We start from the raw sequence: 128,802 nt of genomic DNA, 5'->3' as shown, positions 1-128,802 counted from the left end.
CTGAACTCCAGTCACACTCCAGTGAACCCTTACTTTATGATGATGGTGGCATGTGTCTTTACGCTGTCAATCCTAGTATAGGTCATCCCTCTGTCATGGGGAGCCCACTAGAGACAGCTACACAGATACGGTTTATATAGCCAACTGAAAGTCTTTATTCCAGCCAGCTGGGCCTACTGACAGTATTTGGGTCCTAGGTGTAACACAGAGTGTCCATGGCCTGGCATCTCTCACGGTAGCTGCAGGGGGTTGCTTCTCATCAGCAAACAATTTGACAGAAGCTGAGATAAGTTGTTAGCTGGAGGGCTTTCTGTACACGCAAGCAGTTTAACAGAAGCATCTTGACTTTCGGTTCCTAGAACACAGCTGGGTCATTTTTCCAGGGGATTCTCCATCTGAAGGAGATCAAATTCTAGTCTAACCTGAAATGGCTTCGGCAACAGCACAAGACGGAGGGACTTCTGCGCTGTCTTACCCCGTCGCACCTCAAAAATTCTTTATTAGGTTCCCAAAGAGCAGAGACTTTTGAAATATTAAATCAGCATTGCTCACCGGCTCCTAACCTCTGACAAACACTATGCTGTCACCCCTCATGCCCATCCTGACCCCTCCCTGGGCTGGTTTCCAACATATTACTAGAGACAAATGAACGGGGATGATTTGGAAATTTGGAATGATTTGTCTGCTGTTCCCAGAGGAGTGAATCACCTTCAAATCAGACAAAAGGGCCCTCGGAGGCTGCGGTAGCCCAAGAAGCATGGGCAAGGTTCCTACTGCTAACATCTGCTCGTTCTAAAGGTAGTGAGCGTGCAGCTCTTTCCCAATGAGAGGATAGGGCATGGGGCAGAGCGTGAAGGTGCTAACATGGGGTATAGGTTGATCTCACGGGGACATCTTAGCGAACCTCTTCTCTTCGCAGAAATCACAGTGTAGGGTGGGGACTCTAGCCACTTGGCTAGGTAGCCTCCCAGCTCCCAGGTAGTCCACTGACTGTTCTAGAAGGCCAACTGTAGAGAGGAAAAGCGGGGCATTGGAGCCTCCTTGAGGGGTGATGTGAGGCTTTGATTAGCTTGCTCCGAGTTTAGCTTTTCATCAGTGTCAGCCGAGACGGTGGGAAATCATTATCACTGGGCATCTTATCTGGCCATAATTTCTCTGGTATTTTCACTACCTTTCAGAAAGCAGTCAGAAATGGTCCAGAATGTGGAAGCAGGCCAAACAGGGCAAGGAGAGCAAACAGGTGAGACAGGCTCTTACACCCTGAGCACTTACTGACTTTAGCCTTTCTGTGTGACCACACAGGCTATACGGCATTAAAAGGATGTAATTAGCTGCTCCGGAGGTTTTTGCTACATTAATTTACTCTCTCTCTCTCTCTCTCTCTCTCTCTCTCTCTCTCTCTCTCTCTCTCTCTCTCTCTCTCTCTCTGTGTGTGTGTGTGTGTGTGTGTGTGTGTGTGTGTGTGCGCATGTGCCATTGTCCCATGTGCAGAGGTCAGAGGACAATTTGCAGGAGTTGGTCATCTCCTTCTACAATTTGGGTCCCAGGAATTGATTATTCAGTTGACCCGTCTTGCCAGATAATTTTTTATTTTGAGATAGGGTCTTGCTAAGTTGTCTGGCCTGGCCTAGAATTCACTCTGTAGTCCTGACTTTTTTTTTTTTTTAAAGACAGTCTCAATATGTCTGGCTAGATTTGTTTGTTTTTATAATTCAGTAACAAAAGAAATTAAAAGGAATCGAAGGCTATAAGCCAATGCCAGACAGACGTTGAGAAGCTGCTACATCAGACTTGCTGGAGTGAGCTCAGCTATGTGATCAACTAAGACTTTACCACTGGCTACCCAGGTCCCCCTACCAACCAGGCTGCTGTTATACACAATGCCAAAGCAGGAAGCAGCCTCAGGATCAGTCAGCTTAACGTCTTAGAATGGGGATGGGGTGGGGGGGTGGAGGGCTGAGGGTGGGGGCGGGAGGGGGTGGGGGGGCGGAAATGGCCCTCCAAGCCCAGCTTTTCTTTAGGTTCTGGTTTAAAGCCTTCACCGTCTGACCAGGACTGACAGACTCATCTTTCTTCAGGGCTGTGCTCACCACGAGCCTGGATTTATGTGCACTCTTCAACCCCATAGTTCTGCTTCTGGGAACCTGAGTAAACAGAGAGGTCCTTGGCAGTTAAAGTGCAGACGGTGCATCTTAGACTCTGCTGTGCCTGGGAACAGCCGCTTGTCAGCAAGTGTTTGAAAGGGCTGGAAGCAAATGGTAATTCTGAGAATATTAGGCAGCCTAACGATCATAATTTCAGACAGTATTTGGGTCAGGAAAAAAACCACCATAGTGCAGCATAGTTAAGAGAGGACAAAGATCGGAGCTGTGACTGGGGGCACCTGCTTGTAATTCCAGCTACTCAGAAGCCTACAAGATCTGGAAATAGACTCCCTCAATACTAGTCCCCAGGAGGCAGAAGTAGGTAGCTCTCTGAGTTTGAGGCCAGCTTAGTCTACACAGCAAGTTCCAGGATAGCCTGGACTAAATAGAGAGACCCTGTCTCAAAACAAAACAGAAACAAACAACAACAAATCAACTAAAATCTTTAGGAACTAGGGCCCTGGACTGGAGAGATGCGACACACCCCTCTTTTTTTTTTTTTTTTTTTTGCATCTCACCAATCTTGTATAAACAGTAACCTTGATGCATGCAGCCTTTTGTCTTGAGATTGTACATTTGTGTGTGTGTGTGTGTGTGTATGTATATGTATGTGTGTGTATGTGTGTGTATGTGTGTGCCTGTATGTGTGTGCGCATGCATGTGTGTATATGTGTGTGTGCATGCATGTGTGTGTGTATGTGTACGTGTGTATATGTGTGTGCGTGTATGTGTGTGTGCGTGCATGTGTGTGTGCATGTGTGTGTGTGTGTGTGTGTGTGTGTGTGTGTATTTATGTGTGACCACGGGTGTGCTCGAAGGTCAGAGGATACTTTGCAGGAGTCAGTTCTCTCCTTCCACCATGTGGGTCCCAGGGGTCAAACTCAGGTGTCAACACTCCTCTCTCTCTCTCCTTCACTCCATGCTTTGAGGACTTGCACATGTTGGTGCTCCTCAGTGTGAGTCAGCTCATTCCTTCTCAGGTCACAGGATCGTGGCATGGGTATGTTTTCTTTTTCACTTCTTGGTAGTGGCCATGCAGACGGTTCCCATCTTTCCTTTGTTGCAGCAACCTTCTTGGCACACAAAGCGGGATTCTCCAGCTGAGTTCCGACAAGTTGCATTGCCAGATAAGCTCTTGCAGCATCAGAGACACCAAACTCGCCTCCACAGTGGCTTCCACTCCAGCACATGACTATTAAATGCTGGTCCCTGCTTACTCTTGGCAGCAGTTCACCACTTAAAAAAATAATTTATTAAACTTTATCTTATGGCCATTGGTGTCAGATCCCTTGGAACTGTAGTTACAGACAGTTGTGAGCTGCCATGTGGGTGCTGGGAATTGAACCTGGGTCCTTTGGAAGAGCAGATAACCACTGAGCTATCTTTCCAGCCCCCAGTTCACAACTTTTATGGGTGAAATTATACATTTTTTCTTGTTTTTATTTTCAAGCAGCCTGAAGTGATTATAAGCAGGACCCAGGCCAGTCTCAGCTGAGTAGTGAAAGCGGGCCCTTCCCCTGCCAAATCATCCATCTGCCCCTTAAGCTCCCTCAGAGTGTTACCATGTCTGCTGTGTCCCCTTTGCCATTTAATAATAATGTCTGTGCCATTTTCTTGACCAATCTTACAAGAAGTTTATTTCATGGGTCTGTAACACACAGCACCAGCTTTTGGTTTCTATAGCTTTTTTTTGTACCCATTTCTGCTTTTTTATTATTATGCCCTTCCTTCTGCTTTCTCTGTTTAGCTGACATTTTCCTGCCGCTTAACTAAGTAACTTCCCCCATGATAATGCCATTAGCGTGACCTCCCTCCTAATGCCCGTTGACTCGTAGGCTACCTTGCCGGGCTAGCTCTCTCCCTCATCCCTGTCTACTGTCTCGGAGTCTGCAGGCTGCGTTACCATGCCACTTTGTTCACTTCTAAGTGCTTTGCAATCTCCATGCTGTTTTTCTTGTTAACCTGCATGTACTTCTTAGTTTCCAGATAGGTTATTTTTCTGTTTAAAAATGTATGGCAAAATATTTTATCATTTAGAAAGGTCATAAAGATAAATATAATAAACACCTGTGTATCCACTGCCCCAAGGATCACTTAGTTTTAGAAAGAAAACTCAAAAGCGTACCTACAACCTGAGTTTTTTTTTTTTTTCCAAATAGGTGCTTACAGTAAAAAAGAAAAAAGAAAAAAATATATAGCCTGACTTCCTGGCCCTTTCTTCGGAAGCAGGTGCAGTAACTGATTTCGGGTACAGTTTTCGCACGGGCGTCTCACCTGGCATGTTGTTGACTTCTTTTTTCACTGTGCTGTGGTGCGTTGAGCGTGGTCTGAAGATTCTCTGGAAGCTGCCAAAGCTTTGAGGCCCAGCACGCAGTCAGCTTCTGTACCTGTTCCAAGAACATCTGAAAAGAAGAGGTGCATCGAAGCTCTTGCTCCCCACTGCAGAGTTAAACTCACCATTTCCTCTCTGATTCCTTCCACAGTCTTCTGGCGAATGATCTACCGCTCAGTGCAACCCCTGACCCGAAGCTTTCTTCAGTCCAAGCCTTGGCCACCTACCTACCTACCTTACCTCCTCTGTCTTGCACAGCACTTTGATACGAGTGGAGCTCTCTGACATTTTAGACTCGGCTTTCCTGGGAGCGGTTGAGCTGCGAGGTTGGCACAGAGCCAATAGTCTAAGCTTGGTGTATCAGAGCAGTGAACACAGAGCCAAAAAGATACTTCAAGTCTTCCTTATTGGGGTGACAGATGTCCTGTGGTGAACCTGTACTCCCTGGTGGAATCCAGTTATTTCTCAATATTTGTTCTTATTGTAAGGTCTTGGATGTGGGCTCAAGAGGGACAGTGAGATGAACTGTTGAAAGTATAGAGTTTATTATAAGAGCTATTGATCCTATGGACAGACAGACAGACAGACACACCACAGAGGGGTCTCTGAAGAGAGAAATCAAGAGTGCACACACCAGAAGCAGGAGCGATACTTTTCTGAGGATGGGGACAGTCTCACGGCACACGCCTGCAGCTTCGCTTTCTGACTCCAAGACTAATACCCTCTTTGATTTAAATTCTCCTCCCTGGGAGCGAAATCCTGGCACCTGGAGGCCCGTTAGAGAGTCACAGACCAGGTCTCAGAAGCCGCCTGTCTCTGTGGGAGGGGAAGGAGTGCTGCAGACATTGTGGCTGGATTTCAGTTCGGCATTCTTAGGCCTACTAGACCAGTTCACCTCGCTGAGCCCTCTGACTGACATACCCTTTCATTCTCATTTGCTAGGACTTTCCCACGGCGTGCGTTGAATGTGAATATCTGCTATCCTTCTGGATCTGTCATCAACATGGAGCATCACTCCAAAGTGGGGCCCTGCACGCGCCCAAAGGCCACTCTGGATCCTGAGATGGAGCAGGGCTCAGATAACTATCCCCTACTGTAGTCTCTTCTTCTGCACTCCTGGGTTCCAAAGCTTCTGGCGCCACCCTCACCCTCCTCCCCAGCACTTCCTCAGCTCTACTAGGCAGAGTGGTACTCCTTTATAGAGAAAGTAGAAAACGCTGTGGCTCCAGGCTGGATTTTGTCCTTTACCTCCTATTTCAGGGATGGTTCTTCCCCACTCCATACGCCCATCACACATCTCTTATCTGTTCTTTTCTCTATCCTGTACTCCAGCTGGCTTCTGAGCTTTGAAGGCTTCCCTTTCTACACCATACTTCCTAAGAGGAGGCTCAGTTGCCCCCACTTCTCCAAGTCACCCCTTTTGGAGCCTGTTGTGGATTCCTGGCCGCTCTATGGAGGCTGCTGCTGTCTAAATTGTAAACCTATGGACCATCTTTCTGGAACTCCTCAGATTCCTGAGCACAGGCTGTTTCTCAAGAGGCTCCCTGGTTTTGGCTGCCCTGCACATTGCTCCCTTGTGAGCCTCCATTTCTTTCACTCTCCTTCCTTGGTCCTTGGACCCTGGGATTGTTGGTGGTCCAGGGTTTTATCCCTTGCTCCACAGCTTTTCCGTCTTACCCAAGAGGAAAACACGGCTTCATGACAACAGAGGTGAGGCTCCAAACAGGTGCTGCCAAGGCAAAATGCTGGCCTGTGGTGGCCAGATGTCTGGATATGCCACAGTCTTTGATTTTTGATTGCGTGTGTGTGTGGTGTGTGTGTGGTGTGGTGTGGTGTGTGTGTGTGTGTGTATATGTGTGTGTGTTGGTTGTGCATGTGTGGGTCAGAGGAGAACTTTTGGAAGTTTTTCTACCATGTGAATCTGGTTGGAAGATGAGTATTTTGGTGTCATACAAAGAAACACCAGCAAGTCGGGTTACCCGCAAGGCAGTCTTTTTTTTGTCAAAAGGCTGTGCCAGGCCTGATTAGCAGAGCACACAGGGCCAAAATGGCCTCTGTGGTATCCTCAATTCACAGGCTGCTTGGCTGTTCCTCATTGGCTGAGGTTCGACATCACAGTCTAGTCCTGATTGGCGAAGCTAGAAAGCAGCCTGAAAAGGGGCAGAGAATTGAGGGAAAATGTGGACTGTCTTCCACATCTAAGCATTTCAGGGTTCCAGGTAGCATATTACACCTGGTTCAACAAGCTTATCTAACAAACGACTAACAAAAGGGACTTTTCGGGAACCTGGAACATTAGGGGAAGTGGGCACACAGCTTTTACACCTGTTTGTGAGAAAAGAAATGACTGCATCTCTCACTTCAGGCTCGGGGGCAAGTGCCTTTACCTACTGGGCCATCCATCCCTCTGGCCCACACCTCTGGCTTTGAACACTGAGAAGAATGGTTTGAAACGTTTTTCAAGGCTGCAGGACAAAGCAATTATGCAAGCTTCTCATTGGTGCTATTTTTCTCCTCTTGTTCTATGCTTAGCTGACAGTTGAAGTTCTTGTCATTGATGGTTCACAGTTACCAAGGGTTGATTCATCCCACCCCCAGTGGTCCACAGTCCAAAACTATTCTTTACAGATGAGCTGAGGGTAGGGGTTGACTGAGTCCTTTGTCCTAGAGCTCTGAGATTTGATGCTGGCCTTTCACCTCTAGAGATCAAGCTGTAATGACCTCTGTACTGTTAAGTCTCCCTACTCAGTGGATGCCCTCTCTAGATGTTAAACTGTCCAAGACTCTAGGGGTGATGAGGCAGAGTGAGGATGTGCCTTCACAGAGATTAGGCTACGCAGTTTGTGCAGTTGTAAAACTAGTCACTTTTCCTGGGCGAGGCTCCATCTGCAGCTCTGAGAGTCGGGTTTGGAATGCATGTAAAGGAAATGCCTTCGGCAGTCAACTGAAGCGATTTCTTCGAAGTCGCCCCCTTTTGGTAATTGCATCATTGTCTTATAATTCTTTGGTAAGAGTGGCTAGACCTTAACCAGCACGTCTAAGTTGCTGTCCTAGCCCTGGCTGTACATTAGTTCTCTTAAACCTCGTGGTCATGTCAGTATTCAGTTTTAATTGTTCTTGTGTTTGTTAGCATCTTGTGGTCGACGTTAGATGTGGTTCCTTAGAAGCCGTCGTTGACTTTGTCCTTTTTTTTTTCTTTCTTTCTTTTTTGAGACAAGGTCTCTCATTGCCTGGCCAGGCTGAGTTATGCAGCCAACCCCAGAACCGACCTGTAATATATTAACCCCACTTAGTAGTTTCATGAATGGCCAACCGGTTGGCAGCAGAGCCAAGATTCTAGTTCATACTACAGGAAAAACAAAACCCACATTCTTCGTGTCCAGTCTAAAAATAAAGCCCACATTTGTTTTTCCCACGGGACACGCCGTTGGCCGTGAATTGCCCCGTTGCGGGCTCTCCGCCGAGCAGGCGGCTTAAGAGGTGGAAGTCGTTCCGGTAAGTACGAAAGCCGCGCGGGAAACCGCGAAGCTCAGAACTCAGCTTACAAGTGCCTTGGCGCCATAGCAACGGCGCGGGCGGGGAAACGGAAGTACCCCCTTGATGGGCGGGAGAACGCGTGCAAATCACCAACAGAAACTCCATTTTGGCGCTTTCTCCGCCCTGGAGGCGGGCCCCGAGAGCGGCTTCCGGCGTGACCTCGGCTGGCCGGCTTCCGGGCGTGCGGTACGTGTGTAGGTCTCGGGGTGCTGCGGGGACCAAAGCGGCCGTTGGTGGATTGCGAGAGGACGGCGTTTGGGTCGGTGCGGTGTACGCGAGCGGGCTTCGGCGCTGACGGGGATATTGAGGCCCGCAGAGGGCGCGGGTTGGGAGACCTAGCTAACAAGTTGTTCATTTCAATTTAGCTAAAAATTTTGTTGTCCTTTTGAGACTTGGTCTCGTTGTGTAGCCCAGGCTGACCTGGAACTCGTTGCGTAGCTCCGATCTCCATCTCGTAAGAGGTCTGGTGGAGAAAGTGCGCGTGGTCACTGTCACTGTTAGATGACAGCCGCTTGTACCGTGTTCGCCCCAAAACGACCACCCCTGCCTCGTGCCGCTCCCCAAGTGCCCCTCTTTATTTCGTTTGTGGAGCCCGCATTTGGAAGTCCGAGGTTAAAATGTGTTCAGAACCATCTGTCTGTCCGATTTTGGAAAGCCCTAGGGTTCTTGAGCTCCGAATTATGTTGCCCTTGGTACTGATAACCCCAGATAACACCACTACCTCAGCCAAGTCCTCAAACCATGCTTTTATTTATTTATTTATGAGTATGTTTTTCGAGACAAAGATTTTCTGTATAACCTGTTCAGGAATTCACTCTGTAGATTAGGCCAACCTCGAACTCAGAGTTCCGCTTGCCTCTTCCTCCTGAGGGCTAAGACTAGACGTGTGTAACCCCCCTCCCCAGTCCAGCAACCATGGTTTTATTGTTAGTGCCTTAAGAACAGAGACTGCTTTTGTAGTACCACCCACTTCATCACTGTCACCTGGGTGCCTTTGTCGCTTCAGTTCCCTCCTTTGTGAACTATTGTTTCTCATGAGGGTCTGGTGAGTTCCAAACCAGGCAGTGCAGTCAGAGCACCGCCCAGCAAAGGCCACCCATGCTGTGCCCAGGCTTTGCTTACTGTACAAACACTTGTTTTTAAAGTCCTTTGAGGAGGCAGCTAATATCCTCTCTCCACAGTCCCTCTTCGTGTATGGTTACCATCAGAACCGTAAGCATCTTTTCTACTCCCCCGTTCTGATCCCTTTTCCCAACATCTCACCATTGTGACCCTTTTCTGTACCGCACTTCTCTTGTTGCTACTTAAGTTGGCTTTGAGCATTTTTTATTATACAACACAGCTACACAATATGTATGAAGAACAAGAGTAAAACGAACACCTGACGTGTACCACCACCAAATTAAGACATATTATCCCATCCCCCACACCACCATCGAATCCTCTCTCCTCCTCAAGAGTTACCCACTGCTCTGAATTCTGTGTTTCCCTGCTGTTGGTAGGTCTCACTCTGCCTTTGTATGGTCCTGTGATGACCGTCATATACAGTTCTTTCATGTTTGGCATCCTGTGTGAATGTGTGACTTGCAAAGAGCATATGGTACGATTTTATGTGTGTGTGGGTGGCTTTTTGTTTAATTGTTTGTTTTGCTTTTGAGACAGTCTTTCTGTATCCCTGGCTGTCCTAGACCTGGCAATGTAGACTAGGCTGGCCTTGAACTCAGGGAGATCCGCTTGCCTTTGTCTCAGAGTGCAGGAATGAAAGGCGTTCACCACAGTGACCAGGTAGCATGCAGTGTGTTTGGAGTCGCGTGCTCATGTGAGCAGCTTCCCTTGTGAGTGGCCCTCACTGTCCTGGATTCTACTGTGTGATTAGAATCCCATTATATGGCTGTGCCGTGGCTGATAAGTGATGCCTCTGTAGACACATTTCCTGGGGCCAGTGTGGGCATAACGGGGATGTGCAAGCTTGCTAGAATCTGTGTTCCTCCAGAAGTGGATAAAGTCTCAGCCCAGGCATCTGCCACTTTGGCTCATCTGAAGATTCTTCTTTTCCCTCCTGTCCACTTCCTTCCCCTCCCTTCCGCTCCCCTCCCCTCCCTTCCGCTCCCCTCCCCTCCCCTCCCCTCCCTTTTCTTCCTCTTGTTTACTTCTCTCTCTTTAGATTTATTACATGCATGTATATGAGTGTTTGAGTGTGGGTGTGTGCATGATGCCCTCAGAGGCCAGAGGCCTTGGATCCCCTGAGCTGGACTTACAGGTGCCTGTTAGTGGCTTGTTGAGGATGCTGGGGACAGAATCTGGTCCTCAGTAAGAGCAGTGCATGCTCCTAACCCCTGAGCTGTCTCCTCTTTCTCTTTTCTTCTTGAAAGACAGTCTCTCCCTATACCTCACAGTGGCCTGAAACTGACTGTGTCTAGAGTCCAGTCTGAACTCAAATTCGTTCTTCCTAGTGCTGAAGCCTAGTGACTTCTCGGATTACTGGTGTGTGTCACTGTGACAGTGACAGTGTGGCTTTTATTCACTTGTCTGATCACATTTTGATTGATCAGTTTTTTAATGTGTTCTTGTTTATATGGCCTCTTACACTGTTTTTTTGCCCATTTGTCTCTATTTTTTCCTTCTTGATCTGTAGGGTGTGTTCCGAAGAAGACTCTTTTGTGGTTATGTGTATTTTAAACACCTTCCAGCATGTAGGCTCCTCCCCTTCCTTCCTCTCCTTTGGTATTTTTGGTGAGGTTCTTTAATGAAGTCAGCCAGTAGTGCATTCTTTTATGCTTTGTTCTTTGTGGCTTTCGTGTCTTCTAAGGACATCCTTTTCTACTCTTGGATTATATATTCTCCTATGGTGTCATTTTTAAGTTTCCCCTTCCTTAAAACCTAAAATCCCTTTAGGTTTGAGTTTGCATATAGTGTGAGGTAGGGGTTAAATTTAATTTTCCACATAGGGATGGATAATCAGTTGTCTTAGCACCTGGTGTGTGTGTGTGTGTGTGTGTGTGTGTGTGTGTGTGTGTGTGTGTGTTGGGGGGGACGGGGGTATACCACTACATGCTGGTGAAAGTCAGAGGACAGCTTTCAGGATCAGTTCTCTCCTTTTACCATATGGAGCTGAGGACCAAAGTCAGGTGGTCAGTTTTACCCAAGTCATCCTGTGAGCCCACCAGGCACATTTCACAGAAGGTTCGCATTGACTCAAGTCCCTATCTCCAGCATGTCACGTCTCCATGCCTAGGCATTCCATTTTCGGAGTTCTCTTCCTGTTCCGTTGGTCTTATTGTCAGTTTGTGTAGCATTGCCACAGTGAGTTCACCACCCTGCTTTTGGTATCTGGTAGGACAAGTCTTCCTACCTGTTGTTCAGAAATACTTTATCTTTTGCCTGTAGTGAGTTTTAGAATCAGCTTGCCAGTCATAGCTGGACAATTCACAAAGCCTCCTTGAAGTTGGATTGGATTTCTATTGGTCCAATAGCATTGAATTCAATTGCATTTTGAAGTGGCTGCTTTCATCTTTATGCTTGTTGCAGTTCTTTTTATGGGTCATTTTGTAGATAAAGGGCATTTCCTCCAGCCCAGGAGTAGCTCAGTGGGAGAGCACCTGTCTAGCATGGGTGCAGCTGTGGGTTGGACCCCTAGCATCACAACACACACACACACACACACGCGCACACACACGCACGCGCGCGCACACACACATGCGCACACACACATGCGCACACACGCACACGCGCACACACACCACACACACGCGCACACACACACGCACACACGCACGCGCAGTTCCATTCCCTCTTTGCTGGCTTTGTAGTATGAGCACATTTTATCAGCTGTGTTCTGTGTGAACTGACTTGACACTGCTTTTCCCTTTCCTTCTTTCTTGCCTCCTCCCTTCCAAGGGCTGGGATCATGAGGCCCCAGCATCACCAGACCTCACTTGAAGAGATCATTTATAACTGCATTTCTTAAATTCTGAGCAGATGGACTTGTCTTCGTCACCTCTTTGGCATTGGCTTCTAACTTCCTTGTCTCTAGTCAGTACATTCTGTAGTCTGGCTTGCTTGCGCTGCAGCCAGCATGGTGGGCACAGCCCCGCCCTTCAGCTTCTGCAGATCACCTCTCCCTGTGCGCCTGTGTGTTCACCTTGTGAACCAGAGACTGTGAGTCTCCAGCCCTTGGGTGGATTCGTGTGATAAGTTGACCTTGAGGTTTGCAAGGCCTAATTGTACAGACCTAAACATTTTAAGTAATTGTGTCTTCTTGTGTGACCTTTTGCTGCTTTGTAATGATCTTTAATTCTGCTAATAATTTTTTTAACCCTAAAGTATATTTTGACTCATTAATAAAACCAAACTAGCTCTCTGCAGGATGGATTGATTTCTAGCATTTGGAAGTAATGGTGATACATACTTTTAAAATCTAGCCTGACAATTTTTAATCTTTAAATTGGTTTTCCTCCTTCTCGTCTCCTCTCCTTTCTCTCCTCCTCCTCCCAGGGGTTGGACCAGGGCCTGGTGCATTTTAGGTGAGCTCTCTGTTGTCGAGCTGTTTTTCTTCATTGTTATTATTAATCTAATTGTGTGGCCAGAATCCATGTTGTTGGTCACGCAGAGGCAGAAATTGAATCCTTAAGCAATGATTATTCATTGAGCTGGCAATCTGGGAAGACAGAAAATGAAAGTTGGAGCCAGGCATGGTAGTTTATTTAATCTCAGCATGCTCAGCAGACAGAGGCAGGCAGAGACAGGAGGATTTCTATGAGTTTGAGGCTAGTCTACATAATGAGTTTAAGCTGTAGTAGTGAGGCTCTTTCTCAAAAACTAACAAACCAAAATCTGTTTTTCTCTTCTCATCTTCAGAAAGATAAAAAGCAGCAAACAGAGGCTGTCAGTCACTCCACGTGTTGTCTTGGCCTCTGGTCATGTGGGGCGCTTTTCTGGGTATTTGGCCGAGTTTTCCTTTTTATAATCTCTCCTTGTGCTTGGGGAGAGGAGGACCAGAGTGTGATGCTCAGCTCTGTGGCTGTGTGGCCTACACTGTCCAAACAGAGAAGGACTCCACGGACAAGAGAGGATGCAGAAGAAGGGCTGACTTAGGGCTTGGTGAAATGTTTATTCTGGTGAGGTGTTCTGCTAGCAGTCAGCCAGAGAAGCTGGCCATGAAGCAGTGTGCCTTTCCAGCTTGGAGGGCCAGCCCATGAAGCTGTGACAAAAGTGACAAGTATTTTTATGTTTTATTTTGTTTTCTCTTAAGTTCTTGGTAGTCCTATCGCACTTAAATTCCATTTTTTTTTCTACCTTAGTTGCTTTATAGATGAGCTTAATAGCTAAAAATGTTCCCTTACTCTGTTGGCTTAACATCTTGGCAATATGCTTATTGAAACACAGGACCACCTCAGGCAAATGGTAACCCCTTCAGAATGCTGAGCCACGCCACTAACAACAGGCAGGCAAAGGGGCTCGGTTGTAGTACAGTTTATATGCTTGTGGGGAGCAGGCCTGCCTGGTAAGTTGGGCTCTCAGGGCGCCCGACTTCAAACCCATGTGCTTACTGCTTATATGGCCCCGCCTGCCTGTCAGGAGCAGGTGTTTTGATCTGTCTTGTGTTGTGTGTTTATCAGCTCTAATTTTTGTGGTTTGTAGAAATATATGTTTTTATTACATTTATTTTCGTATATACATTTGTCTCTGTGGGTGTGTGGACTGACAATGCCATAGCATGCTTAGAAGTCAGAGGACAAGTTGCAGGAGTTGCTTCTCTACTTCCACCATGTAGCCCCTTGGACTTGAACTCAGGATGTGAGCCTTTGTGGCAAATGTCTTTACCTGCTAGGCCATCTTGCTGGGCCCAAAAAATACAATTCTGTGAGAGTGCAGAGGGCAGTAGAAATGGTCCACAGTCCTCCCATGACAGATGTTTTATTGGCAGCTGGGGAGAGGGAGACTATTCAGTGCCTCTCGGCGGTGCTCTCAGCAGCGGGCACCATACTTGTATAGGGAGAACTTAAATCCTTGACTAGTGACTCCAAGGCTGTTGAGCTGGTAAGTAGCCCAGCCAGGGGACAGGCGCAGACTTAGTCTGCAGTGACTGGCACAGGTTTGCTTTGTTCTGTGGCACTAGGCTGTTCCCTGTGTTAACTCACTGAGTTAGTTACAGGAGTTCTTGGGAGAACATTTCTGTCATTGTTCCCACTTTTCTGGCCAGAAACTGAACAGCATAGAGACTTTAGTTGCTTGGTTTACCACTTCATAAGTAGTTAGTCTATGAGGGCTGGGAGCCAGTCGGTCAGGTTCCAGAATCTCCCATGTTCACACTGCTCAAAACCAATGGAACAGACTGTTCTTTCATTTCCGGAGTCATCAACAGGAGCTGAACTTTGACAGTCACAAGCAGTGATTGCTTCTGAACAATAAGGGGTGCAAACCCTGTGCTGTTGCTCTTGTGTGTGTGGAGGTGACTGTGACACCTTCTCTTTCAGCTCCCTCCAAAATGCAGGGCAGCACGAGAAGAGCAGGGGTCATGACGGACGTCCATCGGCGCTTCCTCCAGCTGCTGATGACTCACGGTGTACTGGAAGAGTGGGAAGTTAGGCGCCTGCAGACCCACTGCTACAAGGTCCACGACCGTAAGTGTTGTTGTGTTCCTGTTCCCAGCAGCCCCTGGTGCAGTACTGACCAGAGGCTATTGATGAGGGGTAACAGCGTAAGAAAAGTCATCTGGTAGTACTGACCTGACCAGTCAAGACTCTGCTCTCATCCTTCTCCACCTCCCTGAAGTGAGTGGCTGTGATGGGCGGAAGCCTGGACTCTGAAGCTGTGCAGTCAGAGTTCCCATCCAGGCTCCAGCGTGTGCTGCAGCTCTGGTGTCCGTGTCCTCAAGGCGGGGAGAGTGACTGTAACTCACAGATCCTGAGAGTTGAGGAGTGACTCAAGCAGAATGCCTGGCATGGGAAGAGTGCTCAGGGGGCTGCTGTTAGAATGAGGGCAGCTTAGCACATGGCAGGGCACAGCTTAGACGCAGTCAGCCTAGGTCCAATGAGTGCCAGCCATGTGCCCTGTGCTACCCTTGTGCACGTTGGAGCATCTCCTCTGCAGGCCGCTGGGAGGGGTGAGATGGTCTGGGGATGACGCTTGGCACACACTGAGGCCTCCTGCCATTGGAGGGACAGTAGAGGTAATGAGGTCAGTAACGAAAGTTCCCTGGAATCCCAGAAAGCCAAATGTGCCGAGTGTCCATATGGGCAGAGTTAGTAAATGAAAAGGAAAGTTGACGCTGCTCTATGACATTACTGTGCGAAGTTCTGGGAAAGTTCAGCATTACTTTCCTTGCGTAGGAAAGTACTAGAGTGGACTGGAAGGCGGCTGTGTGCCCCAGACACAGGTGCTGGCTTTTGCATGGGAGGCTGTAGAAGAGGATGGTCAGTAGGAAACAGACGCTTTATCTTTTTTCTTCTTCTTTGTTTTGGTTTTCGAGACAGGGTTTCTCTGTGTAGCCTTGGCTGTCCTGGACTTGCTTTGTAGACCAGGCTGGCCTTGAATTCACAGCGATCCACCTGCCTCTCTCTGCCTCCCAAGTGCTGGGATTAAAGGCGTGTGCCACCACACCTGGCTTTTTTTTTGGGGGGGGGTTTGAGACAGGATTTCTCCGTGTAGCCCTGTCCTGGTCACTTTGTAGACCAGCTGGCCTCAAACTCAGAGATCACTCTGCCTCCTGAGTGCTAAGATTAAAGGCATGCACCACTACCCCCCAGCTGATTAGTGTGTTCTTGATGGTTTCTTCAAACTCAGGCAGTAAAAGAGTTTGCTTTTGTTCTACATTTTTGTTTCCCCCCCTGTATTTCTAATTTTCAACAGTAGCAGCAGCAGCAGCAGCAGCAGCAGCAGCAGCAGCAGCAGCAGCAAAATGGCCTTTAAAAAAGTGAACCAAGGCAGGAACGAGGAAAGGGGGTCAAGGACTTGCAGGAGTGAGCTGAGGAAAGTGTGCAGTTAGAGCTCTCTAGAGCTGAGGTGGGGCCCTAGAGTGCACGGAGAGAGGGAGGTAGAGCACAGAGACGGGATTCCTTCAAGACAAGCAGTGAGGAAAGAATGAAAAAAGACAGCATGAAGCTTGTTCTCCAAAGCCGTGGGACGTCCTGGGGGTGAACTGCTGTATGGGATCCAGCAGAGGCTGGAGGCCCACTCTGCAGCCCACTGAAGTGTCCTCTGTCTGGAGCTAGCCAGTTCTGGCTGGCCTTGACAGACCAGTTGTTTCCAGATGAAGGAGAGCCCTGCACGCTGCACACAGTGCGGACCTCCAGGGGGATTTGAAGCAGGAAAGAATGATTAATGTCTGCTTGGGAACTGTCCTCTAGGAAGTCTGTGAGCAGCTGTTGTCTGAACAGCAGAGGAAGGGAAACTGCAGGCCCCACAGGACTTCAGGTCCACTCCTCAGCATCCTCCAGAGATGGCCTGGCTCTGAGATCATCTCATATGCCTCTCTGTCTCTGTGTCTCTCTCTGTTCTCTGTCTCTGTCTCTCTCTGTTTCTCTCTGTCTCTGTGTCTCTCTCTGTTCTCTGTCTCGCTCTGTCTCTCTCTCTGTCTCTATGTGTGTCTGTGGGGAGTGCATGGCGGTGGGGAGAAAGGGAAAGAATGAATGCAGGTGCCCATGTGGAAGTCAGAGGACAACCCTGGATGTTGGTCCTCACCTTCCACCTTGTTTAGGACAGGGCCTCCTGCCCAAGGTTCCAGGGGTTCTTCTGACTCTGCCCTATCTCCCCATATTAGCCCCGGGACACAGATGTGATCCTAGTGTTACATGATTCCTGGGGATTTAAACCCAGTTCCCGTGCGTGCACAGCTAACACTTTCCCAGGTGAGGCACATCTCCCTAGCAAAAGGCCATCTCAGCTATGGGCAGTTGTCTCTGTCTCTTCCTGTTGGTTTCTTGTTCTGTGGTGCTGTGCTGGAGCCGCATGACACCTTAGTGCTCAGAATAAAGTGCTCTTGCCTTTATTTGACCTCTAAGTTGTTATGACCTAACATAGGAAATTTAGAAAATTAGGAAAGTAGAATGTGTCTAGGAATTGACTTATAGCAGTACCCTGTTGTCTGCCGGGATATGTTCTGAGACTCCCCAGTGCATTCCTGAAATTAGGGCTGGCACTAAACTGCTTTTTCTTATCCACACATGCCTGCAGTAGAGTCTCATGTATGAAGTAAACACAGCAGGAGACTACCACAGTGACTGAGTAGAAGAGTTACAACAGTGATAAAAGTCAAATGAATATGTGCTCTTGTCCTCATGCCACCGGACTGTACTGGCTTGACTGTAGATGACACCTAGCAAGCACCAGAAACTGGCTCCTTGGCTAGGGGAGGACTCTGCAACTGTGCACACCCTCTTCTTTCTTTTCTTTTCTTTTCTTTTCTTTTCTTTTCTTTTCTTTCTTTCTTTCTTTTTCTTCTTCCTTCCTTTCTTAGTTTCCCCCTTCCTCCTTTTCTCCCTCCTTTTCTTCCTCCCTCCCTGCTTTCTTCCTTTCTTTTGGTTGTTTGAGACTGGTTCTCACTATGTAGTCTTGGGACTCACTCTGTATACCAGGCTGGCCTTGAACTCACAGACATCCGACTACTTCTGACGCCAGAGCACTGGCATTAAAGGTATGTCCCATCCCATCACGCCTGGCCGTGTACACTATTTTTTGTGCCTGCATATACTGAGGTAAGCCGAGTATAGCCAGGCTGCCGGTCTCTGTCTGCTATTAAAGCAAGAAAAGGGCCACTTCTGAAGAATCCTTGTTACTAGAGTGATTTTTAAATAACTGATGATAGAGACAAATGATGTAAAATAAAAATGCTTGTAAGACCTAGTACTGTTTCTCTTATATTTTGTAGCAGTGCCAGGAAAGTCCCTTGTTCAATGGGAAAACATGTGAGAGAAGCGTGGTACAAAGCAGCAACTGCCCTGCAGTCCAGGCACATCAGCGGCACCGCCCGCCCTGGCCTCCCTTACTGCCCTTGGGGGATGCTTATTCCCCATTCTCCTTGCCAGGCAAGAGTGAACTGTTGGCCTGAAGTGTTGCAGAGCTTTCTGGCTCTTCAGAAAGAATCTGAAGACTTGTCTGAGTGGTTAGAGGATTTTGGATTCCATCCAGGGCTTATATTCAAGTGCGTGCACATTGTTCCAGCAACATTGCCTGAGACTGTCAGCTCAGTGCTGTGTAGGGACTGGTCACCTTGAGTTTCATGAGTCACATGAGTCTGTAGAAGCCCCTTGCTGCTACAGGCACAGGAAGTTTAGAAAACAGAGCTTAGGACCTAAGTGGAGGATTTCCACATTGGGTCTCGGTAGAGTAATGGGGACATTGCCTTCTCCAAACAGTCCAGAGACGACAGAATGTCAGCTTAGCCCAGGCTCCGGAGAGACTGACTGTGGGGTTCTGGCCCCACGCCAGACACATGTTGTCTGTCCATTTTCCAGAGAGTGGCTGGTGTTGAGCAGCTCACTTATGTTTGACATTGTCTTCATGAAAGTAGCATCCGATTCCACAACTTAAAGGCAGGCTCCCCACACACTGTGCCGATTTTAGGTGCTAGTTGCAAGTCCGAGGTCACCTGCACTTCTGACTATATATCAAGGGCTTTTGTGATCCCATCACCCTGTTAGTTAATTTGCTAGACTGACTCCACCCTCAAGAACGTACTTTATGTACATTTGCTGGTTGATTAAGAAGTGAGGTCTCTGGCCTCTTGACATTGTGGCATGATGACATCATCACCTGTGGCTGTTCTGACATGCAGGTGGCATGTTGGCTGCAGGCTGGACATGCCTGCCATCAATTGTAAAACTCAGACGTAGGCAGTTAGAGGCAGTGTGGGGGGTGGGCTGTGAGAGGTGAGATGGTGTGGTGCAGTGTACCACCCTCCCAGAACCTGCAGTTCCTGGGGTCCCCGTACTGTTGAGGGCTCTTAGGGCCTCATTGCATAGGCCTGATTGGTCAGAGGCTCTATGAGTGACTCAGTCTTTAGTCCTTCCTCTCCCTAGAGTTTGGGGGATTCTGATGCTGACACCGTCCTTCTGGTGACCAGCCCTTACTTTGAAACTACCTACAAGTTCCTCATTATAACAGAAGGCGACCCTATCACCTTTGTCGCCCTGGAAATTCCAGGGCTTTTACGACTTCTGTGCTAGGAATCGGGGGTGGGGGTGAGGCTGGGTGTTGTTTATGTATGATGGGCAGTGATGGGATGGTCCTGGAGTTGCCCCAGCACTCTTCCTGCTGCCTGACTATCCAGATGTAGAACTCTGAGCTCATTCTCTGGCACCATGGCTGCCTGCACACTCCATGCTTCTCACCATCATGATAATGGACCAAACCTCTGAAACTGTAAGCTAGCCCCAAATGAAATGTTTTCCTTTATAAGAGCTGCCGTGGTCATGGTGTCTGTTCACAGCAATAAAAACCCTAAGACAAATGCTAAACTAACCCAACAGCCTCAAATCAGCCCACTTGATCATCTTTTCTTATACATTGTTAGATTAGGCTCTGCAATATTAGCTTAGAATGTTCATGATAAATCACAGGTCTGTGATTTCTTTCTTTGCAATGCCTTTGACATGACAATAATGCAGGCCTCATAAAATAGGGGAGCAGGTAGGTCCTTTTTGTCACAGTTAATTCAGAGTCAGGGCAGAATTAGTATTACAGACATTTTGGACCTTTCTCAGACTTTAGAATACCTAACTTTACCCCTCTTTTTAAAGCATCTCTTTTAAATTATGATTGGATCTTTCAATGACAGCTTGTCCTGTAGGATAATGCAGTATACCTGTAACATGTTTTATATTATAATATATAAAAATAGTTTCATTTTATTAGAGACATATGATGGAGCAGTTTCAGTCTTACTTTGTATAGTTATATCCATAATTTCTAATAAATGCATAATAACAGAATCAGTCTTTTTTAGAACGTAAGGCTGTTGCCCATTGACATCCTGAATATGTGTTTGTAGTATGGTACACATATTTCAGTTTACCAACCTCTGTAAATGGAAACACATCCATTTGCCAAATTTCATTTCTTTGACTACCTTTACGGTTACTTCCTGCAGGTGATGGAGTTTGGTTTTATCAAGAACAAGTAGGGCATTTTCTTACCATTTCCTTGGCTTGTTGCCAAGTAATAGAAAATTTCTTCCTTAAATCTTTGCTATTAACATGGTGGTTTTTAAAATTTGTTTGTGTGTTTGTTTTGTTTTGTTAACTCTGAAGCCTCTAACACACTGACTATCCGCAGTTGATCAATTTCATCATTACCTTGTTCTAGAGGGCATGGTAGACCTGAATGAGTTCTTATATGTATTATATATAATGGATGATTTCTATTTCTTATCACTTGTTGTAATTGAATAAATAGTGAAGTCAAGTCAGAATCATGAAGTTTCTCTTTGCAAATCAACTCTTACAGCATATTGAGTCAGCTATTATATTAAGAGATTCTTGAAAAACCTGATAACACCATGAGAATTGCATCTAATCCTGATTTTTTTAACTGATTCATAAGGACTCTCAACTACCTTACTTATATTTTCTGACTTATAACCTGCCATTTTTGGTTTATTGGCATCAGTGTAAAATGTAGGAGCTCCAGAAATTGGAATACTTTTTACTATGTGAGGAAAAATTCAGTAAGTTCTTTTTAGGAATTGAAGTTGCTTGCCTTTTGGGTATCTGTTGTTAATTCCCCCTCCCCCAACAAATGACTGCAAGCTCTCTGCCAGTGATTGTTGTTTGTCCATAACGAGGCAATCTCAGCATTAGTAAAAGGTACCACAATCTCAGTTGGATCTATTCCAGCTAATCGGTGAAATGTCATGTTTCCTTTTATGATCAAATCAGAAATCTTTTCTACATGTTTTAAATTTTTATTTGTGTGGTGAAAATATTCATTGTAAGATATAGTCTTCCCTCCCAGCAATTTTTGAAAATCATTAAGAGTCTTCAACTGGTTTCTCCTGCTTTGTACTTCTTGTGGTCTAATTTTCTGTAGACCTATATTGTATCCTAGATAATTAATAGAATCTCCTCTTTGTATTTTTTCAGGAGCAATCTGTAATCCCTAACAAGGTAAATTTCTACTTATTTCATCAAAAGTTTTCTAATGTAGTCATATCGGAATTGGCTAATAATAAGATACCATCCATATAATAGTAAATTATGGAGTGAGGAAATTTCTTACTAATTACCTCCAGTGGCTGTTGCACAAAATATTGGCACAAAGTAAAAAGCAATCCTTTAAATCAATCACTATAATAGGCCGTTCCTTAGGTAACAAGGAAGGCAATGGGATTCTGGACTGTAAAGATCCTGTTGGCCGAATAACTTTATTCATTGTTCTGAGATCTATTAACATCCTCCATTTGCCAGATTTCTTTTTGATGACAAATACAGGAGAATTCCAAGGTCTGTTGGATTCCTCTATCTGTTAAGCCTCCACCTGTTCTTGGACTAGCTGTTCTAGTGCCTGTAATTTTTCTTTAATTATAGACCATTTTTGAACCCAATTAAGTTTGTCAGTCAACAGGTTTAGTGGTAAGGCTGGAGGTGTTTTATCAGCAGTGGTTCCCCAAAGTTAAGTTGAAGAATTGGCCCATGCTGTATCTTGTTTATGGACAGCCTGAATAGCCTGTCGCTGTCTTTGATAACCTTTTAAAATAATTTTAATTTAAAAAAAAAATTAGTATCACCTGTTTTCTGGCTTGTCTCTGAAATTGGAGGGATGTTAATCTGGGTTTTCCATTGTTGTAACAGATCTCTTCCCCATATCAGCTACGTATGGCCTTAGTTTTCCTATTTGACCTTCTGTCCCTGTACAGTTAAGCCAGCTGACACTTTGTTTTACTTAGACAATGTCCAGATTCCTAGCAGCTGTGTAGATACTCTGAAGTGGCCAGGGATCTTAGGATTGTTGTGTCCAGTAACTCCCTCAGTCTCAATGGCATCCAGCTGCAATTTTAATTTTGCTCTCTTATCATTTATAGTAGTTAGCCAAAAAAAATATTTGTGTATTTTGGTATCTTCAGCACCTCTTATTTTATTGCTAGGAGCATCTTTATTTCCATTAAATGGTTTTTCTAAGTTGTCAGTAGCCCTGTTTGTCCTATCAGACTCTGAATTTTCTGCTTGTCATTTAGAATAATCCCTTTTTGGTGGGCAAGAAATGAATGGCTCATGTTGTTTTTGTTGGGTCTTGAGTGAAGCCCTTTAGGCAGTTTTCTGAAATTAAGGGGTTGCCTTCAGTATCCTTGGATGACCTACATTCACGAGCCACATGACCATTCCTTCCACATCTTCTACATTTTATAGAAAACCTTTTCCTGAATTATTACCATTATAGAAGAATTTAGGAACGGTTTGCTCACCATCCTTTAAGGAATGATTTGAATGTTCACAGCCACAGCAGTGAGCATTTGTGTTTTGACGTCTCCTGTAGTTGTTTGTCCAACTATAACTGAATCATGAGCATTTATTTCCATGTCTGCAGTAGTTTTAATTCATTCATGAAGAGGTGCAGATCTTGCCCTCAAGGGTCTAGTAGCCTTTTTGCATTCAGCATTAGCATTTTCAAAAGCTAGAGATACAAGTAGAATTTCTCTAGCATTTGGATTTGGTATTGTTCTATTTAGAGCTTTAGTTAATCTCTGTAAAAAGTCAGTAAAAGACTCATTTGAACCTCAGGTTACTTCTTGTGACTGACTCTCTTAGGCCTGTTGTTCAGCCTTGTCGCAAGCACGCACAGCCGTTGCTGGCATTGTTCTAGGGCCACGTCGTCAAGGCTAGTCTGTGCTCTTAACTCAGGGTATGGGGCTTCACCTAGTCACTGGTCCTTGACAACATCAATGCCTCTAGTTCTATTGTGGTGCTCCATATGTGAGTCCTCATGCCAGCCATCGTAATTGGGGACCAGCTCTAGAATGGCTGCCATCAAATCTTCAAATCTTTTGGAGTTAGGCGACTCTGTGTGGCCCAGTTGCTAAGTATCTGTTTAACATATGGTGAGTGTAAGCCATAGCTGGTTATTGCCTCCTTAAACCTTTTTAAAATTTGTGTGTCTATAGGTTGGCAATTACATACCTGGTAACCTTGTGGATTTTCTTCATCTTCTGGTACTTTCCTTATCAAAGCTGGGAAAATCATTTTAGTTAGGTTTTTTTGTTTTTGTTTTTAACTATCCTCCCAGTGTTTACAACCACACCTGTCTTCCTCTGTATCTCCTGGTAAAAAGACCTTTCTCTCTTGCCTTCCCAGAGTTTGTTTTCTCCCTACTAGGAAGTTGTACTTCCTGTCTTTCTGCCCAGCTTGTTGGCCAATCAGCTCTTATTGACAATTGCTACGTCTACACAAGACATTCCTCCACACCTTCTCTCCAGGTTCTTCCTCTAGGGGCTGCTAGTGCCATTGACACTTTATAAATTGATTTTGCTGTTAAGTTTTATGTTGATATTTAGTCACGTTTAAAAATTAGTCTGAAGGTAAAGAAAGTATTTAAAATGTTAGACATAAAAAATTAAAGTTGGTCTTGTTGATGCACAATTTTACTCCTAGCACTCGGGATGCAGAGGCAAACAGATCTCTGAGTCAACAGTGTGAGTTCCAGGACAGCCAGAGCCAAACAGAGAAACTCTTATCTTGAACAAACAAATTGGTGGCTAGAGAGATAGCCTTTTTTTTTCTTCTTGTTTTTTCCAGATAGGGTCTTTTTATGTAGCCCAGGCTGTCCTGGAACTTACTGTGTAAACCAGGATAACCTTAAACAGAGATTTACCTGCCTCTGCCTCCCAAATGCTGGGATTAAAGGCGTGCGCCACCACTCCTAGCATATGGGGTGGCTACTCTTGCAAAGGATCCGGGAGCTCAGTTCCCAGCACCCACGTTGTGGCTATACATTACACATCAGTAACTTCGGTTCCAGGGCTTCCAGTGCCCTGGTCTTTTCTGACCTCTGGTTTATGTGGTGCACAGACTACATGCAGGTAAAACACCCACAGACACTAAATAAATAAATAAGTAAAAATATTAAGATCTGAAAACTTTCCATTAAGCCTAACAAACAACAAATACCTGAAATGTGCTGTGTAAACAGCTTGGTGAGCTCTGAACACAAGAGTCTTCCAGCGTTTGCAAACCTTTCCCTGCCTCACCCAGGTTTGACTGTAGCAAGCTGCTGACACACCTGCATCTCTTTCCTTGTTTTTGGAGTGAGTCACAGTGTTCCTGACATTCAGCTGTGTTCAATTCTGTCATATTGTGTAAGCACCTCTTAGAGAAGACTTAGTAGTAATTAGAAGTTGGCTCCAAATAAAATGTTTCTGTATTTTTAATGAATTCATTGTACACCTGTTTTCCTTGGCTATGATGGACAGTTACTGAGCTCATCTGAGTATGGGCGTGCTTTGCTTGGAAGGAGTTCTGAGATGGGGAGAGCTCTGTGGGTGAGTCATGGTCACTGTCATTGGAGCTCATCAGAAGAAACTGTGGAGGGAGAGGGGGTCTGCTTAAGAGTAAAGAGATCACCCTGTAGGTGAGACAGCATCTGGCTCCACTGAGGCAACATGTGGGAGCCAGTTCACTACCTGAGTGCAAGCTGCAGGGGTTCAAACGAAGGTCAGCTAGTAGTCTGTGCAGAGTGGGAAGCTGGAGTCATTGTGACAGTGCATGCCTGTACCCACATCAGACCTGCAGAGCAGCTCACTGTGAACCTGTGGGGTACATGTACTGCTCCAAAGAGGAAGGGGGGGCGTGAGAGAAGAAGTGCGGAGGCCTTAGATGTGTCACCGTGGGCTGCTGGCCTGGGAAAGCTGGAAGCAGGCAGATGGATCCACAGAGATGCAGCAGGGAAGTTTTCAGTTGTTGACCGCGTCTTGACCACTCTGAGCCTGCTGGCTCTGGATTGGTGGTTTGTTTCCTAGGCTGGTTATAAGAGCCACGACTTGACTTATGTCAAGGTAACTTGGAGCTTGAGAAGCTGGCTAGGTCTGTGGTGGTTGCCTGGGCTGCTAGCTCACAGGTAAGCCTTTGTACATGGTTGGCCACTGCCTGTCTGCCCAGCTTTTGGGGAAGAGTGTTCACCTTATTGCCTCAGTCAGAAACTATAGCTCTTTATCACATGGCCAGGAAACAGGGTGGTGCCTTTTAAGTCTCCTCACAGGAGGGTTCTGGCCCACACTGGAGTTTGAAAACTGGTAGAGCCCTGTGGTGTGTAGTACGCTATACCAGTCTAAGTCAGCTAGTTAGCATGCCAAAAGGAAAAGACCAGCTTCTTGTATATTTTTTGCTTTTAATAAAATCCTGGCCGAGTGCGCAGTTGCTGTAGCCTGCCCTTTAGGTGGGGTGCTGGCAGCTGGCAGCGTCACCCAGCATTGCTCTCATGAACCTGAAAAGACACTTCCACATCAGAGATACAGTATGATAGCGTGCTGTGCTTTCAGCTGGGCTCTCCTGCTGCTCCTGGAAGCAGGTGGGAGACCTGTGGCCCAGAGCTGTCACAATTGCTGCTCTGTAAAGGGTAGATGGACACCTGCTCTCAGCAAAACTAGTTGCAGTGGAATCTGTACTAACAAGGTCAACAGTAAAATTCTGCTGAAGTACTCTGTGTATGTGACAATTCATGTTAACATTCAGAACTCAAGCATGAAGAAAAATGGCAGTGTGGAGCAGTGTGCACAGTAGGCCTCTGGCCAGAGGGATGCCCTTGCACGGATATATGGTGCACGCGGGTGGCAGTGCTCATAGGCATTCAGCACTAGGTGCTATGCGGTGAGAGTGCCATCCTGTCTTGTTTCAGTGCAGCTGAGCAGGCTTGCTCACTACAATGTCTGCGTTTGTTAACCAGTGGTCTCAGCATGCTTGGAAATGCGCCTCTGAACAAGGCATCTAAATCCCGTGCAGAAACTGACACGAGGACCATAAGTCTATTGAGGCTAGCCAAAGAGAGACCCAAACCAAAATGCCCGCATCTGTTTGTTACTCTGCTGCTTAGTTTTATTCATGTTGATAAAAACTGGAGTCATTTGGGAAGAAGGAACATCACTTGCGAAAATGATGTAAGTCATGGGAACATGCCAGTAAACGGCACTCCTCCGTGGCCTCCCTACAGTGCCTGCTCTGACTTCCCTCAGTGATGGACTGTGATGTGGAAGTGTGAGCCGAAATAAACCCTCCCTCCTCCACCGAGGTCGCTTTGGTCATGGTCTTTTATCACAGCAATAGAAACCCCAAGTAAGACAGTAAGCCCATCTCCTTATCCCAGTCTAGAGTCAATGTACCAAGTGCCAGGCTGACTACTTTTCTCTTTCTTGACTTGATTCCTGAAGATAGAGGAGTCACTAGTCCATTGTAAGCCCAGGGATTTAAAAAACAAAACCTTGTTGCACAGGAGGAGGTGGAAGCCAGTGCAGGAGGCCCATCATTGATGCGCAACCAAAAAGATGGTCCCTGTGTGGTTTTGACTCACTCTGAGGCATCAGTCACTGCATGTTCACCCTGGGTAGTGGTTCCTGAGGGTCTGCTGAGGAAAATGAGCAGTGCTGTGGTGAGCTGCTGTGCTGGGGCTGAGAGCTTCAAATGTGTTCTATGCTTCATGAAGGATGCTTCTCCTCTCACGCTGCCCCTCCCAGCACGGCACACAGCTGCGCTCTGATGGCTCTCATTTTGGAACCCGCATGTCCAAAGGTCAAGATGGTCTTTTCTGTAGTACTGATGAGTGATATACTCTGAAGGGGGAACCCTCCAGGGCTCCCATGCGCCACTGTGTCCTTGTCAGCTTTTCCTTTATTCTCAGTGGGTCTCAGTGGGTCTCAACCTCTTTGGGGGATCAAATGACCCTTTCACAGGGATTGAATATCAGATATTTACATTATAAGTAACAGCAAAATTACAGTTATGAAGTAGCAACAAAATAATTTTAAGGTTGGGGGTCAGCACCACATGAGGAACTGTATTAAAGGTCAGAGTGTGAGGAAGCTTGACAACCGCTGTGTTGAAGGGTTACAGCGTTAGGAAGCTTCTCCAGCTGGAGTCTGGGCTTGGAGACCGCTCTGCCCTGCACCTGGATCTGCGGCGAGGCCTGGCTTGCTGGTAACTCAGCCTTCTTGCTGTCACAGAGCAAGTTGGCTCACAATGGCTTGGGCCCTGGGGGCTGATTTTCACTCTTATTTTCTTTGCCTAAGAATAGCATTTTCTATCTATGGTGCCTCATTTAGAACAAAAGAACATGTTGGCCAGAGGTTAGGCAGCAGACTTCCTGACCGCCTGCTACATGAACTGTAAGCCTCACAGCCTGTAGAAGCAGGCTCTGATTTAGCAGGAAGTTCTTCAGTAAAGGCAGACTAGATTTAATTATTAAAAAGGGAGAAGATACATCCAAGCTAGAGAAAAGTGGTCTCTGTGGTCAGAACTCTCGAGTCAGGGAGGCCTGTTTTATTTAGTGTGACACCACCCTGTACAGTGGGGCCCTGCCTGTTCCATTAGATATGGCTGTGCCGGGGCCCCAGGTTCTAATTGCTTCAGTCAGGCATGTCCTTATGGAGGAGCAGCAGAGCCACCCCTCCCCAGTCATTATGGCTCTTTGCCTTTCTGCAGCCCATCCTAGGGTGGGACCACACAAGACAATGGCTTGCACGCCCATATCAGCCACTTGGCTTCCAGCATGTCATCTGTCTTCAGCAGCCCTTTAGTGGCTTCATCCGGGTTACTATGGTTTCCGTGCTCCCCTCCCCTGGCAGAGCCCTTTTTTGTGTGTCTGAAGTGCTGGGTTGGTGCTGGAGTCTGGTGGGGGAAGGCCTGCAGGTTTTCTCTACTGAGGGTGTATGGCTTAGTGCCCAGGCTGAGGAGCTGGTGTTTTGCAGGCCAGCTCCATATCCAAGTTAGGGAAACTCTGAGCAAGTTGTTTACTCTCCTTAAGCAAACAGTGCATAAAGAGGACATTAATAGTGCACCTGGCCGGGTGGCTGTAATGATGAATGCACACAGCAGTGCCCAGTGCCCAGTGCCAGTGCCCAGTGCCAGTAGGCTGTAGGTGCGTTATAGTTACATGATCCCAGCCTAGAAGAAAAGCAGGTGCCTGCATGACAAGCAGGGACGTAGAGCCTGCTCTCCTTGTATGGAGCCAGGCATTCCACGCTGCCAGCTGCAGGCTGCTGTCATTGTGGAAGCAGCTTCTGACTGGCTTGAATGACCCTTGGTGTTTGAAGCATGTGCTATTTTCTCAGTAGGGTCAAGATTCAGAAGAGAGGTTCAGTGTGTGTAATGGTACCTAACTCTTAAATCCTTCACAGTAGGATTTCATGACTGGAAATAGCTGCCTTAGAGTTACATGGTACAGTCTGTATAATTCCTGTGGGCTCAGAATATGGGGACAGATGTTTATCCCCAAGGCTTTGCAGGTTTGCAAACTGTAGCTTCTGGAGCAATAGAGCCAGAGCCGTGACCACTCACTGTTTAAAGACTGCCGCCTTGTGTACCCTTGCTGCTGAGTGGCAGCGCCCTCAGTCTTGGGAGTACAAAAGAGACTTCAGTGCTGGCCAGCTTAGAATGATGTGTGCTGCTTGGCATCTGGAGCTAGGCTTGGGACTAGGCACAAAGCATGTGCCAGAGTGGTCTTCCTTTTCCTAGGTGGCTGCTGGGCTGGCAGCATTACCAGCTGGCCTCTGTCCTGGCACATATCCAAAGGCTATTGGATGGGCTGGCCTGGGCTCTGGGTCCCCTCCTGCCTGACTTGAGCTCTTGGCTTCTCAGGGGCTTCCCGTATCTGCTTTTCTGAATGTAAGTCTCTAGATTTACTTCCAGACAAGCTGGGTGATAGGGAAAGACATCTTGAAGAAGAGAGGAGGCTGTGGTCTTGGTAGGCAGGAATCTGGCTGTAAAGTAGCCAGACGTTACCAGGTAACTCCTTGGTGGGTGACTAGATGTGGTAATTGGTTACCATGATGAGGCTTCTGCTTGAGAACCATGGTGGGCAGAGCTGGGAACTCTGGGTAGCTTGTCAGGATGAGCCTGGCCAGAAGGTTGTGGGGAGTAGAGGGTGCTGCCAGAGAGCTGTCTGGCCATCTGGAGGGGTTAAGAGAGGTGAAAGGTCATGTTGGCTTTCAGAGATGAAAGGGAAGACAGACTCACAGAGAAGCAGGTCTTTGCTGCTGGCCCTGTTGCCACCAAATAGCAAAGCTAGTTTGGAGACAAGGTGTGGGGACCTGTTAAATACAAGGTCATCAGTGGAGACAGCTGCATGAATGTGGCCCTCCTGGAGGATTGTGGGAAAAGTGGGTTGGATCTTCTCGCCCCCAGGGTACTTGGAAAGTACAGTTTGCTAGAGTGCCTTTGATCTGCCCACAGAGTGCACTTTTCTGAATGACACTTGAGGTACCTCTTTGGAGGAAAATGTGAATTGTCCCTTTCAGAGGGAGGTGAGACTTGTTCCTTGACTCACATTGGGTGAACAGGGTTGATCCTGTTTACAGGGGATCTTGTCACTTACCCAGTGAGAGGTGGTGATGCAGAAGAAACTCAAAGTAATAAAACTGTTGTTGTAAAGGACTCACTGATGGATTTGCTTAGGAGACCTTAAGTCACAGAAGTGGAATTTAGCTAAAGGAGCGCTGCCTCCAAAATACCCAAAAGGTAAGTAGTCTGCTAACCAGGCCTGCTGGAGAGGCGCAAAATTTAGGGTCCTAGGATGTTAATGTTAATTTACCAGTAGTGACCAGCTTTTACATTCCATTCCTATAACAAAGGAGACAGCACTGATTTAGAACCAGCCATTAGGCCCATCCCCAGAGACAGCTCTAATGGCAGCTAAAGGGGGCAGTCAGTGCAGGATCATAACCATCCATAGTCCTGTCTACCATTAAGTCCCTTATGCTCTTATCAGGGAGAACACTATTCTGCCAGGTGAGTAAGATGACCAGGGAAACAATGATTTGAAAAGAACAACACTGCTGTACACGAGCGACTCCTGGCAACATTTTTGCTGTGTAAATCTCCCATCTACCCAAGTGGACAGTCTTGCAGCCTCCTGTCTCTGGTACATTGTTCAAAGTGTGACTTGGGGCTGGTACCTAAGAGATTTAAAGATGACAGCATCTATAAAATGCATAAGCCTACAGCATGTATAAGTTAGTAGCCCCTTCTGTTCAAGTCAGGCTCTTCTGTGGACACTAGCCAGAGCCAGACGTGCTCTTCCTTCATCTCTGAGTGTGTGGAGTGATTCCTCACTTGGGAAGGCATGTTATTTCTATGACAGTGTCTCTTGAGCCCCCGACTCCCTTGCCAGAGGCAGTGTTAGTCTTCAAAGTTGGTGCTTGGGGTCAGAAAGAGTCCTCACCCTGTATTGGGCATGGGCTGTGTGGACAGCCACCTCACACGCCCAGGAGTGCTTCAAGGGAAAACATTGGCTCTAGTAACAGTAGGCAGCGGTGGGAGGAGCGACTGTCAGTTCTGAGTCCTGGCTTCCTTCCTCTTCATTGTTTCCCACTTATTAGCTACTATTGATTTTTCATTTAGTTTGCATTTATTAAAAAGAAAGGGGAAAAAAGCCAGTGCAAACACATGCACATTACTGTTACAGTGGTGATCTGTCACTAGCCCTGTTCTTTTGGTGAACCATGAGCCTGGATCTTCATGTGCCCTTAATGTAGCATGTCTTCTCCTGCTACCAATATGACCTTTTATCTTTTAAGCTGTCTTCACTTTTATTACACAAGGTTGGAAATGCCCACGAAACAGCCACAGCTCAGGTCCCTGCGATGCCCTTGAAATGAGTCTCCTTCCGAGCGTTAGCCTTAGTCATCTGTGCAGAGAACAACCTATCTTTTGTTGTTTTTGTTATGGTTTTAAGTTTCTGTTTGTATTCTGTAGCTTTCCCCCTCTTAGAGTGAGTTGGGTTTGTATTGTTTTGCTTTTTAATTAAAATATGTTGTTGACTCTGTTTCTTAGCAATTAAACTTTATTATGCAACCCAACTAGCTTATAAAAGAAGGAAAAAGGTTAAAGGGACGAAAGAGTGAACCTTTTGGTAGCCGTTCCACGGGACGGATCCTTAGGTGTCTCTCTGGCCGGCGTGCTGATCTAGCTTGTCCGCTGCTCTTGCACGCTCTCTCTGCAGCCGACTTTGTTTTTCTCTCTTCCCCAACTCCCTCAGTCACGTGGGGAGGACCGGCTCTTTTTCTTAGTGAGGGTCTATTAGAAAGACAATAGACCAGGTGGGGTTCTCAGGTCTGTTTTCAGAATTTCAAACCCAGGATGGCTCTACTCAGTCTGTCACAAGGTATTTATGGGGTGCCCAAGGGTAAAGCCCACCAAGACTGCTCTCACCTGTGACAAAGCTTACTCCTTTCCACACATCCCCCTTCTCTTTAAAAAAAATTAAGAACTATAAACACACATATACATATATATATAATCATCAGGTATCAAGTACATAACCAAGTTTTTTTATACTAGTTAACCTGAGAAAAAATATTTCACTATTTTACCAAAGAGAGTCCCTTTTTTTTTTTTTTTTTTTTTTTTTTTTTTTTATGAGAAATTTCAATTATCCATCTATAAAGGTGTTTTTAATTCTTAAACTAAAGCTTCTAGTAACACTGTGGCTATCTAGTCTTTAATCCCATCAGAGATCCAAGAAGGAAAATCTATCTAATAAAGGATGTGCTGGCAGGCAACTTTCAAGTTGCATAGGACAGAGAGAGAGCAGACTGCCTGGATATTCACCGAAGTCTCTCCTTCATTGGGGCAATCAGTCTTCAGCCTTATCGGCCCAAAACATCCAACAAACTGCTTTTTGAAGCAGGAAATCCGACGGTCCGGTTCATCTAGTCTCTTCAAAGCTGGACAGTCAACTTTCCAGCATCACTGTTGATCATTGTAGCCAGTCAGCCTGTCATCAGCAGTAGAGATAAGAGCATTTTCTCTGTCCAGTGACCATTTTGTCACCTGCGTCTCTTGAAGCCCCCATCTTCAGTGATGCAAATGGAGAAGCGGCCAGGAGATGTCTCTCTCTGTCAGGAAAGCCCTCATCTTTAAATGCCATATTCTGTGGATCTCTGAAGAGTTTGAAAACCAATTCTATCTATTCCTACAGTTAGCTACTATTTCTTTGGAGACATATACAAGAAATTAAACAAACCTGCTCTATGACAAAGTAAGTTAGTATCTAGTAGGATTTCTTCGTAACTAAATATCAACTTTTATCCCCAATCTTCCTGAACATTTTTTTCTAAGACATTAGTGGTACATGAATAATACATTAAATAAACATTGAATAAAATGAACTTAAGTTTTTAACATACAATATATAATATTTTGTCAACATATAACATACAATACATAAGGCAAAAATGAAAGACAATATACAATTTAAATTTTTATCAATGAAGCAAAAGTTGAAGTCTTAAATTTCCATCAATCAAAAGTCTTAAATTTTCTTCAATCTACAATACCAATGTAAGATTTTTGAAGTTAGTAGATTCAATAATCTACTTTTAGTCTATAAACATGTGTCCTCCCTTCCTTCCCCCCTTTCTCTTAATATTAAAAGGGATAGAAAGTAAGAGAGAAAGAAAGATAGAAGAAAGAAACCCCCAAATGAACGTTTATTAATTGTAACTAACCCCGTTAGGCAAAGATGAGCATTGGTAACCCACCAAAAACACCCACTCCACCTACTGGGAATGGGGGCGTCGTGTTCTCAAAATTACTTTATGTTGTTTCGGAGAAAAATCTTTTTCGGGTACCCTAGAAAAATAATATATTGGCCAAGTGTTGGAAAAGCTAGTTGTTTTTGTCCAGTTTTTTTGGGATCGATCCTTTTGGCTAGCCGATTTATTGTTAATATGCATGCAAATTCGGGAAGAAGCAGTAGTGCCAGTGGCAGAAGTTCGATCTTCATAATTGTCTTGTTTTTTGCTCTGAAAGTAAACAGACTTTTGAAATCATTAATATGGATGTTAGTACATGTATAATTTTTCAAGGAAACATCAGTTGAGGCACCTTGCTCAGGAGGCCAGAGGCATGCTTTTGAGGTTAAATCACCCATGCTGCCTGCTTTGTCTACAGCCTTGTCCTGCTTTTTGCAAATACAGGGCTCTACCTGCATATACACCAACAGGACAGAAGAGGGCATTAGTTCTCCAAGCTGTAAGAAACAATGTCAAGTTGTTAAGGACCAGGTAGCTCTTAAGACTCACTTGTTATATGGTCAGATCTAATCTTTATAAGTTTAGTTGGTAGCCATATTTTTTCATTTCCTGTGGAAACATATGCATACCCACGACCCCATCTCAAAACTACCGCAGGTTTCCATTTCATACTTGACAAGTCCTTGTAGAATATTGGTTGACCCAATTCCTCAGTTCTTTCTATCACCCAATGTCTCTCCGCAGCTGACGTCCCTTCATCATTCACATTAAGAAAATTTAGAGTCAACAAAGCATTATTTAATCGGTCTCGGGGTGTCTTTACCCTTCCCTTTTGTTTAATAAGCATTTCTTTTAAGGTACGATTAGCTCTTTTCACAACTGCTTGTCCTGTGGGGTTGTGAGGTATACCAGTAACATGTTTTATATTATAATACATAAAGAAGTTTTTCATCTTAAGGGACACATATGCAGGAGCATTGTCAGTCTTAATTTGTGCAGGTATTCCCATAAATGCCATTATTTTCAGCAAATGAGTAATCACACAGTCAGCCCTTTCAGAACTTAAGGCAGTTGTCCACTGAAAACCTGAATATGTATCAATGGTATGATGCACATACCTCATTTTCCCAAATTCTGCAAAATGAAACACATCCATCTGCCAAATTTCGTTCCTTTTGTTACCTCTAGGGTTAATTCCCACAGGTAATGGTAGTTGACTATATAAGGAACATGTAGGACACTTATTAATTATTTCTCTGGCTTGTTGCCAAGTGATAGAGAATCTTTTCTTCAACCCCTTACCATTGACATGATGTTTTTTATGAAATTTTGAGGCTTCGAATACATTACCTATTAATAATTTGTCGATCTCTTCATTTTTTTGTGCCAATGGGCCTGGTAAACCTGTATGGGATCGAATATGAGTAATATATAAGGGATAATTTCTGTTTCTGATGACCTGTTGCAGTTCTATAAATAAGGTAGTCAATTCTGTGTTATCAGGAGTAAATTCAGTAGTTTCTATATGTAAAACAACTCTTTCAGCATATTGAGAGTCAGTAATTATATTAAGAGATTCAGGAAAATCTAACAATACCATAAGGATTGCATATAATTTTGATTTTTGAACTGAGGTAAATGGGCTTTTAATCACCTTGGTCATTTTTTCAGACTTATAACCAACCATACCTGATTTATTTGCATCAGTGAAAAAGGTGGGTGCCCCTGAGATTGGTGACCTCTTTACAATACGTGGAAGGATCCAATTAGTTCTTTTTATAAACTGTATACGTTTGTTTTTTGGGTATTTATTGTTAATGTCTCTCAAATAGTTACTACAAGCTCTTTGCCAATCTTTATTAATTACCCATAAAGACATAATCTCAGAATCAGTAAGAGGCACTACAATTTTCGTCGGGTCCATCCCTGACAGTTGGCGCAATCTTATTCTTCCCTTTGTAATCAATTCAGAAATTTTTTCTATGTATGTTTTCAATTTTTTGCTCTGTTTATTTGCCAGAAATATCCATTCTATGATCTTGTCTTCCCTTTGTATAAGAAGCCCAGTTGGAGAATGTTTCGAAGGCAAAATAACCAGAATGCAACCAAGTTCAGGATCGATTCTATCCACATATGCCTTTTGAAGTTTTTGCTCCACCAGAATTAACTCCTTTTCTGCCTCAGCGGTCAGACATCTAGGACTGTTTAAATCCGAATCCCCTTGTAAAGTTTGGAACAAGTTACTTAGCTCATAGGTAGCTAACCCAATTGTAGGCCTTAACCAGTTAATATCTCCCAATAATCTTTGAAAGTCATTAAGAGTTTGCAATTGATCTCTACGGATCTGTACCTTTTGTGGTCGAATTTTTTGTTCACTTATTTTATAGCCTAAATAGGTAATTGAATCTCCTCTTTGTATTTTTTCCACAGCAATCTGTAATCCCCAGCATGGTAGAATTCTTTGTGCTTCCTGAAACATTTTTTCTACAACACTAGGATCAGAATCAGCTAGCAGAATATCATCCATGTAATGGTATATGATAGATTGAGGAAATTGCTTACGAATTATTTCTAAAGGTTGCTGCACAAAATACTGGCATAAAGTTGGGCTATTTAACATTTCCTGTGGAAGTACCTTCCAATGATATCTCTTCATTGGAGAATTACTGTTCAGAGTAGGTACTGAGAAAGCAAACCTTTCCCTGTCCTTCTCATGTAAAGGTATGGTGAAAAAACAATCTTTTAAATCAATTGTAATTATATGCCAAGACCTAGGTAGCAAGGAAGGCAAAGGAATTCCAGGTTGAAGTGAGCCCATGGGTTGAATCACCTTGTTTATGGCCCTCAAATCTGTTATCATTCTCCATCCACCTGATTTCTTTCTTACCACAAACACAGGGGAATTCCAGGGACTGGATGATTCTTCGATGTGTTGAGCCTCCAGCTGCTCTTTCACTAAACCGTGAAGCGCCTGTAACTTTTCTTTTGTTAAGGGCCACTGCTCCTGCCATACAGGTCTGTTTGAAATCCATTTTAGGGGCAAGGCGGTTGGTATCTCAGCAGTGGCCCCTCTTAAAAATTTTGACACTCTAAACCTGAAGAGTTCTGAGGTTGGACAATGGGCATAGCTTGTAGTCGCCCCTGATCACTTACATGAATCTCTTCCCCAGAAGCGTGTGCCAGTTCACCCATAGTTTTAACCTTGTTTATCACGGTATTTGTAGGAATAGTAATCTGAGTACCCCATTGTTGTAAGAGGTCTCTTCTCCATAGATTTATGGGAATGTCAGCCACATAGGGTTTCAGCCTCCCTATCTGCCCATCTGGTCCCACACACTTAAGCCACTGTACACTTTGTTTTATTTGAGATAGCTTACCAATTTCTACAATTTCTGTACAAACCTTCTTAAGTGGCCAATTTTGGTTCCAAGACTTCTGGCAAATGATGGAGACATCGGCTCCGCTGTCCACCAAGCCTTCTATTTTAACACCATTTAATTGTACAATTAACTTAGGTCTCTGATCATTAATTATTGTTTGCCAGAACACCCGGGTCCCTGTGCTTTTGAATGCACCAGTTCTTTCCACTGGAGCGGCTTTGTCCTTAATGTAAGGAAACAGTAGGAGTTGAGCAATTCTATCCCCGGCATTGATTTTTATCTCTTTTTTCACACATGCCATGATTTTTATTTCCTCTTTAGAATCTCCATCTATAATACCGGGGTGCACAATAAAACCATGAGAAGTCAGCCCACTTCTTTCCAGAACCATTTTTACTGTGCCTGAAGGCAAAGGTCTGAAAACACCAGTATTTAATTTGTAACATTTAACCTGGGGAGATAGGGTAAGAGACATATTTGAAGCCAGATCCAAGGCTGCACTGTCTTTAGTAGCATGCATTAGATCACTAAAACTCAGTTTCCGTTTTCCTGTGGGTTTGTCACTTTCAGACTGGCCAAAGGAATTTGGCTGGCATTGTTTATGGGGGCCTGAGCCAATGGCCCCCTCCTGCCGTTTCCCGTCGGCAAGATATTGCCTTGCACATCTCTCTTAGACTGACAATCTCGAGACCAATGTTTCTCTTTCCCACAGCGACTACAGTACCCTGGGAATCTTGGCACCTCATTATCATCATAACCAGAACCTCTTTGTTCTCTCTTACGAGTTACGTTTTCTCTTGGGTTATTGCGCCTTCTATCTCTACAGTTTCTTTGCACATGACCAATTTTACCACAATTGAAGCACCGAGTATTAGGATATCTGGGCTCTCTGGCTAAAGCTTGTCCCACAATATTATTTTGATACTCCTGAGAGTTGATATTAACTGTCTCCTTTATCTAGTCATCTAGTGGAGCGCCTCTTTTCTTTAATGGTCTAAGCACCCTCTTACAGTCAGCATTTGCATTCTCATAAGCCATGATAAGTTTTAATGTCTGTTTGTTGTCAGAATCTGGCATCACCTTATCCATTGCAGATCCTAACCTCTGCAAGAATTCTGTAAAGGGCTCCAAGGGTCCTTGGAACACTTTAGTAAAGGGAATAGTTGTTTTCCCAGGTTCCTCTACCAGCTCCCAAGCTCTCAAGGCTGCCTTACGACATTGTTTAATCACCCTATCTTTAGCTTGAATTTGTTCTCTAATATTAGTATATTGTCCTTCACCAAGTAATTGATCTCTATTAATATTTATTCCCTGTGTCGTATTTTCCTGTTTTATTTTTATAGCCTCTGTTCGCCACCATGATAACCACTGTAACTGTTGTGTTGCTTCCAATACCGCTGAAACTAAATTTTTCCAATCTTGGGGAACAAGTCTATTTTGTGTGGCCCAGCTATTTAACATTTGTTTAACAAATGTAGAGTGCATACCATATTTGACGACGGATTCCTTAAAATGTTTTAAATCCATTATGTCTACAGGACGCCAGGCCATTTTATAACCCTCAGCACCATTTTGCTCAGGTACATGTCTTACAGTGACTGGAAAAGCTGAAGGTGTCTGGGCGACTGTGGAGGTATCCTCCACTGGGACATTTACTTCCAAAGACCTTTTGGTCGGTCTAGCTTCTTTTGCCTCTGGTTTTTGACCTTCTCCATCCTTTTTAACCACAGGTGCCTTCTGCTTTTCCAACCCTTTCAGTTTTTTTTGCATTTTGCCCATTTGTTTAGTCAAGTCAGTAATTCTTTTTAAAAGGATAGAGCTTATTGACTCTTTTGGTTTTTTCTGGCTTTTCGGTCTCTTTATTTTCTGTCTTTCATCACTACCAATTACCAAAAATTTTTTTTGTTTTTTCATCCCTTTATTTTCTTTCCTCAGCCTTTTCATCTGTCCAGTCAAATCTGTAATCTTTTTCAAAAGGATAGAATTTACTGTTCCTTCTGGCTTTTCTATGTCATTAGCCTTTCTTTTAATCCTTTTAAACATGAAATATTGTAATAAAAGGACAATGAAAAAACAGAGAATTTCCTCTAAGTATAATGTAGGAAAAAGTTTTGCAACAGCAGTTGCAACTTTGCTGATACCCTGAAATAGCATTTTTATACCTTCGAATATTGACTCTTTCTCCGTACCCTTAGGGACTGTGGAACCCATCGGGCCCCACGTTGGGCGCCAGATGTTGACTCTGTTTCTTAGCAATTAAACTTTATTATGCAACCCAACTAGCTTATAAAAGAAGGAAAAAGGTTAAAGGGACGAAAGAGTGAACCTTTTGGTAGCCGTTCCACGGGACGGATCCTTAGGTGTCTCTCTGGCCGGCGTGCTGATCTAGCTTGTCCGCTGCTCTTGCACGCTCTCTCTGCAGCCGACTTTGTTTTTCTCTCTTCCCCAACTCCCTCAGTCACGTGGGGAGGACCGGCTCTTTTTCTTAGTGAGGGTCTATTAGAAAGACAATAGACCAGGTGGGGTTCTCAGGTCTGTTTTCAGAATTTCAAACCCAGGATGGCTCTACTCAGTCTGTCACAAGGTATTTATGGGGTGCCCAAGGGTAAAGCCCACCAAGACTGCTCTCACCTGTGACAAAGCTTACTCCTTTCCACAATATGTGTTTTTTTTTTTTTTTTTCTTTTTCTTTTTTGAAACAGGGTTTCTCTGTACAGCTCTGGCTGTCCTGAAACTCATTCTGTAGACCTGGCTGGCCTCAATCCACCTGCCTCTGCCTTCCAAGTGCTGGGATTAAAGGTGTGTGCTGCTGTCACAACCACCAACACCTCCACTACCACTACCACTGCCTGGCATTCCAAAGTGATTTTAAAGCATAAATCTTTTCAAATTATTTTAGTAAGTGAAAACAGTGATAATGCTGTCTTGAGAGTATCGCATTGTGGAAGGGTAATTCCAGTGTGCAGAGCTGGCCTTATGCCTTCCGTGCTACAGAGGGGTCTGCTGCCCACAGAAGGGCTACATCTCCAAGCTGGGAGTGTGTCAAGTGTGGCCTCTCGCTGAGCCTCTCCTGTCCTTCTCACCAGCTAATTAGTATCTGTACACTCAAGCCCCCTGGAGCTTCTGGGTTTACTCCCTCCTCGGGCTCATGGCTTCTGAGAAGGTCTCTGTCTGAGGCCTCTTGATGGTGACGGGACGTGAGCTTGTGCTAGAGCCAGCCTCCCGTAGCTCACCAGCTCAGAGGGCTCCTGGGCCTGAGAAGGGGCAGTGCGAGGAGACGTGCGCAGTGGCTGCATGGAGTACGCTCAGAACAGGGCCTCTTCTGCAGTGAGTGCCTCTGTGAGCCTCTCCTGCCCTGCTGTGGCTCTTAGGCCTGGACTGGCCCAGGGCCTTCAGGTGTGTCCTGGATGGCTTCTTTGGAGGAGGGCCACTGGCTGGGTACGAAGACTCGGGGCAGAAGACGGAAGGCCACTGTCTCAGTGCTTTGAGATAACAATCTTAGGGGCCTTTCTACCTCACTACATCCGCTCTGTCTCAGCTTATCTTTGAGCACTCCGGGAAGAAAGAAACCACACAGTATTGGCATTGGCCCAAGAGAGCCCAAACATTTCTGGCTAGGCTGCCAGCGTGGTCAGGTGCCAGAGTGATTGAAGCAGGCTGTGTGCGCTTTTTCTGACGAATCTCTCCCCCCCCCCCCCCCCCCACTCCCCGCTTATTTCCAGGAAATGCTACTGTAGATAAGCTGGAGGACTTCATCAGCAACATCAACAGTGTCTTGGAGTCCTTGTATATTGAGATAAAGAAAGGAGTCACAGAAGACGACGGGAGACCCATCTATGCACTGGTATGTGTGCGCCAGTGCCCTCAAGTGGTGTTTTGAGAAACTGGCCCAGAGGGCTCCGCAGATAGCTCATTCTTGACCTACTCTTCTGAGGCGGAGGACAAAGACAGCAGTGATGGGCTTCGTGTGGAGACATGGCCTGATCACTGTGCCATTTATTTCTAGGTGAATCTTGCTACAACTTCAGTTTCCAAAATGGCCACGGATTTTGCAGAGAATGAGCTGGATCTGTTTAGAAAGGCTGTGAGTACAGTAGCTCTCATTGCTACCACAGGCTGTGCTTTTAATGGGAGGAAATAGAAACTGCAATTGTGGAGGGCACTGCCATGCTCCCCAACTTCCTGGGCCACTCAGGGAGTAACAGGCCTTACGGCACTTGCCAAACAAGTCACCTGAGAACTTGTAGGAGTGCATGTGTCTCAGTCCCTGCCCCAGAAGGCTGAACCCGAACCTGCACTTTAATAAGGTGCTCACTGAATGGTTGCCATGCTAGGGCCCTGTTCTTCCAAGCTTTGGAACAGTCTGCTCAGCCCATCTGTCACACACCTGCCTAAGACAGTGGGCCTCAGTCCTGGAAGTGCATAGCAGCTATTGGAAAGGTAGGAAAGGCATACCCCTCTCCAGTTTCACCTTGGCTGAGCCCTTCGGGACAGGTAGACGGTCTAGTTTTATAGTTTCATCGTGCTCCCGGGCTGCCAGGAATGTCATGGAGAACAAGGCTAGGACAAGGGCCACACCCCTGGGCATACAAAGGATGCCTGGCATCTATCCTGCTACAGATAGAAGTCTTAGGGAGTGTGCCTGGCACAGTCCATGCAGCCTCTCCTCCACCCACACTGTTCCTCAGCCTCTTTGAGAATGCAGCCTCATGTACGCAGTCATTTGTTTTTCTCCCCCTCCTCCTGGGAGAAGGAGGCAGGCCAGGAACTACACTGGGATGGTGTGACAGGAGTGGCCATCCCGTCAGTTGGACTGGACATGTCTACTGATTATATTATAAATCCTCTTCCTGAAGGGCTGTCTGTGCCGGTGTTCCTGTGTTGGGGCCATTTTAGCCCATCCCTGCCAGGGCTGCCTGGTGGCTTAGGTGCCATGTTTGCTACTCGAATAGATGAATAAGGCACCTCTTTCTCTTGCAGCTGGAACTGATTGTTGACTCAGAAACTGGCTTTGCTTCTTCAACAAACATTTTGAACCTGGTTGATCAGCTCAAAGGCAAAAAGATGAGGAAGAAGGAAGCGGAGCAGGTGCTGCAGAAGTTTGTGCAGAGCAAGTGGCTGATTGAGGTACCTGGTGCACTTCAGTGCACCACAGTGTTCTTTCAGATCTGCATTTGTATCAGTCAAGCCAGGCTCACCCGTGGTCCCTTCTCTGCTGTACGCTTTCAGTGGCCTATGAGGAGTGCCTGTGTCTGATGACACTCACTCTGGAGTGTGAGGGGGACATGAAGACCCAATGGGTCTGCAAGAAGAGCTGGCCAGGGAGGCCTCCTGCTGGAGCCAGGCAAATGCCCAAGCTTTTCCCCATAAAAGGCACTGCTGTTTCCATAAGCCCAGACCTGGGCTCAGGTTGGCCCTGTTGATCACAGCTCTGCCCGGAGGACTCCAGCTTACTGCTAGCAGTGCCACCCTGCCTCCAGCTTCCTCTAGGGTACTCAGTTCATGGCCTGAGGCTGCTGTCTGTGGTCTTGTTTGCCCTTCACTTCCTCTTTGGGAACCTTGATAGAATTTTAATCCTGGGTATCTGCCAGGAAGAGAGGTAGTCGTGGCCATGGGGAGTGAGGGCCAACTCGGAGACATCTGTGTGTCTTGTGAAGTGTGTGCTGACCATAGCTTGGCTGCTTTGCTTATGTTGACCCTCTGCCAGCGTGGAGCCCAGGTAAGCTGGCACCTGGTTAGGTGCCTACAGCACACATCAGTGACTCTGACAGTTTCTTGTCCTCTCTGGGTAGTGGGTTGGTCAGTGTACAGTGTTTTGGTGTGCTCTCTTTGAGGGAGACTTGGAGAGCAGGGCTTCTGACTTTGTTGTCTTGTTGCAGAATGTGGTGTTCAGTAGGTGCTTGCTGAGTGGGTGACTGGGCCAGCAGATGCAGGTCCAGAGACAGTATACTTGAAATTCAGAGATGGTAGGAGAGCAGTTGGCTCACTATGGATGGCTCCCTTTGCCCATCTCTTTGCTGCTGGCAGGCTGGCCACAGAGAGGAAGGCTCACACCTCCAGTGTCTTGAGGCCTACCATGCCGTCCATGGCATCCAGCCCCTGTCCTTCTGATGCCTTCCATTCAGAATGGAGATGCTGGCTCTGCCTTCTGCAGAGATGGTGCTGAACTGTTACAAGGGCTTAATGGGAGATCTGAAGAATTCTGTGAGCTGCTGTGGAGGGGCGTGTGTACCTCCACCTTGACATCTGACAGCCCCTCCATCTCCTTAGCCCTGCCCCTTGGCACTCTTGAGTTCTTAGTCACCATGTATCTGGTGAAGGAAGACAGAGACTCAGGCAGTAGGGGGCGTGGTTGGGAGAGACCGCCTGGCTCCTCCACTGTCTCTGGTTGTGTTTTCTGGTTAGACAGCCTGGGCAGAGCTGCTGTGAGTTCTGTGGGGCACCCTGTCAAGCTTTCCTGGGCAGCCGGTACCTTGATCAGAGGCACTGGGTTTTAGAGTCACCTTTGGCCTCAGAAATGCAGCCTCCCTCTGCTAAGGTTTTCCACATGGTTGTATTGCTCAAGGGCATCTTTCCTTCCTGGGGGATCTGCCTTGGCTCTGAGTTACTATGCAGCTGGGTGGTCCACTAGGAGGCTCTGGACTGGAGGGTGGTAAGTGCAGACATCAGAACCTGGCTGCCACCAGCTAGCTACATCTCTGCATGTTCCAAGGTTGGCTCCTGGTAGGGCCAGCCTCAAGAGCAGGGAAGGAGGGCCAGGGAGCTAGCTGAGTAGTGGGCCACCTCTATGGATCTGGGAATCAGCCAGTGCTCCCACCACATCTGAGGAGGCTCCAAGTCCCTGTCTACCTAGCACTGTCCACTGCTCAGGATACTAGTGCTTTGTGCACAAAGGCCTTTGTATTTCTGAACTCCTTCCCACTGCCCCCTCTTGCTCCTAGGCCCACTTGCACTCACTTCTTTGGTTACTAGGCCCATTCATAAACGTGCGCCCCTCCCCACCTACTTCTGCCTTGGAAAGGAGCCCACCTTCAACAAACGCCCTCTTCCACTGTGTGGTGGGTCGGGAGGGAGCTCAGGTGTGCAACTGTCCCAAACTCAACTCCTGCTTGTGAAAGAAACAGTGACAGCTATCTCCTCAGCCTCTTTCCACTACAGTGCCACCTTTTTATGTGGCCTGAGCTGTCAGCTTCCCTCTGCCCACTTCACATGCCCAAGACCACAGAGACTCCACTCTGGCTCTTTTAGCTTCCCATCAACGAGGCAGGGATAGCAGTGCAGGTGGCTGAGTCCGCAGTGCTCACTGTTGACTGTGATGAAGCATTCCCAGCAGTCTTGCCTCTGCTCATAGGTGGTGGAGTTTGCTACATGTTTACAAAGCTGCATGGGTTGTTTCCGGCCTTCCTAGGGTGTGCACTGTACGACATGGAGATCAGGAGGCCTGGCTTCCTTTGGCGGCTCTGCCACGCACACTGATAAGGGGCTTCTTCCCGCTTCATTTGTCAGGTGACAGGGCTGGCAGTGATGTGGGCTCAGTGGGGGGAAGTGGTAGGAGGCGTGGGCACCTGGCTTGAGCTGGGTTGAGTTGGATCACCCTTTAGGAGACTGCCTGTCTTACCTGGCCCCTGTCTTCCCTTGCTGAAGACACTGGCTGTGACTCACTTGAGGGGCGGCTGTGAAGATGGGGTAATCACATCTGTGAAGGCAAGGGAGAGTAAGAGGACTCTCGCCTCCATTGCCCTTTTGATCTGTAGTTTCCCTTTCTTGAGGTTTGGCTAAGAGGACTTTGCTGACATTGGTTGGCTGGGATTGGTGATAGCCTGCAGTGACTAGAGCATCAAGACATTGTCCTCCTGCACTCTGGGCTGTGGGAGTCAGCGCTGAGCTAGCGTGTGTGTTGTGTCCCCACAGAAGGAGGGCGAGTTCACCTTGCACGGCCGGGCCATCTTGGAAATGGAGCAGTTCATCCGAGAGACCTACCCAGATGCTGTGAAGATATGCAACATCTGCCACAGCCTCCTCATCCAGGTACTGCAGGGAGCAGTGGGAGTGGGGTCCTGTGCTCAGCCCACTGGGCCTCCACTGTTCTATCCCTCAGGCGTAGGCATCTTCCGGACAGGCCACGATACACTCCCCTACTGATGTACCCCTAGTTCTTACCCTGGCCATTGAGTGTATCCCAAGGGTGCTGCTGGGTGCTAGCTGGGAACTCTTCTGTAGAAGGGTCCAGGCTTTGCTGGCTCTCTGTGCCCATCGTTCTGCTGTTCACCCTTAGCAGAAGGAGGCTGCATTTCTGAGGCCAAAGGTGACTCTGAGCCTTTCCCACCATTTAGCCAGGCTGGGTGCCCGTGTTTGCTGCTTTCTGATTATCTTGGGCAACCAGGCTCCATGCTGAGCTTCTGTGCGTGTATCCACAGGTGCCATTGTCAGACTTTTGGAGGTGGAGTCTCTGGCTTACAGCATGCCTGTCTTGATCTTAAAGCATGTGGTACATGTTGCCACTAGCCCTACTGCAAAGCTGTACCTATACCTCCCACCAGGGGATCTCTGGTGAGGGGCCTGAGCTTGTTGGAGTTACAAGGGGCTTGGCAGGGAGTGAGGTTTTCAGCTTCTCCCATCTATGTCCACTTGTTGAAAATTCGGTAGTGAAGGCCCTAGTGTAAGGGCTTGGGTTATTACCAGCACTAAGGTGGGGCCTGGAAAAAAATTTTTTTTAGATTTATTTATTTATTATTATGTATACAGTGCTCTGCTTGCATGTACTCCTGCAAGCCAGAACAGGGCACCATATCACATTACAGATGGTTATGAGCCACCATGTGGTTGCTGGGAATTGAATTCAGAACCTTTGGAAGAGCAGGCGGCGCTCTTAACCACTGAGCCATCTGTCCAGCCCCAGGGCCTGGAAATTTAAACCCTTCAGCCTGCTAGCCATTTTCTTGTAGCTTTCTGAAGGTTTGTGAAATTGAGAGATGCATTCCATGGTCATTGGCCCTCCTTGTTTCAGGGTCAAAGCTGTGAGACTTGTGGTATTAGGATGCACATGCCTTGCGTGGCCAAGTACTTCCAATCCACCTCTGAACCACGCTGCCCCCACTGCAATGACTACTGGCCCCATGACATACCAGGTACATGGCCCCAGAGGGATGGGGTTGGGGTAGGCTTGTGATGGGCTGTCTGTGGGACCTCTGTTCTGAGTCTGGGCCCCAAGAGCATCCTTGGAAGGAGGGCTGAGGAGGTCTCTGAGCATGAAGGTCAGGGTTGGTGACCTGCTGAAGCATGGGTGAAAGCTGCCTGCTTGCTTTGTTCTAAATGGCTCTAGAGTTCACTAGAGACCTCAAGGCTTGTGAGAGTCTCAAACAAGGCTCTCCTCATAGCAGACCAGAGACAGGGATGGGAAAGCTACTCCCCAGCTCCCTCAGGGAGCTTTGCTGCCTGGCTCAGGGTGCTGGAGTAGGGTTAGCAGTGACTGTTATACACAGGACATGTCCTCTGCAGGGGAAATAGCCATAGACATGAGCTGGTATTCGGTGTGGTCAGTCCATTCATCTCGCTGCTCACGGTGTCTCCCTGCTGTTCTATACACAGAAGTCTTCGACCCTGAGAAGGAGAGGGAGGCTGGCGTCTCCAAGTCGAGCAGAAAGCCCATGCGGACTCGGCAGCACTAGCTACGTCCTGCATCGCTCTGGCTGTTGGTGGGCTGACTCTCATAGCCCCTTAAAGCTGTCTCCCTTGTTGATATTTGCTTTTAACACGTTTTTAGTAACTGTTCCCTGGTGGCTGCTGTGCTCTGTAATCTACAGCTTGTGTGGGGTTGGGTTCCCATGGTGAGTTGAGTGGACTGGCCCTGAAAAGCCGCACTAGGTCACTGCCAGCCCCAGGCAGGTAGCTCTGTGTCTGGCTCTGGATGGTTTTGCTTTGGTTGCAGTTTTGGTCCATGACGCTGGCCTAGGTGTCCACAGCTACAATAGGACCTTACTCTGGCCCCAAGGGCATTAGCTTTCTGCAGGCTGTTGTGCTGTTCCCATGGGGCCTTTTGTCGCCCATCAGCAGGTAGCCTGAGAGTCAGTCCAGCCGCTTTGTCCCTGGCCTCTATCTCAGGATGTCCTCAAATCCTGTCCGGCCCTTGCCGTTTAGCCCCATAACTGCTGTCCAGACCAGGCCCCAGCCCTCAACCCCAGCTGCAGCAGCTGCTCTGCCCCTGGATAGTTAGCATACCCTGCTGAGACCTGTTTTGATTTTGGGTGATTGGGCTGTTAAGACTCATGGTGAGGGTTCTCACCTGCTCACCTCAGCCTTCCTTCCTTTTCCAGCTCCTCCCCTTTGGTCACTGGGCTCACCTGGTGCCCTTCCTTGATCAGCATTTGCCACACTGTGGTTTCCTGCCTGCTTCTATTTGCCCCAACATGTCAGGACATATACTGGCCCAAATGAGGAAGGACATGGCCACAGGTTCTTTCTGGAGGGGCTTAGGCTGGTGGTTCCAGTGATGTCACCAGGTCACCCCACTTTTGCCTCTGTCGAACTCTGACAGGAAGGCAGAACCATGCAGAAAGGCCAGGGCTTGGAGTTGGGGGCTCTGGGTTGGGAGCCTGAGTCCCTAGCCCCAGGATCCCCTGCATCCTCACAGCCTTCAAGGTGAGACCCCCGCACTCAGGACCGCAATGAGCAAGGTGGCTCTCCAGTCCTTGTTTTGGGATGCCTGCTTGTCCTGTGTTGCAGTGGCACAGCTCAGGCCATCCCTGAGGGTGACCAAGGAGTTACGGAGATAGCAACCCTCCTGCCACTTGTCTCCCTGTCTGTTGTCGATGAGCAGCCATCCCTGAGGCCACAGGGACTGTCCTAGTCCTGGCCACCAGCATCCCTACTGATGATCCTTGGTTTGAACTGAAGGGACCAGCAGTTGATACTGGTGGTCAAGATGTGGGGAAGGAGATAGAGTCAGAGCTGCCCTTCTCCCTCTTCCAGAAAACAGTGAACCCAAGTGGACCAGCGAAGGGAGGAGGGAGCAGGGAGCAGAGGCCTGGAGTGCTGTAGGCGCCTGCGGGTTTTATGTAAGCTAGTTCAAGATGAATTTGTATCACTGACAAGCATCGGAAGCCGGGCCTTCACACTCTATATTACAGCTTGTACTGCCAACCTTCCATGTACCGTGCAGGCCTGTTGGCCTTAAGACTCAGCTCCTGCCTCACTATGCTCTGCTCTCAGCTTTTCTGAGGTAGCCTCCCTTGTGTGACATGGGTGGCTCCCCTCCAGCAGTTGTTTGCTACCAAGAGAGTCCATGGATGGGGCTGTTGCCTTTCCCTTCTAGGGCCCATGTTCCTCCTCTTCCCCAATGCCTCTTTGTTGCCGACGTACCTACAGGCAAAAGGGAATTTGGTTGAAGAAATATTTAAAAAAAAAAAAACAAAAAAACAACTATTTGTGTTTTTGAAAAAAATTTAAGTTACAAAGAAAAAAAAAAGAAGCATCCATGATCTGGGTGGCCTAGGTACATACAGGAGCTCGCCACACACATGTGAGGTACACCCCACAGCTCTGCCACATGCATGTGGGGCACACACAGCAGCTCTGCCACACACATGCATCATATATATATACTGGCTCAGGGAGCAGGACCGTTGGAGTCTAGCAGCATCCAGGGCCCACACCTTCACTGGGCTCACTGCCTTTAGGTGAGGTGTTGGCCTGGAGGGTCCTTTCCACTCTGGCCCTGGCTATGACCACCAGAAGCTGACAGAGAAGCTCAGGTCCAGGGAGCGCACGTAGTGCCAGTACTTAGCAGGTATAAAGAGGGTCTCTCCGGGGGACAGGATGCAGGACAGGAATGGGGCCTCGGTAAACTTGGGAAACTTCTCTAGGTCAGGGTTCTCCACATCAACCTGCGGAAAGCAAGACAAGTCATCTGCTGCTCTCTAGGGGCAGCAGGCACCCCGCCACCCTGATTCCCTGTGTGCCCACCTGGCTGGTGTTATGAAGAAGGCGCGTCTCGTGTGGGTACACTGCCTCAGATTCTTGCGGGGAATACAGCCGGATATACTTCCTTCCTAGGACCTGGGAGAAGAGGCTCATCAGCTCCGGGGGGTAAGCTGCAGGACAGCGAGGCTGACCCACTAAGCACAGGCCTTTTGTGGTCTGTCCTGCTGCCTTGCTCCACCATGTGCTCTGACAGTGTTCACCTTCAGGCACCTTACAGCTCAGTGTTCTGCATGTAGCTCAGCAGCACTGAGTGTTGGTCTGGCTTAATCTCAAAGGGCTTCCCTCTTCACCTTGGCTGTAAGGATTTGAGGCAAAGAGGTAAAGTGATTTGCCCAAGTTTACTAAGGTGACAGCTGGGGCCATGTCGGGCAGTGGGCTCCTGGGCCCTGGCTCTTAGCTGCTACTGAGCTGCCTAGCAGGGCTGGCCCAGTGCTCTGCAAGAATGCTCTCATTTACTAAGTTTCTAGCAAGTGTGACAAGGTCTTACAGTAGTGGGTGCATGCTGCTTCCCTGTGACAGACCCACCTGAGTCTCTGGAAACATGTATCAGTGGCTGAGAGGCCTTTTCCATCAGCCCTTACCTACAGTGCAGGCTAGCGGGGGGCATGAGGGAGGTTGGCAGGTGATAGGGTGCTGGGGCTGCTAGAACGTGCAAGGCCCTCCACCCAAGAGCTTTCCTATCTGACCCCAGAGAAATTCCACTTGGTACAGCCTTGACCTGGGAGAAACCCTATCCCAGGGCCTCAGGACTATTTTTTGGGTTTTTTTCTACATCTCCTTTCCTCCTCCTCTGCCCATTTTGAGACTAGGTCTCATATAGCCCAGGCGCCTTGAGCCTCCCAAGTGCTAGGATTATGGGTATCTACCACCACAAGCTCCTTACTTAGCCCCCTCTCTGGCAGCAACTCTTACCTGGACCAGGAAATTCTCCTGGGGGTCCTGATGCAGTGGGGAGATGGTTCCTTGGGGACCAAACCAGGCATTGATAGTGATCTCATCCTCTTCTCCATTGCCCAGGCAACAGTAATCAGGGATGCTGATGTCCTGTTTCAACTCGGGGATCTGAACGTAGTGGCAGAAAGCAGAGGCCAGGACTAGGTATGCCAGCCAGGACCCAGCTGACATCTGATGCTCAACAGCCAAATACACACACTCCTAGGTGTATTTTTTGTTTTGTTTTTGAGACAGTCTTTCTATTTCTCATCCTCTTCCCTCAGTCTCCCAAGTGCAGGTATTATATGTATGTGCCATCCTACCTAGTTTAGGTTCATATTCTAATGAATAAAAATCATAAGATAGAAATAATAGATAAGAATTACAGTTTTGCTTAATTTCTTTTTCTACATCATGTAGATAATTTTCTTTTAAGAAACCAGGTGTTGTTGCTTTATACTTCTAATTCTTTTTTTTTTTTTTTCCAAAGGCATCCTACCATAATGTCTTTTGTTTTGTTTTGAAGATGGGCTAACTTTGTTGCCCTGGCTGGTGGAACATATCATGTAGATTAGGATGGCCTGGAACTCCCAGAACTCCACCATGGATTTTTCTTGGCTTCTGGATTTTCACAGCCCAGGTGTGTGAACTATGGGACTTGTTTTCTGGCAGGATGATGCTGGGCAAAGAAACCACCTAAAGAGGCATGTCACAGCCCTCCCAGAGGTCCTAGCACCCCACTGATGCTGACCATGCCATCTGAGAGCCTCTTCTGCCATGTACCTGTAAGGCTTCCCTAATACTTTCTTTGAGGCCCATGGCATCAGAATCCTGAGGTTGAGAAGCATTCTTTCCTGTCCCCAAATCCTCAGTGACTGGCACTGGGATTGGAACAGGGAAGGGCTCACGGAGAGTCCCCCACTGAACATAGAGTTCCCACTGGTCAAGGTGCCAGAGAAGCAGGCAGAGCCAGGGCAGGAAGGAAATCAAAGAGTGTTTCCCCCAGGATGAGCCCCCTGCCACTGTTTCAGCATCCTAACCAGGCAGCTCAGAAGGACTGCCTGTGCAGCGCAGGCTGGCCTTGAACTTGAGATTCTCTTGCTGCAGCCCTGCACATGCTGAAATTCCAGGTGTGTGCACCACACCCAGCCACAGGCAGCTCTGGAAACCGAAGGGCAATGTCTTCCTCCAAGGATGGCGATACATGCAGATGACCGTAGGGGCTGCAGGCAGGAGAGGGAAAATCCCGCTGCCTTCTGCCTGCTCCGTTGAAGTTAAATTCTGGTTGAAAACTAATTATATCATGACAGTACCAACCAGAGGGATATTTAAGAGGTGACTCGGTCATGAGGGCTCTGCCTCATGGACAAACAGACGCCATTACTATGTGACCTGGTTATGTATCACAGAACAGGCTTTTATAAAACCAAGTCTGTCTCACCCTGCCTATTCTCTCGTCACACAGTGTCCTTTGTTGGCCCACTGATGTGCTAGATCACCCTCATCATGTGGTCTTTTGACCTTTCTGGACACCAGAACTAGACAGGCTCCCATTGTTTATAACTTATCCTGCAGGTAGTGTTTGTTACAGCAGCACTCAGACAGATGTGTATCCTGGTTTTCTTTACCCCCAGCCCGGCAGCTGAGTTACCAGCTACCTGGCCCCTCCTCACACATCACATCACAGGGCCGTGGAGGCACAATGCTCTGCCCAGCCACCAACTGATCCTGCCCTGCTTTCTAGAGGCTCCTGGGCTGCCAGTGCTAAGGGGCACAGGGCTAATACCAGGACAGGGCAGGCCTCGTGATCTGCTCTTACGGGTCTGCTCTGTGGGAGAGGCAGCAGCACCTATTGCCTGCAGAAAACATGTACTTATCTCTTAACTGCCCAGGAACTCCAGGGGACCTTCTTGCTCATTGGGGGCCTCACAGGACTCTATCATACCCAGATTAAATCTGGAGTCCTGGTGTGACCTTCAAGGCCTCTGCCACCTGGTCTCTGGCTCTCCGGCTCCTGTGAATGCCCTCCTGGCTGCACTCCCCTCATGCTTTGGTGCTGGGGTACTTCTCAATGGGACTATCTCCCACCTGGTCCTTTCCAGCTCAGCCAGGCTCCACCTTCAGGCTTTGGCAGGTCATCCCTAGGATGCAGACTGGGTCCCTAGACTTAGCACACTCAATTTCTCAAGCCTCGCTGTTCAACTTGCCTCATGCTGCCTTTGCTAACTTGGGAGAGCGAGCTCTTGCTCCAGAGGGCAGCACCAGAAGATAGCCAAGTGTGCCTCTAGGGAGGAGAGGAGCAGGTGACGAGTGCAGGGCAAGGACACGGATTCAGACTCACCTGGTCAAACAGTTGGTGCTGAGCAAGGTACCCGATGTCCTTCGCCTGACCCAGAGGAGGAAGGCAGAAATGCCCATTGGTTAGTTGTGTGAGACATCTCTTGATGGCCCTGTTGCTTAGTTAGATGCTAAGCTCTCACCCTGGCCCCACCTACCACTGTCTTGTGTGGCTTCTTCCCCACCCTGGGGTCTGCTGTGATCAGTGACCTCCCAGGCAGGGCAGAGCTGAAGGGCAGGGGTCTGACTGTAACTCTGCCCTTTCTGAGTGAGCCCCAGACCCTGCAGCTTCTCCCTTAGATAAACAATGCAGACGGAGTCCATAGCCAAGGGCTGCTCTTTTCTTCGGAAATTGTTTTAAAAAATTGTGGTGAGACGTACATGACAGAAATTTTGCCTTTAAGTTCCAGTCACACTGTCCATCTATTAAACAGTAACTCACAAGTACCTTGTTCAGGATGTATCTGTGGATGAACTCATTGACGGTCATGAGGGTCTGGGACCAGTCTTCATCTGTGTACCGTGACCCCACTTCCACGGGCACGGTGCGGCAGCCGGCAATCTCCTGGATGTACTGCAGGCTGCAAGAGCAGGCCCTGGCATCATAACCATAGCTGCCAGCATGCGTCCTTGCTGCTGACACCTAGGAGTGCTCTCCTGTACAAAGCCTCACGGCGTGGAGACCACTGTTGCCCTCGCTCTCCTGACAGTACCACAGAGAGGTGATAAGTGCTGGCTCTGAACTCTGACAGCCTAGGTGCATCACACACCCTTTAGTGAGTTTCTTAACCTTCCTGAGTCCCTGCTCCTCTGTTAAAGGAGGTATCTGCCCCATTTGGAGAATGACTACTGTGTTGTGGCTCGTTCAGAATTTTTTCCTGCTGGAGTCTGAGAGGCCACAAACACAACAGGCCAACAACCCTGAGCTACAGTTGTTTTGCAGAGTGCCCAGGGCACTGCTTACATGAACCCTGTGGATGCTGAAAGCTCAGGGTTCTCCAGTCTTCATGAAACCTCTGCAATCAATCAAGGGGCTTTTGAAGGTTGGTCTGGGGCAGTGACTTATGAGTAGCCAGAAAGAGCCTTCAGGGAGTCCTGGGGACACTCGGATAGGAGGAAGGACCTCAGTTCCCCTCAGTGGCCACTCACCTCCACTTCTTCATGCAGGGCCAGTGGTCAGCCACACCTTCCAAGATCACAGGCCTCCCAGGAACTAAAAAGTGCTTCCTGAAGTACTGCAGGGCTGGACAGCGAAGCCTGGGTACTACCCGCTCTAACACCACATCAGGAGCTGAGTTGGAGTCATGCTTTGCCTTCTGTTTAGAATCCAAACAAAGCAAGATGGCAACTGTCTGAGGAACTGCATCAGTGGCAGGTGTCTTAGTTGTCGTTAACAATAGCAGACAGTGTTTCTGTTTTGTTTGTGTGCACATGTGTGTGACTGAGGACAACCTCAAGTGTTTGTTACTCCTTATCATGCACTGTTCACCTTACTGAGATGGGGTTTCCTCCCTGAGTCAGTTAGGCTGGCTGGCTAGCAAGCCACTGGGGTCCATCTGTTTCCACCTCCCCAGCTCTGGGATGACATGTACATGCCACCATGCCAAGCTTTTTACATGGTTCTAAGGATAAACTCCAGTGTTCCTAGGAGTACTTATGTGGTAAGCCCTTGACTGAGCTATCGCCCCAGTCCCAAATTTTGCTTTATTTTTAAGACAGGGTCTCAACATGTAGCCTTAATGGGCGTCAAACACAGATGTCACCTGCCTCTGCCTCCAAAGTGAGAAGGGTAAAGGTGTTCACCACTACACCGAGCGATGTTTTGTGTTTTTGAGACAGGTCTCACCAGGAAGCCCAGCATGACCTTGAACCCAGAAGCTCCCTACCTCAGATTCCAGAGTGCTTGCCACACCCAGCAGCAGATAACACTTCTACACCGTTTGCTTTCCTGAGCACAAGGACCCTTTTTTCTTAGCCATGTCATAACCTTAGAGCACAGTAGGTGCAGCTGTCCTGATGGGTGAGCAATTCTGCCCTGCATCCAAGCACTATATCTGAGGCAGTTTCCACACTGCCACTCAGTCCTTGCAATGTCACACAAATGGCTTCACCATTCTTTCCTTACCCATTTCCCTTGGGTAAGCTAAGCAGGTCACTTACCATTCCTGCACCTTCATTTTTCTCATCTCTAAACTGGTGGTGACAAAAGCACCCACCTTTGGTACCCAGGAGCACTTGCTGGCCTCTACTGACCCTGCCTCCTTTATACTGTCCCCATACTCAACATAGGCCTTGTTAGCACAGCCCCTCACAGAAGCCTCCTCCCCCTGTCCTCTAGCAACAGAAGATTCTTCTGCAGCCTCATAGGATTATAGCTGTGGGGGTAGGGACGGTGATAGCTGTATACATGCTCAGCCAGTTCATTTAGGCTACTGCAGCTGCCCAGTAAAGTTGGTATGTGGATACCCGCTTCCAGTAAGGGACTGGGGCAGAGACGAAGGGACCCTGTCGGATGAGATGGGATGTAGCATGGGGATTGAGCCCAGGCAGGCTGACTGGGACGACCCTGTGCTCATCTGCCCCTCACCTCAATGAGGACCACTTTGGGCAGAGTCCACCATTACACCCCCTTGGGACACAATGATGAAGAAGATTGAGGGGTGTACCCTTAGGTCAAAGGGGACAAGTTTCTCTCCTGAACTTCCTAATTTCTGAAGAGTTAAGCAACATATTACCCTGAGGCCCCACAGATCCTTATGTGATGGCACCAAGCATCACATAAACAATGGCTGTTGGTAGTCCTTGAGGCTGTCTGCTTCTCTCTCAATTTGTAACTTATTGTTATTTATTCACTTTTTTCCCAGGTGAAATCTCACAATAAATCTTCCTTGCCTCAATCTCTATCCTGTGCCTCTGCCTCCCAGGTGTTGGGATTATAGATGTGTGCCATCATGCCTAGCTTCTCTTCATTTAGTAAACTGAGGCCAGGCACATTTCATTAATGGCTCTATGTCTTCAGGAGTCATTGGTTGCCTGTCTAGGCTTCAGCTTTTCCCTACCAACCCTCCAACTCCGCATGAAAGGTTCCACCCTGCCTTTCTTCCTGGCTTGTGGATCTCTTCTCACTGTGGTCGCACACATGTGCTAATGACATCCATCACATGTTTCTTATATATGTAAGTCACACTCAACAGGCCATTCTAAAACTGCAGGAAAGCACTGAGAAATACATGAGAAAAGTTTAGAATCGCAGGCTGGCATCCAACACAGCCCAGGCCTTTTCTCTCAGTGGCTCAGGACCTATCTGACAATCTACAGGTGAGGACACTGTGTCCTTGGAGATGGTTTCTGGCTCACTCAGCGGAAGCCACATGAGGTCTGTGTCTGCAGCCTTTGGGGTAACTGTGCTCCAGGCTTGGGAGGAACTCTACGATACTTAAACACCATGGCCAATCGCCATGAGGGCTGGAAGGGAAGAACACACTGGCCTCCTGAACTTCAGTTGGCTAGCCGAGGAGGGGTCTCTCAGTGACTAGTGAGAAGGTATGTTGGATCTCCTTCAGAGCTGCCTAGAAGCAGTCTGCAGGGGGCTGCAGCAGGCTGGCTCTGCACAGTTACTGTGAGCTGCCTCTCCGAGATTAATGACGCTGCTACCACCCCTCTTAAAAGGGTATTGCCTTTGAAGACTTATGGGTCCAGCTGCTCATTCCTCAAATCTACACAGCACTCCTTTCAGTAGAGAGGCCACCTGTGTGGCCTGGGAGAGTACTGAATTGTGCTAGAAGATGATTTGGGTTGCTGGATAGTTCTGCATTGACAGGACCCAGTCCCCGTACCTTGGTAGCAGGCTGGTCCTGGTGTGGGCCACAGGCAGGCTGCTTTCTTGGAAGCATGTGTTCTTGGAGGACTGCAATGACTTTGAGAAGGATGTCCCCAAGGATGGCTGCCCCCATCAACAGGCCCATGTCACACACCCGCAGTGCTTCGGCCACAGCAGTGGCTTCCTGCGGTGCCTGGCACAAGCACAGGGCCTTTAGGAGGCAGCCAAAGGAATAGACACGACGCCATTCCTTGTCCACATCTCGCCAGGGCCCAGTGTTGAGCTTTTCCCAGGAATAGTCCAGGATGGCCTCGCTGGCCTGCAGGCACTCCTGCCCATGGCCTGCATAGAACAGCCGCACGGCCCGCTGCAGCAGCACAACCATGCTCCTGTCCACCTGTTCACTGAGGTCCAGCTTCAGCTGCTCCTCTGCATCAGGCAGGAGCACCCTGAGGGCCTTCCAGAGGGAGCTGGACCCCACCAGGGGCTCTGCGGTGTCCTCTGTAGTGCCCTCTGACATCTTCAGTACCTGAGAGGAACAGGACAGCAATCAGAGACCACACACAGCCCCTGTAGCTCACACCTGAGTTTGAGTGTCTTTAAAAACTGTTATTGTAAACATGTTTTTGTTTAAATCCCAGGTGTGGGACATGGGGCTGATTCAGATTGTCCGCAGCAGCAAACTCTTTGCCTTGTGTGGCTCAGAAGGGGCATGGTCTTTGCCAGCTGCAGATAGTTTAATTCAGTTTAATTCTGAGGACTCTGGAGAGGAAATAAATGCCAGAGCCAGAGGTGGGTGGGGGGAGGTTCCTAGAAAGACTGCTGCTGCTGCTGCTCCTGGTCGCTGTTGATGCAGTTTGGTGAGCGGAAGTTGGAGGTATCTTGAAGACTGGACTTGCCCCAAGGAGCCCCGCGACCCTACCCAGCAGGAAGTGGCTAAAGAGAACTATGTCCCTTCTCCCCACTAACCTTTGTCTCCTACCTGGTGTTGGGGTGTTGGGAGGGACTGGGGTGGAGAAGGGACATACAGGCATAAGACACCACAATAAAATAAAATAAAATAGATCAAAAAAGGTGCCTGCGCACACCAGTGCGTTTCAGAAGGCCTTTGCTGCTGGCTGCCCCACTGGTGCAGGGCTTTCTTTTGGGAGTCTCTGCTCTATTTTCAGGGCCTTGCACAATGCCTGGCTTTAAGTGAACACTGGACAGATCTGCTCAGAGAAAGATAAGTGCTCTCCTCATCTGGAATGACTCCAGTCTGCCTGGCAAACTCCTACCCAACCTTTCAGGCCCATCCTAAATGATCTATGTGAAGTCTGTGGAAACTCCTCAGTGTTTATTTCCACAGCGCTTGGGCTCTTAAAGCACTTGCCATAAAATGCATGTATAAGTGCGTGCGTGTGTGTGTGTGTGTGTGTGTGTGTGTGTGTGTGTGTGTGTGTTGAAGGAACTGGACCCTTCTCCGTAAGGACCCCCATTAAGGCCAAAGTCTGTAAGTCTTATCTGCTTGGAGAGTCCAGTTTGTCCCAAGGACAGCCCGTGTGTGCTGAGAGTCAAGCTGGACTCTCAGCTTGTGTTTAAAATTTCCACTTTCCCAGAAATGTGCTTACTCCTCCCAAATAAAAAAGTTCCTACTGCCCCTGTGACTGCTTCAGCCAATCACATATTGTAAAACTCATTTCCTTGTCTAAAACTTATAAAAGGCCCATGCCTCTGCTTCTTAGGGTCTCCAACTCAAAAGAGCGTGACAGATCCCTTCTTGTCGGCTCAATAAATTCCTATGTGTTTGCATCGACAACGGACTCCGTCTCTCAGTAGGGACTCTGAAAATAGACTAGAGATCTCTCTAAATGTCTCAATCTTACATGTGTATGTGGGGGGGAAGGGAGGGAGGGAGAGAGAGAGAGAAAGAGAGAGAGAGAGAGAGAGAGAGAGAGAGAGAGAGAGAGAGAGAGAGAGAGAGAGAGATATTTGCCTCTCTGAGGCTGGGATGTAGCACATCCCATTTTGGTTTCCCTAGAGCCTAAGGCTACAGGTACAGAAGGAAGTGCTCTGTGTAAGTGTCCCCAGAGGGCCATGTGTTGAAGGCTTGGTCATGGTACTGGGAGGTGGTGTAGTCTTTTAAGAGTTGGAACCTAGGGGAGGAAGCTAAGATCATGGAGACATGCCCTTACAGTTGGACACATTAGGACCCCAGCCTTGCTTCTTGGCCACCATAAGGTAGAGAGGCATCCTTTGCCTCGTGCTCCCACAGTGAGGTATTGAGCTGCCACAGGCCCAAAGAAACAGAGCCACACAGCCTGTTGAAATTCTAAAAATCATGAGCCAACATAAACCTTTCTTCCATATGTATGTATGTATGTATTTAATTGGCTTTTTGAGACAGGGTTTTTCTGTGTAGCCCTGGCTGATTTGGAACTCACTTCTGTAGACCAGGCTGGCCTCAAACTCAAGATCTGCCTGCCTCTGCCTCCTAAGTGCCTCCTAAGTGCTGGGTGGCTCCACCACCCAGCTAAGCTGCTTCTTTTTAAAAATGTATATTTTTATTAAATTCATCACTATATACAATGAATGCATTCCAATAAAATACTGTAATTAAAAATTTAAGGATACATTGCAGATATAATTTTACTACTGTAAATAGGAAATGAGTATATTATGTTCACAATAGCAGAAGCCCTTGATTTAAATCAGTCTTTTTAATTTATCCCAGGTATTTGTTATAGAAACAGAAAGCTAACACAAAAACCTAAGCAGAAAGGAGATGCGCAGCACTGGCAGTTTGGTGGCTCCCTGAGTGTCACTGTACTAGCACACACAGGATCTGCAGCTCGCAGACAGCCACAGCTAGCTGTCCTGCTCTGTGTTCTTGGCACCATCCTGACAGCTGTGGGATCTGCGAGGTTAGATGTGATTTATCCCGTTCGTGTAATTTAATGTTCATGGGCTAGGAGTTTGGTCCTCACTGGGGGACATTTAAGAGATGGAGCCCAGGAAGTGATTAAGTTATTAAGGGCATTGCTGTGAGAGGGGTCAATGCCCATTTTACAAGAGTGGACTAGCTCCTACAAGGCTGGTTGTTATAACATGAGACCACCCTCATTTGGCCTCTGTGTTCCCTCCTACTTCTCTACCATGTGGGTGGCACTCACCAGACGCCTATATCAAGCTTTTGGGACTCTGCACCCATCAGAATTGTGAGCCGTGGAACCTCTTCTCTTTATACATCCCCAGTATGTGTCAGGCTCTGTTCCAGCAACCTCAGATAGAGTAGGGCACATCTGCCTGCCATGACGTGGAATGATGGGACCATCGTAGTTTTGGCAGAGAGTACAGATGGCCAAAAATGAAACATTAGGCTTTGTTGGCCACACCGTCATGGTTGCCACTACTCTGCCGTCATGAACCAGAATAAACAAATGTGTGGCTGAGTTCCATTAAAGCTTTATTTATAAAACACAGTGGGTGCCAGATGTATTCTGTCAAGTCTTGTTCTTTGTGTACTGTTGTTTTACCCCTGGGTTTCATCCCTGGCTTGGGGTAAAAGAAAAGAATGGAATGGAAAAGACATCATTTTTATTGTTTTTCTTCAAGGCAGGGTCTCTCTGTGTACCCCTGGCTGTCCTGAAATTCACTATGTACTTCAAGCTGGCCTCGAACTCAGAAATCTGCCAGCCTATACCTCATGAATACCACCACCAGCAGGCAAAAAAGATGCCCTTTATCCTCTTCCTGGCTCAGTTGGACAAGCTTCCCTTGTAATTCACTGTGGCAGAAGCAGGTGCTCCAGGAAGGAACGCAGTAACTGACGTCTGGCCACAGACGCCTCCACGGGTCTCCTGGAAGGTGGAAGCCAAGGGCTCTCAGGCTCCAGGGGCTAAAAGTTCCAGGTGGCAGGAAGCTGCCACATGGAAAAGGGAATTGTGGGAAGATTCACATGGGACTGATCTAAGCAAAAAATAAGCACACTTAGCCCATTAGCAGACTGCAGCTGGTACTTCTTACAACAGTTAGTCTGTGCTGATAGACAAACGACAGCCCTACAGATGTTCACTTCCTAACTGTGAGTGATGATTATGTCACCTAATGGGGCAAAAGGGACTGTGCATGTGTGACTGAGCTGAGCTGAAGATTAGCCTAGATTATCTGCATGGGCTCACATACTACATTAAAAGCACTGCTTTGGGCTAAAGTCAGATTTAAAGAACATGTGACTTCTGAAGAATGGTCACAGAAAGATGAAGTGGCTGGCTTTGATGACTAGTTAATGGGCCACAAGCTGAGAGGAATTCAGAGCAACTTCCAAGGAGCTGAGAAAAATCAAAGAAATAGATTATTTCCTGGGGCTTTTGGAAAGGAAGGCAGTCCTGCTGCGCCCTTGATTTCAGCTCAGCAAGACTGGGCAGATCCCAGCCCACAGATCTGCAAGGTAGCATGCCTGCCTTGCACATGCTTATGATAAAATAAGACATATACAATAAAAAGAAACCAGTGATAGTGGGAAGTGACAGGACACTGCTTCTGTGGTTAGGACACGGGAGCCTGGGGCTGGCACCATCAGTGACTCTGTACTGACCAGTCAGCTGGTGTGTGTTGGCTTATGCCACCATGCTGGAATGCTGCATGGCAACGGGATGAAGGGAGCCTACAGCTAGCAGGGAGCCAAGAGCGAAGGCTCCATGTCCAGTAGCTGGGAAGAACTCCACACCCATATGGAGTTCTGATACCAGAACCTGTGGGCATAGGTTGGTTAAAGCAGCCACTTTAACTTTTCCTCCCCTGTACAGCTGAGTCTTTGCATGAGAGCCCAGCCCAGGCCTGTAGTCCTGTAAGGCATTCTAACACAGGGTCCAGAAAAGCCATGTACCCCACTGGGCTCAGAGAGACAGGTCCTGAGGCACTCTGGCCAGCTTGAGTGTGGTGAGCATGGCTCTGGCAGGCCTTGCCCACCCCTTCGATTCTAAAACTGTTATATTCCATTCTACGCTAGCCTGCAAAAGCTAGCTATTTCCTTAACTGCCCACTTTTCCTCCTGAGGCTGACCACCAAGGTCCAGTATCAAAGTATTGAAGTCCAGTAATCAAAAGCCCCCTTTGGCTCACCTAATTAACATGCCCAACCAAAATATACCTCCAAACCCTAGCCCATTCTAACACAGCCCTCCCCTTTCTCTCTTTTTAAAAGTTACACTTAGAGGGTCTTTTGCTGCCATTTTTCTGCCTGAGTCAGAAAGCAACTACTTTAATTTTTCTTCTCTGCTTATTAAAGAGTCTCACTGTGAAAACAGGTGTTTGGGTGTGGTTTGTGCCTAATCCTGGTCTGGGAGGGAGCCCCTGATGTGTGTGTGTGTGTGGGGGGGGGGGGGGGGTGGGGGACAGGCTTGCCTTCAGGTTCGAAGTGTGCAGTGTTTAAGCCACTCCATGTACAAGCCACCATGTAGTGTCACATCGAACTCACAGGATTGATCAGGGTAACTTACAAGCTGCGGTCCGGCTAGTCCAACAATGGTTATCTACCAACTTAAAGTTCAAGAATCCAGCAGCTGTTCAGTCCACAAGGCCGGAATCCCAAAGGAGTAGAATCTAATGCCAGTGAAACAGGAGAGCAAGCCAGCCAAAGAGAAAAGGCTTCCTCCTTCCATGTCCCTTACATAGGCTGCCACCAGAAGGTGTGGCCCAGACTTAAGGTAGAGCTTGCCACCGTAAAAGATCTGAATTCTAGATGGGTCCTTCCTACTACACACAATTCAAGCAGGAAAAGTCCCCTCACAGGTGGACCCAGGCCCTGGGTTTTAGTTAATTCCAGATGTAGCCAACTTGACAGAAGAATGACCACCACACACTCCTTCCTGAAGGACTTCCATTGAGTGGGTACAGGGACTTGTCACGTGGGAGTCCCTCACAGCCACCCTCAGGAGATGGGGCTCAAAGGAACTTTTATCCTTTACACTCCAGACCTGGCCCCACCTCGGGGTCTTGCCATTTAACTATTTCATTGCCTCCCTTCTCTTGGTGGGCCTGCTCTATGACCCCTGATGGCTGGGGCTGGGAAGAGACCCGTCTGGCCCTTTGGTGCCTGATTACTGTTACAACATTAGAGGTGATCTGGTGGTGCCCCTTCTTTAGAACCCCTTCTCAATTATAAAACGCTTCTTCCTTTACTCTTAGTCCTAACTCTGACTCCCACAAGCCGTGGCTCCAATCTTAAATGGGAGGTCGCCTTGTTCCAGAACTGCAGGCAACGGAACTCCTGAGACTGAGCTTTTCTATACTTCTTAATAAGACAACCTGCATGCAGGACAGTCCTGTCTAGTGTCTTTCAGATGGTGCTATGGCTTCTTGGCAACCACACAGAACCTAACTGTATGGGTCTCTGAATCCTGCCATGACTCCTCATCAATATAAACAAGCAACACTGTAGCTACGTTAGTAGAGTCCAGGCCCTGCGGCAGTCCTTTACCTCCAATGATTACACTGAATCAGTAATCAGAATGCACAGGACAGCCAGTGGGACAGAAGCCAGGGGAAAACAAGGAACAGTGTGGATAATCAAGTTTTAAAACCCCCAAACCTTACAAACTGGGTGCATTAGTCAGGTATCTCTGGAGTAACAAGACGTACAGACTATATATGGGGGGAGGCATGGAGGGAGGAAACAGGGGACCTATAAGAATGACTTATAGATGATACAGCAATGGCTGACTATGAGTGGGAAGCTCAAGAATCCAGCAGCTGTCCTGTCCACGAGGCCAGATGGCTCCGCTGGTCTTCAGCATATGCTGGGGCCCTGAAGAAGGAAGCTCTAAAGTCAGTGGAGGAGCAGCCTTGTTAGTGAGGTGAGAGCAAGCAGACAGCAAGAGCTTCCACGCCCTTGTACAGGCTTCCAGTAGAAAGTGTGGCCCAGATTAGATCTGGGTTGAAGGTGTGTCTTCCTACTTCAAAGATCCAGGTTAGAAGTATGTCTTCCCACTTTAGATTAAGCAGAAACCCCTCACTGGTGTGCCCTGCACTTTGAGGCTTTAGTTAATTCCAGATGTAGGTCAAGTTGACAACCAACAACAGCCATCATACTGGGGAAAACAAAATTTTGACCTCAGATTAATGAGGGTTTCTATTGCTGTGAAAAAACACCGTGACCATGGCGACTCTTACAAAGGAGAACATGTCACTGGAGTTGGTTCAGTTCAGTATTGTCAAGGTGGGAAGCATGGTGGCACACAGGCAGGCATGGTGCTGGAGAGGGAGCTAGCTGACAGTTCTGCATCAAGATCGGAAGGAAGAGAGAAGGACACTGGGTCTGGCTTGAACTTCTGAAACCTCAAGTGACACACTTCCTCCAACAAGTCCATATCTACTCCAGCAAGAAGGCCACGGGTCCTAATGCTACTCTCTAAGCATTCAAATATTGCTTCAAGATTGGGCCAATCTTCTTCAAACCACCACAGATGGTTAGCTAATGGCAAGGACCTCCCTCCAAAGGCCACCTAGAGGTGAAGACTGTGGACATCTTTGTCCCCATCCGCACCTTGAATCCATGGGGAATCTCAAACTCTCTCCCCTCAGAAAAACCAAGCCAGCCAAACCCCAACTGAGCCCTTCGATCCCAGGACTCCCTTCCTTAAAATGCCTGCCCTCAAAATGGTAGCCCAACATGCTCTCTACAAGTCAGCTTGACCTCAGAAAAGACTATTGGATCTGTGCGAGGGCAAGGCAAGTTACAAAGTTTGGCACGGGTTTAACCAATGACTCTATTTCCAAGCCCTGTCTTTGGGCCCCCCTTATACAAGCCGTGGGTAGAGCTATGTGGTCCCCATTCCAATTGCACCAGGCTAATCCCCAACTTGAGAGCCCCTAATGACACCTATTTTGGATGTCCCAAGGGCTCTTCTTTCGCCACCCCTCGATTACCCTGTGTGTCAAATTGTACACTTAGTTCCTGATTTGATAGTTATCTTGGGAATATAATAAAGTACCAGCCCAGCCCTGTCTAAACCAAAAGAGATGGCATAATATTTGCCTTCCTATTGGTAGTAACATGGCAGGGCCTGTGGGTCTGTGGGGAAAGGTAATTGGACTCCAACAAGTACAACACAGACAATTTGCTCAACAAATCAAGGCTGATCTGACTCTGGTATAGGACAGAACAGAAAACTCCAGACTCAGTTAGACCTGGCAGCCATGGTACTACAAAACAGAATGGGGTCTGAGCTCTTCATGACAGAGAAAGAAGGAATCTGTGCCGTTAGGGAAGGAGTGTTGCTTCTACATGAATTCTTAGGTGTCCAGGGAAGAATGCCAGACTGCTAAAAGAATCACAAGCCAGACGCCCACAGCAGGGGGACAGGTTTCAGGGGCGCTTGGGTAACATGGATAATTCCCCTCTACTGGGCCCCTTATCATGACAGTTCTAGGTCTAAACTTCCATCCTTTTGTTTTAAAATTTCCTATTAATATCTGTTGCAGGGAAGAGTACAAACCCTTAGCTCCTCAACCATTGCTCAACTCTTCCTGACCAATGGCTACCTCAGAGTCCTGGAACCTCATCAGCTCAAAGAGCCGATATACAGGCTCAGGGAATGGTGATACAGCTATAGTCAAGACCCAAATGACCCCCTCCTTTCCTCTCCCCTTACAAAGACCCCACTCAGCATGACGCAGTTAGGAAAGGGACGATGGCCCTATATTCATTGTCCAGAAGGACAGAGTGCCTTAGTTGTAAATCATGGGTCCCAGATTAAAGGGGAGTCTTTCCACTTAAAATGCTTTAATTAATTAAAATTCCTCAGAAGTGTACCCAGTCACGTGGGGCTTAATTAATTTCAGATGTAGTCAAGTTGACAACCAAGAATGGCCACCATAGCCTAGACAGGAATGTTTGCAGGGACAGCCTGTCTTCCAAGTCCTGCTCAACACAGAGAATTTCAGGAAAGTGGGACCGCAGACCACACGTAATCCCCCAAAGCAGCAACAAGTCCTCATCCCTAAGCCCATCACCCCGCCCCTATAAAGGGTCCAGCCAGCTTCTCCTCCTCCAGGCACCCCCTTTTCCCACAGGAGAGCATCTGCCCTGCACTGTTTGAGATAAACAGTCCCATCTGTTGACGCTGGGCTCTGGTCTCTCTCTACCTTCCGTCTCCAGAAACCCAACATTGATATCTGCTACTTCAACGGCCTTGAGGATAAGGACCTTACGTTACAGACTACATGAAAGGATTCTGGGAGAGGGCCTCCCACTGGCTGCCCTAAACCATCCTCTCTCAGCCACATGAGCCAGCCTTAGCAATTATAAGCAACTGACATTTTATCTGTGTGTATGTACACACACACACGTGCTATGGTGAGCTTGTACCATGGTGTATGTGTGGCGATCGGAGGATAACTTCAGGGATGGTTTTCCCCTCCCACCATGTGGGGCCTGGAAACTGAGCTCAAGCTGTGAAACCCGGCAGCAAGCATGTTCACTCACTGAGTCCCACCTTAGTAATGTTGTTGTTTTGTTTTAACGCAGAGTTCTTCAGTGAATGTCTGATACAGCTGACACTAGAGAGGGTCTTGCAGTCATGGGAGTTTGTGTAAGTTTCAGTCCCACCATGGCTGCCAGACTGCCCTGGGGGCTGCTTCAAGTGGCTTCTGACAGGACAAACACGAGTTTCCCACAGGGTCTTATGTTGATAGCCTGAGGAAACTCCTCCATGAGTGGCATGCTGGCCTCAGTGGTCTCATGGCTGGCTGCCCCCGCAGCCTCTCTCAGAACCTCGCATGACTTGGCCCTTTAAACAGCCACCATCCTTGTATTATGTCCATCCAAAATGACTTAGTGACTCATTTTTAAAACAATTCATTACGGCTGGGTATGGTGGCACATGCTTTTAATCCCAGCACTTGGAAGGCAGAGGCAGGTAGATCTCTGTGAGTTCTAGGCCAGCCTGGTCTACAAAGTGAGTCCAGGACAGCCAGGGCTCTGTTACAAAGAGAAACCCTGTCTAGGAAAAAAAAAAAGAATCATTTTAGATTTCTGAGGGCCATGTTTTGGTGGTGCAATATTATATTAATATCTCTCATATTCTAAACAACTGGAACTTTGGCTGGACCTCCCAGCCACAGTTAATACAGCTTGAGGTCACTTAAGACTCCCATGCTACTGTGCACTCAGACTCTTTGTTTAACCTGCCTGTAAGAGAACACTCTATCAATCAACTCTACTTGTGCTGGGTCTCCCACGTAGTCAACTTTTACAACCTAAGCTAATGCAAGCTGTAATATACTCTCATATAATAACAATAATAATAATAATAATAATAATAATAATAATAATAATAATAATAATAATAATAATAATGTACTCTCTCATACCCCTAAACCAGACAATGCAATGGAACCATTTGTTGAAAGCAGCAATTACGGAAGCTGAAAGCAATTTTCTAAAAATCTACCAAAAAGTTGAAAGCAATATTTATGGATGTTGGTTGATAAACAACCATGGTCATTGTCTGGGTCGGCAGGAGCCAGTCAGTAACTTCGCTCCTTGTAAAACTCTGTTAAAATGTCTGTAAAGTACCACACTCCTTCCCCATGTGACACTTTCTGTGTTGTTCAGTAAACAGACCGAAGCCCTCAGAAGGGACAGTCACACACCAGAGAGGCACAGACAATCACACACAAGCCAGCCGGACACGCACAGAACATACAGACTCAGGGCCACAGATTCACAAGACAGCCCCGGGCAGGCACGGATTCAGACTCATGCAACAGACAGACAGATGACAGGAGACAAGGGGGGGCCTGAGGTAGAGAAGTCAAACCTGGACTCACTCATGGCTAAGCGACTCTGAGGGGAAGTGCTCTGTGGTGGTTTGACCAGGTTGGCCCCCACAGACATTCATGTGTATGAATGCTTGGCCCATAGGGAGTGGCACCATTAGGAGGTGTGGCCTAATGGTTGGAGTAGGTGTGTCACTGCGTGGCACACAGCCTCCTCCTGCTGAGCATCAAGGTGTAGAACTCTCAGCTCCTCCAGCCCCATGTCCGCCTGCACGCTGCCATGCTGATAATGGACTAAACCTCTGAACCTGTAAGCCAGCCTCAATGAAATGTTTTCCTTTGTAACAGTTGCCATGGCCATGGTGTCTCTTCATCTCTTCACAGCAATGAACCCTAACTAAGATGTGCTTTTCTTCCCATGACATGACACTGGTACATTATCGGTGACTCGGGAGTTAGTAGCTGATAGGTATAATCCATGCACTAGGTGAAGCCACACTATGCCTTGGTTTTACAACCAATTTTTCAAGGATTCTTTATAAGAGCTCCAGGATTCAGCGACTGTCCACGGTGTGGGCTCCAAAGCTCTATGAATGTTTCCAGAGGAGCTGGGCTGGTGTGGGCCTAAAGCAACAGCCTTCACATGATCAGCAGCTAGGCCACCCAGCGTATACGCCCTAGATTGCCTTTCTCTATGGCCTCAAGTCCAGGCTTGAAGCCAACCCCCCAGTGCTTCCACACACCCTGGTCAGGGCAGATGGGAGCAGCCTGAGTGGCCTCGTCATCTGGCTGTAAGTATAGACTGGTTTCCTATAGCCTCTTACTGAATTGCCTATAAGAAAAGGCAGTATTAGTCAAAGGGCCGCCACGGGTGGGAGTAACCATTTGGTGTATAAGCCACTCTGTCACAGTGTGCGGTGCACCTTTAAATTGGCTTCCCAGGGTACCATATAAAAAGGGTTTATTGTGAGTTGTGTAAACAGGCTTCCAATAGTCGGGAATAGATGGGCTAACTATGGACTTTACCATCTAAACTAGGGGGCTATAAATTGAAATGCCTAGACAAAATCAGGGATTATTCCTGGTAAAATGACAGCTATGATCACCCAAACACAGGCCACATATGCTCACATTACAAGTTTCTCAGAATGCAACAGGATGCCTTAAAGACATCTTGCTGGCCATAGAAGGCCTTTTGTTCTGCTTTTGAAGGTGGTAGTCGCTATGTCCTTATTTTCAAAGTGGCCTTCAGGTGCTCCAAGTCCATGTGTCAGGACAAGGCACTGCTTTCAGGTAAAGCCAGGTTCAGGTTACACAAAACCACCTTTCTCTGTAGCCTTAATTCTAAAAGGTCTTTAAAGAAAGGTCCGTTTGTTGGTGTACAAAACGGCCCTGTATGGGAAAGGATGCCAGCTAAAGGGTGCAAGATCTAATCTCAGCGGTTCTGGGGGGGGGGGGGTTCCTAAGACCTCCTGCTGCTCACCCCCAAAACAACGGAGCCAAGTACAGGCTGGATGGACTTCAAGCCTTGCTTCCTAAATGCCCTTCTTAGGACTCATTACAGAAATTGGTCTTGGTTGCTGTTAGAATACAGGCCAAGCAGGTTGCTGGACGCCTTAGCATGAACAAAACGTCTAGGAAAGCACGTGCAGTCCTTCTCTCAAAGCACTGGCAAAACCCAGAGGCTCATATCCCTCTGCAGTTTGGAGGAGGTCGTGCTACGCGGCCCAAGCAGAAGTAGTAGTCCTGATTCCCAGGAAGCCTCAGGTCCCCGGCGCGGACCCTTGTTGGCTTCTGGAAACAGGCTGGTTAGAGGGTGGAGGCTGGAGACAGACAGGTCTCCTCTGGCAGTGGCCGGCAGCCACGCGTTCCGGACAGACGGCGCAGCGGGTGCGGTGGGCCGGTTTCGGCACCCAGCCTGTCCCCACACTTGAACCATTGACCAAAGCCCTGCTGGCGAGAGTAGGCGCACGGCAGTTTCACGCAAGCGCTACACGACACCCCTAGAAGCTTACGTAATGGGCGAGCCATTTTCCCAATCTGTTAGGGGAGAGCAGCTTAGAAGCTAAGCGGCTCCCAAGGCGCCTGCGCGAAGCCGTCCAGCTGCTTGCCCACTCTAGGTCTTGAGCATGGCGCCTGCGCAATCCGTCCTTCACGGCCGGCGCTGCAAATCTAAGCAGACCAAGCCTCCTGCGCGCCTCAGGGCTCCAACTAACCTCTCTGGCGTTTGGACCTGGCTGTGTCTCTCGTCGCTGGCGACGACTGGTTCCGTCGGGGCGAAGACTCCACGGCTGGCCTTCTCGTTGTCACGGACTACACCGGGAGCATCGATCACTCCGGACTCGGCTGACTGCGAGGCATGCCTAGAGGAGCGCCGAGCGATCGGTGCCCGGTCCCGCCCTCCTCGGGTCTAAGACTCGGGTTGCTTGGGTTCTCCCGCGTCATACTTAGCAAAACAGTTTCTTGCCCGCTGTTTTACCTAAACCTTCCAACTTAGGTGATCAGTTCTACGTATTTTACAGAGTAGGAAGTAGAGGTGGAAGAAAAATAGCCACATAGTTTTGGAAATCACATGTAGAATTTGAACCCACAAGCACAGCATCCAGAGCTGGTTCTAGTGAGTCAGCCTCAGATTTCCGTGCAGACAGGCAGGTGCAGAGTGCTGTGGATGTCACCACAAGTATTGTATTTCTCTCTAGGTGGACTCTGGAGGTTCCTGGATTTGCAGCAGCAACCGATGCCCTGCAAAGGCCGCGAGTCTTGGGTTTGGAGTGTGACTTGAGAAGCGGAAGGAATCAATTTACTCCTCAGCCAGGATGGTCAGGGTGAGGCATTCCGTTCAGCAGTCCAATGAAATGAGGAAGGGAGTGGGTTTTTTTGCTCAAGGCCAGTGCAACACGTCATAGGTGCCGTGGTGATTATAGTGTAGGGGTCTTGATCCTGTTCATTTTCTATGCCAGTAAAAGAATTAAAGGGGGGAAAAAGTCTCGAGCTCAACGGGTAGCAGCAGAGAAATATCAAACACCATAGACATCTGCAGACACACAGAGAAAAAGGCCCCCTGCAAAGCAGGGGTGGAAGGAGAGAAATCCAGTCTCTACTCAGGGCAGTTTTTGTCTTGTTTTGCTTTTTAAGTCTTTTTCTCCCCTAATTTAGGGCTGATAGTTCGAAGAAAGGATGTTTGGTTGTCCGCAACTGTTGGGTGACACTCCTGATCTGGCCTTGAACTTGTTAAACCAGTTCTGTAGCAGGGGTCCTGCTACTGGGAGACAAAGCCTACAAGGCCTTTGTTTTAAGCTGCCAGGCTTTTGTCTCAAGTCAAGGGTGGGGAAGATGTCACCCATCTTGGAAATACGACATCTTATTAGGTACCCTTGGCTCCCCTTCGTATCTGTCTGCTTACTTGGAGGCCTGTCTTACTCTGTCTGACCCCTCAGTAGGGCAACACACACACACACACACACACACACACACACACACACACACACACACACACACACACTTTGAAAACATTAAAATCAACGCTGTTGGTGCTCTCAGCCTGTACAGCTTAGGGAAGAAGAAAATACAGAACCAAAGGCTGTCAAAACCACTACGCTCACTGTGATGCTGGTGACTACTGAGCCTGCTTCCCTTACCTCCACAAGGCAGTGACTACTGAGCCTGCTTCCCTTACCTCCACAAGGCACTGAGTGCTGAGTTTTACCTGAGCACAGTGGCCCTGGAGAACAGTGAAGAGACAAAGCACCCTCTGTATTGCAGCAAGCAGCTTACTGCAGAAAAACACCCTTCCCGTAGGACGTAGGTAGAACGCCAGGGTGCTCCTTCTTTCCTGGTGACAGGCTAGACAGTCCTTCTAAAGCCCCATGCTCGGCTTAGTAAGTGATTAACTGAACTACTTGTCCCCACTTACTAGCAATTGTTGGAAAGCCAAATTAGGTCCCTGCACCCAGACTGACTACAGGGCACAGAAGCTCTGGCCCGCTGTGTCCCTGGGCCACCCTGCACACAGGCTGACCACAGGGCACAGTAGCTCTGGCCCTCTGTGTCCGTGGGCCACCCTGCAGCCACCCTGCACACAGGCTGACCACAGGGCACAGTAGCTCTGGCCCGCTGTGTCCGTGGGGCCACCCTGCACACAGGCTGACCACAGGGCACAGTAGCTCTGGCCCGCTGTGTCCCTGGGCCACCCTGCACAGAGGCTGACCACAGGGCACAGTAGCTCTGGCCCGCTGTGTCCCTGGGCCACCCTGCACACAGGCTGACCACAGGGCCCAGTAGCTCTGGCCCGCTCTGTCAGTGGGGCCACCCTGCACACAGGCTGAACACAGGGCCCAGTATCTCTGGCCCACTGTGTCAGTGGGGCCACCCTGCACAGAGGCTGACCACAGGGCACAGTAGCTCTGGCCCGCTGTGTCCGTGGGCCACCCTGCACAGAGGCTGACCACAGGGCACAGTAGCTCTGGCCCGCTGTGTCCCTGGGCCACCCTGCACACAGGCTGACCACAGGGCACAGTAGCTCTGGCCCGCTGTGTCAGTGGGGTCACCCTGCACACAGGCTGACCACAGGGCACAGTAGCTCTGGCCCGCTGTGTCAGTGGGGCCACCCTGCACACAGGCTGACCACAGGGCACAGTAGCTCTGGCCCGCTGTGTCAGTGGGGCCACCCTGCACACAGGCTGACCACAGGGCACAGTAGCTCTGGCCCGCTGTGTCAGTGGGGCCACCCTGCACACAGGCTGACCACAGGGCCCAGTAGCTCTGGCCCGCTGTGTCCGTGGGCCACCCTGCACAGAGGCTGACCACAGGGCACAGTAGCTCTGGCCCGCTGTGTCCGTGGGGCCACCCTTTTATTTCACTCCCTGCCTTTCCTAGCTTTGGGTTTGTTCCCTGTGAAAGAAAAGCTCAAGATGCAAAGACGATGAGTCAGTTAAGTGCTTTTGCTGTGCAAGTGTGAGGACCTGAGTTCAAATCCTCAGCACCCACATGAATAGTCAAGTGGGGGGCTAGCACCTACAGTTCCAGAACTGAGAAGGCAGGGACAGGAAGGTTCCTGGGACTTGCTGTCCTGTCAGCCCAGCAGAATCAGTGAGGTCCGGGTTCAGTGAGAGATACTGTGTCAGAAATAAGGTAGAGCAATTTGGTAAGGTACCAAACATAATCTCTGACTTCCATGCTCTTCCCCACACCCCCTTCTCGGCTCTCCTTGTCTAACTTTCAGCATCCTTGCAGACTTTCTGGCCACAAGCTCTCTATTACCATGGTAAACTATGGTCATTTTCCTCCTTTTGAGCATCTTTCAAAAAAGAAAAAACAAACAAACAAACCCTCTTTACTTAGTCAGAATTTGATCTCCATTTGACAATGGTTGGTGGATGAGAGGTTGCTACAGAGGAACTGTGGTAGGGTGGATATTTCTGAGTTGTCCAAACAGCTCCCACAGCAATCCCCCAAAGGAGGCTTGAACCCAGAACCTGCAGTTTCCAAAGCCCTCTTGCAGTGTTCCGGAAACAGGAATCTGGCAGCAGTACGTGGCCTGGAGTGCTGCCAGCCAGAGAGACAAGCGCTCCTTTGTCAACCAGATTAAGTCTTTAGTGCTGGGGATAAAACCCAGGGTCTCACCCACACTGACGCATTCTCCCACTGAACACACCCTCAGCCTGTTTGTGTATTCAAAATGGGCTTGTTAGGATGAATTATGGGCACAAAGGAAATGTTTTCTTAAAAGAGCTGTAATTTTCACCACTGTAGGGTTTTTACTTCCTGTTGTCTCTGCCACCCGCTTCCTCCCATCCCCCCGCCCCTCTGCACTCCCAGCATCTTTGGAATTAGCCATTAAGCTGGCAGACCCATTTGAGAGCCATGAAAGGCACGGAAGAAACAAAAGGAATCATTTATGCCCATATTTGTGATTTTTCTCCATTAGATCAGAAGCCTGTAATTTAAATATGTCCAAGTGCTCTGGGAACATTTGTGGCTTAATTATGAAATTTATTTAAAATATACAAACAAGACACTAAAATTCAAAAATAACATTTAGTGTGGCTGCGGGAGAGCCATTTAATGCTCTCCAAATTGCTCTAAGGGAAGAATGGGTCCCTCACACTTCCCGGCCCTTGTCTTGTGTGTGACAAGCTGGCTATGTGATGCAGGGCTGGTCACCTACTATGCTGCGCCCTTATTCCCGTTACATCATTGCCTTGCCAAGGAGCTGGTGAGCAAGCCTATGGTAACCTCAGCAAGGAACTAGAGAGCTCAAGGTAACCTTAGGATTTCCAAACAAAAGTGGCTTCAGATGTAAGAACAACAGTAAAAGCCCAGACACAATTAGGCAGGCTGAGGGCTTGACTGTCATCTCTCTCCTCCGTGGAATGGACATGATAATCTGTGTCCAAGAAAAGGCTGCTGGGCACCCCAAGCCATGTCTCTTGTTCAGCCTGTCTCAGAACCCATGTGACCCAGCTCCTCCTAGTAATGGTGGGTCATCATTCCTGCTCTCAGCCTGAGGTGCCCGGTAGATGTTTCCTCTGAAGTGGAATATTCTGTCCTGAAGGGAAATTCCTTAGGACTCAAGATATTCCAAAGAGAGGCACCTAAAAAAAAATCAGGAAGTCCCTGAAACTGAAACCAGATGCCCAAGGTCCCTCCCTCCTTAAGGGTACACAGCAGTAAGGACTGCTGAGCGATGGGGGTTTGCTGACCTTCCTGCCATCCACAAGTGGTCAGGAGAACTCCAGGGCCCCAGCTTCCCGCCCCCCACCCCCAGGGATTATTACCATTTATGAGGTCTGAATCTTAGATGTCCTCATTTGTGGGGCAGCTGATCCCCACCTGATGGTGCTTTTAAGAGATCTTGTGAATTTTGAGTGATGGGTGCTTTTTTTTTTTTTTTTAGAAAATAGATTATTAGAAGTGTATCTTTGAAGGAAATATTGGTACACTAGTTGCTTCTCTTATCCTTTTTCTTTGCTTCCCAGTGGCCAGAAAGTGAACAACTTTGCCGCACTTTAGCCTCCTGCCATGAGGTGTTCCTCCTCAGCACAGACCAAGAGTGACTGGGGCCAAATGATCATGGACTGAGACCTGTAAAGCTACGAGGAACATATACCTCATACTCAGGCACCTTTTCTTTCTTTCTGTCTTTCTTTCTTCCTTTTTTTTTTTTTTCCCCCCTGACGCAGGGTTTTTCTATGTAGCCTTGGCTGTCCTGAACTCTTTGTAGATAGACCAGGCTGGCCTAGAACTCATAGCAATCTACTTGTCTCCTGAGTGTTGGGATTAAAGGCATGTGCCACCATACCTAGCCATACCTTTTCTCCTTTAGAGTTGATTTTTCTCAGATATTATGTCTCAGTGAGAGATATTTGCCTAATGCACTACTTTGGAGGATATAAGGTCTTGTTTGGTTGTCTTTCTTTCTCATGTGTGTTACTAACTTTTCTCAGTGCTGTACGAAATACCTGACAAAAACAACCTGATGAAGGAAGGGTCGATTTTGACTTCTGGTTGAAGGGTACAGCCCACCACGGGGGGTGGGAGGGTAGGGGGGAGGGTGGGGGGAGGGAGGTCACATCACATGCATCATCAGGAAGCAGAGTGATGGATGTTGGTACCCAGATTCCCTTTTAACTAGTCAGTGGAACAGTGTTGCCCACCATTGGGTGTGTCTCTCCACCTCAGTTTAAAATCTAGAAACTCTCTCATAGACACGCCCAGAGATTTGCCTCCTGGGTGATTCTAGGTCCTGTCATGTTAACAATCAGAATTAAGGATCATAAGTCAGTAGAGGGATTGCATGACGACCCGAGAGTGGACCCCACTAGGATCCAGAGTGTGGACTTTAACTCCAGTGGTGGCGAGATGGAGGGCAGAGACAGGCAGATCTATAGAGCTCACTGGCCAGCTAGTTCAGTGCACTTGGCAAAGTTCCAAGCCAACCAGAGACCACATCCGATGCAAGAGGTAGAAAATCCCCAAGGAACAACGTCCAAGCTTGCCTTCTGTCCTCCAAATGCACATGCATGCACAACACACACACATACACATAAACACACACACACACACACACACACACACACACACGCACACGCACGCACATGCACATTGACATCACAGCACCTTACCCTGTTATGAATATGGAAAGGCACATTGCATCTTAGAGCTCCGGGAGCTAGCCATTGGCAGAAAGAAGAAAAATGAAGACATAAGCCCTACTATGTGCATAGTCACGAGGTTATATTAGGAAGCACAGAAATCCAACTCAGATCTCAGATCACACTGAGTAGGCCTGGGGACAGAGCTCATGAGAGAAGGCTGTCTTACTGTGCCCCTGACCCTGCACTCCACCCCTAGCACTACAAACAACAACAACAACAAAATCAAGCATCTCAAGTCAGAAAGTAGGCACTGATTAACGAATCATGACAGGAACCCCTGGGGGCTATTTTGGCTTCTAGTGAGGCTGGGCCTATGTTCAAATGGCGTTGTCGCATCTCAGCTACGTCTACAACGCCTACTTGCCTCTGAATAGACATTATTTCCAGGCAGATTCCCCTATGGTGGCCCTGGGGTCTTTGTGTTTGTTCACATCTCAAGGGAAAATATATGGCTTTCCCAAGAGCACTAGCAAAACTTCTTGAGATGGTATCCATTGCCTTGACATAGGTGACACACGTCACAGTGGTTATGATGCTGTGCCTGGCTGAGACTGCACATATGGACATGCTTAACTGACATTGAAGGCTGGATAATTCTATATGAATGAATTGTGGGACTCCTGCTTAGTGTAAAGAGTTAATATGGCTAAATCTACTTTTATTACAATAGTACACATGTTCTTGAAGGCTCAAGTCAGTGGCTAGGTGGTTCATTCTTTGGGCCTGCAGTGTGGGCCAGTAAAATCCTCAAAGCCAGGAAGAACAAGACCAGGAGGGAGGGGCTGGGGTCTCCACATACCACTGCCAGCACCTAACAGAGGGCACAGCCCAAGAGGCCCTCTCTCACAGTAGGCCCTACCTCTGAAAGGTTCTACCCTCACCCTGAGACCAAGCCTTCAGCACACAGGCCTTTGAAGGCACATTTTCACATTCAAACTAGAGCACCTATGCACATCTAGAAAACCAGCCCTGGGGACACAGGAGTGTACCTTCCTTTGTGGCTGGGAAAATAACAAACCTTTCAGGTCTCGTCTTTACCACTTGGGTAGCCTTGAGTGATCTCATCACTTCTCTGGCTGGTCTCAGCCTCCTCATCACAAGTGAGAGCATCTCAGAGTTCATCGGGAGGGCCAGATCACTGAACACACAGCAGAGTAGCACACAAGGCCCATTGCACATCCTGACCCATCCATCTGCTCTAACCCTGCACAGGCAGGGCATCCTTCAACTCAAAGCCCCAAATCCCAAATCTTCCAGACTTGGAAACTCTGGGCATCAATGTGACATACAGGTTCACTCACAATATTGTAAAACAAACAAATGTGTAAAGTTACCCACAGATTAGGTGAGTAAGGAGCATTTCATGTTTAGACTGGGTCTAGCCTCAACATTTCAATCATTACGCATATGCAAATATTTCAAAATCCAAAAGAATACCCATTAGGAAACCCCAGTGGTCCCAAGCTCCCTGTGTAAGGGGTGCCTGGCCTGTGCTGTCAGCCCCTTGCTCTTGCTGCACTGCTCCTCCTGGGCTGGATCATTCATGCTCGTCCAGGTCAGGAGGCACATGCTGGGAATATCCACTGCCCAGCACCCAACTGTCAATGCACACCAGTAGTGGACATCAATCAGTCACTGGGGGGGGTGAGCCTTCTACACGAGCTGCAGTTTCATAATGCTGTAGCGTGAGCCTTTCCGGCAGCCAGTGCTAGGAAGCACATTAGGTATTCTGAGCAGGTCCTGGTAGAGACAGGTTGTCTGTGTTCTACTTGGGGGCAGGAGAAACCCTTGCGAAGGAGAAACCCTTGCAAAGCTTCCTCACACATCTCTCTGGCACCTGGGCTGGGAGGCAGCAAGCAGATGTGACTGGGGTCTGGGAAGTGCCTAGCATCCCTGTCTCTAGGTGCTCTTTCTCCATGTCAGCCTCAGGAAGCTGAACTTGTCTTAAGGTACCAAGATGGATGTCCTAAGAAAGGCATGTATCCAGCAGAAGCTGTATGACTTTACAGACAATTACACTTTAGTTTAGTTTGGGGCTGGAATGGCACTCAGGATCTCTTTTTATTGTTGTTGTTGTTGTTTTTGTTGTTTTGGGATAGGATTTCTCTGTGTAGCTGTGGCTGTTCTGGAACCCACTCTGTAGACCAGGCTGGCCTCGAACTCAGAGGTCCTCCTGTCTCTGCCTCCTGAGTGCTAGTATTAAAGGTGTGCACGCACACTACCTGGATGTCATTCAGGATCTTACGCATGCTAAACACACACACTCTCTGCCGCTGAACTACAAGCTCATTCCAAAGTTAATTTTTGAATCTTTGTAGATTCATGAAAGAGTTGCAAAGATAGTTCAGGGTTTTTATATAGCCCTGGATTGCTATGCATTTGGTGGTCACTGCCACAGCTCAAAAGTGGAGTAGCTCACAAGAGTCATTTGGAATGGTTGTGATGATGTCTTCTCCCTCTCCCCTGTCCCTCTCCCTCCTCCCTTGCTGCTCTCTTATTGCTATCTCTTCATTTTTTATTTCTGATTTTTTTTCACTTATTTTTGACCAAGGGTAGTGCATCTCAGGCTAGGCTTGAGCCCACTGTGCATCAGAGAGAGGGTGGCCTTGAACTCCTGATCCTCCTCTTTCCTTATGCCTGGGTGCTGGGATCACAAGTGTGTACCATCATGTCCAGTTCACTTTTTTTTTCATTTTTAATGTGTTTGTTTGTTTGTTTATGTGTGTGCTCATGTATATGTGTATGGCATTTTTGTGGAGGCCAGAGGACAACTACATGGATTAGTTCTCTCTTTCCACCATGTGGGAATTAAACACAGGCTATCAAGTCTGGTAGCAGGCACATTCACCTACTGAGCCATTTTGAAAGCCCAGTGCTGAACCACTTATTTGTGTGTGTGTGTGTGTGTGTGTGTGTGTGTGTGTGTGTGTGTGCATGTGTGTATGTGTGTGTGCATGCGTGTGTATGTGGAGGCCAGATGTCAACCTCAGATATTCATTCCCAGGGACCATCTAGCTTTTTTGAGTCAGAGTCTCATTTGCCTTAGAACTTGTTGATTAGGATAGATGGCCATTGAGTTCTGGGGACCCTGTCTGCCTTTGCCTCTGTAGGACTGGCATTACAGGTGTATATATACCATACCATACATGGCTCTGTGTGTGTGTGTATGTGTGTGTGTGTGTGTGTGTGTGTGTGTGTGTGTGTGAAGTGGGGTCACATGTAGTAGAAGTTTTGGTTTCTTTAAAAACCCAGCTATGTTATGTTTTTGTTTTTATTTCTAAGTGTGGGAGATAGGGCAGCTTTTAGTTTGTCCACAGCTGATAATTGCCTCATGAGACTCGGGAGAGGGGCGTGGTCTTTGCCAGCTGCAGTTAGTGGAATTCTGAGGACTCAGAGAGGGTATAAGATAGTTTAAAAGGTGCTCACAGGCACACATGTCATGGTACACCTGATGAGGTCAGAGGATAACTTGCAAGGAGTCAGTTCTGGGAATGGAACTCGGAGCTTCTCGAGTCTTCCTGTCCATGGGGCACTCCTTACTGAGCGGTGCTAAGTGACACAGACTGAGAGGCCCCGAGGACACAGCCACGAAGAGTCAGGGAATGAACAGCCCAGTGCACCAAAGCCAGGCACATGCTCATTGGCTAGTAGTCTGGTCAGGCTCCACGACCAAAAGCAAGTTGGGGAATTATTCGCCTTATACTTCCACACCCTAGTCACCACTACAGGAACTCACACAGGGCAGGAGCCCACACCCTAGTCACCACTACAGGAACTCACACAGGGCAGGAGCCCAGAGGCAGGAGCTAACGCAGAGGCCGTGGATGGGTGCTTCTCCTCATGGCTTGCTCAGCCTCCTTTCTTATAAAACCCAGGACCACCATCCCAGGAGTAGCCCCACCCACAAAGGGCTGTGCCCTCCGCCATCAATTGCTAATTAAGAAAATGCCCTATAGACTTGGGTGCAGCCTGGTCTTATGGAGGGATCTTCTCAGTCGAGGCTCCCTCTTTTCAGATGATTTTAGCTTGTGTCAAGTTGATAATAAAAGTACCCAGCACAAAGAAGCACTAACTGGGTCTTCTGGGTCTTGGCACAGTGGTCTGCACGGTTGGGAAATGCTAAAAATATTCATTGTCCTGATTGTATCCTTTCCAATGAGGTGTCATAAACATGGATTTGGGTGGCCATATGTTTAACTCCAATGCAACAGGTTTAACCTTTACTGAGTGTGTGCGTGTGTGCCCATGCATGTGTATGTATGTGTGTGCACACATGGAGTCGAGGTTATCTGCCTTTCTCAGTTCTCTCCTCCCTGATACCCCATCTTTTCCTTACCCTTCCTCTCTTGAACAAGTAGATTTATCCCTCTCAGTCTCATGCTGTACCTAATAGGTAAGGCGTCTCATGAGCAGGAAGCAGCCAGCACTGTGCTTTGCACATAGCCAGTGCTCAGTCAGTAGACATTACCAACACTTGCTGTACAGCAGAGTGCTTGCTTTTCCTAACCTCAACCTCCCCATCTGAGAAACAGGCTTTGGGGTTGAGGTGGCTCGGTGGATACTTGCTGCTCTTCGAGGGGACCTTGGTTTGAGTCCCATAACCCACTTGACAGCTTACAAGCTGTCTCCAGTCCCAGGGGATCTGATGTCTTCCTTTGGCCTCTATGGGCAGGATATGCATGTGACACACAGACATACATGAAGCAAAATACACATAGAATGAAGAAATTTTTAAAAAGAATGAAAAATAGGCCTATACTATTTTTGCCATCGGATTGATGAGGTGTCTGGAGGTCATTAGACATCCTTTTCCTATGTACTCAGCGAATGGGCGGTGAACAAATGAATGCATGACTTCTGGAACTCTCTGCATTCTAGAGGAGAGCTACTTTCGTAACAAATTTCCTCTGGATTCCAGTGGTCTACCAAAAGTCTACTGGCTTTCCCCTCCCATCATATTCTGGTGCTGCTGGACAGGAGGGTTCAGGGACCCACACTTTCCCATAGGATGCCCTGGTCCCTTTAGAGAACCCATTCTTTTCCTGGAAGATGGGGACAGAGTCTGGAGAGGAGTCAGTCCTGGTCAGTCCTGGTGATTGTCACCTCCGTCTCCCTTCTCTCAGTTTCTCAGTGAATGGCTCAGCACTGGAGGCCTGAGAGATGTGTCTAGCTGCATGGCCAGGACAGCACAGGAGCTGCCTCGCGCATCCCTGGATTTATGTCCCTAGGAACCATGAGGCCAACAAAAACCTTAACTGCTTCTGAGACTGAGTCTGAGTAGATGCCATAAACGGGGTGGGGGTGTTAGAGAAGAGGAGGGAGAGGAGAAAGAGCCTAGGACAGGCGCCTCTCTTCTACCCTGGGGTCCTGTCACAGCTGCCACTCCTTTCTTCGCCCCCTTCTCCTTGTTCACTTACCCTCTGGAATCCGTTCGCAAGCTCTGCTATTGTTTGCCTGATTTCATTAAAATGCCACTGAGACAGGCTCCACAGTCGCCACTTTAGTCCTAAGTGGGGCATTTCTGCTGGATGGATCAATTTTTTAAATGACAGCATCTGTTTGCTTGTACGCATTTATTTATAATTCTTCCCTTGGTGATTAGAGTGGGGGAGTTGGCAAGCAGGAAGCAGCTGTTTGCATTAGTGGGAAGGGAGGCGGTGATTTGATCAGTGGCGTTTCAAAGCCCTGGCCAGAAGCAATAAAAAGGGAACAGATGCCCCCAAAACACACAGTCCCCCGAGTGGGACCTATAACTCACATGCTGCCAGCTCCAGGAAAGAGCTGGAGAGTTCGTGAGTCGGGAGAGCCTGTGAGAGCCCATCCCAGGCTTGTTCGGCCTCCCTGCAACCCAGGAAGCCTGTGATCGAAACATTTATAGAGCGCTTACTGTATGTTCTCCTCCTCTCAACTTCTTCCCTGGGCCTTCCCTTTTAAATCTCTGTTCACGGCTGTTGCTTACAACTTCCTGTTTAGCTTTGAGACCACACTCCTGCTTTCTCACCTTAGATCTCCCAGCCCCATCTAGTTTTCCCCTCTAACATGTGTAGTCTTTTTTCTTTTCTGCTAATATAGTTTCTGTCACTTGAGCGGAATTCTCATGGGGCCCGGGTCTGGCATGTCTCCTTCACCGCTGACCTACCCGTGACACGGAACAGGTGCTCACTGTGTACAAAAGCAGTGCGTGGATGTTTCATGTTGGTGAACATGCTGCGCCTTTTTTCTACTCCTCCCTTGAAGTTTTGGCATCACAGAAAGCTGTTGCAGCATAGTCTGGCACTTTGCATTTAACTGTTAATTGCTTGCCCCCTTCCCCTGAGATCTTTACTGTTCTATGAGCAAACCCTCACGTATGCCAAGTGATACTGTGTAATCTTGCCTCTAAATTATCCCTGATTGGCCAATAAATGCCTACACTTGGGCAGGGCAAAAGAGAGGTAGGCAGAGCTGAAGTTTGAGGGCTTGGAGGGCAGAAGGATCATGGGAGACAGAGGTGCAGGAGAGGAGGAAGGAAGGAGAAAGGAGCAGGTCACCATGGGTTACCGTGAACAAGAAGGGTGTGGCTGGGAGGAGCTTGCTCTGAGGGTTGGCATGATGGAGAGAAGCAGCCCAGATAGAGCATGTGCAAGTGTTTGTGGGACTTTTGGATGGGATGTGTGGCTGGGAGATAACAAAGGTAGCATAGAGGGTTTAGATCTGCCCGGGCCCAGTATTTAAGGCATACTAAAAATTAAACAGGCAGCTGGGTGCTGTGGCGCATGCCTGTAATCCCAGCAGCACTCTGGAAGGCAGAGGCAGGAGGATCGCTGTGAGTTCAAGGCCAGCCTGGTATACAAAGTAAGTCCAGGACAGCCAAAGTACAAAGAAACTCTGTCTTGAAAAACTAACTAACTAACTAACTAACTAACTAACTAACTAACTAACTAACAGGTGTCTATGTACTTTTATTGATATGATAGCAGGTTAAATAATAATCTCTGCATTTAATACTCCTATGAACCATTATTAAGTAATAATCTATCTACATCAGAAAGCCTACGTCACTGAGCCTGGCTCTCTGGGGATCCCAGTACCTTGTTATAAGCTTCGTGTGGTAGGTATAGGAGCACAGTAGGTGTTTAGTAAATATGACCAAGTGACCCCGGCTGACATTTAACCGGAGGACATCGACATCCTGTACCCTTTTCTTTTCCACACCCACCACCACCAGATGCAGACAACAGCACCTCTGAGGCATGCCTTTTCCTGCACACAAGCCCTCCTCCAGCTCCTGTCTGGAAGCCAGCCACCTTCACCTCCTTTCAGCTCCTGCAAGGTTTGGGGGGGGGGTGTTCCTCTTGGGCCCCTTGCACTTTGATTCCTACACAAACCAATCTCATAAAACTGTCAATCAGATTTTCTTAGTTAGGGTTTTATTGCTGTGAAGAGACACCATGTCCATGACAAGTCTTGTGAGGGAGAGCATTTCACTGGGGCTGGCGTACAGTTCAGAGGTGTAGTCTGTTATGGCCATGGCGGGAAGCATGGCGTACGAAGGCAGACATGGCGCTGGAGGAACCAAGAGTTCTACATCTTGATCCGCGGGCAGCAGAAAGGGAGTGTGCACCACACTGTGAGTAGATTGAGCATATCTGAACTCAAAGCCCACCTCCATAGTGACATACTTCCTCCAACAAGACCACACCTCCCAACAGTGCCACTCCCTACGGCCAAGCACTCACACATGAATCTATGGGGGCCATACCCACTCAGACCACTACACAGATCCAGTTCATCTTCCCAATGGCTCCTAGGATAAATCCGTGCTCCTGGCTAACACCCGCCGTCATCCCTATCTGGTCCGTCCATCTGCCCTCCCTCTCCTGTTCACTGGGCTTGGCCTCGCTCATCTTGTCTCCACTTCCAGGACAATCTTCTCCACGGTAGGTTGCATGAGTGACTCTTTTGACCTTCAGATGTCACCTTCAATGGGATGTCCTTAGGGAGGCCTTCTTGACCACCTCATCTAAACCAGTCACCCAAAAGGAAAGGGCTGGAGGCAATGGCTGGGCTCCATCCAGATAGAACCGGACCTCTCCCCGGCCTCCCTCCTGCTGTTGTTCACAAAGCCATGTGGCTTGACATATTCTTTTCTATCTTTTCTCCTGCTTCCTCTGTCCCTCTTTTTATCTGGTCGCAGTAGATAGCTAGTGCCTTGGAGGAAAGGCTAGAACAGAACTGAGGGAAGAAGGAGCCCATGGCGTTTTGAACTTCTTCTCTTTCAGGAGAACCCAGGGAGTTCACAGGAGGGGAGACAGGACGTATAAAGTGCCACCAGTGGCTTTGAGCTATGCCAGGAGATCAGGACTCCCTTCTGCAGACTGCAAGGTGTCCTTCTTGTTTGGGGGAAGGAGAGGAGGGAGCAGTGGGCCCAGGCAGTGAGCCAGATGGGTTCTCCTTCCCTGCACCTCGCTGGGGCAGTTGCAAGGACCTGCAGAAGGCAGCTCTGTGGAAGGCCTGAGTCCTGGAAGGAGAGAACCAGTTCTCCTAAGATGTCTTCCCAATAAACAAATGCAAATTTAAAACATTGTGGTTGACATTTAAAAAAAATTCGCTGTTTTAGATTTCCCTTGGAAATTCAGCCCCAAATGTGCACTTTGCCTAGAAAAAGAGACCGCATGGCAATGGGCTACCTTGAGGGTCCCCTGGGGGCCTGGCAGGAACTTAACCTTTATAGTTCCAACCTCTGCCTGCCAGGCCAGAGCCTGTAATGCTGTCTCCTCAGCCTGGCCCTAGGTCAGGGGTGTGTGTATGTGTGCATTGTGGATGGGGGTTGGTTTTTATGTGCATTAGTGTGAAGGCATCAGATCCCTTGGAATTGCCATGTGGATGCTGGGAATTGAACCCAGTTCCTTTGGAAGAGCAGACAATGCTCTTAGCCACCGAGCCATCTCTCCAGCCCTGAGCCATGGGCTTTTAAGTTGCTTTGTTATTTATTCTGTTGGCCGTAGGACCCAGGACCTCGTGCATGGGAGTCGAGTACTTTACTCACTTGGGCTGTACCACCATCACACACCAAGTGTTTAGGAAGAGACTTGTTTCCTTAGCAAGTCCAGCTTGTCCTGTCAATGACAAAGAGCTTATTTGCTGCAGGGAGTGCTGCTTACCCCTCAGGGAGCCCTGTGTGTACATCTTCTGTAGTTAGTGTCAGCCTTCAGCCTGAAGAGGCAGGCACCAAGGGTGTTGGTCTAGGGGCCGCACTTTGAGAACGGCTCATCTGGAGGATCATTATAATGGCTTTCTCAACCTTATTATGTAGAGAGGGGCAAGAAGGAGGAGGAGGGAAGGGCTAAAAGAAGAAGAAGAAGGAGGAGGAGGAGGAGGAAGAGGAGGAGGATGAAGATGAGAGAACAAGGAGGAGAAGGAATGGCAGGGGATGAGGTGGGAAAGGAGGAGAAATGTGCCCAGGGTCACATAGGGCAGGTACTGGGGAAGGCTCATTTCCTTGCAGACCTGCAGTTTCCAAGGCTGTTAAAGTTATAATAAAATAATAATGATGATATTATTACTATTACTACTACTACTACTATTATTATTATTATTGTTATTATTTCATAAAACTGTGTTTGTTTCTCAGTTTCTCCCTTAACCCGGCTATCACCCAAACAATTGAGACTCTATTATATTATTTTAAAAAGCATCATGACACAATAACTGAGCAGTTATTACTCTAGTCTTAACTATTCTAATCTGGTTTACTCCCAGCGTACATCCCAGAGATGCTTGTACTTTATGCATTCTCTGCTCCAGCTCCTGGGTCCTGGACCTCTGCCTGTGGTGGCTGAATCCCCTGTTTCCTCCTCTAACTCCTCCTCCTCCTCCTCTGGCTGGCAAGAAGTCCAGCCCTATTCTGCCCCCTGCCGAGCAACTGGCTGTGAGCTGCTTTATTTGCATACAAGGGGACAGTTGGGGAGCAGTGTTTATGTAACACAGAGACAGGAGATTCTCAGGACAACCAGACATGGGTGTGTGTGTGTGTACGGAAATCAGCATTTGAGTTACACAATAACCTTGTGCCTGTACCAGGTGGCCCTGCCTCCTGGAAGGTGAGTCTTGTTCAGGGGGCTCCCACAGGCCCAACATAGAGCAGAGACTGGCCCTGGGCCTTCAAGATTGGTTTTTCGGATCCATCCTGCTGTCACAGAGTTCGAATCCACTGGGACAAGAGCATAGACTGTACTTAAGTTCTAATTCCGAACTTACCAATTATTGCTAGCAGGCCGACAGTCTTGAAGCCAAATCGAAGGTGCATCATTCAGAAGGGGCTACAGGAAGAAGGGTCTTTGAAGGTGGGACTACAGTGGTCTCATTTGTGTGGAATGTGTGGCTAAGCGAGAAACTGCTTGTACTCCCCCCAGCAGTGAGGCCTTGTCTCTCTCTCCTGTATACAGCAATAAAGGGGCTGTCTTACTTCCTGGTATACAGTGACAAGTGGGCTCACAAAAGCCAGAGCAAGCAGTCAATCATCTCATAGCAGTTTTACAATTTTGGGCAGAGGGGCAAGGAGTAAGTTTCCAGGAGCTTCTCTTTTAGGGATTAAGAGTGGAGGCCTTGCACAAAATGGAGTTTTCCACTTTCAATTGTGCCATCCTGGGCCCGTGGCTTCTTTCAGAGCCTTCAGGATTCTAGCACCAAGATGCTGATCCATCTCACCAGGGTGTGTGTGGGTAAGGTGGCCACCACAGCCTGCTCCGAGCTGCTCTTCTACTCCACAGGGAAGACAGTTCGAGTTACCAGCAATGTCTGGCGTCCCATTTGGAACTGTACACCTGAATTCCCTCCAAGACCGTGGCACGCTTCATCTTACAGGGTCTAGCTCACCTGGCCGAGGCGAGGCCAAACATGGGTGTGTTGTCCACTACTTTTGAACTGCTGCTTGAAGCAAGCAGCTTAAGGTTGGAAAAGACGTGCTTCCATGGCTGAGCAGTTCAGGCTGTGGTAGTGGGGTGCATGTTGCAGAGGCTGGCCACATCATAGTGGACTAGGAAGGAGAAAGAAGGGAGGGAGGCAGGACCAAGGCCGGAGGTGTAACATCCAAACCCAACACCCCACCCACCTCCACACTCCCACTGCCACCTCCTGCCATCACTTAGGCCCTACCTCCCAAAGGTTCCACAGCTTCTCCAGCTAGTGTCACCAGCCAGGGAGTAAGTGCTCATGTCAGGTGCAGCCAGGCTCCGACCGCCCCCCCCCCCCCCCCAGGGAGGAGGGTGGCCGACAATGGAAATGCACCGGTGAGAAATGAGACCTAGGTTCTCTAGTGTGCAGGAGGGCGGTGCTGAGGTTGACCTTCCTTCCTGGGACACCCGTGTCAGTGGTCAGGAGCTGAGTGAGACAGGGGAGAGTACAACATGCACACAGTGCCACCCTGAGCCAGGCGCACAGAAGCCTGCAGCAGGAAGGCCTGGCGCATTCCACTGGAACCTCAAGGCAAAACCCACAGAGAGAAGGCTGCCCTCTTGTCAGCCTGCTGGGTCCTGGGCTTTCCTCTCACGAGTCTGCTCTATTGAGAATGGCAGGTGCCAGAGCTTACAACCAGCCCTGGAGTGGAGGGTCATGTAGAACATGGACGCTTTAATTTCTGGGCGGTTACCAGGTGGAACAACTTTCAATCAGCTGAGGTGACACGCGGCAGCTGGCATTTGGACAGCTCTCTTTGCAGGTGTGCCAAGAGCCAGGACAAAGCGGGTTAAGTACTTCCAGGGTGGAAGAAAAGCCACATCCTTGTGACCTTGGTTGTACACATCCTGTCTCCCAGGAGGCTGGTACCTACAGGGGCCAGGGGAGCCAGCTGTTCTCATATTTGACATTTATGGTTGCCAGGCAGCGTTCTAGGCGGTTTACGGACTTTATTCCAATTAAGTTTGTTCCTCGACCCTAGGATCTTGGTACTGTTCTTATCGTTATTTTACAGAAAGGGAAACCGAGGCACAGAGGACTAGAAATCTCTCAAGATTTTATACCTGGTCAGTGGCAGAGCAGGGATTTGAGGCAGGGCTTGGCTACAGGGTCACTGTCTTTCACCAAGGGTGATCACCTGTCTGCTGTTTCCACTCATGTCTATGGCAAGAGTGTGAGGCTCGCAGATCCTGTGTGATGCTCTGTTTCCTAGGTGTGACTCAAGCCAACACTACCATTCAGTGACACCTTCTGTCACCTGCCCTGGCTGCTGTCTCTTTCTAAGCATCCAGAAGGCCAGGGTTGCCTCTGCTGACTCCTTGGGGGCTCTGTACTGGAGTATGGTTGCTGTTTTCCTGCAAACTCTGTTTCTTCGTGGCTAAAAAAATCCTCCATTGCGACTCCTTCTGGCACCCAAGGAGTCTCCTTCCCTGGTAGTCTGCTGAGCAGCTGACTTTGCAGCTTGTAGGACTGGGCTCCTTGTCCATGGACTGGCAAGGGCCTGGCAGGTGTCCTGGGGCACAGCCTGAGTGGCCGCTGTGGCCTTTGCTGTGATATTCTTTTTTTTTTTTTTTTTTTTGAGACAGGGCTTCTCTGTGTAGCCTTGGCTGTCCTGGACTCACTTTGTAGACCAGGCTGGCCTTGAACTCACAGCAATCAGTCTACCTCTGCCTCCTGAGTGCTGGGATTACAGGCATGCGCCACCACACCCTGACTTTGCTGTAATATTTTTACAGTCTGATCTGAATGCTGTCCCTAGGGCCCTGGCTCACATAGGTGAAAGGTCAGCACATCATGGAGGTTACATACAATTATTACCTTTAGTCTTTTTGTTTGGAGAAGTCTTACCATGTAGTTCAGCCCCTCCCCCTGAGTACTGAGATTATACGCTGTGCCACCACACTCAGCTTCCTGAATCTTAAGAGAGGGCTAAGGCTGGACCAATGTGGTCCATTGAAATTTCAGCAAGCAGCTCCCCCCTCCTCCTGCTTTGGCCATCTGTCATGATACATGTGCCTTTTCAGTTCTAGAAATGGACCATGCATCTCCAGACATAGAAGCGAGAAAAAGTTCAACCCAGGGCATCGCTGTGGCCAGCTCCCATGTGTGCAGGAAGGGAGGAGAGTTGGGTTTTGTAAATAGCTCTGTTGGGTCTCCTCCCTTGGGCAGTTTCCAACAAGTGAGAATTCACTGGGAGCCAGGGCCCCAGGGGTCTGTGGTAGAAAACAAACAACAAACAAACAGGAACCTACCACTGGAGCCAAGGAGTGCACCAAGTTCTGTGGGGTTTGCCCAGTGGGAGTCTTAGGTCGGGATAGAGAGAGGCTGGTCGAAAAGGGCTATGAACCCCAAAACCTGGGAAGTAGAGGCTGGAGAACTTGATATTCAAGGTCAGACTGGGTTGCATTGTGGATCCTGTTGAGGGGTGGAGAGCTGTGGACACATACCTGTTTCACCCAACCATGCTCATGTGCTGATATGAGGCACTGTAACAACACACACACACACACACACACACACACACACACACACACACACTCAAACACATGCCTATATATACATGCCCACAAGAGCACACACATGCATACACACATGCACACATAAACCTGTGCTTATATGCATATAAACAAATGTGACACACCCACACCTGCACATGTATGTACACTTCCTGGAATGTAGGCTCTTATGAGGAGGAATCCATGCTCCATTGAATAAAGAGGTTTGAAACACTGATGCACATCTTCCTTACGTCACAGGAAGCTATGCATGTGCCCTGAGGGCACAGGTGTTTTCCTATCCACACAGCTCCTGTGAATTGGGAATGGGAAGGCAAGGTGGTGACTCCTTACAGCAGCTGGCCCAAAGCCTCTTCTGGTCCTGCTGTCTGCCTCCAGCCCAGCCCTGTCTCCATCAGCATCTTCTCCCATCTCTGTTCTCACACTCAGCCTCTCTGCTTTTTCTGTGTCCTTTGTACATGTGCAGTGGTCTACACTTCCCTCTGGACACCCCCCCCCCCACCAGGCATCCTCTGCAGCAGATACCTGAGGCTGCTTGCCCGGTACCCAGCCTGCTTCTCAGATCAGATGAGGCCGAGGCCGGGCTCAAGCTGGGCATTTAGCTAATGCCTTCCCAAGCTCCCTTTTGGGGATAGTGGTCATGTGATGTAAAGCAGACCAAAAAAGGGCAGAAACATGGCCTTTCTCTGGTCAAATGCATGCTGATATCCACAGAAGTTGTCCAGAAGAGTAGCAGTCACCTCTAGAGGAAGAGAATTTGGTCTGGAGTTCCCAAACTCCTAGCAGGTGGATGGATGGCTACATTCCTACATAGGTTCCCGGCTCTGTGACCCCAGTCTGATCCACAGTTTTCTCATCTTAGAGCAATAGTGACACAGGCTTCTCTCTGAGACACCTAGGAAGGCTGTCAATTTCCCAAGGGTAGAAAATACTTATCTTGCCCCTGTCAGTCATTTGGGAGAAGTAAACTCTACTGAGAAAATGTCTCCACCAGAGCGCCTGTGGGCAAGCCTGTGGTGCATGCTCTTGATAAATGACTAAACGGGAGGGGACTAGCTCACTGTGGGCTGCCCCTGGCCAGTGGTCCTGGCTGCTGTAAGAAAGCGGGCTGAGGAAGCCACGAGAAGCAAGCCAGTAAGCAGCATCCTCCATGGCCTCTGCCTCAGCTCCTGCCTCCAGGGTCCTGTCTGGGGTTCCTGTCCTGACTTCCCTTCATGGTGGACTACAAGTGTGAGCTGAAATAAATCCACGTACCAGGACGACATCAAGGGTGCAGAGCATGCGCTTAGCTGGTCTGTGTGGAGTGAAGGTGCCGATCTCAGCCGACTGACTGGTTTGAGTATACACTACTCAGGACCTGGGTTCCCCCTGGGAATTGTGAGCCACAGCGGGGGAAACAGGGTTAGCTGTGAGTCCTAACCTATACACAGATGGCCTTTTTGGAATTTATGCAAGGCTTTCATTTCTGGAGGCAGTATTACTTCAGACTCCTTTTCCCAGGAGGAGTAAATGTGAAGACGGAACTGCATTATCCCAAGCTCTGAGCATACGGAGAGTCTCTATTAATATTTTTTAAATGCCTGATTTCTGTGCCTCGGGATGCAAATTTACATAATGTGGGATGGTTAGTTTGGGGGTCCCTAATGAGATTGGGTGAGTTGGAAGGCTTCTGGGGGCTAAGAAGTTTCTGCTTGAGTACCTGTCCTCCACATTTGTGGTGGGGCCTCTCAGAGGGGCGGGCAGGGCCATGGAGAGGGCTTATCAAATAAGAGCACTTTTTGTGTGAGTTTGTATCCCCAGCCCCAGAGCAGAAAACAGGGTGTGGCTTTCACACTCATCTGCCTGTAGCCTCAGCATTGTGGGCCAGAGCTAGGAGGATCCTGGGTACTCGAAGGTCAGCCAGCCTGGCCCAGTGGCCTTATGGTTTAGTGAGAGATCATGTCTTCTTAAAGCAGAGAGGCATGGGAGAAGACACAAGATGTTTCTCTGTGTCTACACCCACGTGCACGCACCACACACAAATTCACAGACACACAAATTGGCCCAGGACTCTGCATTTTAACAGTGACATCACGAGTCCTCGATGTGGGCAGTAACAAAGCTGGGTGTGTGAGCTTTGTGGAGGGTGTAGTCACTTGTTGCTGGAGCAAAATGTGTGACAGAGGCAACTTAAAGGAGGAAGGGCCTGCTTTGAATCATGGTTTCAGAGGGTTCAGTCTGTGGGCAATCTGTGCTTGGGTGGAGCGTGTGGTGGTGGCCTTTCTTCATGGCGCCAAAGGCAAGAAGCGTAGGGGCAGAAGGGCCTGTGCTCACCCAGGGACCCACTCCTTCCAGCTGGATTTCACCTCTTGAAATAACCAGTATCTCCCAAGATAGCATCACCAGTGCAGTGGGAACCAAACATGAGCACCACAAAAGGGAAATTAGCTGGGCGAGACAAAGACACAGACATGAGTCTTTTGCAAAGGACCCGCGCAGGTGGCAGCAGGAACAGACTCACTGTCATCAAAGCTTGGGTTGCAGTGCATGGAGCCTGAAACAGACCTGCAACCATTCAGATGACCCTTAGGGCGATCCCTCAGTCACCTCCTCAAGGGCAAGTCATCGTGGCGACCTTGCTGGCAAGCACCGACCAGCAACTTGGTGAGTACCAGGCTCTCTCCTGGCTTAAATACACCAACTCATAGGTCTCATTATTGCCTCTATTTTCACAGATGAGGACACTGAAGCTCAGAGAAATTAGGCAACCTCCTTAAGCCACACAGCCAGCAAGGGGCAGAAAGAGACTTGAATTTAGGCAAGAAGCCACAAAGTCTCTTTTGGCTCTGCCTTACAGTGACGAACAAGAAATGGGAGAGCGGTAGTCCCATGGACCAAAGCCAAATCCCGAGAAGTCTTTAAGACCACAGAGAGAAGAAACTCTGGGAGGCCCCGTTGCTGCACTAACGGGGCTGTGGCTTGGTTTAGAAATACGAAGAGGGCTTGGCGTGGTGGCACATGCCTTTAGTCCCAGCACTCGGGAGGCAGAGGCAGGTGGATTGCTGTGAGTTTGAGGCCACCCTGGTCTATAAAGCGAGACCAAGACAGCCAAGGTGAACACAGAGAGACTCTGTCTCAAACAAACAAACGAAATGTGAAGAGATTCACAGGCAGGAGACACATTCTAGAGACACCTGTGCCCTTCCCTCTGCTGTCTTTTGAGACAATGTCCCAAGAAATTTCTCTAGGAATCTCACAATAGGGAGGAGGAAAAGGTTAAAGCTGGTGTCGCCAGGGGAGCTTGTCTATTAGGAGGAGATTCCACAGCCCTGGCAACTTGTCAGAGCCCCTTGCAGGGGAGACTGGAGGCCAGACGGGGACAGTCAGTGATGGGTGACTCCACCCTGCCTAGGACTGCTAGCCATGATACACCCTGTCCTCCCCCTGAACCCAGAAGATGAACCTAGGAGGTCACTGGACCTCATTGATCCGTTGTCTCTCTCTGCAGTGTGGCTATCTTCTCTGTTTCCTGCTGATGGTCTGTTGAGGACAGGTGGCTGGGCCTGGCTCATTAGGGAGGCCAGGGCTCCTCCTTTCTCTGTCCTCATCATGAGATCATGGGCCTATCACTTTACGATCTGATCTACAGTGTTGAGATCAGGCTTCTACATCCCTCCCCTGGCCCTGCTGTTGTGCTGTTGTCTGGCTAGAGGCACTGCCACAGGCCTGAGGGCTTCACAAGGAGCACTGACTCTCCCCATTTCAAGTGTTGGTCAGTTCATGATCACGGTGCCCACAGACCCGGGCCTTCAGCCTCAGCCTCTCTGTGCCCACTGATGACTCTGTGTCCTGTCTCCCTCTAATCTGTGCCGTGGTTCAGCCAGAGGTGGGAGTTTCCTCCAGCCAGGACTGAGGAGAAGAAGGAATATACTCTGCCACAATTTCTTCTAGTTCCTATGCTCAGGTGCAGAAAGATAGCTTCTAGGGACACCAGAGGAAAAAGGAAGACACACGTAGAAGTGAACCTACTACGTGACAGGATGGAAACTACTAAAAACCAGGAGACCTCAAGTTATTGCCTTTCTCTCCAGTCTTGGAACCAGGACACTCATGAGTGACATTCTCAAGAAATGGAGAGTGGGTGCATGGGCAGTGGAGACGGCGATGTTTATGCAAGGCGAAGGTCTGAACGGGATGTGTGTTTCTGGCATGCTCTGGTACTGAGACCCACTTATGTTGATGGGAGGAAGGGGCAAAGGGCAACCATAGGAGCCCCCTGGTGGCCAGTCTGGGTAGTGCAGCCCAGGTTGGAGGTAATGAGAAATAAGAATTATAAGTTACAGTCAGGGTACAGATTTGCATATACCACACAAATGCATATATCTGCACACACACACACACACACACACACACACACACACACACACACACACACACACACACACACACATGCATGAAGGCACAGCTCTACACTTCTTTAACCGACTCATTGTCTAGTCAAGGCTCCGTAGAGGTGGAGGAATAAATTCTGTTTATTAGCTGTGGTTTCTCCCTGGTCCCATGCATAGGAGTCCCCTGCCCTCATTCCTTTCCATGAAGCCACAACCCTTCCATAGATGGGAGAACAATCTTGGACTGGCCTCCAGTTTAGGTGCTTGGAAAGACATCAATGAAGGGCCTTTTAATCCAGCACTCAGGAGGCAGAGGCAGGAGGATCTCTGTGAGTTTGAGGCCAGCCTGGTTTACAAAGCAAGTCCAGGACAGCCAGGACTACAGGGAAAACCCTGTCTCAAAACAGAAGGAGGAGGAGGAGGAGGAGGAGGAGGAGGAGGAGGAGGAGAAGGAGGAGGAGGAGAAGGAGGAGGAGGAGGAGGAGGAGGATGAGTAGGAGGAGGAGAAGGAGGAGGAGGAGGAGGATGAGGATGAGGATGAGGAGGCTATTGAACACAAGCACTGTGATTCACAGCTGTCAATCATGCAAGTGAGATGGCTAAGTGAATAACCAGCGAATAGAATACACAACGTAGATATCTGGCACTGAGTGGCGAGCCATAGTCTGGGCAAGATGCAATGTTAGCTACTTTTCTGCCTCCATAGTAAAATGCCATGAGCAAGGCAATTTATAGAAGGAAGGGTTGATTTGGGCTTACGGTTCCAGAGGGATAAAGTCCACCATAGTGGCACAGATGTGGCAATAGATAGAAGGCATGACAGCAGGCAGCAGGCAGCAGGCAGCAGGCAGCAGGCAGCATGCGGCAGGTAGCAGGCAGTGGGCAGTGGGCAGCAGGCAGAGGGTAGCAGGCAGTGGGCAGTGGGCAGCAGGTAGAAGGCAGCGGGCAGCAGGCAGCAGGTAGAAGGCAGCGGGCAGCAGGCAGCAGGTAGAAGGCAGCAGGCAGCAGGCAGCAGGTAGAAGGCAGTGGGCAGCAGGCAATGGGCAGCAGGCAGCTAGTGTGACAGCAGGAGCAGGGGGTTAAGAGCTCACATCTTGGCTGCAAGAAGGAAGCAGAGAGAGTAAGCTGGAAGTGGCTCAGGGACTTAACCCCTCATGGCCTGACCTCAGCAATCTGCTTCCTCCAGCAAGGCCACAGCCCTAAATCTCTAAACAGCTTCCCCAGTTAGGACGGGGTGGGGTTAGGGATGGGGACTGGTGTGGGTGTGAGTGTGGGTGGAGGTAGGGGTGGGGAGGGTGCTTGGAGTGGTGGGTGGTGGGCGTGGTGGAGTGGGGGTGGTGGTGGCCTCTCATTCAACCCTCCCCTGCTCAGAATAGTGCATGCTTTAATATGACTATTAAAAAGATTTATTCATTTTTGTTTTATGTGTTTGAGTGCTTACCTGCATTCATATATGTGCCCTGTGTGAGCCCGGTGCTTGAGGAGGGCACCAGATTCCCCGGGGAAAGTAACAGATGGTTGTGAGCTGCCACCAGTGCCGGGAACTGAACCCACATCCTCTGTAAGAGCAGCTAGCGCTCTTAACCAGGGAGCCATCACTCCAGCCCCCAATGCATGGTTTAAATCTTACGTGCGTTTTGTGTGGTTTTTCCCTATACCCTTTTCAGAGCACAGTTGACTGTAGGCAACTGAAATAATGGTTAGTGAGAGCCTGCATGGGACGATCACCCTGTTCCACTGCTGCCCAGAGCCATATTTTCCATCTTTCTCTGATCTCCCTCGTCCAGGCACATAGGCCTCCTTGGTGTTCCTGGGGGTCTTGTCTCAGAACTTCCGCGTGCTCCCTTCACCGGATTCACTTCAGTCATCTCCACAGCGGACTTCCTCTCCTCCTCCTCCAGGTCTCTATGGCAAGTCCCCTTTCTCACACACTTTCTCCTGGCTGTCTCCTCTAGAACCAGAACATTCTCCTGCCCTCTCCTCTCCTTTGTTTTCCTGAAATCACCCTTCTGTGTGCGTTACTTTCTGGTCTTGTTCCTTCTTTACCCTCCTCACACGGACTTGTAGCCTTGCTGCCTCCTTCCGTGTCTCCCTGGGTGTCCTTCAAGCAGGGCTTCTCTAAGCCCGTGCTGAAAATGGGAAAGCAAGTCTCCTCATCGCAGAGGAGGAGACCGGGCCCAGACAACCAAGCGGAGCCTTTGTGCAGAAGATGTGGCCTTCAAGTCCCTGCTGACTCCAAAGTGTGGAGGGGGAGGCTGCCTGGCTGAAGGGCTGCCGTCTTTCTAGGTGGGCCACTCAGTGAATCGCTCTTAGGCAGCAGGTTTCCAGAGGCGAATCTGCAGACCCATAGGAGCAACTGCAGAGGGGATCCCGCCACCTTGCCTCCCTACCTGGGAAGTTGCAGGTAGCCACAGACAGGGGAAGGTATTATGGGAAAGAGGCCTGCCTGACCATCACTTTCTTTAGTTTGCTTTAAGGGATGAGAATTCTATTCTTTTGTTCCCCGGGAGACAAGGTTTGCATCCTTCCGCCTCTACAGTGCTGGGATTAGACGCATAAAGATGTCTGAATATACATCTGAATATACAAGTCCCAAACAAAACCCCTTCCCATGAGGCCCCTGAGGCTTATATTACAGAACCGAAGTGTGAGCTGGAAGTTTGGCTTACGCCAGGGCAGTTATGTGGTTAATTGTGCCAGTGTGTCCATTAGCTGACATAATCAGGGAGTGAATTAACTTCTGCTTCTCGAGTTGTATTTTAAAGGCATTTTTTTAAAATGCAGTTTTTTTTTTTTTTGGAGCCTGTGCACTCTTCAGAAATTAAATTTAGACTGTGATTTTATTACCCCTTTTATTTAATTTATCCTAACGGTTGCATTCAAGCTGTGAACCAGCTGTTGACTTTGAAAAAACATTGTTCAATTTGAAGGGAACATTTTAAAACTTAATGTAATGGCTGTTAGTAATCACCACAGCAATTATACCCCTGCAGCACTGCTCAGCGCGCACGGCTCAGTGGGGACTAGGGATGGGATCTGAGTGGGCAAGTGGCAGGGGGTGTGGACCCTGTGGCAGAGGGGACAGCTGCCCACAGTGGTCTGTTTCAGGACAAGGTTGTGGGTAGGATGAACAAACAAACCTGGCTAACTCCTGACCTCTGCTGACCTCTCTCTGCAACTCACCTCTTCTCTTTGACCTTTGTCACCAACAGAATAGAAGACGTTCTGAGGAACAGTGGAGTTCAGGGGCTCAGCTTAGAAACTGACCTATCAGTTGCTCGCTTCCGTCTTTGTCCCATTCACCTACCCACTGGCCACACCCCTAGTCACCACCGAAGCTGGCGTCTTGCAGTTCTGCAGGCCTTTGTAGTCTCTGGGTCCAAGGCACAAATCTTTTCTCTGTTGGAGTGTCTGTCTTTGCAGTGCCCCTCTGCCATGAGGAAGTGAACCCTGGCCACCGTGCCATGTTTTATGTTTCAGCTTGGTTATACGATGATCTCAGGCTGTGGGGCAGTCGTAATACCTCAGAGGCTGGGAAAGCACCCACTGAACACAAAGATTGGTCCTCTTCTGAGGCCCGTGGACTCAAGTGAAGGGGCTGAGCTAGCCTGGGGGACAGGTCAGGGTAAACTGCGGCAGGCTGTAGTGTTTGCAAATGACCACTCAGCAGACTTTTCTCTGAGGGAACAAAGCTTGATTCCCTGGGGCTGGTGAAGGGAAGGAAGTATCACACACACACACACACACACACACACACACACACACACACACACACGCACTTGGTGGATGAAGCAAGCTTCAACAAGCTCTAACAACTTCACATATACACATATATACATATATGCGCACATATTTGGTGGATGGAGCAAAGTTCCAACCTGTAGAAGTTTTTTGTTTTTGTTTCTGTTTTTTTTTTTTTAAATCTGTGCTTTTTTACCCACGCCCTTGTTCCCAGAAATAAAGACTCTGAGACTTAAATATATTTTCAAAAGCCTAGGCCAATTTAGCTGGCATGTTCCCTGACTTACTCATAACCAATAACTCATTTATTCTACCCTTAAGTTCTGCCATGGTTACCTCTGCTCAGGTTTCATGCGTCTGTCCTCCTCAGTGTCCCAGGGTGAATTTTCTGTGTGCTTCACTCTATCTCAGCATTCAGTTGCTCTACCAGAATTCCTCTCTTCTATTTCCTGCCTCAGCTATTGTCCAATCAGCTGTTTATTGACAGGTGCAGAATCCATCCAGTACACAAGAGATTATACCTACACCAACCAAGTTTATACACACACACACACACACACACACACACACACACACACACACATACTGGGTGGCTAGAGCAAAGCTCCCATGAGCAAGCTCCAACAATTACATTTCCCCCCCCACAGCTTATATATCCCAGCAAGATCTTTCAAGCAGTACAAAAATCACAATGTGGTTACATTCCATTTTTATTTAAGTGAAGGATTACAATGAGTATACATAGAAAAACGTGTTCCCTAATATCCCCACATGATCAAATGTTTTATGTATTATGAGTGAAAAATAAATTATTCCTAAGAACTCACATACGTTTGTAACTAAGCAACTTGTTATAGATCAACAAAGTGTGAGCAAGCAAGGTAAATTTCTCAGCCAGTTTCTCTTACTGGCAGGCTGCAATTTACAGTTACAAAAAAAATCAATTATTTTATTATTTATCTTAAAAGTAATCTTATAAAAACCTTAAAAGAATCACAAATCTAAACTTTTATATTAAAAAACGGTCATTTCTACTTTAAATCCTCAGGGTGTACATCTATTCATTAACTTTTTAAAATTAAATCGTATCGGGAAGGTGAGGGCAAAAATGGGTACAAGAAATTAATCATCACCTTGATCACCAGCCTCGCTTTAGCGAAAGAGTCAGCCAGTGCTTGTCAGGCTGCCGTTGTTCTGTTCTCTGACCTCAAAAGCTCCCTACCTCAACTATCAAAAGTGTACCTTTCTGCACTTCAAGTTATTCCCTAAGATTTTCGACATCAGAGCCACTAGCAAAAACATGTTAACCTAACTTTACTAACAATCTGCTTCCCCAAATTCTCTAAGGGTGGTGGACATTACTAATAGTCTAGATCTCTAAGTTGTGTGTGTGTTTGTTTTATTCTGTTTTTCAAGAGGAGGTTTCTCTGTGTAGCCCTGGCTGTCCTGGACTAACTCTCTAAGCTCTTCCTAAAGGTGGCAGTTGAATCATTAATCTGCTCCAGCAGCAATGTTTGAAACTGATCAACCGATCAACCGTTGTAACTGTGCCAATGATACTGGCCAGTGAGGGGCTGGAAGCCCCCTTAGGGTTTTCACACAACTCCTGGAGTGGGAGGGGTGTGATGAGGGAGAAGGCAACAAGCAGGCGTGACAGCAGGAAGTCCGCAGGGCACTTAGCCCACAGGGTTCCGCCTCCTCAAGGCACACCCATGGTGGTTGTGCTAACCCGTGGGCCGCATTTCATGAGTTCTAAAGCTGGTCTGCTGTTCGTCCTGCATGGCCCCCTACAAGCAGCACAGTAGAACTGGTCCGACTGATGTCCCATGGAAGCAGCCGAGTCACCTATGTTGTAAGCCACCTCCATGACCCAGCCCAGGAAACATATAAAATCACGAGCTATGCAAAGAAAGAAAGAAAGAGGGAATATAGAAATATATTGGAATGATAGGAAAAAAATAGATTAGTGAATCTACTCCTCAATTTAATGCCTTAATTGTTATTCACAAGTTTATTTTTAATTCACTGGTATAGAATTTTGTATATAGATGCAAAATAAGTTTAATTTTAGATACGTTAGTATAGGATTCAAATTAAAGATTATTCTTCACAGACACTATATATTTATAACTCAGTTGTAATACAATGTTTACTTCCAAGACTTTGAAAGTGCTATTGCAGCCTGTTTAGGATAAGTAAGTTATACAAGCTAACTGTTGGTTGATTAAATCATGGTCGTATCAATTACTAGTCTAATTTTATCACAAGAATATACATGCTAGGTGTAACAGATAGATATGATTCTATTGAAAGATAAGGTAAAATAGTCAAGTTCTTCATAACCTCCGAGACATACAGAATATGTCATTTAAAGATGTTTTTATTATTTCAAAGATACACTTACAATGAGACAGGTAAACTCCTGACCACACCCAGCCGACCTCAAAGAAGATGATGAGCATCAAAGAACCTCCTTATGGAGATGGCTTCAAATGTGGCAAACCAGCCACTGGGCAAAATGTCCTCATTTTGGCCGTAGATAGAATTATGCCTAAAATTGGGCAAGCTTGGGTACAGGCAGAATGAATGGCCAAACTCTGCCAAGACAGGGTAAGCAAGCCCTCAACAGTTCCTGCCTCACAATATGTCTGTCAGATATATCGGGCCAGAAGGCTGAAGATGATGCTCCAATGTTATAGAGAGTTCTGGGTGACTGCTCAGGCAGCAAACTGCCTCTGTCGTCCTCTCATTTGGGAAGGTGCTAACCTGCACTCCCTGTCTACTCAGGTAATTAATTTTATTCCTTCTCAAGTCTCCCATGAAGTTGAAGACCAGATAGTTTAGCTTCACAATTAAGCTTAGTTGTCTAGGGGTTAAGATGTTTTTAGGTCTAGATAGATGCTTTAAGTTGATAATGATGAGATATGATAGATATTGATTTACATTCAAAATTTTAGACTCACCAAGATAGGAAAGATGTTTTCTTCAAGGCTGCCAAATACAAATAGCCAACACACACACACACACACACACACACACACACACACACACACACACACACACACACACTTATATAATTCCTGATTGTTTTATGATTCTTCTTGCTGTAGGTAGTTTATTGTAATATATGTGTAATAATATAAATGTAACATTGTAAAAATTAAATCATGAGCTAGATAAAGTGATTGTGGATTTATGCCACTTGTTTTGAGTGGCTAACTGTGTATTAACAGTGAATTGAAGGTGTTGACAGGTATTAAATTGTGTCTAATCTATGGCAGACTTTGCACTTGGCCTTTGGGATATCAAGCTCAGGGTGGATGTGAGTGTGAGCCTGGGCTGCTGGTGCACCCCACCAGTGAGATCATACTTCCTTGTTGGCCAGCCACTTCCTGTGATGTTGAGTCACCCTTGCCACCCTCACTCTGCTCTGCAGATCTAAATGTTCTCTGGGTCCTAGGCTCCAAGTCACTTGGAATTTCCATAGATGGGCAGTGGGACTTACCAAGATAAGTAGGAAAGATTAGTGTTTGGCCAACAAAGACTTCAAATCTTTACTTTAGTTCTGTCATGTCCTGCTGCTATCTGCTGTCATAGAACTAAACCAACTGATTGCACATGGAAGCCTCTAAACCAGCAATTCTCAACCTGTGGGTTGTGACCCTTTTGGGGATTGAATGACACTTTCACAGGGGTCTCCTAAGACCATTAGAAAACACAGATGCTTACACTGTGATTCATAACAGTAGCAAAATTACAGTTATGACGTAGCATAGGATACAAATATCTTAGGTATTTGTATAACAGAAAGTTGACTATCACCCTTGAAATGACAATTATCATTGTTATTTTTGGAAGGACAGGGAATTGAACCTTGAGCCTCATGTGTGCCAGGCAAATGCTCTCTCACTGAACCCCAGCTCTGATCCGCCATAATTACATTTTTGCTATTTATATTATACTGACTTTTTTGAGTAATTTACTAGGATAGTTTCTGGGCCAAGGCTGGCTTTCTAACCCCTGATAATGAGTACTCTCAGAGTGTCAGGTTGCCTGTCCCCCATTTTTCCTGTGTATATTAGTCAGGGGTCTCAAAAGGAACAGACCAGATAAAATGAACATGGGAGAGGAAGGGCCAGGATCCCAGCCACTCTTTGAGGCTGTGCTCCTCCAGTGGCCTTGTTTCCTCTCCTTAGGTCCTACTTCCTTAGACGCACCTTCCAGAGATGTAAAAGCTGGTGACCAAGCCTTTGGGGCCATTTCAGTTCCAAAGCATTAGGGGGCTAATCACTAGTGTTTTCTGGGCGTTAGGAAATAAGAGAGGGTAGGGTCATATGACTCTATCTGAATTGTGAGCAGAAATGAGACTCTTTTCCTTTGCTGACCAATCAGAATGCTGCCTACCGTGCTGCCTGTTAACTTGGTCCAGCACTAAAGCTTATATATATAGAGAGAGAAACTCTCAACCAAGATTGCCTGGGGTGAAATGTCCTAGACAGTTTCCCCAGAACCTGTGCTCACAGGGAGCAGAGGACACAGGGCCAGCAGGTTGGGAGCAGGCCTCCCAGAGAGCTCTGGTGGTCCTTCAGTGATGCCCTAAGCTTGGCCAGTAGGCTGGGCTTCTGTCTGTAGCCCCACAGAGTGTACTCCTGCTGTGACCAACACCAGGAAGATACTGGGGTGGTAGAGCTGCTCCCCCAACACAGCCCCAGGACAGTGGTGATTGTTGAGGGCTGCAGTCACATGACCAGCAGCAGCGGGAGGCAGAGGAGGGGCTTGCCTTGGCTGCTCTCAGCAGCAGGAGCTGGTTATTACATGCTCAGGAAGTCAGGAAGCCAGCTACTGAATACAGCCACCACTAAGAGCTAAAGCATTCTAAACTCACAGTTAAATGATCGTTTTGAAAACAAAAGAAACACAGTGGTGGCACATGCTGTTAATGGCAGCACTTGGGGGGCAGAGACCTGCAAGTCTCTGTGAGTTTAAGGCCAGCCTGGTTTACAGAGCGAGTTCTAGCACAACCCAAGGTAATACAAGAGAAACCCTGTCTCGAAAAACCACCACCACCACCACCACCACCACCACCACAACCCAAAACCAAAAAGCACTCAATGCTCCCCAAACCCACAAACAAACAAAGAGTTCAAAGGAAATAAGTACCCAAACACGACACTTCTATATTAGACATTTTCCATATTGCTGTGACAAACGATCTGACACAAACGCCTTAAGCGAGAAGGTTTTTTTTTTGTTCAAATTTAGGAGAGTTCAGTCTATCATAGAGAGGAAAGCAGGACAGAGTATCTGTCTCTGGTGACAGAAACGTGAGTGGCTTCCTTACACGGTGGCCAAGAGAAAGCAGAGAACACGAGACTGGATTCAGAAGTGAACATATCTTTGAAGGTTGGCCCTAGTGAGCCGCTTCCACCAACCAGGCCTTACCTCCTATGCGTTCTGTGTCTTTCAAAGTAGTGTCACCAACTGGAGACCAAGCGCTCAGTGTATGAGGCTATAGGGGACATTTAAGTCCTAACTTCCTAATTGCTGTGGTCCATTTTGCCCTTTCCTGGGTCTCTGAGTGACTTAACACTCACGGCTGTGCTGTGTGTGGAGGCGCTGCTTAACGGTGTTGTGTCATCGCACCACTCTTCCAAGCCTTTCAGGAGAGCCAAGCTTCCCTGTAGCCAGAAAAAAATGCCCACTTCAATCCACAAACACTACAAATAACACTACATTGTTATTTGTCTGAATGTCTGAAGCACTTGCAGCCAGGGAAAATGGTCTTAAGTTATTTTTTTTTTAACTTAAAACGTTATGTTTGTATTTTCGTGGTTGTATGCGTGTATATGCCCATCTGAATGCACTTGCCTGCAAAGGCCAGAAGAGGGCATCAGATTCCCTGGAGTTGAAGTCACAGGCAGTTGTCAGCTGCTGAATGTGGTGCTGGGAACTGAATTCTGGTCCTCTGCAAGGGTAGCGTACACTCTTAACCGCTGAGCTATCTCTACAGTCCTGGTTGTTCAGTTCTTGAAGAGCTTTCTCAGTGGTGGGCAGGGTGAACGGCTATGTTAATTGAAAGGGAGCTAATGATTGTTATTGTCGTATGTCACTGAACCTGTTAGGGCTGTTTGTTACCACAGTATGGTCTCACCTATCCCAACTGACACACTTAGGTACTGAATTCTCTAGGTTGTAATTTCCTCACTATGGTACTCCTTGCGAGGTTCCATAGAGAAGCAGAGATTTCTCTGTTTTCCTGATATGCAGCAGGTATTCAATAGGAGCAGTTTTTCTTATTGATAGAAAAATCTTCTAATTCATGATTTATTTGATGAAAAATGCTTTTGAGCTAATAAACACAAGACCTCTTTTATAGCTGGAGGGGTGGTGTGGAGACAGTGTCCCCCACGGGTTTATGCACTGGATGCTTGGTCCCCAGTACGGCAATTGAGGGGGTAGAGCCTTTAGGATGTGGGGCCTGATGGAGGTGATTAGGTCGTTGGCTACGCCCTCAAAAATGAGAATGGATCATGTTTCCTGTAACTGGATTGGTTTTCAAAAGATCAAGCCAGAGTCCTATCCTGTAGTTCCCTTTGCTTCTTTGCCAAGGGCGTCTTGAAGAGGTGTGAGCCCATAGTTGTGGATCCTTCCTCTACCAGATAAGCCAAGTAAACCTTTTTATTTTTAAGTTACTCAGCATCCAGCACTTTGCTATAGCAACAAAGACTAAGACAGTTAGTTAGGGGGTGGAGGCACAGAGGGCACAGTGTTCTCTCTGTCAGTTTTTAAGACAAGGTCTCACTATATTCCAGGCTAGCCTAGAACTCATTATATGATCGAGCCTACCTCAAGCTTACAATTCTCTGCCTTTGCTTCCCCTGTGCTGGTGCTACAGGTATGTACCAATGTGCTTGGCCTGCCTCCTTTCTTTTCTCTGCTCTCTCAGCTTCTCTCTCTTTCTTTCTACTTGTCTCTTTCTGCATTCGTGCCTGGTACAGCTCAACTTAGAAAGGACGCTCTTGGGTAGTTCTGGAGTGCCAGTTCTGTCTTCTGGGGTGGGGTGGGGGGACTCACATGCAGCTCCAAGGAATATGGTTGAGGAAGGCCAGACAGGTTAACTTCCCAAGAAATTGCCTGGAAGTAGTGTCATAGGCTGCTACAGAAACTTCACTACAAAATAAAAACAGGTGGATGGGATACTGTGAACCCTGGGAGGGCCTTCCACAAACTCTGGGGAGGGTAGACAGTAGTGGAGGCCAGAGAGGAGGCAGAGAGCCTGCTGCTGGACCCATGGGCTTTGAAGAAACAGCTTGGCCCTCCTGACTAGAGCAGGTAGGACAGAGGCCTCCCACTCTCATCACTGCTGTGGTGAAGCAGGAGTCGAGCGAGTCCCGGAGGCTGTGATGATCAGCCATGATATTTAATAACTCATGAAGGGTACTCATTAAATAAATTATGGCTTTCCCGTAACTGTTAAAAATTACGAGACAGATTTACACACACTGCTGCAGTAGTCTCCAATAAATAATGAGGGGGGAAGCAAGTCAGTGTGCGGTCTGTCTCTTTTGAGGGGGACAGTGAGGAGGCATGTGCACATCTTCTTACACAGATGCTCCTTGGCTTATGTGGACCATGTCCCCATAAACTCACGGTGAAGTGAAATGTCCCAGTGCAAAAGGCAAATGCACCAAACTCGCTGAGGACTGTAGATAGTGTCCCTAGCATCCTTAAATGTGCCTGCGTGATTTACAAAGCACTTTGTAATAGTGTGTGGAATACATCATGCAGTGAAAGTGAGAGGCAGGAGGGCTGCGTGTGTGTGCGTCACACCATCATGAAGTAGAAAGTTCATGAGTTCAAGCACTGTTCAGCCAGGGGCTGCGCAAGTGCGTGCATGTGTGCGTGCATGCCTGTGTGCGTGCACATGGGCACATGCATGTATGCGCACGTGAGTGTGTGTGTGAATTCATTTGTATGCACAGCATTGTGGGTTGAGTGTGAAATGTTCAAGCACTCGGTCCTCAGCTGTTTGGTATGGTTGTGAGCCCTTAGGAGATGGAGCTTCACTGGGGAATGGGTCACTGGGGGAGGTTTTACGGCCTGTTCATGCTCAGCTTCCTCCCCGCCTTCATGGAATGCGTCCCTTCAAACTGTGTGCCAGAATACATCTTTCCTTTTCAAAGTTGCCTTTGTTGGGCAAAAGTTACTAATACAGAAAATTGATACCAAGAGATAGGGCTGCAGCTGTGATGAGCCTGGTTCTGCGGTTCTCAGGCCTCTGGCACTGTTTTGAGGGAGGAGTGTAGAAACTTTGGAAACGCTGAGACAAAAAATCAACGTTGTCCTGTGAGCTGATCCTGCAAGCTGATTTTAGTCATGGCTGCAGAAAGATTTTGGTCACACACCCACTCCACCATGCTGTTCAGTCAATGTAGTATCGTATATATTTCTTGATTATATGTTTTTGTTAGTAGTGGAAAAACCTGCCACTGAGACATCTGGCACTCCAGGTGTTGGAGCCACCATGCATGGGCAGTAGCTTCAGCACCGAGTATTTAGAGCTCTCCTTGCTTAAATGCTATTTATGATACAGGGGCCGAGTTCCCACGAGAAGACTTCTAAACCCTATGTGCAGGAATAGGCCAGGGAAATAGGGAAGGGCCATGCATCAGAGACAACGTAGGAACCTGGGCACAGTGCACAGGCCTTTAGGCTTATTGCCTATGCAGATGCTGGGGAGTGGTGGTGTAGACATAGAAGCTGTCAATGCTTTCCCACCACCCTTCTGCCTTATTTCTTCCAATTATCGTAACCATGGGGTCTCCCTGGAATATTAACTTGTTAAAACTTTCCCTCTGAATACTCTTGAAGCCGTGTGTCTTGGTGTGTGTGGTTCGTGGGACAGGAGACCCTCTGTGTTCTCAGGTCCCACATCTGAGGATTCAGTCTCCTGCAGATGGCAAGGGGCAGGGAAAAGGAGACGTGTCTGCACCAGATATAGTGCATTTGCAGCTCGGTGAGTGGAGAGCAAAACCAAGCATGAACCAAGCTTTCTGCGGGTGAAGAGAGGGAAAAGAGGACATTTTATTTGGATGTCTTAGTCACGTTTTTGCACGAAATCACTTTGTGGGTAGATACGTTTCTGAGCATGCTCAGTGTAAGATCATAATCTGACTAATTCAAGTCTTCAGAGAGCAAGTTTGAAAGGTTAAAATGACCACAGGGATGCTGAGAGGCAACCAGCCTGTTGTAAAGGTGGAAGACAGAGTGGCTCCAAATGTTCTCAGTCTTCTCCAGGTCCCCTCTAAGGCCGTCTGCCTGGCTTAGAGGCTTACAGGAATGGGCTAGGGAAGGCAATGCTACAGTGCAAGAAACAAAAGCTGCACTGTGTTCCTCCAGGTTCAAATGCTGGATTTAGGTTTCTTAGTTTGTTTTCTGATGCTAATAGGTGGAACCTTAGGCTGAGCAAGTTAAAAAAAAACGTTCACTTATCTCACAGTTTGAGGGAATCAAGGTCTGTATGTGTTGCTGGCCTCCTCCTCTTCTTCCTCCACATTCTTCTCCCCCTCCCCTCCTCCTCCTCCTCCTCCTTTTTCTGACAGGGTCTCACTATGTATATAGCTCTGGCTGGCCTGGAACTCACCACATAAACCAAACTGGTCTTGAACTCACAGAGATCCACCTGTCTCTGCCTCCCAAGTGCTGGGATTAAATGTGTGGACCACCACAGCCCTATGGTTACTGGCCTTCTTTCTTATTGCCAGAATTGTCAAATTCAGGGCAGCACATAGCTAGAGAGGATACCACCTTCTCCTCTCTGTCTTCATCACTCTGATAGGTTATTATGTAGCCCAGGCTAGCCCCAAACTTCTGGTCCTCTTGCCTTGCCTTCCAAGTTCTGGAGGTGCAGGCATGTTATACTTAGCTTTTTTAAAGTTTCTGGAGAAGGAGAGAAGTTGAGGAACGCCCCCAGTCGCCTCCTCCAGCATCAGGGAAGTCACACCTTTGTCTTGCCCAGCAGGAACTAGCTCATTTGCATGCATCAGAAACAATTTTTGTGAATTTAATTAATCACAGTTTACATGCTAATAACCCTTGAAATATTTTATGGGTAAATAATGGATATTTCCTGCTGTGGAGGGATTGCTGGATTCAGGTCTTGCTTTTAATTTATTTCCTATTGAGTGATTAGGGGGATCTCTACAGTCTTGATAGGAAGGAAGCTCTGATATTCTCTGCTCGGATGGCATCCTGCAACGGTAATCTCTTCCTCAGTAGGTGTTTCATGTCAGGTGGGGCAGCAGGAGGTCAGTCCTGTGTGGCTGCGTTCATTTTGAGGCCTCCAAGGTAAAAGTATTGTGAAGACAATTATATCATTTTCACCACCATCACCACCACCACCACCACCATCACCACCACCACCACCACCACCACCACCTCCACCACCACCACCACCACCACCACCACCACCACCACCACCACCACCACCACACCATCACCTCCACCACCACCATCACCACCACCACCTCCACCACCACTACCACCATCACCACCACCACCACCACCACCACCCTCCACCACCACCACCACCATCACCACCATCACCATCACCACCACCACCATCACCACCATCACCACCACCACCTCCACCACCACCACCACCATCACCACCATCACCACCATCACCATCACCACCACCACCAACCATCACCACTATCACCACCACCATCACCACCATCACCACCACCATCACCACCACCACCACCACCTCCACCACCACCACCACCACCATCACCACCACCACCACCTCCACCACCACCACCACCACCACCACCACCACCTCCACCACCACCACCACCACCACCACCACCACCACCATTAGTTATCAGTACTCAAGACACACTACCACCAATACCAATACTGCCACCATTGCCAGTGTCACTACCTCTGTCTATTACCATCACCACACCTGTCACATCATCACCACCACCACAGTTGTTACCATCATTGCTACCACCATGACTATTACCACCATCACCACCACCACCATCACCACCATCATGATGACTGTGATCACCGCCATCATCACTAGCACCATCACCACATCATGACCATCACCACCACTACCACCTCCACCGTCATGACTGTGATCACTACCATCATCAGCACTATCATCTTTACTATCACCACCAATTGCCAGCCACTGTCAACACCTCTGCCATGACCACATCATCATCATCCATGCACCATCACCCTCACTGACATCACCACCATTGTAATCACCGCCTGCCATTACCATGACATCACACCCCCTGCTTTTGTTACCACCATTTTCATCGCCCTCTCCCATCTCATAGCACTATGATGCCTTGCACTTGTCTTCTCCATCTTCTTAGGATTAGATCCTTAAATCTTCACTTGATTTGCTGCAAAACTCTCTGTATTTCTGCCAACGATGGAATGGCTTCTTCTTTTCCTTTTCTCTTCTTCTTCCTTTTGGCTCTTAGAGACAGGGTTTCTCTGTGTAGCCCTCGCTGTCCTGGAACTCACTCTGTAGACCAGGATGGTCTTTAACTCAGAGATCCACCTGTCTTGTCTTCTGAGTGCTGGGACTAAAGGCCTGCGCCACCACAGCCTGGCTTGGAGTGTCTTCCTGTAGGGATGCTTGACTATGTCCCCTCTCCGATGAGACTTCTTTGCCTCAGGAACATTGGTGGCACTCAAACTTGAGGAGTGTGTAATAGCCGAGGACTATTTGCTGGGACCACTCTCCGCATTGACTGGAGCATGGCTAGTTATAGTGGTAGGTGGTTGCTTATTAACAAAACGAGGAATGGCTCATGCAGCAAGCCATGCCTGATCTACAGAGGCCAGCAGCGAGACCCTAAGTGAGCAAAAGCTCTGTCAGATGACTGTTAGAGGTTGAAGCTGTTACGTGCATGCCACTTCCAGAGCCAAAGCCTAAGAAGAATTACATTTTAGCATCAAGGACAAGAGAAATTCATAAAGAGCTATCAGACTGAAACAAATTAGAAACGAAGTACATAAAAGTGCTAAAATTCAAATTAGCATTATTTATTCAATGTGATAGATGATGTTGCCCTGCTGGAGGCAAACTGCCACTTAGCCAGGGTGAATTATTGCCTGGCACAGCTCGCCTGGCTCAACTGTGCACTGTCGTGGCTGGGCTAGGGACTCCATTCGGCCTTTTTCTTTCAGCAACCCATGAGCCAGAGAGCCTTTATCTGTCTTAAATGTATCAGTTAACTCAAGTGCATCCGTTTAGTCTTTGCCTTGACTCAGGACAATGATAACATTGTGAGGCCCCCCCCCACACCCCCCCTTTGCCCCCAGTGTGACTGTAAGCACCAGCATCTTGAAGCCTCCATGCTGGTTTCCAGAGCAACAGCCTGGAATAGAGTAAGGTGTGATGAACAACTGAACGCAATAGATTCTTGCTGACAGCTCAGAAATCTCTCCACATGGAACTCTGAAGATTCCCAGGATCCTCTATGGTAGCTTTAGACACTGGTCCTCAAGATCAAATCCAATGCCCGTGTCAAACAGCTTCCTTGCCTCTGGCCCTTTCCTGTTCCTGTTTGGAGCTTTAATGGGCACCTTGGGAGTGACTGTGGGCTCCCTCAGCTCCTGGCTCTGTGTGTGCTCTTCCTTTCAGCCCTGGTCCACACACAGGAAGCTGCTCTGGGAGCCTGGGCCCTCTGCAGCTCAGTGAAGGCTTCTTTGGTGTTTTGGGGAGTTCGGTTCTGACTTGTTAGGGCAGGCTTGGGCTACCTACAGCAATCTTCGCAGCTCTCCACTGAGGGCACAGGTGAGGAGCTGGCATACTCAGTAAAGACCTTTCACTTCCTTGTCATGGGAAGCTCACTTGCTACCTTTTCTCTGACTGCCCTTCTTCCTCTGGCTTCCTCTGCTTCCCCTCTACTCTCCTCCTCCTCTCCCCATCAATCTTCTTCTCTTTCTCTGCTGGTCCCGGTCTCTCTCTCTCCCTACTTCTCTCCCTGGCACCGTTTTTGTTTTTGGTACAGAATGTCTCATTGGCCTGCAACTCACCAAATAGGCTATGATGACCAACAAGTGCCACCTGTTCCCTCCCCAGCACTAAGACTGCTAGCATCAGCTCGTCCAGCTTTTCACAGGGACTCTGGGGATCGAACCCAGGTCCTTATGCTTGCACTGAAAGTACTTTGCCAACTGATCCTCTTCCCCGGATCTGCCGTCACACTTTGAGCCGAGACATCTCCTGGATAGACTCAGGTATCCAGGCTTCCATTTCCTGGGAAGTGAAGTGTTGGCTCAGGGATGTCTTAGGAGAGCTCTCTCTCTCTCTCTCTCTCTCTCTCTCTCTCTCTCTCTCTCTCTCTCTCTGTGTATATATATATATATTTTTTATTGAATGTCTATGATTTATACATCATGCACCAAAATCCCTCTCCTCCCTCCAGTAAAATAAAACAAACAAAAAGTCTTGTCACAGAAGCTGTAGTGTATCATTCAGTATAGCCTATTGCCCACACATGTTTATTTTCATATGTTCATTGCTACGAGTCATGAGTGTGGCTGGAGGCCTACACTATTGTTACTGGATTCTCACTGGGACTGTTGTCGGATATCTTACTGTTACCGTGTGTCAAGGAGATTCCCAATCTTTGAATCTGCAGGTCCGGCCCCTTCATGTGTTCCAGCAGATCATACATGGGGTAGATGTTGGGGTGAGGTTGACTCAGAGCCTTGGATCAGGGCTCATTCCCCTGTCCTCAGGGCAGGACCTACTCTCTTGCTCTCGTGTCATCATGGCAGGGCCAGCTCCTCCACTCCCATGTCATCATGGCAGGGCTGGCTAACCCACTTCCTTGTCCTCACGGCACAGCCTGCTCTAGTGCTCCCCTGTCATTGTGGCAGGGCCAGCTGTTATCATGCCTGGGCTGGCTCACCAGCTCCTATGTCCTCAGGGCAGGGCCCGCTCAAGGAGGAGACTCTTGCCAGTCTACTGAGCAGGGAGTGCCCTCCAGTGCCCTCCTGGCAAGGGTCAGTGTTTCTCTGTATGCTGATCCCTCCAGGGAATCCAGCTGGATCTGTGACTCATGGGAAGGCACTTTACATTTTTATGTATCCATTTATGGCATCAAGATGGAGCAGGAACATTGGGGGCTTCTCAGAATGGCGGGGAGAATCAAATGAGTCACTGTACCTGCAAATGCTGAATATGTACTGGGATATAATATGTCCTTAATAACACGTGTTTGCTCTCCTGCCATTTCCTCTGTCTTCAAGACCAACAAGGCTTTCATCATGGAAACACTAGGTGGAAAACAGGATGCTTGAGTTCTGGCCCTTGTTTCACTTTGGGCAAGTATTTGTCCATTTTTCTGCCTCTACAACAAAATAACCGAGGTTGGGAGTTTTACAAAGAAAAGAGGTTTATTTAGGTCATCGTTTTGGAGGCTGAAAGTCCAAACCAATGGCCTGATTTATTTGTTTGGTGAGGGTCCCCTGACTATTTAACAGCATGGCAGGGGAGTGGCCTCATTTTATTGTGACCCACACTCACAAGAACTAACAGGGGTCACTTGACATAATAACTCTCACCCCCAGCCCAGTATAAGAGGGCTTTTATTAGAGGAAAGTGTTAGTTGGAAAGGCCTTTCAACGCCCTGACAGAATACCCGAGGAAAACAGCGTCAAGAAGAAAGATTTGTTTGGGCTCATGGTGCCAGAAGTTGGAGTCTTCGGCCAGCACGCTCCACCACTTTTAAGTCTATGGGGAGGCAGAAGTTGGAGTCTTTGGCCAGCATGCTTTACCGCCTTTAAGTCTATGGGGAGGCAGAAGCATTGGGGTAGGAGGGCGTGATGGAAGGAGAGGTGCCCAGAAGCAGACAGAGGAGAGACTGAAGACAGGGACTAGCTGTCTGGGATGCACCCCCAGCCACTTGTCTCCTCCAGCCAGGCCTCTGTTTGAACTCTCATGAGGGTCTCCTGACTACAACACAGCAGGGGACAGAAGTGGGAAGGGAATAGTCCTCCACATAAGAGACCAAACCTGTGAGGTTGGCTTCACTTCATAATGACCCACCTTCACAAGAACTAATAGAGGTCATTTTCCAGGCGTCATTACAGCTGGTCTCTTAAAACCAATGGCTTCTGAAAAACTCCACCTCTGTTAGTATATTGGCTTTCAGGACCTGTCTTATCCAAGGTACAGTACTCTCCAATCACTTGTCACTTCTTTCTGCCTGTCACAGGGCAGAACTGTGGCTCTGTCTAGGATGGGAGCTCAGTCTACATCTCCGCAGCCAGGCAGGGCGCCAGCATCAGGCATACATGGATTTTTTTTTTTTTCAGAACACTGGGGGAAACAGCATGTTCCCAGTTTCTATTTTTGTTTTCCTTCCTGTCTGCCGCATTTCTCCTTTTATTTGGGGTTGTGTTCAATGCTGTAATTACTTTCTGAATCAGTAACATTTCTGTCTGGGGCATGTAGCTTCCCCGCCTTGGTTGGTCCCGGCACTGTAAACTGGTGCTTTGGCTGGGAGGTTCCCTCTGAAATATTGCCTAACATAGATAAAAGGCAGATTAGATGCTGGAAAATAACTTTCAATGGCATTTAAGTTCACGGGGAACTTCTTCGTACGTCTGTGTCAGGGACAAGTGAGTTTGCTGAGTACAGTACATTTGGGGTGAGTGCCAGGGAAGCTGGTGGTGTTGGGTAGCATCTGGGTAGAGGGAGAAGGTAAGAAATATCTACCCAACGGGGATAAGATGGGGTGGGCGGCACGGAGGGCTTCATAAGGAATGGTCATGAGAAGGAAGTGGGGAATGGACAGGTGTAAGTCCTGCGAGACTTTGGGTAGATCTGCTGGGTCTTCCAGAGATATGGCCTCTTCTGAGGAAAGCACTAGGTCAGTTACCTAGGTTCATTTGGGGGCAAGGAGTACTGACGGGGTCCTCTCCCTTCCAGGGACAGGACACCTGGAGGACACAGTTTCCAGCTTTGCTGACAGAGGCCTGGATACAGACGCTGTTGCAGGTAGACAGGTGACATCAGGGCACTTCACTCTCCTCAGTCTCGTCCTGAATCAGGGAGAACTGTTTCCAGCTGAGCAGGCGGAGAGGAAAGAGAGAAGTACTAGTTACTAGACGTTGTGACAAAATATATTATGAAAACAACTTAAAAAGGATAAGGTGTATTTTGGGTCATAATTCCAGAGTATAGTCTGTCATGGTGGGAGAAGTCCAGATGGCAGGAGAGAGAGAGAAAGAGAGAGAGGGAAGGAGGGAGGGAGGAAGGGAGAGAGAGAGAGAGAGAGAGAGAGAGAGAGAGAGGGAGAGAGGGAGAGAGAGAGGGAGAGAGAGAGAGAGGGAGGGAGATGGGGGGTGGAGGGAGCACGGGGGATGCTGGTGTTCTTTTTTTTATTCAGTCTAGGATCAAAGACTATGGGATGTCACCACTCATATTCAGGGCGCGTCTTCTCCTTCTCACCTCTGTTAACCCGATCTAGACGGTCTCTGGCAGTCATGCCCGGAGACATGCTTCCATGGTGATTTTATTTATTTTAATTAATTAATAATTTTTGATTTTTGAGACATGATTTCTCTGTGTAGCCTTGGCTGTCCTGGAACTCACTCTGTAAACCAGGCTTGGCCTCAAAAGTCACCAAGATCCACCTGCCTCTGCCTCCCCAGTGCAGGGATTAAGGCGTGTGCCACCACAGCCCCACTTCCATGGTGATTGTAAATCCTGTCGAGTTGATAATAGTACCCATCACAAGGGGCCAGTTGTAGCCCCCACCCCCAGCTTGCTTCCATAGGAACATGGACTTGGGAGAACTACAAGGTTTGGGGCTGAAGTGAATCCCATGTCTGACTAATACTCTAGTCTAGACACTGTCTATTGGATAGAGACATGACAACTTACTGAACTCCAGTGCGCTCGATGCTGGCCATATCACACAACAACACAGTTGACAGGTGGAGGCGCCACAGGGACCTGAGAGAGAATGCGGTGAAGACAGAAGTGAGGCTCCTCTGACCCCTGAGCCACCTCCTACATGGAGACTGCACCCAACAGCCTGAACCTCCCCAGCTTACAGCTGTGAGAGCCAAGTCTCCAAGGCCACAGTCAGGTGGTTTGAAAGAAAACGGTCCCCATATGCTCACAGGGAGGGGCTCTTTTAGGAGGTGTGGCCCTTTTGGAGTACGAATAGCATTGTTGGAGGAAGTGTGTCACTGGGGGTGGGCTTTGAGGTCTCAGATGCTCAAGCCAGACCAGACCCAGTACAGTAGTCTCTTCCTGCTGCCTGTGGATCCAAATGTAGAGCTCTCAGCTCTTTCTCCAGCACCATGTCTGCCTGTATGTCACCATGCTTCCTGCCAAGATGGTAGTGGACTATACCTCTGAACTCTAAGGCAGCCGCAGTGAGATGTTTTTCTTTGTAAGCGTCGCTGTGGTCATGGTGTCTCTCCATAGCAATAAAACCTTAGCTGAGACAGCTTCCAAATATGCTAATATTCCTCCCATGGCATAAGCTAGACGCTTGCTGTGACGCTCTTCCAGGGGCTTGCTCGCTCGCCGTTACTTAAGCTTTTGGAAGACTCCAGGCTTTCCCACAGCATCTGCTGCTGCCCTGAGAGGATGGTGCAGAGGACAGAGAGGGAGACTCTCAGGTGGCAGCTGCTTTGGCCATGTTGAGATAAGAATTGCCTTTTCCATTTGCTGGGCTGCCTGAAGAGGCCTTGGAGTGAGCCTGCACTCTCTCTGTTTCTTGGGACTAACTGTCACCATGGCCTGTGAATTTCTGAGAGAAGGAAAGATTGGCTGGACAGTTGGGCACTATCCCTGCACCCCTAGGGCAGGGTGTCCTGCAGTGCTTTAGCCCAAGGAGTCTTTTTTTTCCCCTGGGATAAGAATTTCTCAAACAATATTTTACTGGCTTTAAACATTTACTTCACAAAACTTTCAATAAGTATTAAGTCAAATTTACAAACAGTGCTTCCCTTTAGTCACGTAAGACCAATGGATATGGACAGTGTTGAGAGTCTTTTCTTTTTGAATGACACGATGGTCCATTCTCATGGGAAAACCACAATGCTGTGGAGCACAGGCCAGATAGCCCAAGGAGTCTTGCCACACCCAAAATCCGGGCTCCCTCAGCTGTGTGAGTGAAGACTGTGTGGGCAAAACTCCTGAGACCCTGGGACCATGAATCCTAGGCTCCTGTGGTCTGCTGCTTCCTCTGTATGACACATGCTTTATATGACCCACATACAGTCATGGAAGTTAGCTCAAGGTGCTACTCTGTGGTGCTCTCTTTTCCCTTGGTATGGGCTGCGTTTCTGTACCACCTTTGTTGTAGACTCCTGGGACACAAGGGCAGAGCATCCTCTGTGTCAACTGAACACAGACATCTGTGTGACACATGCTGAGACTTCCTGCTCCTCCTCTCTGCCCCAATGTGGACCAGATAAGCCCAAACCTGCCAGGGGACCATGAGATCTGTGGTGTTTAATGTGATAGCAGTACCATGGCAGCCCCCCCCATATTCTTCTTAGTTTGGGGATCTAGGGTCTCAGACTCCCATCATCCATTCTAGATTAGTCTTTGTGCTTTTGTTGTTTCTCGGTGCTATCTGCATCCTTATGTGCCTACTGTTTGCACCAGTCAGGGCAGGCTAGGCTATGCTACAGTGACAAATGTTCCCCCGACCTCTGTGCCCACAAGGAAAAGGTCTGGTTCTCCCCTGTATGTTGTGACTGCTGTGGTGGTGGCTGTGACTCTATTCAGGCATCTTTACCCCAGAAGCAGGCCATTTCTGGGCATCTCTGGAGGAAGGGAGGCAGGCTATAGGAGCAATGTGTCTATCCTTAAAGCTTGGCTGAGGCAGGCCATATAGCCAAAGTGGATGATGCCAGTCAGGCGGGAGTGTGTATCCACCCAACTCTAGGGCAAATCAGCAAATGGTTTTCAGTCATAATGGTGTCTGCCACCTTTTTAAATAATAATAAAAAAGAGCATTTTGTTTTTAATTAATAAATTTGAGGACCAATTTCCCTCACCACAAGCAGAAGATAAGCATGAAAACAAGTGAATAACATTATGGAACAAATTACTCACAGACCACTGAAGAGTGGTAATATGGCGGGAAACTGGCCAAGATCACCAGTGCTAGAAGGGCACCATGGTCAAAGTCACAGGCATTTCAGAGACAGTGGAGAGGGCCCAGGATATTCCCTGCTTGGCTGTGTCTGCATATCTGAGGTGTCCCCTCATCTGCCTCATAGCAATTGAAGAACTCAGCCCAGGTGTTCCATACTGGTGTGCTTCTTAAAGGTGCAGATGTGCCTATCTATGGCGATAACAGGAAGCAGAGTGTGTGATCCCATTAATAACACGGATGTGCTGAACCTCCTTTTGAGCAGTTCCAAACTTCTCAGAAATGTCAAACCAGGGCCAGGGAGCGGTTCAGCTGAGAAGTGTTTGTGATGTGAACATAAGGGCCTGGGTTTGGATGCACAGCACTTACATAGAAAGCCAGGCACTGAGTGCGATGAAAACCTGCCACTGTGGGAAAGCAGAGAGAGGTGGTCTCTGGGGCTTGTTGGCTGGCCCGTTTAGTCAAACCAGCAAGCTCCAGGTTCAAAAAGACCTTGTCTTGAAAATAACACTTGGTGTTGATTTAATTCTGGTTTTAATTTATGGTGTGGGGGGGGGTGGATGGAGGGGGAAGGAGGAACAAAGGGAGGAGAGGAGACACAGAGAGAAAGCTTGGGAGAGCCTGACTGCTTTAAGGGCACAGGAGCCTACATAGCCACAGTGGGACCCTAGGTGGGCAGTCTCCATCCTCGCCATCCAGTTCTCCTGCCTCATGCTCAGCCTCCACAGCTTCTGTGGAGATTGTGATATGAGAAACAGTGATTTGCACTTCATAATAAGAGTCCCAAGACTTGGGCTGGAGAGATGGCTCAGAGGTTAAGAACAGTGTTTGTTCCTCCAAAGGTTGTAAGTCCAATTCCCAGCAATCACATGGTGGTTCCTGAGACTGCATAGCGGAAGCAAAGCTGTTTATTTTACAACTTTACAAAGCCTCCTGTTGGACTGAGAGCTTGAGACCAGCTTGGGCTATGTAGCAAGACTCGAAACAGCTAGCTAATCAACTAGCCAACCCAAAAAGACGGAAGCCAACAAGAACACCTGAAACAAACAAGTGGAAAAAAATCCTCGGGGAAGAACTCCTCAGCACTGGTCCCAATAGAGACTTCTCAGATGTGACATCAAAGTGCACAAAATAAATAGATAGATAGATAGATAGATAGATAGATAGATAGATAGATAGATAGATGAAAGATTAAAAAAAAATCAATGCTCAGGTAGCAAGCTTCCTCCCAGCACTCAATCAGCAGGCGGCACATGGAAAGGGAGAAAATACCGAAAAGCAGCAGGTCGGCTAAGCGGTTAATATTGAAAACACATCAGAAACCCACAACTCAGTAACAAAAGACAAGCAACAAACGCAAGGCCAAACACAAACAAACCTTACTAAAAAGAGGCAAAGGAGGGGACGAGATGGCTCAGTGGGCTGTGGGGACTGCCGATAAGCCTGCCTACCTGAGTTTGATTCCCTCGCACCCACGTGGTGGAAAGAGAGAATCAACATCTGCCAGATGTCCTCTGACCTCCACATGTGTGCTGTGGCAAATGTGTGCACAGACCTCAGCACATGAATAAATAAAAGTAATGAAAGATATAAGAGACAAAGGAACCAAATAAGCAGGAAATAAGGATATATTAACTACCAACAGTCCATGCAAAAGTCCTCAGTGCCACTGATTATCAGAGAAGTGCCAATCAAAGCTTCCAGGAGCTGTGACCTCACAGCTGGTGGGATGGCTTTTATCAAAGAGACAAGAGGTGACAGGCAGTGGGCAAGAGTGTACAGAACGTAGAGGATTGCAAACTCACTCCTGGCAGTGTGGAAGCTGGTCTTGACACTATGCCAAGCAGAACACGGTCAGTTAGGAACACAGGCACCCTCTGGGTTTCTTTCTTTTGTTTTCTTTCTTTCTTTCTTTCTTTCTTTCTTTCTTTCTTTTTTTTTTTTTGAGAGAGTTTCTCAGTGGAGCCCAGGCTGGCCTTAAGCTTGTGATCTTCCCAGCTTAGTGCCAAGACACAGAAGCAGAACAAGCACACTGATGGATTAGTAGAGAAAATGGGATAGCCGTGCTCCACACACATACTTACAATCCAGCCACATTGGAAAACCATTCTTGTGGGTTTGACGGAACCCAAGGACTGATGCATGCTGGGCAAGAGTGCCACCACTGAACCTTCCTGAGCTCTCCATTATTCTGAGATCAGGTCTCACTGCCTTGCTCAAATTGGCCTTGAACTCCCAGGCTCATGTGACCCCTATTGTCTCAGCCTCCTGAGTGACTCACTGACCTTGGCTTATACTGAGAGTTATTCAGCCATAAAAAGAAGGAAGTCCTGATGTTTGTGACAACTGCAGCTGGAGAAAACAAGCCCAGGCAGGAAGGCCAGTTTTGTACGATATTAATTTTTAAATGTGATTTATTTTTGTTTTTTGCATGTGTGTACGTGTGTGTGTGTGTGTGTGTGTGTGTGTGTGTGTGTGTGTGTGTGTGTGTGCAGGTAAGAGGACAGCTTGCAGGAGTCAACTCTCTCCTTCCACTATGTAGGTTCCAGGCATTGGACTCAGGTCATCAGCTTGATGGCGAATGCCTTTACCCACTGAGCCATCTCACCTGCCCTGTAACCTCTTTCTCTAAATATAGTCTAGGTAGGAGAAGTGGATGAGGGTTGGATGACATGGGAGGATGTTGGTCCAAGGGTGGGACCTCTCATTCTAAGATGAGTGGGTCTGGAGAGCTAAGGGTCAGCAAAGTTGTGTTGGGTGCATTGGGCTGACTGTGGTAATAATTATACAATGGGTGTGCGTATGGAGTTATCACACTGTGTACTTGGACTACACAGTCTTTCTGTGAGTTGAATATTGGCAATAAGCTCCGAGGTCTGACTTGGAGCAACTTTGCTAGGCTTTATCATTCACGCTTTGTCTTTAGCACGTTTTGTCTTATGCACTTACTAATGTACCATCTCCATTGCTAATACTCTTCTCAAATTAGGCGACACAAGGTAAAAAAGTTAATGAATGAACGATTAAACAAATAGTGCATGCATTTAAGAGGAAACTTTAAGCTCAGAGTGGTAGCGCACACCTTTAATCCCAGAACTCTGGTGGCCAACCTGGTCTACATATTGAGTTCAGCCCAGCCCAGGCTACATAGTGACACCCTGTCTTATCTGTCCTCAAAGCAAATCAGCAATAACAATAGCAACAAAACCCCAACAATAACCCCCAAAATAACCTCAAAAGACAATTTGACTATCCTACAGAGGAAACTGTTATTTGCCTTAAATAGGAAAAAAAATCACAGAAACGCATGTGGGCTGAAGAGACAGTTCTGCAAGCTCTTGCCTTCCTGGCATGAGGACCTGACCTCGTTCCCCAGGATCCAGGCACTTATAATCCCAGCCTGTGGGAAGCAGAGGCAAATATCTGACATGGCCAGCCAGTCTCATTGCTGAACTCCAGACCAGTGAGAGTTCCTGTCTGAAAGGAGGTAGATGCTATCGCCTCCACACACACATGTGCCCACACAGACTACACACATATACCACAGAGAAACACACATTAAAAAAGAAGAGAACCCAGTAAGATGCTCTCTGTCCTGGAAGCTGGAGTCTGAGGCAGGCTCTATCACGGATACAGTTTAGTGATGTTAGCATGAGGGAGATGCTAGGGCACGTGGGTACCAAGCACTTAGCATGAGGGAGATGCTAGGGCACGTGGGTACCAAGCACATACTTTCTCTTCCTTTCAAGGCCTTTGAGACAAGTGATCTGTGAACAATTGCTCATGCTGCAATTAATATTTTTCACTGACTTACCCATTTTCATTGTGAACTATCTGCAGTATCATCTAAAACCATCCTGTGTTCCATTACGAGCCTGCCTGTGTGGTAGGAAGGCATCCGTGCTCCACAAATAGCCGTGAACTTCTCTGTCCTTCCCAGCTTCTCTGTGATTGTGGGATCAGGTCCTGACTGTGGCCTGTGAGTAAGTGGACTGTATGGCACTTTGGGGCTATGGCAGTTAACTGCTGTGTGCCTGGTCCAGACAGTAGGCCTCAAGGATGTCCTAACTTAGTCATGAGTGAGAAAAAAGCTCACTGCCTTGAGGTGCTGAGGCTCATTTGTTACAGCAGCAGAACGTAGGTTATTTTGACTGTTGCCTGTGGGCCTCTAGTGGAAACAGAAGATCCCTAGCTTATGACGGCCAGGCTCACTGTCCTTTGACTTTGTTATGATGCCAAAGTGATACTTGATCAATAGAAACCATGACATCTGATTTGAGACTATTATCTTTTTCCAGATTAGAGAGGTGTGGTGGGATGCTCTTCTTGGCCTGGTGTCTGCAATGACCCACACGAGCTGGTGTCCCCGTCAGCATCCTCTATAGTACACTCTGTTGCTGGCACTCTTTGGACATTGAACTTTGGAGTCTCATACCCTGTAAGTCTACAAAATTCTCACCCATGTGTATGCATGACCACACAGCACCTTTTTCTAGAATAGACTTTTTGTGTTTGATGGTTTTGCCCTATTGGAGACTAACCTAAGCTTTGGGCACGCTTTGGAGAGTTGAGGCCGGAACTTGGCAGATGAGGGGCCCTGAGGAAGTCTTGATTTAGATATTTCCAGCCTAGGATGGTTCACTGAGGCTTCACCTATCTTATACCAAGGAGCACCATGACTGTCTTCAAAGAATCGACCTCCATTGCGGCCTTATTGTCTCCTCCTCTTCCCTCTTTTTCCAACTCCCCCCTCCTTCCCCTCTTCTCTCTTAGTTTTCCTTCTCTCTTCCTCTCTCCTCCTCTTCCACTTCTCTTTTCCTCCCCTCCTTCCTTCTCCATCTTCTCTTTCTCTCCCTTTTCTCTTCTTCCTCCTCCTCTTCTCCCCTTCCTTCTCTTTTTTTGCCTCCTCCTTCCTCTTCCTCCCCCTTTCTTCACCCTCCTCTGACATCACCACTTCTTCCTTCATATGCAGGTTCGGCTAAGCTGGTCCCAGACTGACTAAATCTCTCCCATGGGGGTCTTGATTGCCAGCTCAAAGCCCCCTGAGGCTAAAATGGGCTACGCCTTATCTAATCTTCCCAGGTAGGAGTCTACAGAACTACGACCTTGGTTTTAAAGTTTGTAAAATGGGTTATCAATGGCATCTGCCTCAAAGGCTTATTGCGAGAATCACTAGTGAGGAGGCATACGTACCAAGGCCTGTGCGGAGCAAGGAGAATGCTTTACAATCAGGGTGATCTCCCTTCTAAAGCCAGGGTCAAGTCCGGATGCCTTGAGGGAGAGTTCCTATTCCCTCTTAGTTTCCTTGTCTATGATGCTGCCCCTTCTCAACTAGGGTGAAGGGACAGGGATGGGGAGGGGAGCTGGCTTTCCAGCTGTCACATGCTATTAGGGGCATAGTTGCACACATAGGTGCAAGTTTCTGAGTGCTACAGGTTCAACGGCAGAGGTAGTGTTCAATAAGAGCTTTGACCTCAGTGTCCCCAGCCCTGGCCACCTTAGAGTGCATCACCTTGTCACTTGCAAATATGCAGCCACGCTGTGCATTAGCCGGCTGATCTGTTTATTACAGGCAGTTATCACTCACTAGTGTTCACCACTGTCCTCTGGCTCTCTAGCATGGTGCCTGGCATTGGGGAGACATTCTGTGAATACTCTGCTGGGTGGATGAGGAGCTGAGGACTCCAAGTCCGTGCGATGCTGTGCCTCTTGATGTGGAACAGAGGTAGACGACAGGTGGGGGGTGGACTATGATGCCATCACACACACACACACACACACACACACACACACACCAGAAAGGGGGGGGGAGGGAGGGCGTCAAGGTCATCCTGGGGTACTTACTGGCAGGAACTTAAGCTGGGACCACTTTGGAGAGGGCCTCCAGACACTTACTACATGGGCCGTGGTGTAGAACTGAGATCTGCAGCTCTCCAGGGGCCCAGTAGCTTAGCACCCTGCGTAGCCACTGGTTGGCTGGTTGCCTTTAAGTCCTGTGGATCTCCAGTTCCTCTTTGTGACATGGAGATATGTAGAACTAACTAACTTTAGGGCTTGCCCCACCCCCAGTCAAGTGAGCTTACCTATGCAAACAGCCTGGGTGGGTGGGGCAAAAGGGGAGTCCTCAGTGTGGGTATTGCTGTGTCCTGAAATCCAGCTGGCTGCCCTTGAACTTGTGGCCATCTGCCTGCCTCTGTCTTCTGAATGCTGGGATTACAAGAGAGCAGGAAAGCCATCATTCCTAGGAGTGCTCTGGCACCACCAGGCCTAAGCCTCCAGGCTGCCTGAGACTTCTTTTCAGCAACCTCTGCATTGGACTAGCCTGGCTCCATCTGGCCGCTGGGCTGCAGCAAAGAGCTTCCCTTGACGTTTCCACCAGGACTCAAAAAAAAAAAAAAAAAAAAAAGAAAACCTTTTTTTGGATTGCTGCCTGCGGCAGACACAGTTTAAATTAACTTAAACCATTTTCTCTCCCCCCACCTTTACTGATCCTTTTTCACGGAGGAGGGAACAGAAAGCCTTTTCAGGAAAGAGCTTCAGGAAGCGCCCTTCTACTCCCCAGAGGATGCCAGGGCACGAGACGCTGAAGTTTTCAGTGAGCAGAGCAGGGAAGTGGCATTTAAGGACTGGTAGGGTCCCTGGGGGTGGGATGGGGAGAGCGCAAGGTCCCGCCACACCGTCACTGCAGTGCCGCACTTGGTCGCTAGGGGGCACCCAGGCCCCATAGTTGCCAGAGCAGGAGCAGCCTCGGCGGGAAGGCGCGAGCTCAGGCTCGCTACTCTATCCCGTGCTCCGCCGCCGCCGTGGTAGCACTAAGCCCGCAGCAAGCCCGCGTGGCTCCTTGAACTCCTCCCTCCTCCCTTCCACCCCATCTGTGACTGACTCATTTATTTAGCCACTCTTCCTTCATTTCCTCAAACCTATACGCAGTTCCCCTCCCTTCCGCCTCCTCTCCCTCCTCCTCCTCCTCTTCTGCCCTGCCTCCATCCTTTCTTCCTCAATTCTTTCCTCCATTCCAGTGTCTTACACTTACCCACGCTCCCCTCCTCCATACCCTCTCCCTCTCTCCCGCCCTTTCTGCTCTCTCACTTCCCTCTCTTCTGTCTGGATTCCGGATTTGGCCCGAATAACTTCAGATTTCTTGCCAGCCTACTGGACCAGTTGGTCAGCTTGTCTTCACTCCAGACCAGCCTCCGTGGCTGTTGAGGCTGTGTGACGAAGGTTCGCAACAAACAGGGAAGCAGCAGTGTGCGTGGCTCCCTGGATCCAGACTCCAGCTGCGCCTAAGGTCTCCAGAAACCTTTAAAATAACCATGAGCTCTGGGCTGGGTTGTTAGATAGTAGAGCTACCTGCTTAGCAAGCCGAGACCCTGGCATCTCCTTCTGCGCCCCAAGCCTGCCTGCAGGTCCTGGGGACTCCCCAGGAGGACAGAGCGGGGCATTGGCCTCTGGAGGCCTGGCCTGGAATTTTTGTTTTCCTTTCCTGCTAGTTTTGGGGTGAGGATGTCTTTGGCTCAAAGCCCACGTGGTTGCTAGCAGAGAGACATCGAGGGTTAGGGAGGGAAGCAGGAGGTTTTGGCTCTAGTGAAGTCCAAGAAAAGCAGAGGGGACTATTTGACTCAAGAGGTGATGGGGGGGGGGGCGCAGATGACAGGGGTGCGGGTGGGGGTGGGTGGGTGGGTGTAGGGGGGAGCTGCATGGCCATTCCCAGGTGGGAAGGAACAAGTGAGCATTCCTGCCAGTGTCGTAATGCTGTGGCTCTGTGACAAACGCATTCCAAAATGGTCCCCAGTATTCCCTGCATAGTGGGACAGGTCCAGTCCTTTCTACCAGAGCCAACCAAGGCTTGGGGAAGCTTAATAAATTCCATGAGATCAGGGTGTTAGAGGGTACTATTGGCACATCGTGTTCTTTGCTTTTTCCTGACTGTATTTTCCCATTTTCCAGCCGTTGACACTTAGGCAAGACTGTGTGATTCATTCTGGCCAAGGGGAGTGTGAACAGGAGTGGTGCTTTATTTCAGTCCAAACCAGGAAACTTTCGTTTTGGTTACTTAGGCTCTCTCTCTTCCCACTACTGGGGAGAAACAGTGTTTTGAGCCTGGGAGACAGCCTTCTGTCATGTTGCCAGACCTTGAGCCACTGAGCTCTGGGGACTGTTTGTTACTGCAGCAGATCCCAGCCCACCCTGACTGCTAGGGAGATGCGCAGCTGGAACTGGAGTTTAACCCCTTTGGGCCTTGGATTCTTCTCTTTTGCCTCAGATGTAGAATCAGGGAATTTGTGCAGGGCAGTTGATTTAATGGTGCACATTTTTCTCTCCACATTTTACACCACAGTTAATTAAAATTAATTTTCACATTACAGTTAATGGCATCTCATCGTCTTTGCTAGTACTGCTGGAAGTGTGACAGAATTGTCTTTATCTGATTTTTTTAAAAAATGTCAGCATCAGGGTCTGTGAAGGTGGCTCCATGGTTAAGTGCTTGCCTTGCAGGCTCAAGGACCTCAGTTTGATTCCCTGAGTCTTGTTGAAAAGTAGGACACAGTGGTTTGTGCTTGTAATCCCAGCAGCAGAGAAGTGGAGACAGGGGGAATCCCTGGATGCTCACTGGCTAGGCAAGTTAGCCTAATCAGCGAGCCCCAGGTCCTGGTGAGAGATCCTGTCGCAGAAAATAAGTAGAAGGACTAGTCTCCTCCCTGAGCAGCGCAGGCTGCTCTTCCAAAGGACCTGGGTTCGCTTCCCAGCACCCACGCAGTGACTCACAGCCTTCTGTAACTCCAGTTCCAGGGGATCAGACACTCTCTTCTGTCTTTCTTAGGCACTGCACGCACCCGGTGTGCAGACATGCGTGCAAGCCAAGCACTTATAAACCTAACAAAGCAAATAAAACAAAACAACAAAACTGAAGGAAAAAACCCAGATGGAGGCTCCTGAGGAGCAACAGCCAAGGCCTGTGTTAGCACCAAAACTTGAAACCTCTTGCAGAACGCCCGTCGCCAACCGCCACAGCTCCTCTGAATTCCCGAGAAGAGAACACACAGTGGTGTTGGCCACTCCAAGCTGAAAGCGACTTGCAACGTCAGACTCCAGTCTGAAGCTGTCTGAGGATATTCTGGCCAATTAGTTTTGTGGGTACTTCCCACTTTCTATACGCACAATACGTGATCAAAAATCTGTGGCTAACTAAGCTCAAGAAAATTCTTTTGGTACATACAAAATAAAAGTCCCGAGTGCTAACAAAGCCTGGTCCTGTGGTTTGATTGGCAGCCTTTTTTCTTTCTTAGTGGTACATAAAGATGACCTTTCCATCGATGACGTAGTGGGGATTTGCTGAGATGTGGTCCCCATGGACTCAGGAGGTAGGGCTGCCATTGTTGGCTTCCTAGGAGCATCTGAAACCCTACAGCCTGCTGCGGGGAGAGGGTCCTGCCCTGGAGGCTCAGGACACACTGTCCTGCCCATGCCCTGAGCACCTGCCTTTGATGTGCTCCGTAAACTCTTCCAACAGCTCCTGGTTTGTGGCTGCTCAGCGGAGCTGACAGATGGGGATAAATGCAGGATCTATAAAGGAAAAGAGGAAGCCTAAAAATGTAATAAAGAGAAAGCTCCCGTGGCCCCTTCCAGGAAAATCAAGCGAAATTTCTGGAATAAAGATTAAGACGGCTGCTATGGTTGACTGTATTTCTCCTGTAGTGGCAGCAGTCTGGATGGAAGAGGCACCTTGGCTGGCAGGGCCAAGATTTGGCAAAATGGAGAGGAAAGGAAATATGGTCTATATGGTTTTAGTCCTTTCCCCCTCCCCCCCCCCCGGGGCTGAGTACACTCAACACCCCCTACCCTGCCGGATTTTTTTTTGGAAACAGTTACCATGGCTACCAACAATCAGTTAAGAAGGCTACCACTAAGCCTCAGCTCAGCTCTCCCCTGAACCCTGACTGTATTGGTCAGGGTAGAGTGTGTTATGCTGTAATAACAAACATGCCCTCATGCCTCCATCTCACCCCCAGTGGCTTCTCCATGCTCCTCATACACCTGATGCCTATCTGCTCAATTCTTTCTCACTCAGGGATGCAGCCTATGCCAGCGTGTCACCCGTGAAGAAGTGACATGTGGCTCCTTTCGACACATGACTGTTCAAGCACATCACATGGCCACATCTAACAAAAAGGAGAGTGAAATCTCATCGCATACTCAGAAGGGAGACTAGAATATTTCTGAATGACCCTCGCGACTTGACCACATTCTCACCACTACCCACACCCCCATTTCTAGGCTTTTTTTGGCTTCTAGACCTCATCTCTTGCTTGTGGTCCCTCCCACGCCACTTCCTCCTTAGAGAGACTCCATGACCTCATCCCTTGTCATGAGACTGTGCTTGTAAAAGCAGGATTGCTGGGGTTTGCTCTGAAGGTGTAGCCACCTCTCTGTTTTCCCCTGGCCTGGACCTTGGGCTGCGATGCTGTGTGCCTCCCTGAGGTCTTCCCTTTGGGCTGGGCTGTAGCTGAGGTCAGGAATGACCTCCAGAAGGGCTTGTGTGGAAGGTTTGGTCCCTGGCACATGGCACTAGTGGGGGTGGCTAAGGGGAAGTTAGGTCACAGTGAGGTATGACCTTGAAGGGACCCCAGTTCCATTTTCTTCTCTCTATGGGTTCCCAGCCATGAAGTGAGTGGGTTTTCTCCACCCTGGGCTCTGTCGGGCCGCTCACCATGAGAGCAAAGAAACACAGCTAGTTAATCATTGGTTGGCATCCCTAAATCCAGCAGCCAAAATTTACAAAGACGTTTCCTCTTTGTAAATTCATTTTCACTGGCATTTTGTCACAGCAATCTGAAGCAGAGTGACATTAATTACCTTGCGCCACCGACAAATACTCAGAGGAGCTGAGCAACTTGTCCAAAGGCACAGAGCTGTTAAGCGGCAGAAACAGATTCTGTGCCTTACTGACTATGTAGCCTGCATAATTTTCCTTTTGTTATTTCTTTGTTGTTGTTTTATAGATGTATATAATGCGTTTTAACTGTATTCATCCCTCACTATTATCTCTTAGGTAAGTCCACTCCCACTGACCCGCCCCTTCCCAACAATGCCCTTCCTATCTTCACAGGCTGTTGTTTCTGTAAGCCACTGAGTTTAATGAGGGCTGTGTGCATGGCTCTGAGTGGAGGGCTGTTCACAGCTCACCGGTGGCTATGCCACTGAAGGAACTAAGCCCTTCTCCCATGGCAGCCATTGACTGCCAACAGCTCCCTAGCGACAGGTGGGGACTCATGGGCCTTTCCTCCACTTGCGATGGAGTGCCTCCAGCCTGATCTCCTGAAGCCACTGTACTCTTAGTTAACATGTTCTCGTAGCTGGTCACAGGGGCTCAAAGGGACATTTGTTCTGTCACATTCCTGATATTGAGAGTAAAGATGCTAATTACCACTGGCTACCCACCCATCTTCCCTCTGTACCTTGACTCCTTACGCCACTACCACCTGTGGCAGGGGCTCCACCCTTTCTCTTCATGGCCGTGACTGATTGGAGCAGCAGTGATCACATGATGTGAAGACAGCCGCCTCATAGGCTGTCCCGGCTACTGCTTGTGTGGGCTGGCTTGCAATGATGGCCTCAGTCAACTAGCTTCTGTCTTGGGATTCGAACTAAGATCCAGAGGGAACTCCCAGTTGAGTTGCAAGGTGAAGCTCGCTGATGGCTGAGTAGCCAGTGCCTGGGCCACAGAGGATGCTCTCTGTTGGCCCTCACTGTCACTGCGCAGGCTTTTGGGGTGTTTGACTGTAGGATTGCTGCCTGGGTCCAGAGCTGTGGGTAAAGGGGGGGGGGTTCTCATTTCAACTTGTTCTCAGTGATCACATCTAGAGACAATGCTGGGGTTTCTACACGCTCCCACTAACCAGGGTGCTTGCAGTCTTAGGGCATTTACCCATTTGATAGGCCAACGTCTCCTCTGTGCTGTGTTTCTGCTCCATGATCCTTTCATGTATTAGTTACTCCTTAGCATTGGTTGCTTGATGATGTAATACTCTTGCCTATTTTGCTATTACTATTTGTTGTTTTGCTTTTTCTTGTTGGTTGGCATTAATTTCTGACAGTTAAATGTTTCGAGAACGTTTTGTCGACCGGAATTTCAGTCAAGAACTTTGATCTTGGGGGCTCCAGGAAATGGCTCAGTCAGTAAAGTGCTCTCTCTGGGTAAGCATGGGTTCATATCACTAGTATACATGTAAAGAGCTGGGGGGCGGGGGAAAGAGCTGGGCCTAGGAGGGAGTGCATGTAGTCTCAGGGGTGGGAGAAGGAGACAATGTCCCTGGGGCCTGCGGCTAGCTAGCCTAGCAGAATCAGCAAGCTTAGTGGGAAACCCTGTCTCAAAAAACAAGGTAGGAGAGATAGAAGACACAGATGGTGACCTCTAGCCTCTGCACTTACATGCAGACATGCATGTGCACCAGCACACACAAGTGCGTGCGTTCTCTCTCTCTCTCTCTCTTAAAACCTAGCTTTTACCTAGTTTAGCTCAATGCAGCCATTTCCCCTGAGAATATTTCCTGGAGTAGAGATGCTTGCATGAAGGGCAAACAAGTCTCCGTCACCCAGTGCGGGGCAGTCAGAGGCTATGAGCCCACATGTTCCTCCTCCCACCACTGCTGTCAGGCCTCCTGCTTCTGTGCCCAGCACAGATAACAAGTTGGGTTAGCCAGCTTTATGTCACCATGGGCGAGTCACCTGAGCAAAGCACCTAGAGGGAGGACAGATCTGTTTCGTCCTGTGGTCACTTGGCTCTGTGATTCTGGGTCTATGGTAAGGCCAACCTTTCTGGCAGTGGGAGTATGGTAGAGGCTGTTCGCCCAAGGCTGGATATGAAGAAGAGAGCGAGGAGGGAGCTGGAGATGAGGAGCGACCCTCAAAGACTCTAATCCATCTCCTAAAGTTTCCACAGACTCCCCACATAGCATAGCCAGCTGGGAACCAGGCTTGGACATAGGAACCTGTGGCAGACATTGAGACTCAAACCAGTGCTGTTCTTATTGCTGCCATTGATGTGTTGACTATGGTCCCCTCCCCCATCTTCCCATGATACTTACATTGAAATCTAATCTGAGTTGTCGGGTATTGAGAGGTAGGGACTGCAGGAGGTAGCTAGGCCTCTGTCCTCACATTCACATTGATGAACGAATTAATGTGTTATCTTGAGAGTGGGTCTGCTGCAAAAAACAAAACCAACCCAAAACCAAACCCAACCAAACAAACATAAAACAACTTGACTGGGTCTTCCCATTCTCCTCATCTCTAGCCATCAGCAAATGTAGCCCTTTGGTCCTGGACCAGAACCCTGAGCCCAGATAAACCTCCTTATAACTTAACAGGTCTGTAGTGGTGTGTTATGGTCTGAGGTGGCTACTCCCATCACTGCGATAACTCATATATTAAGCTCTGTTCACAACCCAGTCGTATCCTGCCAACAGGCCCATGCCTTTGTGGCTATTACTTTGTTTTTTTCTCATAGACACTCTGGAAGTCATTGCTGTTCTCTGTCCTTTGATCTGAGCTCCTATGTCACCTCATAGTAGCCTTTTCTGATCCTCATTGTAAAGGGGGCCGTGGTTCTTGCCATCCTGCTCTGCTGTGAGTGTCTTCCACTGTGGTGAGAAATTTGGAATTTTGGTTTCTTGAAAAAAAAAAACTCCACAGAAATATTATAAGAATATGTTTTCATTTTAACCCCAGGCCTGGGGATACGGGGCCGCTTCACAGCCGCTGAGTGTGAGTTGCCTCGTGCTCTGGCAGAGGCGTGGTTTTGTTACCTGCAGATAGTTTCTGCAATGGGGTGAGGTTGAGAATTCTGGGTGCTTCTCAGAGGGGATATAAATGCTAAGACCGTGAGAGGGTGGGTTGTTTGTTGGTTGCTGTTGGTGACGGCTTGTTAAGTAGTCATGTGCAAAGAAGAAACAAGAAGACATGAAATATCCTTATGGTGAAGAAACTCGATGCCCCTAGTCAGCAGGAAGTAATCTCACAATGACAG

At 48.1% G+C, this 128,802-nt stretch overlaps 2 protein-coding genes across 2 annotated transcripts; one reads left to right on the top strand and one right to left on the bottom strand.

Annotated features, from left to right (window-relative positions):
* The first annotated feature begins 8,145 nt into the window (after positions 1-8,145).
* On the top strand, positions 8,146-46,378 carry Nsmce1 (NSE1 homolog, SMC5-SMC6 complex component). Its single transcript, XM_051145197.1, has 8 exons — positions 8,146-8,199; positions 14,490-14,636; positions 39,783-39,904; positions 40,067-40,144; positions 41,041-41,187; positions 43,972-44,088; positions 45,068-45,188; positions 45,649-46,378. Exons 2-8 carry the CDS (start codon positions 14,501-14,503, stop codon positions 45,726-45,728), a joined length of 801 nt encoding a protein of 266 aa, XP_051001154.1. The 5' UTR covers positions 8,146-8,199; positions 14,490-14,500; the 3' UTR covers positions 45,729-46,378.
* Positions 46,379-47,657: 1,279 nt separating this feature from the next.
* Kdm8 (lysine demethylase 8) lies at positions 47,658-68,247 on the bottom strand. Its single transcript, XM_051145196.1, has 8 exons — positions 68,106-68,247; positions 55,146-55,658; positions 52,459-52,625; positions 51,758-51,890; positions 51,314-51,358; positions 48,952-49,101; positions 48,022-48,114; positions 47,658-47,942 (listed from the first exon to the last, which is right to left on the bottom strand). Exons 2-8 carry the CDS (start codon positions 55,647-55,649, stop codon positions 47,778-47,780), a joined length of 1,257 nt encoding a protein of 418 aa, XP_051001153.1. The 5' UTR covers positions 55,650-55,658; positions 68,106-68,247; the 3' UTR covers positions 47,658-47,777.
* Between the last annotated feature and the right edge of the window lie 60,555 nt (positions 68,248-128,802).

This window comes from Acomys russatus, chromosome 5 (genome assembly GCF_903995435.1).
Source record: "Acomys russatus chromosome 5, mAcoRus1.1, whole genome shotgun sequence".
NCBI classification, from domain to species: domain Eukaryota; kingdom Metazoa; phylum Chordata; class Mammalia; order Rodentia; family Muridae; genus Acomys; species Acomys russatus.
The sequence above is the reverse complement of the archived record's forward strand: the minus strand, read 5'-3'. Positions and strand labels throughout refer to the sequence as shown.

Excerpts from the sequence above, each read along its gene's own strand:
- Nsmce1 (XM_051145197.1), top strand. The coding sequence starts at position 14,501 with ATGCAGGGCAGCACGAGAAGAGCAGGGGTCATGACGGACGTCCATCGG. Across the intron at positions 14,637-39,782 it reads CTGCTACAAGGTCCACGACC|GAAATGCTACTGTAGATAAG; the intron begins GTAAGTGTTGTT and ends GCTTATTTCCAG. Across the intron at positions 41,188-43,971 it reads AGAGCAAGTGGCTGATTGAG|AAGGAGGGCGAGTTCACCTT; the intron begins GTACCTGGTGCA and ends GTGTCCCCACAG.
- Kdm8 (XM_051145196.1), bottom strand. The coding sequence starts at position 55,649 with ATGTCAGAGGGCACTACAGAGGACACCGCAGAGCCCCTGGTGGGGTCC. Across the intron at positions 52,626-55,145 it reads AGGACCAGCCTGCTACCAAG|AAGGCAAAGCATGACTCCAA; the intron begins GTACGGGGACTG and ends GATTCTAAACAG. Across the intron at positions 51,359-51,757 it reads ACAGATACATCCTGAACAAG|GCGAAGGACATCGGGTACCT; the intron begins GTACTTGTGAGT and ends CCTCTGGGTCAG.